The sequence below is a fragment of the Chiloscyllium plagiosum genome, unplaced genomic scaffold, assembly GCF_037043375.1.
Source record: "Chiloscyllium plagiosum isolate Xiang-an unplaced genomic scaffold, Cpla_swu_hap1 HiC_scaffold_25, whole genome shotgun sequence".
NCBI lineage: Eukaryota > Metazoa > Chordata > Chondrichthyes > Orectolobiformes > Hemiscylliidae > Chiloscyllium > Chiloscyllium plagiosum.
Window position 1 is genome coordinate 5,134,123 of NW_028270163.1, and position 136,979 is coordinate 5,271,101.

Consider the following 136,979-nt stretch of genomic DNA (forward strand, 5'->3'; position numbering starts at 1 on the left):
TGTCCCTCTGACAGTGCAGCACTCCCTCAGCACTGTCCCTCTGACAGTGCAGCACTCCCTCAGCACTGGCCATCTGACAGTGCACCACTGTCTCAGCACTGACCCTCTGACACTGCAGCACTCCCTCAGCACTGACCCTCTGACAGTGCAGCAGTCCCTCAACACTGACCCTCTGACAGTGCAGCAGTCCCTCAGCACTGACCCTCTGACAGTGCAGCACTCCCTCAGCACTGATCTTCTGACAGTGCAGCACGCTCTCAATACTGACCCTCTGACAGTGCAGCACTCCCTCAGCCCTGACCCTCTGACAGTGCAGCACGCCCTCAGCACTCCCTCAGCACTGACCCTCTGACAGTGCAGCACTCCCTCAGTACTCCCTCAGCACTCACCCTCTGACAGTGCAGCACTCCCTCAGTACTCCCTCAGCACTCCCTCAGAACTCCCTCAGCACTCCCTCAGCACTCCCTCAATGCTGACCCTCTGACAGTGCAGCACTCCCTCAGCTCTGACCCTCTGACAGTGCAGCACTCCCTCAACACTGACCCTCTGACAGTGCAGCAGTCCCTCAGCACTGACCCTCTGACAGTGCAGCTCTCCCTCAGCACTGATCCTCGAACAGTGCTGCACTCTCTCAATACTGACCCTCTGACAGTGCAGCACTCCCTCAGCACTGACCCTCTGACAGTGCAGCACTCCCTCAGCACTGACCCTCTGACAGTGCAGCACTCCCTCAGTACTCCCTTAGCACTCATCCTCTGACAGTGCAGCACTCCCTCAGCACTCCCTCAGTGCTGACCCTCTGACAGTGCAGCACTCCCTCAGTGCTGACCCTCTGACAGTGCAGCACTCGCTCAGTACTCCCTCAGTACTCCCTCAGCACTCCCTCAGCACTCCCTCAGCACTCCCTCATTGCTGACCCTCTGACAGTGCAGCACTCCCTCAGTACTCCCTCGGTGCTGACCCTCAGACAGAGCAGCACTACCCCAGGACTCCCTCAGTGCTGACCCTCTGACAGTGTAGCACTCCCTCAGTACTCCCTCAGTACTCCCTCAGTACTCCCTCAGCACTCCCTCAGCACTCCCTCAGTGCTGACCCTCTGACAGTGCAGCACTCCCTCAGTACTCCCTCAGCACTGACCATCTGACAGTGCGGCACTCCTTCGGCACTGACCCTCTGACAGTGCACCACTCCTTTAGCACTGACCCACTGACAGTGCAGCACTCATTCAGCACTGACCCTCTAAAAAGTGCAGCACTCCCTCAGCACTGACCCTCTGACAGTGCAGCACTCCCTCAGTACTCCCTCAGCACTCCCTCAGCACTCCCACAGTACTGACACTCTGACAGTGCAGCACTCCCACAGCACTCCCTCAGTGCTGACCCTCTGACAGTGCAGCACTCCCTCAGTACTCCCTCAGTACTCCCTCAGCACTCCCTCAGTGCTGACCATCTGACAGTGCAGCACTCCCTCAGTACTCCCTCGGTGCTGACCCTCAGACAGAGCAGCACTACCCCAGTACTCCCTCAGTGCTGACCCTCTGACAGTGTAGCACTCCCTCAGTACTCCCTCAGCACTGACCCTCTGACAGTGCAGCACTCTCTCAGTACAGTCCCTCTGACAGTGCAGCACTCCTTTAGCACTGACCCACTGACAGTGCAGCATTCCGTCAGTACTGACCCTCTGACAGTGCTGCACTCCCTCAATACTGACCCTCTGACAGTGCAGCACTCCCTCAGTACTGACCCTCTGACAGTGCAGCACTCCCTCAGCACTGACCCTCTGACTGTGCTGCACTCCCTCAGCACTGACCCTCTGACAGTGCAGCACTCCCTCAGTACTGACCCTCTGACAGTGCAGCACTCCCTCAGTACTGACCCTCTGACAGTGCAGCACTCCCTCAGCACTGACCCTCTGACAGTGCAGCACTCCCTCAGTACTGACCCTCTGACAGTGCAGCACTCCCTCAGTACTGACCCTCTGACAGTACAGCAGTCTCTCTCTCTCTTACTGTGAGTTTTAACCTAAATAACATGATTGGGTCTCTGTTCCTGGAACAACACAGCAGTGTGACTCAAAGGCCTGACTGCCTGTTTTCTGCATTGTCAGGCAGTCAGATATAAAAGGCCCAAGTTAGTGGGTAAATCGAATACAGAAAACAACAGTACAAGTAGGAGATAAACTTTTTTGGAGTTCTGTTTTAATCTACGCCAGGAAATTTGGATTGGTGCATATCAGAATTTTCCAGGTTTCACTATTTCTTCCATCTAACCAGTGGTGGTATCGGTTGGGGTGCTATGCATAAGCTGTTTTCTCCCTGGGAAACGTACAAGTGTAAACCCAGGATATGGTCAGGCTCCTTTCTCACTACAACTGAAGTAAATAGTCTTTGAACTCCTGATGTGTCCCTGTGCTACAATCAGCAATCGTCACTGGTTAGTACTCAGGAGCAGGAACGTGGATTGGTTTCTCCCCCCCCCAGGCCACTGTCGTGGGGGGAGGGTGGGGGTGAGTCAGTTAGTGGGGTTGGGGGGAGGTTGGGGAGGGAGAGGATGGAGTGTTGATCTGAGGTTGCTCTTAGCATCCCAACCAGCTCTCCCCTGCGGAGTGCTAACTCAACAGTGTGATGTTAAGGCGAAAAGCCATGTCCCCCTTGGCAGTAGAACGTGGGTCAAATTCATGCATCTCTGCTGCTCTTCTGTACCCTAGAGAAAGCCCAAATGCAGTGAGAGGGGAGAGTGATAAAACCTTAAGCAATCAGAAGTTAGATGTCAATGGGGATGTCCAATTCTAGGCTTTGAGCACTGCACCCAAGTCTTGGCTTTGAGCACTGCACCCAATTCTTGGACAGTTAACCTTGACGATGGAAACATCGAAGTTTCGCTGAAGAATCAGCTACCTGCTGAGCCGGTGTGTGTGTGTGGGTGTCACCTGGATCAATGGCAAGGGCTCACTGCAGGAAGGGCATGTGATTGTAAAACCACCTGCCAATTCCATTACCACTGGTGGGTGCTGTGAATGTGAGTGTGGGGACTCCATGTCACATGGTAAAAGTCAATGGGTGGAGAGAGATGGAACCAAAGATTTTTACAGGAAATCATTTGACACATTACACCCATGCTAGCTCTTTCCTAGAGCAATCCAGAACTAAGTTTGTTTCCATCTTGCCCAATGTATTTGTTTCAAATATTTATCCAATTTCCTTTAAAACATGCAATGGCCTCTACTTGACCATTCACTGTGACAAAACTCCATTCTCCGGTAACTCCAGCTTAAAGACATATTCCCTAATCTCTTTCCTGACTCTCTCAGTGACAGTTCGCCATTGATGAGCCCTTCTCCCTGACTCACCAGCTAAAGGAAATTCTTTCCCCATATATCCATCAGAAATTGACATTGTATCTTTGGAAAGATAGGTTAGATGGGCCACATGGTCTCCTGGTCCAAGCCTGTCTCTGACCTTCATGGCTAATGTTATAGACATTTGTGTCAAGAACATAAATTTGACCTGACACCTCACAGATCATTCAAATTAAACAAACCTTTGCAATTGTGTGTAACTTGGTGAAATTTAAAATTGATGAGAAAAAACTTAGGTTAAATGTTCAGCACTAACTTGTGAAGTGACCCTGATATTTTGTTGAGTCATTCCTGGCTGTGTCAGGAATCGTGGTTCTTTTGTTTCACAGTCAGAGAACTCAAGTCCTGTTTCATAGGACCTGAGCACAAAATCCAGGCCGACACTCCCATGCAGCAGTGAGAGGGTGCTGCACTGCCAGAAGTCTCTCTATTGGATCAGATGTTAACCTAAGGCCCCATCTTATCCTCCCAGGTGGACACAATTGACACTATTTTAAAGGCCAGCAGGGAGTTATTCCTAAGATTCTAACAGAAAGTTATCCCTCAGTTACAAAGACAAAAGCGGATTACCTGGTCCTTATTGCAATACTCTTGCCTTGTAAAATATTGGAATTCAAACAGTCATTACAACAATGAGTTTGTTTTTATCCATTCACTTGTTGCTCGCTAAGTCACTGATAACTGCCCATCCCTAATTGTCCAGAGGGCAGTTAAAAGAACTCATTGCTCTGGATCTGGAGTCACGTGTAGGCCAAACCAGGTAAGGATGACCACTTCCTTCTCTAACGGACATTAGTGACCCAGATGTGTTTTCCCCCTGACAGTCAACACCATTAGAATCTTGATTCCCTGGCAAGATGTGAACCCAGGTCCCCAGAACATTACCGAGGTCCCTGGATTAATAATCACATGTTAATGACATGCTATCACCTCCCCTCTGAGTGACTGTAGTCATTTGGTGGAAAAGAACTTGAGCATCGCTGAAAGACATGTGCTGTCAACATTTTGGCAACCAATCTCTTCTCATAAATTATAAATGTTATTTCCCCTTCGGTATTACTTCGGGCTGATACACACAGGATGAAAAAACTTTGACTAAACACATCAGCAACATTGAGTGACTACAATTCAAAACTTCCTTCACTGGCTGAAATGCTCTTTGAGTCATCTGGATCATGAAAGACGTTGTATAAATATTTCCTTTGCAAGTCTGTGGGATCTTGCTGTGCATCAAGTGACAACAGTGTTTCCTGCCCTACAGCAAGTGATGACATGTCAAAGTACTTAATTACCTTTACAGACTGTGTGTTTGACCTTGTTGCGTTCCATCAATCTAGATTTTGGGCCCACGTTTCTGTGGTAGGGCTTGAATATTTAATCTTTTTGGTAGAAACTGGCCTGTGTGCTCCCAATGGAGAGGGGATAACTTTTGAAGATCAGCCAGAGAAATCCGATTGTCAATCTTGTAGGATATAGGTAAAGCAGTGTTGCTTCTGCAATCATAATTACTTATGCAAGGTAAATGAACTCACAGCAGTGTACAATTGTTTCAGCCAAGAGCTGAGTTAACAAGAATGGAAACTATGTGAAGGAAATACATAATTGTTTTTGGTATTAGCTAAAATGTGCATGCAAGAATGAAATTTGCCTGCAAACAATGGTAGATGTTACAGACAAATAGATAAGGTGCTGTGAGGGGAGGGGGTTAAGCTGGATATGCCTGTACAAACAATAGTTATAAGCATCTATTTCCCGCTTCTGCAAAAACAAGAATAAACCACAATCAAGAGATCAGAAGGTCATAAAGCTCAGTATGGGCAAAGAATAAAAGGAAATGTTGCTTTGGCAGCACGGAAACAGATGGCAGTGAAGAAGGATATATAACAATAAGACCACAGAGGGAGGTGGTCAAACGGCCTTGTAAGGCCAGAGATAAACATTTTGCCGCGGACAAGGCTGGATGAGTTCAGAGATAAACAAGAGTAGTGGGCGTTAGGCTTAGAGTAGTGGGAAATGTAAACGGGGGAGGAGCAATGGGAGGAGGGAAGAGAAACGGATTACATAAATATTGTGTTACTCGTTAAATTCAGTGTGTGTGTGACTGCCTTTGTAAACAGTAGACACCACATCCCTCTTGCAAGAGCGTAATAAACGATACTGCTGCTTCAGATCTTGTCTCGGACTGAAATTATTGAAGTGAGTGGGCTTCGTTTCTCACAATCTCATGGAAGATTTATGGTCCATTTTGGAAGGATAATTTCCACAATTTTCAGATCCAGGATATCTCAGGCGTCTAACTGGATCTGAGATACCTGAACAGATCTCTGTACTCCCTGTGAGGAAAGTCCCACACTTGGGGCATGCATTCCTGGAAATTGCTTGGTGATGTATAAATAATTTAAACAAATCATCCAGCTGTGTCAGATCAGAAGCATGTGTTTAATTTAGTGAAAAAGTATTTTTCAAGCTTATCCCATAGCTACACATTTCTGAGTTTCTTCTGAAGTTATAGTCAGAGTTGAGAGGAATTCCTCAGGACAAACCAGGCAGGTTATTTTCAGTCAAAAAGAGATAGTGTGAATACTTTACTGATTTGAAGTCAGGATGCTGGAGACATCTTGATTCAAGCAGAACATTTAATAATTCCTTTATACAGAAAGCCACAGAGAGATATCAGCCATTTGTGGCCACTGCATTGTGCTCAATTTCAGTGTTGGAGACTTAAGTCAAGCTTTTCTTTTCGGAAAAATACAGATATGGTTAAAAGATCTGCAAATGGACAAAGGAATCAGATTACTTGCGAAAGATTAATTATTGGTTTGACAGTACTTTGTTCGCTTATAAATCCCACCATAGCCCTGCATCACCTCCACATGCTCTGTGATAGATCAAACCTATCACCAAGTAGTCTGGATTTGGGATTCTCTGTTTTATAGTTCCATGTCTCCTGGCCTCAGTCGAACTCATTCCAATGTATGGCCCAAATATTGGAGAGGTAGGTTACCAGGAAATGTAACAGTTGACAAAAAAAACGGAGAATTGACTCTGTGATGGAATCCTTCACAATCAAACATTAGAACCAAAGCAAACACAAGGGGAGGCTATCTCCCACCACTGACTGAATTGCATCCAGTTGTGCTGCGTTAGCCAGCAACTTGTTGATATTGCAACATGCAACATAGAGGTTGTTCCACTGCTGGGTCCATTTGATCCAATGGCGTTTGGTTTGTTTGCTCAGCATGCGGAACCTGGTGACTTTATTCTCTTTGTAAGTATCTGGCAATTCAAACTTTGTTACCTGCTTAAAAATAAAACATAATGCTGCCTGACCAGATTGTCAGGATTGTCAGGGATCACAACACATCCTTCTCTGGGGTAGTGGGATATAATGCGGGGTCTATCTCAAAGCCATGATGCACACTCAGGATGACTTACATACAGGAAAGAAACTGCATTTCGCACCTTTTACAACATCAGCATGTCCTAAAACACCTTCGGACCAATGAAAAACTCTCGAAATGTAGGAAAAATGCCAACAGTTTATGCACAGTAAGCTCCCATTAACAACAATGTGATTAAAAAAGGTAATCTGTTGTGTTTAATAAAAAAAGATGTTGGAAAGATTCAGCAGACCATGCTTGTGTTCCCTCCATGCAAGTGCAGTAATTTGAGTTTGGACATGGTAGAGGGATAAATGTTGACAAAGACAGTGAGGAGAATATTCCTGGTCTTCTTTGAAATGGCGCTTTGGGATCTTTGACACCAACATGAGAGTGCACGTAGGGTTCCTCACCTCAGTCAAAAACTGATGCCAGCAACAGTGGCTGCAGTCCCTCAGAACTGAACATGTCTTAGATTATAGGCTCAGGTCCCGAAAGGGAGAGGGGTTTAAGCCACAGCTTTCTGACTGGGTAACGGTAGTGCTGACCACTGAGCCATGCTGATCCTTCCTGTTATCACTGGAGCGTTTTAACAGTCAAACATGAGATCAACATTTAGGTGAGACAGGTTGCTCTTGGAATGTCTCAGTCGTTACTGTCTAGTGGGGTCTGGCTGGGATGCCTGGGACCAAATGGAGCCAGGGAACAGGGTGATGATTAATTGAGAGGAATTGGAGTAATCATTAGGGTTAACGTTTTAGGATTTTGTGCTTTGTGAGAGGAAGTGAAACCCAGGCTAGAATGAACTTTATCGAGCCAACAGTTTAACCTGTGCTATTTGGCTTCAAGTACCAGGACCCTGCACTCCTCATGAAATCAAACATCTTCATTCCTAACAAAACACAATGAGATGCCTCTGTTTCTACCCTGGGTAGACCGCGTTCTGCCAGCACTCACTCAGGCCTCGATTAACAGAAACAATTCTGTAACTGTCAAGAGAATTCTGCAAAGTCAGCAAGAATGCCTGCCGCTGGGTAGCAGTATGGCACTCTGAGGATGCATCCTCCCAGTTGGTGCGTCATTGGTGTAACCCCTTCCCCAGTCTGAGTACATCCTTCACCCTCAAGAACAGGCACCTGAACACTGGGGCTGGTGCTCAGATTCTAACCATCGTCCCATGTTGTCGCTCCACACCTCAATTCATGTTCAATGGCCACTCGCGGTTCAAACTGTTGGGGATACCCTACAGGAAGTGAGGGAGTCACACTACAGGAAGTGAGAGAGTCACACTACAGGAAGTGAGGGAGTCACACTACAGGAAGTGAGAGAGTCACACTACAGGAAGTGAGAGAGTCACACTACAGGAAGTGAGGGAGTCACACTACAGGAAGTGAGGGAGTCACACTACAGGAAGTGAGAGAGTCACACTACAGGAAGTGAGGGAGTCACACTACAGGAAGTGAGAGCAGGATCCCTCGAGCACTATGGTGCTCTAAACCAGGGCATCCGAAAGTCTTTTGTAATGTACTTTTCATGATCCAACCCCTCACAGTGGCCTGCACATGAGTTTACCTGCAGATTGGATATTTAAATTAGACAGAAGTAATTCCTATTGTCAGCATATCAGTCAGTGTTAGAGCTGAGAAACTTGCAATCCATTGAGTACTTATTCAGATAGGGAAAACATTTAACCAATACACAGCATTTCTTTCAAGCAGCAGCAGACTGATACAATTATTTTCTTCACAATTGAGAGTGATGTTAGACACAGAAAGGACTTGTTACAATCAGCACCACATGCACACTGACCAGCAATGCACTGGCTCAGGGCACAGCTGAGTGTGTTGAAGATCTAAGACCCCTCAAGAGGGGCCTCTTGGTTCAAGATCGGTCAAAAGAATCGACAAATGCGGTCTATTCAAAAAGCAAGGGTCATCAGTTTATTGAATTAAGGTACCTTGACGCAATTCTATCCAGCAACACACAGGTCCACCTCTGGATGGACAAAACAGCCACAGAATTACAAAGACACAGCTAACACGGCAGTGTCAAAACCTCACGCAACAACTGAACAAAGCAGGTTCATAGCTCCTTGAAAGTGGAGTCGCAGGTAGATAGGATAGTGAAGAAGGCGTTTGGTATGCTTTCCTTTATTGGTCAGAGTATTGAGTACAGGAGTTGGGAGGTCATGTTGTGGCTGTACAGGACATTGGTTAGGCCACTGTTGGAATATTGTGTGCAATTCTGGTCTCCTTCCTATCGGAAAGATGTTGTGAAACTTGAAAGGGTTCAGAAAAGATTTACAGGGATATTGCCAGGGTTGGAGAATTTGAGCTATAGGGAGAGGCTGAACAGGCTGGGGCTGTTTTTCCTGGAGCGTTGGAGGCTGAGGGGTGACCTTATAGAGGTTTACAAGATTATGAGGGGCATGGATAGGATAAACAGACAAAGTCTTTTCCCTGGGGTTGGGGAGTCCAGAACTAGAGGGCATAGGTTTAGGGAGAGAGGGGAAAGATATAAAAGAGACCTAAAGGACAACTTTTTCACACAGAGGGTGGTACGAGTATGGAATGAGCTGCCAGAGGAAGTGGTGGAGGCTGGTACAATTACAACAATTGAAAGGCATTTGGATGGGTATATGAATAGGAAGGGTTTGGAGGGATATGGGCCGGGAGCTGGCAGGTGGGACTAGATTGGGTTGGGATATTTGGTCGGCTTGGACAGGTTGGACTGAAGGGTCTATTTCCATGCTGTTCATCTCTATGGCTCTATGACTCTAACTCTCCGGGCACCTTCTGAATATTCACTCACAACAATCATCATCTCCAAGCATAATTCCCCTCCCTCCATTATGTCCCGGGGGGGATTGGTGGTTACAGGATGTTTCTCCCTAATTTCCTCGTCCAGTGAAGTTAGACAGGTACATGGGTTACAGGTATAGCAATGGGCTGAATGGCCTGATTCTATGGTTCTATAATTCAACAGGCACTGGTGAGTGGACTCTGATTATTGAACTGGGGAAGGAGGTGGTATTATTCACAGATGAATACTATTGTAGCCCCCCTGGCTCTTACCTGAAATATCTACAACACCATCCTTTCCCCAGCTGGGTGCTATCTGATAGAATATACCCTCAAGTCTCACCCACAAGATTAAGCCATTAATTTCACTAATCTCACCCTGTTACTACTCAGTGACCCAACTTAATGTTGATCAGATTCCCTTAGTGCTGGAAGAAGTGAGGACTGCAGATGCTGGAGATCAGAGTCGAGAGTGTGGTGCTGGAAAAGCACAGCAGGTCAGGCAGCATCCGAGGAGCAGGAAAATCAATGTTTCAGGCATAATCCCTTCATCAGGAATGAGTACAATAGTATTCATCTATGAATGATGAGTCAGGCAAGTTGTAGACTTAAGGCCCAGTTCAGAACCTCAGATAATCTCAATGCCATTTCAGTTCAGTTCAAAAGGACTAGGATATTGACATCCTCCTCTGGAGATAGTTGCCGTTCACATACTACTTTTCAAACAAAAACAATGTTTTAACGCCCGTTGTCCTGATTAGAATTCCTCCCATTCCCAATCCCACCCAGATGAGATGACTCCGTTGACGTCTCACTGTTGTTTGTATAGTTATGTAAAAACAGCTTCTCCATTTACTCAAGCACTGGACTGCAATGTCATTCGCTGTATGTGAAGCACTTTCCGATGTTTGAGAGACTTGGGAAGGTTATAGATAAATGCAAGCCATTTCTTAGTTCTTACTGGTGGAGAGTGGGACGAGTAACAAGTTCCTTTCAAGGGCGGTGCTCTCAGGAAATGTTTGCCAAGCTCAGTTAGGCTGATGCTCTTGGCCACACAGGGAAAGAAAAGGCCATTCTGCCCCTCAGGCCTGTTTGGCCAGTTAGCGAGATCATGTGTGATCAATATCTCAAATCTAATACTTGCTTTTTCTCCTTAATACCCAACAACAACATGGAGATTCACCTCTCAAAGATTTCAACTGTCTCACAGAAACTACAACCCTAAGGGAGGGTAGGTTTCAGATTCCCACTATTCTTTCCTGGCTCTAAATATTAAATGACATCCACACATCCCTGTTACTCTCATTAGAGAAAATAGTGCCTCTCTCTCTCTATTTGTCCGATAAGAACTTATTAACATTATAAATATCCTAGTCAGCTCCCCTCAATCTTTTCAAGCCAGGAGAAATCAAGACAATTTGTTGCAACTTTCCTCATAACAACACTCTCAGCTTTAAAACATTGTGGACATTTCGGCATATTTGGCAGGGTGGAAATATGTACAACAAAATGCATCAGTCAATAATTTCACAACGACCGCTGTGCAGTAAACCATGGTTCCATTGTTCCTGTGCGTGTTCTTTTTGAAGATTCACACACACTTAACATTCAGAACAATCCTTCCTCACAATGTCTCGCTCAAGACCATGTATTGGCAGGACTCGTATCTGAACACACGTTTGCCTGTTAGAATATTTTCACTGTTGGTGTCACAAGCCACATCTCAGTTGTTTTAACATGTCTCTGTCTAATAGTCCTCAGACCAGTGCCACTTCTTGTGCAATACAAATCCCTTTTTTTGTTTTGTCTGTGTGGAAAATTTTAGAATGCAAATCAGTCCACCCACCCAGCTCACTATCTGCCTCTGCCCTCAGCTCATGTTCAGAGGTTTAGGTCACACTGAAGGCCAAGAAAGTTCCTGGTGGTGCCACCTCATGGCCTGGAGAAGCTGGCTGACTCCACTGGTGACTGCTTGTTGGGTTGTGGTGTTCAGTGATGTGCAAGGCCTCGGTGGAGCCAACCTCCATATGGGCCACTTGCACCACGTGCACTTTGCTGACCACTGTTTTCCTCAGGAGGCAGTTGAAGACTTTCTTGAAGCCTTTGCGGAAGTGTTTGGAGACCAGGGCGTAGACAATGGGGTTGAGGCAGGAGTTGGCATAGGACATGCAGTGTGACAAAAGCCTGAAGACATAGGTGGCCTGATTGAGAGGGAAGTGGCCGAACCAGAAACACAAGATAACCAGGTGATGGGGCAGCCAGCAGAGACAGAACAGGACAGCCACGATAATGATCATCTTCGTTACCTTGCGCTTGGCTTTCTTGGATTCAGACATGTCTTCGATGGGATCCACAGCAGTCCAAAGATACCTGATGGTCCTGGTATAGGCCAGGCTCAGAATCAACACTGGGATGATATACCCAAAGATGAAGGTGGAAATGTCCATGATCTTGCGCCTGTAGTCGTCCCAGACTGGGAAGCAGAGGGTCAGCTCTCTGTAGTGGATCACCTGATAGTAGCTGAGGTAAGGGCCAGCAAAGATGAGAGAGAGTGCCCAGATGATGCAGATGGTGGTCAGGGCGTTTCGGGGAGTCCGCAGCTCCCGGGATCGCAGTGGGTAGCGAATCGCCAGGTACCTGCAAGACAGGGCAAGTCATAAACCACAGGATTAATGATTGTACACGAGAGATTCAGGGAGGCAGACTGAGGAGATGACATTATCCACAACAGGATCAAAGTGAATCAGCAAGATGTCTCACAAGATATAGTTCACCCTCTTATAGCCAAGACAGTCTACCGAGTATCCAAGGAATTGTGTTAGTTACCTTCCTGATAATGGGCTTTGCATATCATCATAAACCAGCAGGGTATCTGGGCAAGGGCAAACATGAGCCAGGCCCTTGAGGAGTCCCGTATCTATAGACTTTAGTTAATCCAGACCACTGCATTCTCCCAGCTGTCACCCTTTCCAATCACCATTGTGCCCTTATGAACTGAATGTCCTCATAGAGTCATAGAGATGTACAGCATGGAAACAAACCCTTCGGTCCAACCCGTCCATGCCGACCAGATATCCCAACCCAATCTAGTCCCACCTGCCAGCACCCAGCCCATATCCCTCCAAACCCTTCCTATTCATATACCCATTGAAATGCCTTCTAAATGTTGTAGTTGTACCAGCCTCCACCACTTCCTCTGGCAGCTCATTCCATACAAGTACCACCCTCTGTGTGAGAAGTTGCCCTTTAGGTCTCTTTTATATCTTTCCCCTCTCTCCCTAAACCTATGCCCTCTAGTTCTGGACTCCCCACCCCACGGAAAAGATTTTGTCTCTTTATCCTATCCATGCCCCTCATAATTTTGTAAACCTCTATAAGGTCACCCCTCAGCCTCCGATGCTCCAGGGAAAACAGCCCCAGCCTGTTCAGCATCTCCCTGTAGCTCAAATCTCCAACCCTGGCAACATCCTTGTAAATTTTTTCTAAACCCTTTCAGGTTTCACAACATCCTTCCGATAGGAAGGAGACCAGAATTGCACACACTATTTCAACAGTGGCCTAACCAATGTCCTGTACAGCCGCAACATGACCTCCCAACTCCTGTACTCAATACTCTGACCAATAAAGGAAAGCATATCAAATGCCTTCTTCACTATCCTATCTACCTGTGACTCCACTTTTAAGGAGCTATGAACCTGCACTCCAAGGTCTCTTTGTTCAGCAACACTCCCTAGGACCTTACCATTAAGTGTATAAGTCCTGCTAAGATTTGCTTTCACAAAATGTAGCACCTCGCATTTATCTAAATTAAACTCCATCTGCCACTTCTCAGCCCATTGGCCCATTTGATCCAGATCCCGTTGTAATCTGATGTAACCCTTTTCGCTGTCCACTACACCTCCAATTTTGGTGTCATCTGCAAACTTACTAACTATACCTCTTATGCTCACATCCAAATCATTTATATAAATGATGAAAAGTAGTGGACCCAGCACCGATCCTTGTGGCACTCCACTGGTCACAGGCCTCCAGTCTGAAAAACAACCCTCCACCACCACCCTCTGTCTTCTACCTTTGAGCCAGTTCTGTTGCCAAATGGCTAGTTCTCCATGTATTCCATGAGATCTAACCTTGCTCACCAGTCTCCCATGGGGAACTTTGTCGAACGCCTTACTGAAGTCCATATAGATCACATCTACTGCTCTGCCCTCATCAATCCTCTATGTTATTTCTTCAAAAACTCAATCAAGTTTGTGAGACATGATTTCCCATTCACAAAGCCGTGTTGACTATCCCTAATCAGTCCTTGCCTTTCCAAATACATGTACACCCTGTCCGTCAGGATTCCCTCCAACAACTTGCCCACCACCGACATCAAGTTCACCAGTCTATAGTTCCTTGACTTGTCCTTACCACCCTTCAGAAACAGTGGCACCACGTTAGCCAACCTCCAGTCTTCCGGCACCTCACCTGTGACTATCGATGATACAAATATCTCAGCAAAAGGCCCAGCAATTACTTCTCTAGCTTCCCATAGAATTCTAGGGTACACCTGATCAGGTCCTGGGGATTTATCCACCTTTATGCGTTTCAAGACATCCAGCACTTCCTCCTCTGTAATCTGGACATTTTTCAAGATGTCACCATCCATTGAAATGGGGATGGGATGGTCTTTATCACATTGGGGCTGTTAATGGACAAAGTACAATTGTGGTTTGTCATTACCTTGAGTAGGAGGGCTGACAAGCGATCTCTCCCACTCTTACCATCTGCCATCGTGTGTATTGGAAGGATTTACATAATGTTTGGCCACATTATGAATGCATCTTCCATAGTCAATAAGTGTTGATGTGGGAGTTTCTGGTGCAGAGATTAGGAGCACTACTACTGCCTATTACTTCCTCAATACAGTCGTACTATGTAGGACACATTGGCAACATTGACCTGGATTTGGCAGGTAATATTGAAGGGAAAATGCTCCCCATTCATAAACCTAAAGGACAGAAGGAAGCTATTTTCCATTTTATGTTCTTGTCAGCTGTAAGAGACCTCTCTGATCTCATCCCAAATTCTAACTCTTGGTCCATAGCCCTGCACTTTATAGTAATTGTGTAAATTCGGGTGAAATTTCCTCTTAGTTCTTCGGGCTAAAGGGATCAGAGATTGTGGAGGAGAAAGTGGGAACACAGTTGGGGTGATCGGCCATGGTCAGACTGAATAGTGCAGCTGACACAAAGGGCTGAATGGCCTACTCCTGATCTTATTTTCTATATTTCTATGTTTTTACAGGTCACAGCTAGAGTATTGTGTGCAGTTCTGGAATCCATATTATTGGAAGGATGTGATAGTACTGGAGAGGAGTTGCCTGGACTGGAGAGTTTCAGATACAAAGAGAGATTGCACAGACTGATGGAACAAATGGGACATTCCCACAGAAGGCTACTGCAACATTTCTAGGTTATCGAGAAACTAGGCACAAAGGAAGAGTTACAGACAAAAGGAATGAGGTTGTAAGCACTTTTTTTCATGGATATGGAAAGCATTATATTTAGGTTTGGGATATCAACCACTGGCAGCTTGCACTTGGAATAGTTATCTGCCTCCAACTGAGTTTTAATGGGAAGAGGCTGTAGTTTATTACAAATCAGCAATCACATTGGCAAGATAGGAGATGTTACTCAGAATATGAAGAGACCTCTGGGTTTAGGTCTTCTATTTGCCACCCCATTTTCCACCATTAATTATAAATCTCTTCTGCATGAGAGGAAAACTTTAAATTTTACTCTCAGGAGGCTGTTTCCTTCCTCATTGAGCCTCTGATTCAGGGCAGGGCCTGCTCCTACAGATTCCCATTTCCTGACAGATCTGTAACTGCCAGGTATGATCTGCATCTAGCTCACACGTGTCTGTGCTTCTCTTACCAGGTCTGAAGTTAAAGACTTTTATCAGGAAGTGCTACTTCTCCCATGTCGAGCTTCAAGGAGTCACACTGTTCAGCTGCTGCAGCTACTGACTGGGTGCATGAGTAATTCTGAACACTGTAAATTCTTTAAAGCTGTAAATAGATGTGCATTCTGGTGATTGTATGGTTGAATTCTAATTCCACCAGTGCCACCATGTTATTTTTGGTTTTGGGATGCTACTTACAGTTTGGGTAGTTTTGCTGCCACTATCTGAGACTTAATTGAGAAGGGACTCTTAACTTAAACAAGTTGGAGATTATTGCCTGGTAATGAACTAGTACAAATTGTGTTATTAAGTTAGACAGCGTTACTAAAGCTATGAGGAGACCTGTGGACATAATGTTCACTCCAGAAGAGCCGAATGTGTTCTGGCTTATAGAACATAGAACATAGAAAAGTACAGCACAGAACAGGCCCTTTGGCCCACGATGTTGTGCCGAGGGTTAATCCTAATGTAAAATAAAATAACTTAACCTACGCACCCCTCAACTCCCTGCTCTCCATGTGCATGTCCAGCAGTCGCTTAAATGTCCCCAATGACTCTATTTCCACCACCACCGCTGGCAATGCATTCCATGCATTCACAACTCTCTGCGTAAAGAACCTACCTCTGACGTCTCCTCTATACCTTTCCCCTAATATCTTAAAACTATGATGCCTCATGCCAGTCAATCCAGCCCTGGGGAAAAGTCTCTGGTTATTGACTCTATCTATTCCTCTCATTATCTTGTACACCTCGATCAGATCTCCTCTCTTCCTCCTTCTCTCCAGAGAGAAAAGTCCAAGCTTATTCAACCTTTCTTCATAAGGCAAGCCCTCCAGTCCAGGTAGCATCCTGGTAAACCTTCTTTGCACCCTCTCCAAAGCCTCTGTATTTTCCTATAGTAGGGCAACCAGAACTGGACACAATATTCCAAGTGTGGTCTCACCAGGGACTTGTAGAGCTGCAGCAAAACCTCGCAGCTTTTAAACTCGATCCCCCTATTAATGAAAGCCAAAACACCATATGCTTTCTTAACAACCCTATCCACTTGGGTGGCAACTTTGAGGGATCTATGTATTTGCACACCCAGATCCCTCTGTTTCTCCACACTGCCAAGAATCCTGTCTTTAATCCTATATTCAGCATTCGAGTTCGACCTTCCAAAATGCATCACTTCGCATTTATCCAGTTTGAACTCCATCTGCCATCTCTCAGCCCAGCTCTGCAACCTGTCTATGTTGCATTGTAGCCTGCAATAACCCTTGATACTATCAACAGCACCTCCAACCTTTGTGTTGTCTGCAAATTTACTAAATCACCCCTCAACCTCCTCATTGAAGACATTTATAAAAACTACAAAGAGCAGAGGCCCAAGAACAGAGCCCTGCGGGACCCCACTCAACACTGTCCTCCAGGCAGAATACTTTCCATCTACAACCACACTCTGCCTTCTGTCAGCCAACCAGTTCTGAACCCATTTAGCCTCCCTGTATCCCATACTTCCTGACTTTATGAATGAGCCTACCATGGGGAACCTTATCAAATGCCTTGCTGAAGTCCATATACACCATATCCACTGCTCGACCTTCATCGACCTGTCTCGTCACCTCCTCAAAGAACTCAATAAGATTTGTGAGACATGACCTGCCCCTCACAAAGCTACACTGACTGCCTTTAATCACACTATGCTTTTCGAAATAGTCATAAATCCTATCACTCAGAATTCTTTCCAAAACTTTGCTGACCACAGATGTAAGACTGACTGGTCTGTAATTGCCAGGGATTTCCCTATTACCCTTCTTGAAAAGAGGAACAACATTCGCCTCCTTCCAATCCTCCGGTACGTCTCCCGTGGAGAGCGAGGAGGCAAATATTCTTCGCCAGCGGCTTAGCAACCTCCTTTCTCGCTTTCCTCACCTAAGCCTGTAAGACATCGCTTGGTTGAGTGGAACTCAACGTAGTGTTCAACATTAACCCTTTCTGAACCAGATAGCCCAATAGACAACAAGATTGGAACAGCATTACTCAGAGAATGAACCCAGGGGAAGCCTGGGCAACAGTTAACAGAAGCTTCAGTTGCAATACAAACTATAGTGAGTCCTTGCTTCAAGTTGTCGTTTCATTCCAGAAAGGCATGACTTAAACTGAAACAACTTTAATGGAATCAGATTTTCCCATTGAAACCAATGTAAAAGCTGTCGTTGGGTTCTGTTGGACCTTCATCATCAGAGAATAAAATTCAATCTTTTTACCCTGTATGCTGAAATATGATAAATGCCAAAGTCCTATATTGGTAAATGAAATAACCTTTTAAAATAGCTCTAAAATGTAAAAGAAATATGCCCTCTCATTCGATATGCCTCCTGCCTACCGCCAATCCTGCTGTCCATTTCTACTGCTTGCTCACACTGACTTCCACATATCTTCTGATCAGATGGACGGATGGGCCAAGGAGTGGCAGATGGAGTTTAATCTAGATAAATGTGAGGTGCTACAACTTTGTATGCAACACACGTGTACTCCAGTAACCAGGAGTCATCACAAATGTGAAAGGATTTAGTCAAAGTGCTCAGTTTACCTGACTGACAGAAGGTTAAAAGGAAATACTCACCAGGTTTCTATAGTTGTCGTGGTGGGCCACTCTGCAGGGAATCTCATTAGTCAGAGGGAAATAATTCTGGGTGGGTTACTCTTCAGACGGTCAGTGTGGACTTGTCGGGCTGAAGGGCCTGTTTCTACATCGTAGGGAATCTCATCTCATCTCAACCTTTATTTTTAAAACTGCGACCGATTGATTGCAGTTTCCTTGATTGAAAGCAGTGTAGTTCCTTTTTAGTCCAGTAAAATAAGTTTAAAAAGTGGTCACTGTATGACTAAAGCATGACTTTGAACTCCTTTGATCATTCAACAGGCATTTCACCGCTTTGGTCTTCAGCACGTCACACCAAGATCTGAAGAAACAGCGCTCTACAGAGCAATGCAGTGATTAGACAACGGTCTTTACACAAAGGAACCCAGCCTATCAGCATTTTCCACCTGCTTATGTAAGTGTCCCAGAATTAAGCAAGTTTAGTCAGACTCCATCCACATTTCAGTGGGGAGAAGAAAATGCCCTCAATATTGCACTAAATACAATCCCTACTCTGTGGAAGCAGGCTTTTTGACCCAACAAGAACAAACCAACCCTCTGAAGAGCACCTTCCCAGACCTATCCATCTCTGTACCTCCACATTTACCGTGTCTAACCCATCTAGCCTGTAAATCCCCAGCCACAATGGGAAAATTTAGCATGGCCAATCCACTTAGCCTGCACACCTTTGGACTCTGGGAGAAAACCCACACAGACAGTCACGCGAGGCTGGAATTGAATCCAGGTCCCTGGAGCTGTGAGACAGCAGTGCTAACCACTGTCTGCTTTGCCAATCCCGGCTGCATACATTTCATGGATGTTCTTTGCCCTCCAGGTGGATATTCCTTCAGCCGTTCCATTATTCCCATTCTAAGCTATTTATCTCTCCACTTCCTTCTTCAAGACACTCCTTACAACCCACTCCTTTTGCATATGGTCACCTGTCCAAATATCTCCTTTTGCCACAAGACATGCTGAATCCATCACACTTAAATCTAAGTCATTTATATAAAGTACAAGCAGCAAGACCCCCAGCACTGACCCCTGTGGGACATCACTGGGCATAGACTTGCAGTCCGAAAACACCCCCAACCATCATCCTTTACTTCCCGCCACTCAACCAATTGCAGAACCAGTTTTTGAAATTTCCACGGATCCCATGGGCTCTTACCTTTACTGTCAGTCTCCCATGAGGGACCTTATCAAAACACCTTGCTGATGTCCAGGTAGACTGCATAAAAAGCATTGTCTGGAGTCACACGTAGGCCAGACCAGGTAAGACCTTCGCTAAAGGACATGAGTAAGTCAGATAGGTTTTCCCAGCAATTGACAGTGGTTAAATCGTCATCAGTAGACTAACATATTTCACTTCAGACGTATCATTTTTAATCAAATTCAAATTTAAATCTGCCAACTGGAGCAATGCCCTCCAGAACATTGGCCTGGGATTTTGGATTCCTAATCCAGTGACGTTGCCACTGCTCACCCAAGAGTAAAGACATGCAGTATCATTGCTGCTTATAATCTGGTTAAAATACAACAATAACAGAATTTTTGACTTTAACAGTAACATTTCCTCAGGTGCTTCAGAGGAATATTATCGAACAAACTGATTTTGTAGCTTCCTACAGTGTGGAAGCCCCATTTCACCCATCAAGTCCACACCAACCCTCCAAAAAGCATCCCACACAAACACACCCCGTCTCTGCATTTCCCACAGCCAATCCACCTAATCTGCACATCTCTGGATGGTGGGAGGAAACCCATACAGACCCAGGGAGAATGTGCAAACTTCACACAGACAGTTGCCTGAGGCTGGAATCAACCTCAGGTTGCTGGAGCTGTGAGGCAGCAGTGCTAACCACTGAGCCACCATCAGAGAATCCCGACAGTGGGGAAGCAGGCCATTCAGCCCATCAAGTCTACACCACCCAGACTCACACCCACACTGTATTCCTGTAACCCTGCGCCTCCAATGGAGACTGAAGTGAGACATGATTGAGATGTATAAAATTATGAGGGGTATAGACAGGGTAAGAAATGTTTCCCTTTGATGGAGGGATCAGTGACCAGAAGACACGGACTCGGGGAAGGCATAGGAGGTTTAGAATACAAGTGAGGAAAAGGTGGGAGGCTGGAACTCACTGCCTGGGAGAGTAGGTGAGGCAGGAACACCAGTACCATTGCAGAAGTATTGCAATGTGTACTTAGAATGTCAAGGCATACAAGGCTATGGGCCAAATGCTGGAAAATTGAATTAGAATAGTTAGGTGGTTGGTTTTGACTTGGTCAGACGTGTTGGGCTGAAGGACCTTTCTCTATTCTGTAGGCCTCAATGACTGTACAGCTGTGACCTGCAGTAACGTGGCTGACTCTTGATGGTCCTCTTGGTAGTAAATGCTGGCCCACGAACAAATTAAATACAGCAGGGACAGTACACCAAGGCTGCATGCTTTATTATCGCATTATATTTCCTGCTGGATATTGGTTTGGACATTATGGAGGCAATGTTGGGGAAGACATCATCTTATCATTGCAGGATCACTAGGCCTGGATTCATGGACAACATGGTTTAGCTGGCTGATAGATCGTAGGCCATTTCCCCCCAGACGTGATCGACGATGCTCTCCACCGCATCTCCTCCACTTCCTGCTCCTCCGCCCTTGAGCCCCGCCCCTCCAACCACCACCAGGACAGAACCCCACTGGTCCTCATCTACCACCCCACCAACCTCCATATACAGCGTATCATCCGCCGTCATTTCCGCCACCTCCAAACGGAACCCACCACCAGGGATATATTTCCCTCCATCCCCTATCAGCGTTCAGAAAAGACCACTCCCTCCGCGACTCCCTCGTCAGGTCCACAGCACCCACCAACCCAACCTCCACTCCCGGCACCTTCCACTGCAACCACAAGAAATGCAAAACTTGCCCACACCTCCCCCCTTACTCCCCTCCAAGGCCCCAAGGGATACTTCCATATCCGCCACAAATTCAGCTGCACCTCCACACACATCATTTATTGCATCTGCTGCACCCAATGTGGCCTCCTCTATATTGGGGAGACAGGCCGCCTACTTGCGGAATGTTTCAGAGAACACCTCTGGGACACCTGGACCAACCAACCCAACCACCCTGTGGCTGAACACTTCAACTCCCCCTCCCACTCCACCAAGGACATGCAGGTCCTTGGACTCCTCCATCGCCAGACCATAGCACCACAACGGCTGGAGGAAGAGCGCCTCATCTTCCGCCTAGGAACCCTCCAGCCACAGGGGATGAACTTGGATTTCTCCAGTTTCCTCATTTCCCCTCCCCGCATCTTGTCTCAGTCAAGTCCCTCGAACTCAGCACCACCTTCCTAACCTGCAATCTTCTTCCTGACCTCTCCGCCCCCACTCCACTCCGGCCTATCACCCACACCCTCACCTCCTTCCACCTATCGCATTTCCAACGCACCTCCCCCAAGTCCCTCCTCCCTACCTTTTATCTTAGCCTGCTTGGCACACTTTTCTCATTCCTGAAGAAGGGCTCATGCCCGAAACGTCGATTCTCCTGTTCCTTGGATGCTGCCTGACCTGCTGCGCTTTTCCAGCAACACATTTTCAGCTCTAATCTCCAGCATCTGCAGTCCTCACTTTCTCCTTCTGCAACCAATACTCAACACCCAATCTCCCCACAGACTACACTCAACACCCAATCTCCCCACAGACTACACTCAACTCCCAAACTCCCCACAGACTACACTCAACACTCAAACTCCCCACAGACTACACTCAACACCCAAACTCCCCACAGACTACACTCAACACCCAAACTCCCCACAGACTACACTCAACACACAAACTCCCCACAGACTACACTCAACACCCAATCTCCCCACAGACTACACTCAACACCCAAACTCCCCACAGACTACACTCAGCACCCAAACTCCCCACAGACTATACTCAACACCCAATCTCCCCACAGACTACACTCAACACCCAATCTCACCACAGACTACACTCAACACCCAAACTCCCCACAGACTACACTCAACACCCAATCTCCCCACAGACTACACTCAGCACACAAACTCCCCACAGACTACACTCAACACCCAATCTCCCCACAGACTACACTCAACACACAAACTCCCCACAGACTACACTCAACTCCCAATCTCACCACAGACTACACTCAACACCCAAACTCCCCACAGACTACACTCAACACCCAATCTCCCCACAGACTACACTCAGCACACAAACTCCCCACAGACTACACTCAACACCCAATCTCCCCACAGACTACACTCAACACACAAACTCCCCACAGACTACACTCAACACCCAATCTCCCCACAGACTACACTCAACACCCAATCTCCCCACAGACTACACTCAACACACAAACTCCCCACAGGCTACACTCAACACCCAAACTCCCCACAGACTACACTCAACACCCAAACTCCCCACAGACTACACTCAGCACACAAACTCCCCACAGACTACACTCAACTCCCAATCTCACCACAGACTACACTCAACACCCAAACTCCCCACAGACTACACTCAGCACACAAACTCCCCACAGACTACACTCAACTCCCAATCTCACCACAGACTACACTCAACACCCAAACTCCCCACAGACTACACTCAGCACACAAACTCCCCACAGACTACACTCAACACCCAATCTCCCCACAGACTACACTCAACACACAAACTCCCCACAGACTACACTCAACACCCAATCTCCCCACAGACTACACTCAACACCCAATCTCCCCACAGACTACACTCAACACACAAACTCCCCACAGGCTACACTCAACACCCAATCTCCCCACAGACTACACTCAACACCCAAACTCCCCACAGACTACACTCAACACCCAATCTCCCCACAGACTACACTCAACACCCAATCTCCCCACAGACTACACTCAACACACAAACTCCCCACAGGCTACACTCAACACCCAATCTCCCCACAGACTACACTCAACACACAAACTCCCCACAGACTACACTCAACACCCAATCTCCCCACAGACTACACTCAACACCCAATCTCCCCACAGACTACACTCAACACACAAACTCCCCACAGGCTACACTCAACACCCAAACTCCCCACAGACTACACTCAACACCCAAACTCCCCACAGACTACACTCAGCACCCAAACTCCCCACAGACTACACTCAACACCCAAACTCCCCACAGACTACACTCAGCACACAAACTCCCCACAGACTACACTCAGCACACAAACTCCCCACAAACTATACTCAACACACAAACACCCCACAGACTACACTCAGCACACAAACTCCCCACAAACTATTCTCAACACACAAACTCCCCACAGACTACACTCAGCACACAAACTCCCCACAAACTATACTCAACACCCAATCTCCCCACAGACTACACTCAACACCCAATCTCCCCACAGACTACACTCAACTCCCAAACTCCCCACAGACTACACTCAACACACAAACTCCCCACAGACTACACTCAACACACAAACTCCCCACAGACTACACTCAACACCCAATCTCCCCACAGACTACACTCAGCACACAAACTCCCCACAGACTACAATCAGCACACAAACTCCCCACAGACTACACTCAGCACACAAACTCCCCACAGACTACACTCAACACCCAATCTCCCCACAGACTACACTCAACACACAAACTCCCCACAGACTACACTCAACACCCAATCTCCCCACAGACTACACTCAACACCCAATCTCCCCACAGACTACAATCAGCACACAAACTCCCCACAGACTACACTCAGCACACAATCTCCCCACAGACTACACTCAACACCCAAACTCCACACAGACTACACTCAGCACCCAATCTCCCCACAGACTACACTCAACACCCAAACTCCCCACAGACTACACTCAACACCCAATCTCCCCACAGACTACACTCAACTCCCAAACTCCCCACAGACTACACTCAACACCCAAACTCCCCACAGACTACACTCAACACCCAATCTCCCCACAGACTACACTCAACACCCAATCTCCCCACAGACTACACTCAACACCCAAACTCCCCACAGACTACACTCAGCACACAATCTCCCCACAGACTACACTCAGCACACAAACTCCCCACAGACTACACTCAGCACACAAACTCCCCACAGACTACACTCAGCACACAAACTCCCCACAGACTACACTCAGCACACAATCTCCCCACAGACTACACTCAGCACACAAACTCCCCACAGACTACACTCAGCACACAAACTCCCCACAGACTACACTCAGCACACAATCTCCCCACAGACTACACTCAACACCCAAACTCCCCACAGACTACACTCAACACCCAATCTCCCCACAGATTACACTCAACTCCCAAACTCCCCACAGACTACACTCAACACCCAAACTCCCCACAGACTACACTCAACACCCAATCTCCCCACAGACTACACTCAACACCCAAACTCCCCACAGACTACACTCAACACCCAATCTCCCCACAGACGACACTCAACACCCAATCTCCCCACAGACTACATGGAACACCCAACATCAACCTCACCCAACAGACCACATTCAACACCCAAACTCTCCCAAAACTACAGTCAATTCCCTGGAATCTAGTCAACACCTCAACATTCTCACAAACTACACCCTTTCCTTGTACTACCTGTTTATATTCTGCTCATGCAATCTCTACCCAACATCCATCCAGTACGCTTAAATAACCTAGTACTGTATTTGGTGAAATCTCTAATCAATGCCACTTTTGAAACTGTATTTACTATAGATCCAGTTCAAACTTTGTTCAATATCGGCCAAGGAGTTAGCAACCAAGCAGGTTAGCCTGTTCACACTGTCCAGCCTACTCTGCCTCATCTGACGGAGGAGTGATTGTCCTCGTTAGAACTCTCTGCACTCAGTACATTCTGTGATGTGATACTTTCAGACTGGCTGCTCCAGAGGATGGTATGTGTGTATGTGTGTGCATCTGTGTGTGCGCGCGTATCTGTGTGTTTGCGTGTCTGTCTGTATGTGTACATGCATGTGTGTGTTTGTGTCTCTGTGTGTGTCTGTGCCTGTGTGTGTGTGTTTCTGTGTTTGTGTCTGTGTGTGTATGTATGGTGTGTGTATGTCCGTGTGTGTGTCTCTGTGTGTCTGTTTGTGTGTTGCGTGTGTCAGTCTGTGTGTGTGTGTGTGTGTATATGTGTGTCTGTGTGTGCGTGTGTCTGTCTGTGTGTGTGTGTCTGTGTGTGTGTGTGCGTGTGTCTGCCTGTGTGTGTCTGTGTGTGCGTGTGTCTGTCTGTGTGTGTCTGTCTGTGTGTGCATGTGTGTGTGCGTGTGTCTGTGTGTGCGTGTCTGTGTGTGCGTGTGTCTGTTTGTGTGTGTCTGTCTGTGCATGTGTCTGTCTGTGCATGTGTGTGTGTGTGTCTGTGTGTGCGTGTGTCTGTGTGTGTGTCTGTGTGTGCATGTGTCTGTGTGTGTGCGTGTGTCTGTGTGTGCGTGTGTCTGTGTGTGTGTGTGTCTGTCTGTGCATGTGTCTGTCTGTGCATGCATGTGTGTGTCTGTGTTTGCGTGTGTGTGTGTGTGCGTGTCTGTCTGTGTGCATGTGTATGTGTGTCTCTCTCTCTGTATGTGTGTGTGTGTGTCTGTCTCTCTCTCTCTCTCTGTGGGTGGGGGAGGTGCAGCATTTCTGCCTGTCAGGCAGATTCTCCTGCATTCTGTCCCATCCCAGGACTTGTTGATCACTGCAGGGGTGTTCAGGATATCATTCCAGAGTTTGAGAATCTGTCTGCTCCTCCTTCCACCCATTCCCATTCCCATAGGGGAAAAGCACTCGGCTGAAGATACCAAGCAAACGGGAGTGATTTAGGAAGCAGGGTATGACCTTTTCAAGCAGCTTCCTGTATTTTGGAAGGTGCTGTCACACTCTCATATTCAATTGCCTCCTGGATCTGCTTCTTTCAGCTTTCCTCTGAATCGCTGACATTGCAGAATAACCTCCTGAAAATCGTTCATCTCCAAAACCACCCTCTGTACTGTCCTGCTTGTAACTGATTCTGAGGTTAAACAAACCTCTGGATGGACAAAGCTGAGAGATTCCAACTCCAACTGGTTTCTTCAGCGTGTTCACAGGAGGCCTTTCTCCCCACACACTGTTGCTGATAGCCCTAACCCTGTCATTTCTGCGATTGGCAGGAGATATTGTGAAAGCATAGGCTGACGTTAGAGATGGATCACTGCTCAGCAGCAAGACAGAAACACAAGAGAGACACACTGGGCCAACTCACACAGCCCCTGTTCCTACAAAGTTAAAAATCACACAACACCAGGTTATAGTCCAACAGGTTTAATTGAAAGCACTAGCTTTCGGAGCACAACCACCTGATGAAGGAGCAGTGCTCCGAAAGCTAGTGCTTCCAAATAAACCTGTCAGACTATAACCTGGTGTTGTGTGATTTTCAACTTTGTACACTCCAGTCCAACACCGGCAACTCCACATTATGACTACCCCTGTTCCTACAGATTGCAACATGATACTCACTCTTGATCAGATCCAGGAACACAATAACCAAACCGAGGGGGAAATTAGTGACTTTCAATCCTGTCAATGGCTCCTTCCTGAATTCCACTCAGGGTCACAGAGTGTCACAGTCCTAGTCCCAATCCCAGATTTAATCCCAGATTCAGGGTCAATCCCATTTCTAATCCTGTCCCCTCCTAATTAGATACCTTATACTACCCGGTTTGAAAAGCCCCCTCACCCTCCGAGTGCCCATCCCTACCCTGATTGAAGAGGGCCCTGCTCCAGCCCCTGCCCAGGTGGTGTTGGACCCACCTGTCGACGGAGACTGCGGCCAAGGTGAAGCTGCTGGCGTAGACGGTCAGGTAGATGAAGAAATGGACGAGCTTGCACATGAAGGAGCCGAAGACCCAGGAATCCAGGGTGTAGATGGTGCCCTGGAAGGGCACACAGCACAGGATGAAACAGAGGTCGGCAATGCCCAGGTTCAGGATGAACAGGTTGGTGGTGTTGCTGGTCATCTGGCCATTCCGAAGGAGCACAGCTAGGACCAGGCTGTTGCCCACTGTACCCAGCAGGAAGATTAGACAGAAGACCAGAGGCACGATGACCCTCTCGGGTCTCCCCTCCCAGCCTTGGCAGGAGCTGCAGCTCTGGCTTATATTCATCTCGGTCGCTGGCAGCTGCCCAGACCCAGCTCCTCTCTCCCCCACTCTTCTCTCTCTCTCTCTCCCCCCCCCACCTGCGCTCTCCCCCTCTCTCTCTCTACCCCCTCCCCTCTCTCTACCTCTCTCTCTACCCCCTCCTCTCTCTTTCTCCCTCTCCCTCCTCTCTCTCTCCCTCCCTCTCTCTCTGCTGCCCTTTTACATCTGTCTCCCCTCTCCCCTCTCTCTCTCTCCCTCTTCTCTGCTGCCCTTTTAAAGCTGTCATCTACTCTTCCCCTTTCCCTCTCCCTCCTCTCCTATCCCTCCCTTTCTCTCTCTCTCCCTTTCTCTGTCTACCCCCCCACTGCTGCCTTTTTAAAACTTCCTCTCTCTCCCTCTCCCTCTCTCTCCCCCTCTCTCACTTCCTCTCTGCTGCCTTTCTCTCTCTCTCTCCCTCTCCCTCTCTCCCACTTTCTGCTGCCTTTTTAAAGCTGCCTATCTCTCTCTGGCTTGTTACCAAGACGACACGAGTGAGACTCGCTTCCTCAGTTGCTGCTGTCCACCTCCCCCGTCCCCAGTGCCAGTGGAGATGCTGAGGGAATGAATGGCAGGGACGGGCTGCAACAATAAATTAAAGGAACCCAGTTCCTGAGGGAGAGGCCACCACTGAACATAGTTTGGAGGCTAATGCCTGCAGAAAGTGAGATGATCACTGTTGAGCGTGGCTATGTGTCTTCCTATGTGTGTGAGTATGTTTCTGTGTTCCTTTGTCTGTCTGTTCCATATAACTTTGTGTGTATATACCCCAGTATTTGTGTGTTACCCTGTATGTATGTATGTGTCTCTGTCTGTGTGTGTTCCTGTGTGTGTGTGTTTTGTGTACAATCCCCTGTATTTGTGTGTTCCTCTGTCTGTGTTCCCTGTATTTGTGTGTTCCTCTGTCTGTGTTTGTGTGTGTGCATGTGTGCGAGAATGTTCTGAGTCTGTGTGGATAGTCCAGGGACCTGCGCTAATGTTCACATTTGTTGTAGTCACATGCACAACATTCATGCCTCTGACTTAGAAAGTTGGATCTAGGGCTTCTTGTGGTGCAGTGGTAGCCTCCCTACCCCTGACCCAGGAGGCCTGGGTTCTGGTTTCGCCTGTTCTAAAGATGTTTAATAACATCTCAGAACATATTGATAAGGAAATCATCTGGTGCTGCAGGTCCCACCCTGAACAACTGAGCCCAACGTATTGCGTAGCAGTCACTGTGCTGCCTGGGACCCTGAGAGCTCTGGCCCTATCAGGTGGCTGGAAAAGATCCCACCGCACAGCAGGACTTTGAACAAGGTAAGGAGCTTCCAAAGAAGAGTCATTTTGGACTCAAAACATTAATTCTGTTTTCTCTCTCCACAGATGTTGCCAGTTTCTCCAGCACTTTCTGTTCTTATTTCAGGTTTGCAGCAACTGCAATATTTTTACTGTTCCATCAGTTGTAGGGGAGCCATCCATGGTGGCTTGACTAATAGCTATCATCTAAAACAAAAATAAAAGCTCAGCAGTCAGACAGCATCTGTAGAGAGAGAGAGAAAAAAAAAAAGAGTTAATGTTTCAAGTCGAGTATGAGTCTTCTTTACAGCACATATGATCTCATCATGGTCTGACTGCTATTTGTGGGAGCTTGCTGTGCGCCAATTTGCCTCTGAATTTCCTACTTTGCAACACCGACTACACATCATTGGCTGTACAACATCTGGGATGTCCTGAGGTTACGCTGTGAAATGGAAACAGGGTTTGCTGGTGTTAGTTTAGCGGAGTCTGTCCAACTGTCCTGACAATCCTTCCTGGCCAATTCAAAATCATTTAACATGACAACACAGGAGGCTACTTGTGCAAGCTCCCAGTGCTGGTTCTTTGAAGAGTCACATCGCGGTCTTTCTTTCCCCAATGTCTTTACCCTCTCCCAGTGTTTATCCAGTATTCTGTTGACAGCTACCATTGAATCCACCCTTGCAGACAGTACAATCTACACCAGAGCAACTCGCCATATTCAAGCAAAACTACCTTCCTTTCAAGTTATTTCTGTCAATCGTCTAAATCTGTGTTCGCTGGTTACAGTTGTTTGACCAGAAGCAACCATTTCGTTTCATTTATCCTGGCTAACAGTGCTCTGGATTCACCTTTTCCATGCAATTATATCGTACTTCTTTCTAAAAACTCGATTATAGGCAACAGTAGAATAAATTACTCTTGAAACACAGAAAGTTTTCATTTAGGTTCAAAGCAATGAACCAAAGTTGTGGAATTTAACCCAACAGTGAACTGAGATTGAAGTCTGGGATGAACATTACAAGAAGTGCTATAGGAAGGATATTATTAAACTGGAGAGTGCATCTGTGTGTATGTCTGTGTGAGTCTGTGTGTGGGTGAGTGGTGGCGTATAGCAGTCGTGGTCTGAAGGACAAGACTGAGGGGATTGTGGGGTAAGGACAGACAGATTCTGAAGGGCACCACCTAACCTGGAAAAGGATCAAAAAGCAACCTTTAACTGGCCAATAATATTCTCACCCATCCCGTAAAATTGTGACCAGCTCCATGTTGGGCCATTAGACAGTGAGGTGGCAACTTGAGGAATACCCCCTCCCTCATAGTGGGAAACCTGCTGGGTGGGGATCTGAAAATTCTGCCTTGTGTTCGTGCCTTTGGCTATAAATCAGATGTGTCTGATTTATATCTGGGTCATTTTCCGATGTTACTGTATCCCTTTATATTTGGACATGTAGGTTTTCTATCCTTCATTCCAATGACCTTTAGCTTGATTCATGTGGAATAGACAACATAGCTTCATGTCAGTGAAACAAGAAATTTATAACAAAACTGGCCTTTCAATAGAAATGGTGTAGAAGAGGGGAAAAGGCAGGGGTTAGCACTAGGGAATGGGCCCAATGGCCTCATCCTGCACTGTGACTTTTCTGTGCTGAATATTGATTTATTGGGAGGTTACAACTTTGCAAGTGTTGAAGGTGAAGACACCACTTAATTATCATTCACGGTCTGTCTGTGAATGAATGGGTTCACTGTGCACCTCAGCCCCATGTTGTCAGTGCCTGATAATTGCAAAAATGCCAAATGAGGGACTGTTCCGGAGTGAAATCAGGAGGTACATCTTCACACTAATGGCAGTGGACAGCTAGAACTGTCAGCCGTAAAAACCTGTTGAAATTCCTGAGACCCAGATTGATGCAGTTTTGTTTGGGAAGAATATCAAAGGATCTGGAGCAACAGTTGTGTAATTGGGCCTAAGATATAGGTCCGCCATTTGTTAATTGATTAGTGAAACAGGCTGAAGGACCTCCTTCTGTATCTTTTGCCACATTACCAGCCTAAGTGTGAATGTACAAGACAAGGATCAATGCAATGTGATTTACCTTGTGATGCCAATGACAATCTAGAACTAAATAAATTACACCAAGGTAAAGGGATAATATGATGGAAAGTGCAGCAGGGAATGGAAGTGAATCCTGCTCTCCAGATCCCACTGTCTCCCCTGCCCCTAGTGCTCAAACATCTGAGACTCAAGATTCAATGTGTTGACAGGCCAGGAGGAGGATCATCCTCAATTAAAGGAACAGCAAATGACAATGATTGGAGCCAACATTAACACCACTCATTCAAAGAAGAGAAGCTGCAAGCTGCTCTTTGTTCACTGTGGAAGTTATTCAGTATGATCACTGTTGCAATCTCACTTCCAACGCAAGGCCTGGAACAGAGTTTACAGCTTCATTCATCCATTAATTCATGAATGGAACCAACCTTCCCATACTCCCAATGTCTGATCATAAACTTCCAATGGTGAGATCATTGTATTTCTTCCATTGATCAGGTTGGCCAGGCACAGGCACTCATTGGTTAGAAGCACCAGCCCCAGGGCAGATGTGATCATGAGAAATAGATACACCTAGGACAGAGACAGCACAGTGTTAGATACAGAGTTAGCTTCCGTCTAGATTTTTAGCCTGAAGGTAAAGCCCCTCTACACTGTCCCACATCAAACACTCCCAGGACAGGGACAGCACAGGGTTAGATACAGCATAAAGCTGCCTCTACACTGTCCTCCCGTCAAACACTCCCAGGACAGGGACAGCACACGGTTCAATACAGAGTAAAGCTGCCTCTACACTGTCCTCCCGTCAAACACTCCCAGGACAGGGACAGCATGGGGTTAGATACAGAGTAAAGCTGCCTTTACACTGTCCCCATCAAGCACTCCCAGGATAGGGACAACACAGGGTTAGACACAGAGTAAAGCTCTGTCTACACCGTCTTCATTCAACACTCCCAGGACCTATACAGCCATGATATTAGACACAGAGTAAGGCTTCATCCACACCGTTCCCACCAAATATTCCTGGGATAGGGACAGCATGGGGTTTAGCTGCAGAATAGGACTACACTGTCTCATCACTCACAGGACAGATTCAGCTCAGGGTTGGATATAAAGTAAAACGCTGTCTACACTGTCCCCACCAAACATTCCCAAGGCAAGTACAATATGAGTTCTTGAATTATAAGTTCCCTTTTAACTAGGAGAAAGTGAGGACTGCTAATGCTGGAGATCGGAGCTGAAAAATGTGTTGCTGGAAAAGCGCAGCAGGTCAGGCAGCATCCAAGGAGCAGGAGAATCGACGTTTCGGGCATAAGCCCTTCTTCAGGCCTGAAGAAGGTCTCATGCCCGAAACGTCGATTCTCCTGCTCCTTGGATGCTGCCTGACCTGCTGCGCTTTTCCAGCAACACATTTTTCAGCTCCCTTTTTAATAGTCCAGCATCACTCCAGGATAGGTACGTCATGATATCAAACCATTGTTTTATTCCAACAAACAATTTTACGTTATTTTGTTGAATGTTTGGTGAACTATATTGTTAATCCTGTTTGTGATACACACTGACTAAAGGCAGGTGATGGGTGAAATGTGCAATGTGATTTGGGCATTCATTCATTGGGCATCAAGTGTTTGGTTGGTCTGAGGCATAAGGCAAAGCTCAGTAGAAATGCAGTAGTGTGTGAGAACAGACAGCTTTCAGTGTGTGTACGTGATAATAAACATCCCTCTCTCAGAGACCCTGATTCAATCAGAGTGAAACACCAGGGGGCTGGCATTAGAATGTTAATAAGCTAATAGGTATCGACCCATGAGAATTTCACCTGACTTGGACAGGAGATGGTTAAATAACATCTTTTGAAGCTATACCATTGAAATGGGTTAAACCAGTCTTCGCTGGCTTTGATATGTACAAAAAGTGTAAAAGGAGCTTCCTTACGTACAGAAACTGTCAAGGTTTTAATTATTGCTCAGAAAAAACAATTTTGGTGAAATGTTTCGCAGAAATATGAATAGAGGGGAGAACCAATATTTATACTCTGTTAGGGAGGAATGCTGATTGCTTATAGGTTAGATACAGAGTAAAACTCCTGTGCACTATTCTATTTCACTTACACTACAGGTACATATTGAATCCAATGTTTCCTCTCATTATTTCTTCCCACTGTGTGGACCTTTGAGGACTGTGCATACCAGCAGCTTCTGGAAGCAGAAGCCAATGCCAAATAGAACTTCTTAGTGACTTGCAACTGTGCAACCTCACAGCTTGGAGGGAACACTGATCAAGGCATGTTCAGACTGACAATTGCCATAAATACCAGTCTAATGTCACATTTAGCCACATCATGTGAAATGTGAAAACAAACACAATGGAAATTATACTGTCAATGAAAGAAATGTAAAGGGTATTATATAATATTTTGTGTGGGTGTGAGAAATACTTTTGGTATACTTTTGGGCTTTTATCTGTACATGTGAGTTGATGCACAAAGTATTACTAAGGTCTGATATAATTATTTTGCTCTTGAAACTCACAGTCATTTCTCCCCTCATCAAATTTCTTTTTCTGTTTCGACTTGTGTCATACAATGGCCAGTCCACTGGAAGAGACATTAGGAACAGCAAAGCAACACTAAAGCAGTAGTAACAGACATAACAGGAATATACAGTGAAGCTTGTGAGATTTATTAAGGACAATGGCCATGGTTTTTATAAGAAAGAGGGTGGGTTAAACATAATGTGAATGTAGGCACCTTACTGATAGATGCAGGTAACATTGTAATTTGAGATCAGGAAATGGCAGAAGATGAGAATAAAATACCAGAAATACAGCTAAAATTAAACAGAAACCAAGGGAGAGGATGTAACTCGATTCAATATAAGTTTTAAAAAGCTGAGGGATAGATTGATCTTGTTAAATGTTGACAGATCTCCAGGATTTGATGATTCTGGCCCATGATGTTAATGGAGGAAATTGGCCATGTTCTTCCTAAATTTTAAATAAAGGAATTACCCCTTGGGTTAGAAAATTATCAATGTCACTCAATTTTGGGAATGGTAGAAGAAATAAACTAGAAAACTAAAAACCTGTTAGCAGTGGGGAGATAGTCGAATCGATTATTAGAGTCAGAGTGACTCGGTATACAGACAGGTACAGCAAATGAGAATTGGTACAGGATAAATCAGGTCTAACAAACCTAGTTGATTTAGTTTCAGAGGGTAACCAACATAGTAGACAAGAGAGGCATTCAGGAATATTCCACACAACAGCCTGTTAACTAAAACAATTTTACATTTATTTGGCTAAGTCTGAGTTGCATCAGAGGGTTTTTTCCATGAGTCAAAGCAGGTTTTCTCACAATATCTTAGCAAATTCACCACATTAATTACTAACACCACCCCTATGGTACCCTCACATCCAAATCTACCCTGTCTTCACGTGCCATTCCCAGAACAACTCACGGCTCACTGTCTACCTGCTGAAAGACCATCATTCCTTGCAGCTATGCCATCTTTGAAAGCTGGCTGTTCATCCAGACCAGCACTGACATTCTGAAGCTGCCCTGCTTGCTGACAGACAGATTCTCAACATAAACACTTGACCCTTCGAACCTGTTCCAATAAAATTGTGGCTAATCTGATTTTAACCTCACTTCTACATCCTTGCACACTCCTGATGATCTTTCATTGATAAACAAGAATCTATCACCACCTTAAAATATTTAAAGATTCTCATTTGAGAAAGGGAAATTCCAAAGACTCACAACCCTCTGAGCCTAAAAAGTTCCTCATCTCTGTTTTAAATAGTAGATCACTTCTTTTTAAACTATTGACACCTAGTTCTAGATTCTCCAACAAAGGGAAGCATTCTTTCAACATCCACCTGGTCAAGTCCACTCAGGATTTTATGTTTCAATTAAGTCACCTCTGACTCCTCTAAACTCCAGAGGATACAGACCCAGCCTGTCTAACCTTTCCTCATAAGGAATATTCCAGGCATTAGTCTAGCAAACCTTCTCTCAAGCATTAACATCCTTCTGTAAATACACTGACCAATGCTGTACACAGTACTCCAGACACGGTCTCACCAATGCCCTGTATAACTGAAGCATACCCTCCCTACCCCTCACAATAACCAGAATATCCGATTAGTCTTTCTGAGTACTTGCTGTACCTGCACACTAACTTTCTGTGATTCATGCACCAGGAGATTTCTTTCCATCTCAAAGCTCTGCAACCTCTCATCATTTCGATAATATGCTTCTTTATTATTCTTTCTGCCAAAATGGACTGTTACCCACTTATCTTCCATATGCCAGATCTTTGCCCAATCACTAACCTATCAATATATTTTTGCAAACTCCTTTTATCTTCCTCACAACTCACTTTCCTACCTATCTTTGTGACATCAGCAAATTTAACTCCATACTTCCAATCACCGAATAATTTCTAAAAATTGCAAAGAGTTACTTTCAAAACTAACTACTTAGTTGCTCTCCATGCTGGGAGCTTTCCCACACAGGTTTTTCCAAAGTCAGCTGCGAATTTGGCTGTTTGTTCATTTTTCTTAAGATGCATTCCAACGTCCAGAGATACTTAAAACCAAACAGCAGAGGCAGACAGCTGTGCAAGTTTACTGCTGGGTCAGACAGCTGTGCGGGTTCACCGCTGGGTCAGACAGCTGTGCGGGTTCACTGCTGGGTCAGACAGCTGTGCGGGTTCACTGCTGGGTCAGACAGCTGTGCGGGTTCACCGCTGGGTCAGACAGCTGTGCGGGTTCACCGCTGGGTCAGACAGCTGTGCGGGTTCACTGCTGGGTCAGACAGCTGTGCGGGTTCACCGCTGGGTCAGACAGCTGTGCAGGTTTATTTCTCCATTTGTTTTACTTCCCTCACTGTCTTTGTCTCTCTTCCCCTTTTTAAAGAGCTGCTGTTTTGACCTTTTCTTTTCCCATATCTCCTTATAAACAGAAATTACTGCTTCTAAAATTTAAGGAAATTAGCTCCAACACTGAAAATACTGCAAAAAAAAGGGACATTTCCTACAGTCACAATATTTCTTATTCTCCATTTTGGATTACGCAGAATCATCTGGGCCAATGTGCCGAGGAGTGGCAGATGGAGTTCAATTTAGATAAATGTGAGGTGCTGCATTTTGGAAAGGCAAATCAGGGCAGGACTTAGTACTTAATAGTAAGGTTTTTGAGAGTTTTGCCAAACAAAGAGACCTTGGAGCGCAGGTTCATAGATTCTTAAAATTGGATTTGTAGGTAGTGAAAAAGGCATTTGGTACGCTCACCTTTACTGGTCAGTGCATTGAATATAGGAGTTGGGCGGTCATGTTGCAATTACACAGGACATTGATTATGCCACTTTTGGAATACTGTGTGCAATTATGGTCTCCCTGATATAGGAAGGATGTTGTGAAATTTGAAAGTGTTCAGAAAAGATTACAAGGATATTGCCAGGGTTAGAGGATTTGAGCTATCAGGAGAGGCTGAATAAGATTAGATTAGATTAGATTACATAAACTGGGATTATTTTACCTGGAGCATCAGAGGCTGAGGGGTGACCTTATAGAAGTTTATAAAATCATGAGGGGCATCGATAGGAGAATAGCCAAGTCTTTTCCCCAGGGTGTGGGAGTCCAAAAACTAGAGGGCATGTGTTTAAGTTGAGAAAGATTTAAAAGGGATGTAAAGGGCAACTTTTTCATGCAGAGGGTGGTGTGTGTATGGACTGAGCTGCCAGAGGAAGTGGTGGAGGCTGGTACAATTACAACATTGAAAAGGCATCTGGATGGATATATGAATAAGAAGGGCTTAGAGGGATATGGGACAAATGCTGGCAAATGGGACTAGATGAATTTAGGATATCTGGTCGTCATGGACAAATTGGACTGAAGGCTCTGTTTCCATTCTGTACATTTCTATGACTGTATGAGTTAAGGCTCCAGCACTAACATGTGCTCCACCACTCATCACATTCCACCAAGCTGAAAAATCCCTTTTATTCCTGTTCTGTGCTTCCTGTTAGCCAGCCAATCTTCTGTCCATACGAACATGTTACCCCCTACACCATGAACTTTTACTTTCCCCAATGTTCTTTGATGTAGCACTTTATCAAATACCTTATAGAAGCTAAATGCAATACATCCACTGCTTCTCTGTTATCTGCAGCACACATTTTTATTCAAAGAACTCTAATAAATTAGTTACCTTTGACAGGATCAAGTTGGTTCCATCAGATTACCTTGAACTTATCCATGTGCTCTATTATAATACCTTTAACAATAGCTTCTGACATTTTCCCTGACATGGAAGGGGGAAAGGAAGATGGCCCCACAATTCTCTGACAGGGACCTGGAGATTCTGGTGTATGGAGTGGTGCAGATAGTGGAGGACCAGTGGAGAAGGCTGCACCACTGGCCTTGGGCAGTCTGGTCTGAGGTAACCACCCAAGTCAGTGCCATCTCCAGCCTCCCGAGGAACAGCCAATATGGCCAAGAGAAGATCAATTACCTTCCCTTGCTGCACCAGAGTAAGTGCCACATTCGTCTCTCGATCACCACACACTACTCTTTCTTTGCTACTGCATGGTTGTACAGCTGTTTGTGAGGCCTCTCCTGGAGTACTGTGTCCAGCTCTGGTCACCCTGTTGTAGAAGGATATTATTAAATTGGAGAGAGTTCAGAAGAGATTTACCAGGATGCTGCTGGGAATGGAGAGTTTGAGTTAGAAGAGGCTGTACAGGCTGCCATGTTTTTTCATCAGAGTAGGAGATTGAGAGGTGATCTTACAGAGGTTTATAAAATAATGAAAGCTATAGATAGAGTGAAGGGCACGTGTCTTTTTCCTAAGGTGGGGGATTTCAAGATTAGGGATATATTTTTAAGGAGAGAGATTTAATAAAGCCATGAGGGGCAATTTTGTTTACACAGGCAGAGGTTTGTGTGTGGAATGAACTTCCAGAGGAAGTGATGGATGTGGGTACAGTCACAACATTTATGTGAATAGGAAATGTTTGGAGGGATAAGGGCCAGTAGCAGGCAGATGGGCCTAGTTTAGTTTGGGATTATGGTCGACATGGACTGGTTGGACCGAAGGGTCTGTTTCCATGCTGTATGATTCTATGCCATGATTCCATGAACTCTTCTAGTTCAAGCTCCACCACTCTCAGCATTGTCTGCAATGTCTTCCCTCATTTATTGTGACACACCCCAATGCACACTTTCTGTGCTGCCTACTCACTCCCTCAGAACACCTCGACACCTTTCCCTACCCTCGCAATAACAGCTATGCCAGGCACTTTCATCTCACTCAATCTCTTCTCTCACTCCAGGTGAAGACAGTCTCTAACACGGCAGACTGAGGCTGTATGGATGTGATACTCAACGTTCAGCTCCTCACCACCTACCGGGGTACAGAGAAATCCATGTCATGACCACTGAGTCAGTACCAGACTTCATACTACTGCAACACTCACAGTGATAGCTGGGTGTGGAGATGTAACTGACTTGATTATAGGTGGTGGAGGGGGAAGGGAGGGTGGTTTGTTGATGCTGGTGAACAAGAGACTAACTGGGAAGGATGGCTAAGTAAATGATTAACTTATTGCTCTGTAATTGATTTCCTCACCCTGAAATACGCGTTGACTGTTATGTCAAATTTTATCCCCCTGAAAAATACATACCAGCGCAGTGATTGAGATAAATTTACAAAAAAATGATTTTAAAAGTGAAACGGTTGGACAGGGTTGTACAAGATGATACACACTACTCCCATTGTGAAGTGGATGGGAGTGAATCTGAAGGCTATGAATGTGGAGCCAATCAAACAGAGTACTTTGTCCTGGATGTTGTCAAGCTCCTTGAATGTTGTTGCGGCTGCACTTATCCACGAAGTGATGAGAAATAATAGCTTCTGTATGAGTCAGATTTTAGCAGGGCTTTCATCTTTAGGTAGATAAGGTGACGTAAATTATAAGGCTGTACAAGTACAAAGACATATTTTAATTAGCTTCGAACTTGAAATCTATAAATACGATATTTTGTTCATCTATTGTAAATAAATCTCCCATACTGTTTCCAAAATGAAACTTCTATTTTCCAAAATGTCTTTTATAGCAAATTAGTGTCATATCTGCAGTTCCTTTTAAAAATGAATTGCAAACAACTAGCACCCTCCAGTGTTCTTTGGCTTTATTCTGGTAATTTCAGGTTTCAGTAATTTTTCCAGGTTAATGCCCCTCCTCACACTTTGTTGAGATCTGCAGTGGATAGACTAGATGAACATTAATTGTGTTCTTTAGATCCCTGTTAAAATGACTCATGTCTTCGGGATTTTTATTCAAACAAGTGTCTGCGACTGTTGTCAGAGAGTTCTAATGAACAGCCACGTGCTGAACATTTGAGGAGAGTGAGTGAGATATTTGGATCATGAAAGAACCTGAACGGACACAGGCTGTGACAGAATGATTTAACTTTTGTTGATGATGAGTTAGAACAGGGCCTTCCAAGTTATAATCCGACAAACAAATGAATGACTTTTAAGCATTTTCTCAGGTAAAATAAATATTATTCCTTTGACTCACAGCTCCACACATTGTAATCAGCCCCTCACCCTCCCATTATGTGTATGTGCAGCCTTCATTACAGGACTGTAATGGTGCAGAGGGAGGACTGCCCATTATGTCTTTTCCAGCTCTCTGAGCACTTTAACTTCGTGTCAAATTGCTTTGTTTTCCCTGTAACCCTGAACATTGTTTCTACTTAAATAACCATCTTCAATGCCTATCTTCAATGCCTCAGTTGAACCTGTCTCCAGCACATTTCCAGGTAGTACATTCCAGACCCTAACTACTTGCTGAGTTAAAACCTTTTTTTTCTCAGCTTGCATTTACTTCTTCTGTCAAACGCTGTATATCTGTTCTGTCTTGTTTTTGATCCTCTTATGAGCAGGAATAGTTTCTCCATAGCCACTCTGTCCACAGCCCTCGTGAGATGTTGAAAACTTAGTCAGAGAGTCATACAGCACAGAAGAGGACCTTCGGCCCATCGGGTTTACACCGACCTATCTACACTAGTCATGCTTTCCACCACTTGGCTCATAGTCTTGAATTTTATGACATTCCAAGTACTCATCCATGTACATACATTTTTAAGTAAAGGTATTGAGGGTTACAAGCTAAAGGTAGCTATATGGAGGAAGGCCACAGATCAGTCATAGAGATGTACAGCAGGGAAACAGACCCTTCGGTCCACCTTGTCCATGTCAACCACATAATCCAGTCCTATTTACCAGCATTTGGCCCATATTCCTCTAAATCCTTCCTACTCATATACCTTTTCAACGTTGTAATTGTACCAGCCTCCACCACTTCCTCTGGCAGCTCATTCCGTACATACACTACCCTCTGCCCCTAGATCCCGGTTAAATCTTTCCCTTCTCACTTTAAACTTATACCCTCTAGTTTTGGACTCTCATTACCTGAGGAAAAAGACCTCGGTTATTCATCCTACCCATTCCCCTCAAGGTTTTGTAAACTTCTATTAGGTCACCCCTCAGCCTTTGACGGTCCAGGGAAAAAGCCCCAGCCTAGTCGGCCTTTCCCTATAGCTCAAACCCTCCAACTGTGGCTACATCCTTGTAAATCTTTTCTGAACCCTTTCAAATTTAACATCTTTCATATAGCAGGGAGACCAGAATTACACGAATATTCCAAAAGTGACCTAACAAATGTGCTGTACATGTCCTCCCAACTCCTATTCTTACTGATCAATGAAGGCAAGCATGCCAAATGCCTTCTTCACCACCCTGACTACCTGTGACTCCACTTTCAAGGAACTATGCACCTACATCCCTAGATCTATTTGGTAACACTCGCTAGGGCCCTACCACTGATGGTATAAGTCCTGCCCTGATTTACCTCACACTTACTTAAATTAAACTCCATCTGATTTCATTGAATGACAGGACAGGCTCTAGAGTCGGAATGGCCTACTCCTGTTCCTATGCCACTTGTTTTAGGAGATGTTCTGATTATTCATATAGCAACTAGTAATATCTCCCACAGTTTTGTCACAATTTCACTCCTTTTAGAAATGTATTTCCTATTTCCATTAGCCCTGAAACTGAGATTTTGACCTGTTTGTTGTTGATTGTTGTCCTCTCCTCTTCTGCCTCACTTACTGTCTCACTCAACTCACTCCTACTATCCCCTTAAATCGATCTTCCTAGCCCTCCTCCCAGTCCTGAGCTCCCACTACCTACCTCATAGCCAATCACTGTTGCTTTCCCCGGTAAGGGCAGGGAGGGAGCATCCAGCTGAGTGGTGAGGGGGGTAAACAAGGGAGAATATGATTGGGGGAAGGGTGAATGGGTGATGAGGGTGTGATGAGGGATGTAGGGAGTGAGCAGTGAGGGGGCATTTAAGTGCAGCGGCAAGGAACTTAATGAGTGGAATCATAAGCAGATTGGCAAATGGGGCAGAGAGGGGATTGGTGAGTGACTCAGAGAGGAATGTGAGTGATATAAATGGAATGTGAGTGACAGACGGAGGAGATTGGTGAGTGATAGGGGAGATGGTGAGTGATAAAAAGAGGGGAATAGTGAGTGACAAAGTGGGAGATAGTAAGTGGCAGAGGGGTTAGTGAATGATAGAGAGGGTGATAGGGAGTGACAGAGAGAGTAATAGTGAGTGACAGAGAGGGGAATAGTAAGTGATATAGAGGGAAATGTGAGTAATAGAGAGGGGAATGAGAGTGTCACGGGGGGATATTGTGTTTCAGAGAGGAGATAGTGAATGATAGAGAGGGGGATAGTGAGTGACAGAGCAGTGTATTTAATATAATTTCATTAGATTGGTTTATTGTGGGTGTTTAATGACAATAATAGAGCACATTGAACAAGATGCTAACTCTCTAAGTAAATATGATGGGCAGTTAAATGGTCTTCAAGACTATTGCCTGGCACGGTGGAAGAAATACATTTTTCCATCGTTATTTTAGGTCCATTTAAAACAGATAACTTAATAAAAAGTTGAAGATCATGCTTGATGAGTTGAAAACAATAAAATTGCAGAACACCGATGCTGTTGTAGGAGATAGGTTAACAGTGGTGATTACTAAGAGTCAGATGCCAAGGCAGAAAAGGATATTGGAGCTGTTGGGAGCCTGGACTTGGCTGAGGCCACCATCCCAGAAGGGAGGTTAATCTCATGGGTCAATGAGGAGAAAAGATGAAATGACTTTTTGTGAAAGAAGAACATTTAGGGGCAGAACAATTAGAAGAGTGGACAAGGGCAAATGGTGTTCCAGGATGGAATTATGGATTTACTCATGTTTGATTGGTTGGAGAGAAATCAACTAGTTGTCTTAACACTGATTTACAACTCCTATCCATTTGACACTACTTGACCAGCGACATATCATTCTTCCCTTCACCTTGTTCCCAGTACACCTGTTAACCTGGTCAAACTGAGGGCTGAATTTTCCCAACACTGGAGATGGTCATGAAGCTGGGGAGGGCCAGGAAAATAGAGGAAGCTATTCCAGGCAGACTTGTTATTCATTCATTACAATTCTCTGACTTTATCAAGAACTGATCATCCAGTTGAATTGGAAGTCTGCTGCTTAAGGATGACCTGATGCATTTCATATGGTATGATCTGCCTGTATAAGCACACAAAACAACACTTTTCACAGTATCTTGGTACATGTGACTCCAATAAATCTATAAACTAATTAATCAATTCATATGCAATTTGTCACTATATTTTCAAACCTTAGTAAATCCTTGGTTTCCTAGATCCTCGAGGTGATCTACGCAGGGGATATGTTCTGGCATTGATGTTTCTCTTAAATGATTGACTCTTTTGGAGCATCTTTAGTTTCCTTAAATGATGTCAGAGAAGATAGTTATGTAACTGAAAGAGGTAAGCTTCTCCTCTGTTCTTTATAATGAGGTAGAAGTGCATGTGTCCTTCCAACTTCTTACATTTTCATTTGGATAACATTGACCTTGTATCAAATTCAGTCATAGATTGTAAAGCTGATTGTCGTGGTACTACTTGCTCTGAACTGACTATACCAGGAGTATAGCACCAACTGCTGGTAGTTGTGGTATCAAGCATATCCATAATCAGACTTTAAAGATTTCTCCATAGAAGGGGGGAGCGATTGAATAATTCCTCCTCCTGGTGAAATTAGTAATATCTTCTGAATTCTCAATCATGTTGTGTTGTTGTACAACTGTGTAAGTCATTTCGATTGTACAGATTTCCCAGGTTCAATGAATGTACTTCTGAGACCTGGGAAGTCTTCTTGCTGAGTAGAGTTATTGTTGATCACTGGTATTTGACTTAACAGACAGAAATGGACCCTTTGGTCCAACTCGTCCATGCCAACCAAGTTTATCAAACTAAACCAGTCCCATATTCTTCTAACCCTTTCCTATTCATGTACCTGTCCAAATATACTTTAACTGTTGTAACTGTACCTGCATTAACCACTTCCTCTGACAATTCATTCCAGACACGAACCATTCTCTGTGTGAAAACAATGCCCCTCAGGTCCCTTTTAAATTTTTCTCTTCGCACCTTAAAATCATGCCCTTTTGTGTTGAACTCACCTATCTGAGGGAAAAGACCTTTGCTATTCACCTTACTTATGTCCCTCACCATTTCACAAACCTCGATAAGGTCACCACTCAACCTCGTACACTCCAGTGGAGCAAGTCACAGCCTGTCCAGCCTCTCCTTCAAACTCAAACCCTCCAGTCCCAGGACAACCTGATAAATCTTTTCTGCACCCTCCCTAATTTAATACTATCCTTCCTCAGCACGGTGACCAGAACTGGGCACAGTATTCCAAAGTTGGCCTCACCAATGTCCTGTACAACCGCAATATGACATGCCAAATCTTGAACTCCACGGTCTGAGGAATGAAGGTAAGCATGCTAAGTGCCTTTTTTACAACTCTGTCTGCCTGTGACACAGCTTTCAATGGACTATGTAGTTGAACGCCTCTGTTCTACAACTAGTTTTGCATACATCCACATAATACAGCAAGTTCTGTAGAGGAAAACCAGAATATCAAGACTTCCCTTCATTAGAACACATATCATCAGATGTTTGTCAGAGAAATTTGCCCAATAAAGCAGAGACCACGCAAAACTGGCTTCTTCCTCAGGTTGGGGAAGAGAAATTCTGATCTACCTGCACAGACTGTCAGTTCTGTGTCAGCCTAGTCAATTTCTCTTCCAGCGATATCGCTTGTAATAAACAGCTTGTCAATTTCACCCGATCTGGTTTGCGTGGTCTCTGCTTTATTGGGCAAATTTCTCTGACAAACATCTGATGATATGTGTTCTAATGAAGGGAAGTCTTGATATTCTGGTTTTCCTCTACAGGACTTGCTGTAAGATGTGGATGTATGCATTACTAGTTCTGTGGTTCAGTTGCTGTTTTTCACTCCTATATATTCTCAGGAAATGTCACATTTCCCCACCTAAGTTGCAATAATGGGATGAAGCAGGATATTGTTTGTCATGTGTGTGTCTTAATAACCTCATATCTGGAATGGTAACTTCTAGTTTCAAAGGATTTAAAGATATTTTGTGTTAGCCCATCCTGTCATGTTTTGGTGTTTTTGTACCTTAGGAAGTTGTCTAAAGTCTAATCCTCTTCCTGAGCTAAGATAAACTGCTGTTCCCATCATCCTCTCATACTGTTTTTGAATCTTAGCTTCTACCACATCAAGATAGCTCCTTCCAGTGTAAGACACAATTTTAATTGTGACATTTCTGAAAGAGATGAATCATAAATTCTGACACAACTCTGTCTAGAATAATTATGGTTGTAAATCACCAGAATCACAAAATTCTGACAATGTATTAATGTTTTTTGTTCATTCATGGGATGAGGGTGTCACTGGTTAGGCCTGCATTCCTTGCCCATCTCTAATTGCCCAGAGTTAAGAGTCAACCATATTGCTGCGGGTCTGGAGTTACATGTAGGCCAGACTAGGTAAAGATGGCATTTTTGTTCCCTCAAGGACATTAATGAACCAGATTGGTTTTTCCAACAATTGACAATGGAATATATGGTCATCATTAGATTCTTAATTGCAGATTTTTACTGAATTCAAATTCCACCATCTGTCATGGCAGGATTCAAACCCCCTGGATTCCCAGAACATACGAGACCCTCTGGATTAACAGTCCAGCAATAATATCACTTGGTCATAGACTCTCTCATAAAATCGGTTCATAAGTTTACCCAATAGTATTGTCAACAAGTTTTCCAGGAAGCTGTAATTCTTCTGTTCATCTTGATCTCTCTATTATACAATTGGTACTTGATGTAAAGTAATTGTCAAAAATTCTTATAACATTATCTAAGTGGTCTGTCTCTTCTTTTATATTTTGTCATGTTAAAAGTTGATTTGTAACCAGAACTATACAACTTGTTCTTCTCTGGGTTTCTATAATAATCCTGTAAATATATGAATTGTCTTTTCCATGTAATCTAGTTCCGTTCCTGCCTGAAGAATTTGTGATTTTAGATCAATTTGTTTCTCCAATTTAAATAATTTACTTGAAAGCGGTTCCAGGACTCTCTTTGTAGATCGAATAGATTTCACTGTTAAGTAATTTAAATCACCTCAGCAGTGTTAAATGTTGAATTTTCTTCAGCAAGATTTTCATTATTGTCTTTCATTCTTGGAAAACAAAGATGATTATTAATAAAGGCTTATCCTTATCCTTTATTGCATTTATGAAGATTTTTAAAAACATTTTTCATTTATTGTTCTTGCCGGACATTTTCTTTATCTCTGTCAAAGTTAAGAACTTCTAAATCATTCCATAATTATCCTCCTGTTTGCTATGAACATTGTTTCAAGTGTTGAAAGATCATTTAAGTACTTTAAAATGAAGGAACACCATAATTTACATATTCTCCCAAAGTGGAAGGAAGACTATTACTTTGCATTGTTTTCTCCTTCTTTTTCTTAGTGATTTCCATGTCCCTTTTAAAACTGTGGGCATTTCATGATCTTTTTGCTTTTTTGCTCAGCATTTCAGTTAAAAAAGATATGCACTTCTTAAATAAATATTTTCAGCTGAGCAATAAAAATATATTTTTCCCTTCAGAACATCTTTTTTGATAAACTCAAATTTCCCAACTCATGATTTTTTAATGATAACTTATTATTTTCCCTGGAGTATCAAAGGCTGAAGGGTGACCTGATAGAAGTTTATAAAATCATGAGGGGCATGGATCGGGTGAACAGCCAAGATTTTTTTCCAAGGAAGGCAGAGTCCAAAACTAGAGGGTGTAGGTTTAAGGTGAGACGGGAAAGGTTTAAAAGGGACCTAAGGGGCAACTTTTATCACACAGAAGCTGGTATGTGTATGGAATGAGCTGCCAGAGAAAGGGGTGGTGGCTGATACAATTGCAACATTTAAAAGGCATTTGGATGGGTATATGAATAGGAAGGGTTTGGAGGGATATCGGCCAGGTGCTGGCAGGTGAGATTAGGTTGGGTTGGGATATCTGGTCGGATATCGGACGAGTTGGACCAAAGGATCTGTTTCCATGCTGTACATCTCTATGACTCTGTGACTCTAATTTCTCCTTAACTGTGAATATTTTCACCCTTCCACTGAGGGTGACTCACATCAGGTGTTTAATATAAGCGACTATACCACAGAATCGTAGAATCATACAGTATGGAAGATACTCTTTGACCCATCAAGTCTGTACTGTCAAACAAAACATTACCACTGCACTAATCTCACTTTCCCGCACTAGGCATGCAGCCTTGAATGTTACGACACTTCAAGTATTCATTCCAGTACTTTTTAAAAGTTTTGTTTCAGATTTATCCCCTTGTGGGTAATTTACCATAAGTTACCTTTAATTCAGCTACTTCCTAAGAAAACGCATAAGTTCTGAAACAACGATTCAAACTTTACTGCATGTAGCAACCAAAATAAGACCTCTCAAGTAAGCAAGTATAAGTCTTGCAACCGAATTTAGCTTTTACTCAATTACTGGTGAAATCTGGCCAGGATTTCAACCAACGATGCCTGTCTCTGGAAATGTTCAAAGTTTGATCCTCGTGCAGTGTTGTTCTCTAAAATCCTGCTGTTCCGGTGTTGGATTTTTATACAGTTTTCTCTCTTTCAAGTTTATCGTGTGGCATTATTAATATTCTTTAGATTCTTTAATCCCTAACATTGATTATGGAGACCTCAGGTCTGCAGCTTGCCCTCTTATCAGAAGTAGATCCACTGTTCCTTGTTGCATTAGGGGATGGCTGTCTGTTTAAAACACAGCTCTTCCTGCATTCAACCCTTTCACTACAAAACATTACTTATGCAGGCAGATCTTAATTGCCCATGTGTCATGAGATAGCAGGTTATCAAATACAATCGTAGAATTTCTACAGTATGGAGGCAGGCCACTCGGCCTATTGAGTCACACCGAAGACCATCCCACCCAGACCCATCCCCCCATACTCTATTCCTGTAATTATTTCCCATGCCTAACCTACTTAGTCTGCACATCCCTGGACACCAATGGGCACTTTAACATGGCCAATCCACCTAGCCTGCACATCCTTGGACTGTAAGAGGAAAACATTTGTATCTGGAGGAAACCTGTACAGACACGGGGAGAATGTACAAACCCCACACAGACAGTTACCTGAAGGTGGAATCAAACTCTAGTCCCTGGCACTGTGAGGCAGCAGTGCTAACCACTAAGCCACCATACCACCCTAACCTAATAAGTGTTATCTCCTTTCTTCCAACAAACAGCTTGTTCATATTGTTTCTTCACAGAAACAGTTAATTCACATGCTGTTTCTAATTCCTTTCTATCAGCTTCTTGTTGTCCCTTTCATTTCAAGAAACTCTGAATTCCAGAGTTATTGTTGCTTCTTTCCATGTGTAACAGTTTATCTTTGTTGATGTATTTAATCTATGAAGTTATTAAAGTTGTGAAGTTTACCCTATCATAGTTATCTTCTCAAGTCTTTCTTAATGTCTAGTTTTTTAAAAATGTTTTATAGGCAGGCATCAGTTCTGCTGTACTTTTACCCGCTGGCTGTCACATTCATAGAAGCTGACAGGTTTTCCGCACTTATGAGCTGCTGAATATTTAAAAGTCACTCACAATTTTCTGACAGAATATTTTCTTCTTCCTTCTCGTCAGATCGCTGTGACTTCTGTCGAACTAAAGATCTGTTTGTCAGGGTGTTGCCGCTGCTAGTATATCTTATAAGGTAATAATGCCAGCCACTGCTACTTTCTTGTAAAGGTTGATTTCTGCTGGAATAATCTGTAAAGCCTTGGGGAGATTTGCTGCAATGTTTCTTGCAGGTTGTACCTGTCAGGCAGGTAGGAAAGGGTCGTGCGAGGGAGCCGTGGTTTAATAAGGAATTGGAATCCCTTGTTAAATGGAAGAGGGCGGCCTATCTCAAGATGAGACGTGAAGGTTCAATTGGGGCGATTGAGAGTTATAGGGTAGCCAGGAAGGACCTGAAGAGAGAGCTAAAAGCAGCAAGGAGGGGACACGAAAGGTCCTTAGTAGATAGGATTAGGGAAAACCCTAAGGCTTTCTATAGGTATGTTAGGAATAAAAGAATGACTAGGGTAGGAATAGGTCCAGTCAAGGATAGTAGGGGGAAGTTGCGTGTGGAGGCGGAAGAGATTGGGGAGACACTGAATGAATACTTTTCTTCAGTATTCACTCAGGAACAGGGCATTGTTGTCGATGAGAATACTGAGGCACAAATAAGTAGAATGGATGGCTTTGAGGTATGTAGAGAAGAGGTGTTGGAAATCCTGGAAAAGGTGAAAATAGATAAGTCCCCTGGGCCTGATGGCATTTATCCTAGGATTCTCTGGGAAGCAAGGGAGGAGATTGCAGAGCCATTGGCCTTGATTTTTATGTCCTCTTTGTCTACAGGAGTAGTCCCAGAAGACTGGAGGATAGCAAATGTGGTTCCCTTGTTCAAAAAGGGGAGTAGGGATAGCCCTAGTAACTATAGGCCGGTGAGTCTCACTTCTGTTGTGGGCAAAGTCTTAGAGAGAATTGTAAGGGATAGGATTTATGCACATCTAGATAGGAATAATGTGATCAAGGATAGTCAGCATGGTTTTGTGAAGGGCAAGTCGTGCCTCACAAACCTTATTGAATTCTTTGAAAAGGTGACGAAGGAGGTTGATGAGGGGAAAGCGGTAGATGTGGTATATATGGATTTTAGTAAGGCGTTCGATAAGGTTCCCCATGGTAGGCTACTGCAGAAAATACGGAGATATGGCATTGAGGGTGAGTTGGAGGTTTGGATTAGGAATTGGCTGGATGGAAGAAGACAGAGGGTAGTAGTTGATGGCAAAGTTTCTACATGGAGTGCCGTCACTAGCGGTGTTCCGCAAGGATCTGTTTTGGGACCATTGCTGTTTGTCATTTTTATAAATGACCTGGAAGAGGGGTTAGAAGGTTGGGTGAGCAAGTTTGCGGATGACACGAAAGTCGGAGGAGTTGTTGACAGTGAGGAAGCATGTGGCAGGTTACAGCAGGATATAGAGAAGCTGCAGAGCTGGGCAGAAAGGTGGCAGATGGAATTCAATGTAGCTAAGTGCGAGGTGATTCACTTTGGGAAGAATAACAAAAAGATGGGGTACTGGGCTAATGGTCGGATACTTGGTAGTGTGGATGAGCAGAGGGATCTTGGTGTCCATGTACACAGATCTCTGAAAGTTGCCACCCAGGTAAATAGTGCGGTGAGGAAGGCATATGGCGTACTGGCTTTTATTGGTAGAGGAATTGAGTTCCGGAGTCCTGAGGTCATGATGCAGTTGTATAAGACTCTGGTACGGCCGCATCTGGAATATTGTGTGCAGTTTTGGTCGCCATACTATAGGAAGGATGTGGAGGCATTGGAACGGGTGCAGAGGAGGTTTACCAGGATGTTGCCTGGTATGAAAGGAAAATCGTATGAGGAAAGACTGAGGCACTTGGGGCTGTTTTCACTAGAGAAAAGAAGGTTTAGGGGTGACTTGATTGAGGTGTACAAGATGATTAGGGGGTTAGATAGGGTCGACAGTATGAACCTTTTCCCGCGTATTGAGTCGGGTATTACAAGGGGGCATAGCTTTAAATTAAGGGGGGGTAGATATAGGACTGATGTTAGGGGTAGGTTCTTCACTCAGCGAGTCGTTAGTTCATGGAATGCCCTGCCAGTAACAGTGGTGGACTCTCCCTCTTTATGGGCATTTAAGAGGGCATTGGATAGGTATATGGAGGATAGTGGGTTAGTGTAGTTTAGGTGGGCTTGGATCGGCGCAACATCGAGGGCCCAAGGGCCTGTACTGCGCTGTATTCTTCTATGTTCTATGTTCTATGTTCTATGTAAAGTATGTAGGGAAGGATGGCCCTGTAAACTCTGCAGCGGATGTTAAACTCAAACTTGATGAACAGTAAACAGTCAAGGTAGTAAATACTGCAGATTGGAGGTGGTTGTCTAGCAGTAATCCAGAATCCCAGGTTAAAATTCTGGGGACATATGTTCAAATGCCACCATTCAATGAACATTTCAATAAGAATCTGGAATAAAAGGCTAGTTTAATGTAATGACTGTTAATGTCTAAAAACTCAACTGGTTCACTAATATCCTTCAGGGAAGGAATTCTACTGTCCTTACTTGAGTGTACAAGTGACTCCAGACACACAGCAATTTGATTGATTCTCAAAAGCCCCCTCTGGGCAATTAGACATGGTCAACAAATGTTGGCCTATCCAGGCTACATCATATTAGAGAACAGTAATTACATTATATCTGAGGTGCACGATGGCTTCCTGTAGGAGATCAGATTCAACTTGATAGTATGTCCACTATTAACCTCATTCCAGCCTTGGTTCAAACATGGAAGAGGTGAGGTGAGAGTGACAGTCCTTGAATCAAGGCCACTTTTGGCTGAGTTTGGCATCAAGTCGCCCGAGCAAAACTGGAATCAATAGGAATTGGGGGAAAATTCTTCATTGTTTGGATGGCTTGGTTGATGGAGGTCAGTTATATCAGTTCGAGGACATTCTTGCAGGAGTTCCTCAGGGTAACGTTCCTCAACCATCTTCAGTCATCAATGACCTTCCCTCCAAGATAAGGTTTGAAATTGGGTTTTTGCCAATGATTGCACAATATTCAGTACTGTTCATGACGCTACAGGTACCAAAAACAGTTCATGTCTAAATGCACTAACAGCTGGACAATATTCAGGCTTCCCCAGCACATGTGGCAAATAACATTTGCATCACACAAATGACAATAGTGACCATCTCCAATACGAAAGAATTACTCTCACCCCTTAAGTACTATGGAAAGAAGTGCCGCAGTCTTAAAATAAAAGGAACTAGACTGATTGAGAGCTGTGTTTATACTGCAGCTTCATTCAATTGCTGGGGAAGGAGAGATAAGACGGCATTGCACTGAGGTGTATGTGCAGACCAAGATTCGGCCAGCAACAGGTTGTTGACTGGTTTGTGTAAATGTGACCAGTTGTGGATCAGTCTGATGATAGCTCTTGATTGGCTCTTGGCAGCTGAACAGCTTGGGTGTCTACAACAGGATGAAGAAACGTCTGGATCGCTGGAAGAACAAGATCTGTGTCTCTGTCTCTATACAGTAAAAGTGCCTGAAGCCTAAAGAAAGCCAGTTATTGTCTCCCACCACTTTTTGGATATCAAAAAATAATAGGAACATGAAAAAGGAATAGAGCAATAATATTATGAGTGACTTTAATCTTCAGTTGGGTCAATCAAGTTGGAAAGGGCAACTATGACAAGTTGATAGAGTACATTAGGGGTAGTTTCCTAAAGCAATATGTCATGGAGTTAATCAGAGAATAGACTATCTTTGATCTGGTAATGGATAATGATTTAATAAATGATCTCAGAGGAAAAGTACCCGAGGAAATAGTGATCATAACATGATCAAATTTAATACTCAGTTTGAGTATGAGAAACTTGGGTCAGAAACAATTGTGTTTAATCTAAATAAAGAAAATTACAATGAAATGAGGATAGAGTTAGCTAATGTGGACCGGGCGGATAGATTAGCAGGAATGATACTAAGCAATCAGGAATGAAACTAAGGCAGATATTTAAGGAAGTAAATCGTGACTCTCAGCAAAAATACAAACCTGCAAGGAGGAAAGATTTTTGGAGAGGGATAAACCAATCATAGCTAACTAAGAACTTTAAGAAGGCAAAATTCAGTGATAGCCAAGAAGACTGAAATAAATTCAGAATCTGGCAAAGGAGAACTAAACAGATAATGAAGAGACAGAAAATAAGCTACAATGGCAAACTGGCAAGGAATATAAAAACTGACAGTAGGAGCTTCTTTAAATATATAAAAGGGAAGACAGAGGTCAACATGAACCTTAGATAATGAATCTGGCAAGATAGTAATGAGGAACAAGGAAAAGGCAGAGAAGTTAAACAGATATTTTACATCAGTGTTTATGGTGGAAGATACATTGACCATCCCATTAATAGTAAAGAATATGGGGAGGAATTAAATGAGAGAAGTAAACTTAGACAAACTAATAGAGCTAAAGGCAGATAAAACCCCTGGCCCTGGTGACTTGCATCCTAGGATCCTAAAATAAGAAGCTACAGAAATAATGGATGCATTGGTTGTAGTTTTCCAAAGATCTTCAGATTGTGGAGAAGTACTGGACAACTGGAAAGTGCCAATGTGATACACGTATTTAAAAAGGGAGTGAGGAGAAAAGTGAGTTACTATATGCTGCCTCACCTAACACCTATTGTTATAAAAACAATGAAATCGATTATTAAGGAAGTGATAGCAGCACATTTAGAAAATCATGATCTAACCAAGCAGACTCAGCGTGACTTCACGAAAGGAAAATCCTTTAGAGATTTTTGAGGAACTCTCAACCACAGTAGATGGAGGGGAACCAGTAGATGTGTTGTTTTGAATTTCAGGATAATGTTCAGCATGGTGGTGGCTTGTTTTTCAGACTGGAGGCCTGTGACCAGTGGAGTGCCACAAGGATCAGTGCTGGGTCCTCTACTTTTCTTCATTTATATAAATGATTTAAATGTGAGCATAACAGGTATAATTAGTAAGTATGCAGGTAACAACAAAATTAGAGGTGTAGTGGACAGCGAAGAAGGTTACCTCAGTTTACAATGGGAGTTTGAACAGATGGGCTAATGGGCTGAGAAGTGGCAGATGGAGTTTAATTTGGATAAATGCGAGGTGTTGCATTTTGGGAAAGCAAATCTTAGCAGGACTTATACACATAATATTAAAGTCCGAGGGAGTGGTGCTGAACAAAGAGACCTTGGACTGCAGGTTCATAGCTCCTTGAAAGTAGAGTTGCAGGTAGATAGGATTGTGAAGAAGGCATTTGGTATGCTTTCCTTTATTGGTCAGAGTATTGAGTACAGGAGTTGGGAGGTCATGTTGCGGCTGTACAGGACATTGGTTAGGCCACTGTTGGAATATTGCATGCAATTCTGGTCTCCTTCCTTTCAGAAAGATGTTGTGAAACATGAAAGGGATCAGAAAAGATTTACAAGGATGTTGCCAGGGTTGGAGGAATTGAGCTACAGGGAGAAGCTGAAAAGGCTGGGGCTGTTTTCCCTGGAGCATCGGAGGCTGAGGGGTGACCTTATAGAGGCTTAGAAAATTGTGAGGGGCATGGATAGGATAAATAGACAAAGTCTTTTCCCTGGGGTCAGGGAGTCCAGAACTAGAGGGCATAGGTTTAGGGTGAGAGGGGTAAGATATAAAAGAGACCTAAGGGGCAACTTTTTCACACAGAGGCTGGTATGTGTATGGAATGAGCTGCCAGAGGAAGTGGTGGAGGCTGATACAATTGCAACATCTAAAAGGCATTTGGATGGGTATATGAATAGGAAGGGTTTGGAGGGATATGGGCCGGGTACTGGCAAGTGGGACTAAAACCTGCGCCCACACCTCTCCATCCAAGGCCCCAAAGGAGCCTTCCATATCCAAAGTTTCACCTGCATATCCCCCAATGTCATTTAATGTATCTGTTGCTCCTGATGTGGTCTCCTCTACATTGGGGAGACTAGACACCTTCTTGCAGAGCACTTCAGGGAACATCCCTAGGACACCCGCATCAACCACACCGCCCTGTGACCGAACACTTCAACTCCCCCTTCCACTCTGCCGAGCACATACAGGTCCTGGGCCATCTCCACTGCTGCTCCCTCACCACCCGACTCCTGGAGGATGAAAGCCTCATCTTCCACTTCAGAACGCTTCAACCCCAGGGCATTAATGTGGACTTCACCAGTTTCCTCATTTCCCCTCCCCCCACCTTACCTCAGTTCCAAACTTCCAGCTCAGCTCCATCCTCATGACCTGTACCACCTGTCCATCTTCCTTCCCACCTATCCGCTCCACCCTCCTCTCTGACCTATCACCTTTACCCCTTCCTCCCTCCACCTATTGCACTTTCAACTACCTTCTCCCCAGCCCCACCCCCTCCCATTTATATCTCCACTCCTGAGGCTCCCAGCCTTATTCTTGATGAAGGGCTCCTGCCCGAAACATCAATTTTCCTGCTCCTTGGATACTGCCTGACCTGCTGTGCTTCTCCAGCACATCTCTAATCTTGACTCTACTCATTGGAGTTTAGATGAGATGATCTTATTGAAACGTACTGGATTCTGAAGGAGCTTAACAGTAAATGTTGAGATGTTTCCCCTTATCGGACTGTCTAGGACCGCGTTATCTCAGAATAAAAGGGTGCCAATTTAAGACTGAGATGGGGAGTAATTTCTTCTCTCAAAGGGTTGAGAGTCTTTGGAACTCCTTACCAAATAGAGCAGCGGGGACAGAGACCGTGTGTATATTTAAGGCTGAGATAGCTACATTCTTGATTATTAGGGGAAATCAAACGTTGTGGGGTAAAGGGAGGAAAGTGGACTTGAGGAATGTTTTAGATTAGATTAGATTACTTACAGTGTGGAAACAGGCCCTTCGGCCCAACAAGTCCACACCGCCCCACCGAAGCGCAACCCACCCATACCCCTACATTTACCCCTTACCTAACACTACGGGCAATTTAACATGGCCAATTCACCTGACCTGCACATCTTTGGACTGTGGGAGGAAACCGGAGCACCCGGAGGAAACCCACGCAGACACGGGGAGAACGTGCAAACTCCACACAGACAGTCGCCTGAGGCGGGAATTGAACCCGGGTCTCTGGCGCTGTGAGGCAGCAGTGCTAACCACTGTGCCACCGTGCCACCCACGGTTGGATCAGCCATGATCCTAGCGAATGGTGGAGCAAGCTTGAGGGGCCAAATAGCCTCCTCGTGTTCCCATTCCTTAATTAGCAGACTGTTAGTTTTTATTTTATGTCGTAATATTTTATGTGGCACACATTCAAATATTGGTGAAGATCCATGTACACCCACGTGTCCTGGTTCCCTTTTATTAAACACTTTTTGTTACATTCTCAAAGAACTTTAAAAAAATTACTGAAGGACAATTTCCCTTTCACAAAACAATTTTTGCCTAATCACATTATGATTTTCTAAGTATCCTCCTTAACAATGGATTAATGCAAATTTCCTAGGACAAATGTCAGGCACACTAGCTTGTCTCCCTCTTTCCTTGTGTAAAGTTGTTTCAGCTGCTGTGTTTCCAATCCTTCTTGCCGAAACCACTGCCTCTTTAACAACATGTGGCATCATTTTATATTTTTCTCCCCAACATAAACAACATCCCATATAAACAGACGTTTTTGGAGAAACACAGCAAGTCTGGCAGCATCTGTAGAGAGAAAGCAGAGTTAATATTTCAGGTTCAGTGACCCTTCTTCAGAACTGATGGTAGCTAGGAAAAGTGTGTGGGGGCAAGGGGAAAGAGTAAATGATGGGTGGAGATGGTAGAGCCCAGAGAAACAGAAAACAATTATTGGACGGACAAAGGAGTGGGTGAAGATCAGCCTGGGAAAATCAACAGCTGCTAATGGGGGGGCCATCAATAGCTGATAATGGGTAGCAACCCATGTGATGACAAGGCCTGGTGTGTGGGATTGGGGTAAAGACATGGAGGAACGTGATCAGGCCCTAAAAATATTGAGTCCTGAAGGCTGCAGAGTCTCCAAGCAGAAAATGAGTTGCTGTATCCCACAGTAGCCAATATTTTTGTTTAATACCATTGAGTAAGTTTTCAAATTGTCTTTAATCTGTTCCTGTGTTTATGCAGTTTATGACATCAGTTTACACAGGTTATACTCATAGCATACTCATTACTGTAATTGTTGTATATGGTAGATATGACATATAAAAAGCTACTCTAATCTACTCCAGGTGAACAGATGTTTTATTATGTCATGTGCCAGCAAGGTTTCAGACACAGAATATAACAGCCATTCATTTTTGAAAAACAAAGGTTCTTTCTGTCTGCTTCAGTCTATTAATTTACCAGGTTTTAAAATATTACATTAAAAACCTGTAGCTACTCTAATGCCAATCCTTCCCTTATCGCATCACTAAAATTTTAAGAGTGTTGTGAATTCTGCTGCTTGTACTGGCATAACTCCCTTGCTGCAAAAGAAAATGGTCATAACTTAATGGTGTGAAAATTAAGAGGAGGAAAAAAGGATGAAAAGGCAGAAAAATCCTACAATGTGAAAACATTACCTGTAATCTCTCATCTCGGAAATAATTTTGAAAGACTATCATTCTCCATTCACTCAAAGAAAGTCTCCCCTTGTTCCAGTGGTAATATCCCGGACCCAAAGTGCACCCCACAATCAACGTCACTCCCAATCTGATCATTGTCACATTGTGGACTTATGGGATCTTGCTGTGCGTTAATTGGGTGGTGCTTTAAGACAGGATGAAAGTGAGGCCTGCAGATGCTGGAGATCAGAGTCTAGATTAGAGTGGTGCTGGAAAAGCACAGCAGGTCAGGCAGCATCCGAGGAGCAGGAAAATCGATGTTTCGGGCAAAAGCCCTTCATTAGGGAGCTTCCGGGGTGGAGAGATAAATGGGAGGGGGTGGGGCTGGGGAGAAGGTAGCCAAGAGTGAAATAGATGGATGGAGGTGGGGATGAAGATGATAGGTCGGAGAGGAGGGTGAAGCGGATAGGTTGAAGGAAGGTTGACAGATGGGACAGGTCACGAGAATGGTGCTGAGCTGGAAGGTTGGAACTGGGATTAGGTGGGGCGAGGAGAAATGAGGAAACTGGTGAAATCCACATTGATGCCCTGGGGTTGAAGGGTCCCGAGGCAGAAGATGAGGCGTTCTTCCTCCAGGCGTCGGGTGTGATATATGGCTACATAGAACAGTCCATCTTCCATAGTTACCCCAGCAACCCTCCCCACCTCTTCCTCTGCTACATTGATGACTGCATTGGCGCCATCTTGTGCCCTCACGAGGTGATTGAGCAACACATTCCACCCCGACCTTAAAATCACTTGGACCATCTCTGACACCTCCCTCCCCTTCCTGGACCTCTCCACCTCCATCAATGACAACTGACTTAACACTGACATTTATTACAAACCCAGCGACTCCCATAGCTACCTGGGTTACAACTCCTCCCACCCTACCTCCTGCAAAAATGCTATCCTGTATTCCCAATTCCTCCACCTCCGCCGTATCTGCTCCCAGGAGGTCCAGTTCCACCACAGAACATACCAGGTGGCTTCCCTCTTTACTTTTCCATGTGGTTAAAGATGCCCTCCAACGCATCTCATCCACGTCCCGCACCTCTGCCCTCAAACCCCCACACCCCTCCAACTGCAACAAGGACAGAACCCCCCCCGGTCCTCACCTACCAACCTCCGCATAAATCGCATCATCCGCCGACATTTCCGCCACCTCCAAATGGACCCCACCACCAGGGATATATTTCCCTTCCCACCCCTTTCCGCAAAGACCGTTCCCTCCGTGACTACCTGGTCAGGTCCACATCCCCCTACAACCCACCCTCTTCTCCCGGCACCTTCCCCCTCCACCGCAGGAACTGCAAAACCTTTGCCCATACCTCCTCCCTCATCTCCATCCAAGGCCCTAAAGGAGCCTTCCACATCCATCAAAGTTTTACCTGCACATCCACTAATATCATTTATTATATCCGTTGCTCCCGACGCAGTGTCCTCTACATTGGGGAGACTGGGCGCCTCCTAGCAGAGCGCTTCAGGGAACATCTCCGAGACACCCGCACCAATCAACCAAACCGCCCCGTGTCCCAACATTTCAACTCCCCCTCCCACTCTACCGAGGACATGGAGGTCCTGGGCCTCCTTCACCGCCGCTCCCTCACCACCAGACGCCTGGAGGAAGAACGCCTCATCTTCCGCCTCGGAACACTTCAACCCCAGGGCATCAATGTGGACTTCAACAGTTTCCTCATTTACCCCTCCCCCACCTCACCCCAGTTCCGACCTTCCAGCTCAGCACTGTCCCCATGACCTGTCCTACCTGCCTATCTTCCTTTCCACCTATCCACTCCCCCTCTGACCTATCACCTCCATCCACCTATTGCGCTCTTTGCCACCTTCTCCCCAGCCCCACCCCCCCTCCCATTAATCTCTCAATCCCAGAGGCTCCTGCCTCTATTCCTGATGACGGGTTTTTGCCTGAAGCATTGATTCTCCTGCCCCTGGGATGCTGCCTGCCCTGCTGTGCTTTCCCAGCACCACTCTGATCTAGATTGCTGCTTTAAGATATCCTATTTACATGCATCATTTTCTTCCGCACAAAAAGATCGAAATAAACCCCTGAGTGAAGGTTTCTTCACTCCGGTTGTCACAGTAACAGTTAGAAACTTCATTATTTGCATCTTGAAAGTCCAAAAGCAGACGATGAGTCCTCCATTATCCCGACATGCCATGCGGTCTGCCAGTCCTCCATCATCCCGACATGCCATGCGGGTCTGCCAGTCCTCCATTATCCCGACATGCCATGCGGGTCTGCCAGTCCTCCATCAGCCCGGTATCTCATGACGTCGTTTCCACCCCCCTCCCCCAAGACCTCCAATATCCCGGCGTGCGGCGCGGCTGGCCGGTCCTCCGATTTCCCGTCATGCCGGTGAATATGGCGACAACGAGGGAGGATGCAGCCGATGAGAGGGATAACCAAGTGGTGGAGCTGGGGGCCACTCTGAGCCTGGAAAGTATCCTTGGCTGAGCGCGCTGCTCTCCGGGGCCGCGCCCAGTGAGCTGCCGGTTGCGGGCTCGGGGAAGCCGCCGGTGGAGAGCGGTCCCGGGAACAAGGGTTACGTGTCAGTGCCCAGAGTGGGCTGGAGGCCCCAGGGGCAGGGAGGCAGGGGAGTGAGGAGGGGGGGGGGAGAAGCGGTGGGCCGGTGAGGGGGAGCAAGGCTGACCCCCCAGTGGGGGATGGGAAGGGAAGGGAAGGGAAGGGGGGTACAAATGGAGAATTAGGGTATCCTGGCAACACGGGAAGCAGGTGGTATGGTAGAAGGTAGATAAACCATTAGGGGGAATGGAGAGAGGTTGACCATGGCAGGGACTTGGGTGGTTGGCAAACGGCGTAATCACCTCAGCTGTAGAAAACCGATAGACTCTTTTTGAGGTATTTTAGGCGCTGGAGGTGACTTCCTCGAATTCCAGGAGCAACAATTACTGTTTTATATGCAACACCAGGTTATTGTCCAACAGGTTTAATTGGAAGCACTAGCTTTCGGAGCACAACCACCTGATGAAGGAGCGTCGCTCGGAAAGCTAGTGCTTCCAATTAAACCTGTTGGACTATAACCTGGTGTTGAGAGATTTTTAACTTTGTACACCCCAGTCCAACACCGGCATCTCCGAATCATGTTTTATATGCTGTTGCATGTTTTAGAACTTTGGAAAAAAAAGTCAAAACAACAGCAGTTTTAAAAGGGAAAAGAACAGACAAAGGAAGCACATGGTGAGGTCAGTGCAGGAGAAGGAGAGAGAATCAATCTGACACCAGAGTGAACCTGCATAGTACTGCCTTTACTGTATGAATTCATGTATTCATAGACATTGGAGTACTGGGAGGTCATGTTGCAGATGTACAGGACATTGGTTAGGCCACTGTTGGAATATTGCATGCAGTTCTAGTCTTCCTATCGGAAAGATGTTGTGAAACTTGAAAGAGTTCAGAAAAGATTTACAAGGATGTTGCCAGGGTTGGAGGAGTCCAGCTATAGGGAGAGGCTGAACTGGCTGGGGCTGTTTTCCCAAGGGTGTCGGAGGCTGAAGGGTGACCTTATAGAGGGGCATGGATTGGATAAATTTTCCCTGGGGTGGGGGAGTCCAGAACTAGAGGGCATAGGTTTAGGGTGAGAGGGGAAAGATATAAAAGAGACCTAAGGGGCAACTTTTTCACGCAGAGGGTGGTACGTGTATGGAATAAGCTGCCAGAGGATGTGGTGGAGGCTGGTACAATTGCAGCATTTAAGAGGCATTTGGATGGGTATATGAATAGGAAGGTTTTGGCGGGCTATGGGCCAGGTGCTGGCAGGTGGGACTGGATTGAGTTGGGATATCTGATTGGCATGGACGGGTTGGACCGAAGGGTCTGTTTCCATGCTGTACACCTCTATGAATCTATAACTGTGGATGCTGTAAATCAGAAACCAAAACAGAAATTGCTGGGGAAGCTCAGCGTGTCTATTGGCATCTGTGGAGAGAAATCAGTGTTAATGTTTTGAGGAAGCGTCAAACATCAATTCTGATTTCTCTTCAAAGATGCTGCCAGACCATGTGAGCTTTTCCAGTAATTTCTGTTTTTGTCTCCCTCAACTGTAGATCTTAGCCAGCTGCCACGGCAAGACCAGGTCAAATATGATTTCAAGAAGAAGCCTTCCTGGCATGCATTATTTGGCACCATTGATTACTTTTTGCATTTCACTGCCTTTGAGTGAAGCAGCCAAGTCCTTGTTATTTACAAATTATTTTCCTCAATATCTGAATTCTAGTCCTGCAGATCATTAAGGACTCTCAGCAACAACATGGCCTACGACATGAAGACTACCAAAGATACAGGTGGATGGGTTATGATACTCTGTTGATGTTCATATGCAGGATATGGAAGTTGGGATTACATTTTCTTGGTGTGGCCAGTTATATCCATATGACAGATTGGGGAACCATCATCAGACAATAGCCATAATTTCCTACGTGCAAAACACCATAATTTTTAACCACTCTTGCCCCACAAGCTAATTCCATTTGGCCCAGCTGTGTGTTTTTTGCAGTGAGGAGTTTACAGGGTAACCTGATTCATATACTTTTACTAGTATACAGTAATATTGTGACAAAGAGCTGTGGATTACATTCTCCACCCATGCGTTTAAATACACAGTTACTCAGTGTGAGATGTGTATATCTTTCTCCAGTGAAGATTCCCACTCTGTTTCCTTTTCCCAAATTGTAGATCTGGGAAATCTATGGTTACAGGCCATAGATTACAGGCCAGTCTTGCCACTTAAACCAACCTCCTTCCAAAACCAAATAGATTACAGAAATTCAGGAACTTGTTAATGCACTTTGTTTGATAAGCAGCCAAAAGATGCACTCAAACTGACAAGGTGTTGTGGGAATTGCCAACACATAGCACCAGTGATCTCTATTTTCATAGAATCCCTACAATGCAATAAGAGGCTATTCAGCCAAAATATTTTCATACTTTGTGCTACTCTTTCACAATCCTTTTGTGTTTTAGGATGATCGTTGATTTCTCCTTGTAAACAGAAATCTCATGGTCAATACCTGCTTAAGCTTTGAAGAGATGTGACCAAAAGCAGCTAAATGCAGTTGAGCCACAGATCAGCCATGAGGCTGAGTGAATGCTGGGATTGATTTGAGAGGCTGAGTGGACCTTTCCCCTCTGTGACCTGGTCAAATAAATGTTTTGAGAACCCTTTGAATCAAACTTAATTGCTGTTTTTAAACTAGAATTGAGCAAGGCTTTTCTTTATGATGGAGACAAAAGGTTTTTTCTACCTTCTCTACTTCTTTTCAAAAACATCTGCTTTCTCCTTTAATCCTTTTGTGCTTTTGGCTTACACCATTCTTTTCCTTCATCACTTGCAAACCCTTGCCATCTATCCCCTTTTAAGTACATCTGCATACAATTCTCTGTATTTCGCAGTGTACAGTCCAGGCTAAGTTAATACGTTTTAACCTTGAGGCTGTTAAGTTTGGAGTACAGTGATCATGTGTCTTCTGTTAATTGGGATATACTATTGTATATCAACGATGCTAGGCATGAATTTTTTTTTTGCCTACAGCTAAGTTCTGAAATGTGGGGAAAATGGCTAGAGTCAAAAACTGTGTAAGTGTGTACGGGAGTGGGGACTTAATAGCTGTCAAAAAACTGACACTGACCGGATGGGCTGTATGACTTTGTTCTACACAGTGATTTTATGAGCATTCAGTTATTGTCCCCTCTGCACCCCTGGAGGTGTTGTGGTTATTGCTTTATGTGCACATCTGCATTCATGTTGTGGTGGCTATTTGGCTGCAGTTCCTGTACTGTTCACGGATCTATGGTGGAGGGATGACTGTGTCATCACTAACTGTTTCTCTCTACCTGGCTGTAGGGGTTACTGTTCACGCAGACTCCGCCGCCTCAGAAAGGCACTTGGCTTTAAAATGGGGAACAAACACAAGTTCACAGGCAAGAAGGTCACCACAGAAATTCTGTCAGATAACAGGTAGGAGACTGGAAATCTCTACTTTCATCCTTAATGTATGGGTATCCATAAGAAGCTAGTCTATTCAGTGATGGAGGGAAACTTCGGCCACAAAATTTTTATTGTTAGTGGCTCTTCGTGAATGACGTGAGGTGCTTCCAATCTCCTCCTGAGTCTCCACGTGGGACACTATGGTCATGTAGGTCCAACTCTGCTGAGATAGAATGGAACTAATTTAATACTTTGTATGTCCAATGCACTAGCACTTTTGCACAAATACATTTGTAGCGAATTAAAACACAATCTGCCGAGATATTGTGCTGTTCCAGAGAAGGGAAGTGTTTACTGTTTTATAAGGAGCTGCATAAAATAAACTATCATGTTGCTATGCTGTCGTGGAATGGTGGGTGCTGTTATTTATTGCAAGCAGGCAGAACACATTCCCCTAGTTCCACCTGTTCGTTTCTAGTGAGGTACTAGGAATCCTAGTACTTAACACTGCGGTCTGTGAATTTCCACCATGTCTATTGCAAAGCTACCAGCAATACAGCTGATAGAAATAATGCTGATCTGAAATTATTGCCCAAACAAAATTTCTAATTGTTTTAAACATGGTAGGTATAGTAACCTAATGGAGACTGATGTTTTGATGTAAGGTTTATAAATTAATAGCACAGGAGTGCTGAGAAAAGTAACAATCCTTCCCAAATTTCGAAGCCTGGGTACTGAAGCATTTGGAATAAAACAACATTGGGGTAGTAGGTGTTTAACCTTCGACCCTCAGACAACCTATCCCTGGGGTCCGACCCTCCAAATCCAAGAAGTGCAATCGTATTTTTAATATTTCTATTTTGTTTGTTCCTCATTCAAATTAGTGGAGCTTGGGTGACTTTGAAGGAACTAACAGCTTCAGTGCTGTTAGTTCATTTTTAATCAAACCCCAATCACAGTCTGTTGTTAATATGCCTCAAATTATCTGCTAATGAATACATGTATTAATTAATAAATGTACAGGTTCGTGGTACTTGTGGCTTCATGCTGTGTGCATTGATGATGGAAACTCTGTGTACACACATGATGAATTGGTAATAATATATTCCATCAATACATAAAGGCTGGCGGTGGATTTTCTTCTGTTGGAAGCATTGTAATCCAGTCTCAGCTAATGAACATGCAGACCTTACAGTGAGCCATTTTATTACCAGTTGTGTGTTCTGACACAATAACTGACTTGTTACCCATAAAACAGGAAAACCTCCAAAACACTTCACTGAAGTGCTGTTGGTCAAAACTGTACACTGATCCAAAGCAGATTAGTGTGGGTAACTAAGAAAAGAGGTTTTAAGGAGGATCTTGGAGGAGAGATGGAGCTGGAGAGGTTTCATAAATTTGTTGCAATATAGAAGGAGACCTATCCAGACCTATCCAGCTGGAGTGGATGAGAGCATGGCCACTGAAGATAGGGCGGTCAGAGTTTCCGTGGATCATCCAGATTACTGCTTAAACTATGTACCTATCTGAACTGTGGAAGGTGCTTTGAGAGCTGAGTGAGTGACTATGGTCAATAGTGTTTCATATTGTGGATGTTGAATTTACTGGTGGATACATGGGCGGCACGGTGGCATAGTGGTTAGCACTGCTGCCTCACAGCGCCAGAGACCCGGGTTCAATTCCCGACTCAGACGACTGACTGTGTGGAGTTTGCACGTTCTCCCCGTGTCTGCGTGGGTTTCCTCCGGGTGCTCCGGTTTCCTCCCACAGTCCAAAGATGTGCGGGTCAGGTGAATTGGCCATGCTAAATTCCCCGTAGTGTTAGGTTAAAGGGGTAAATGTAGGGGTATGGGTGGGTTGCGCTTCGGCGGGTCGGTGTGGACTTGTTGGGCCGAAGGGCCTGTTTCCACACTGTAAGTAATCTAATCTAATATGCAGTGCCCAGTCTAATCAGCCTCCCTCCATGTGTAGGTATTTACTGCTGGTTCTAATGGATGCTGAGCGAGCCTGGAGTTACGCCATGCAGTTAAAACAGGAGGCAAATACTGAACCGCGTAAACGATTCCATCTGTTCTCTCGGCTCCGGAAAGCCGTCAAACATGCAGAGGAGCTGGAACGTCTGTGTGAGAGTGACCGTGTTGATGCAAAAACAAAATTGGAAGCACAGGTAAACAAATTGGGGGGAGAGTCCTTTTAGAGGAATCAAAGCTTTGGCAGTTTATCTTATTTTGGTGGTGGGGACGCAGTGGCAGTTTAGTCCTTCGATCTCAGTGCTTTTATATTTTGGGAGGATTTTGACCTTGTTCAGCAGCTGTGATCTCTACATCACCCTTTGTTTCCAGAAGCCAGTTGCTTTATCTCTGCTCAAGCTCTCATTAATACAGAGAGACTCTTCTGCCCTGCTCTACTTAGAAATGTAGGAGCCGGAGAAGGTCATTTAACTCCTTGAGCCAGTTCTATCATGATTATGAAATTGGCTGATCACAGAGTTCAATACCCTAATCCTATCTTTTCCCCACACTTGTTGAACCTTTTAGCCACAAGAGCTATCTCCTCGAAAACATAAAATGTTTTATTCTCAACCACTTTCTGTGGTAGCAAGTTCCATAGACTCACCATTCTTTGGGTGAAACATCCTTCCTGCACCTAACCTGTTTGGTATTGTCAGAATTTAAAGATTTCAATGGACTCTCCAATCCCCCAAATTTCAGTGAATATAATCCCAACCAACACAGTCTGTCCTCACACACCATTCCTGCCATCCCAGGAATCAATTAGGTAAACCTTTGCTGCCCTCCCTCTACAGCAGGGACATCCTTCCTCCGATAAGGAGACCTACATTGCTCACAGTATTCCAGCTGTGGCCTCATCAATTTCCTGTACAGTTGCAGTAAGATATCCTTGTTTCTGTACTCTCGCTGGGAAGGCCAACATACAATTTGCTGTCTTCACTGCCTGCTGGACCTGCACCCTTACTTTCAGCGACTGGCACGCAAGGACACCCAGATCTTATTGAACATTTACAGCAATTTAAATAATCTGCCTTCCTATTTTTGCTACCAGGGTGTATATCATTTATCCACATTACATAGGTCATTCTGCTATAACAGGAGGAGAAAGTGAGGACTGCAGATGCTGGAGATCAGAGCTGAACATGTGTTGCTGGAAAAGCGCAGCAGGTCAGGCAGCATCCAAGGAGCAGGAGAATCGACGTTTCGGGCATGAGCCCTTCTTCAGATCACCTTGCACCCAGTTTTGTGTCATCTGCAAATTTTGAGATATTATGTTTAGTTCATTAACATAATTAAATAGATATTGTGAATAGCTGTGGTTCCTAGTACTGATCCCTGTGGTACTCCACTGGTCACTGCCTACCATTCATTTCCACTCTTTGTTTCCTGCCTGTTAGCCAATTTTCCAACTATCTCAATACACTGCCCCTAATCTCATGCACTTGAATTTTGCACGTTAATCTCATGGGGATTTTGTCAAAAGCCTTCTGAAAGTCCAAATAAACCGCATTCATGGCTCCTTCCCATCAACTTACTAGTTACATCCTCAAACAAATTAAATCTCTTCACAAGATTTTCCCTTTGTAAATCCAGGCTGACTGTGTCTGGTTCTATCACTGTTTTCTAAGTGCATCGCTATAAAATCCTTGAAAATGGACTCTAGCATCTTCCCCAGTACCGATTTCAGACTCGCTGATCTATAATTTCCTGGTTTCTCTCTACCTCCTTTTTTAAATAGTAAGGTTACATTAGCTGCCCTTCAATCTGCAGGGATTGTTCCAGAGTCTGAAGAACCTCAGAAGTTGACCACTGATGTACTCTGGGATTTGGGTTATCAGGCACTGTGGATTATCAGCCCTCAATCCCATCCAACACCATTTCTCTACCAAAGCAGATTTGGTTGTTCCTCCTTCTCACTAAACCCTACTTTCCCATCATTTCTGCTATGTTATTTGAGATCTCCATCATGAAGGCAGGGAGTAAACCACGAATTTACTTTGGTGGCCATTTCTTTGTTCTTCATTGTAAAGTTCCCTGTTTCTGACTGTAAGGGATCTACATTAGTTTTCACCAATCTTTTTTCTTTGTGTACCTTGTTGAAACTTTTACAGTTGTCTCTAACATTCCTTGCAAGCTTCCTTTCATATTCTATTTTCCCTCCTTAGTCAATCCCACGGTCCTCCTTTGCCGACTTCTAAACTGTTCCCAAGCTTCAGCTCTATTGTTTTCCTTTTAGCTACCTTCATAAGTCGTGGTTTGGCCAATGTTCTCTTTGCACTTTTGCACCAGACAGGAATAAACAATATTTTAATTGATCCATTCTCTCTTTGAATATTTGCCATTGCCTACCTGTTGTCATTCCTTTCAATAATCTCCCAAACCATAGTCCACTCACACCTCATACCATCATCGTTACCCTTATTAAGGTTCAAGGCCCAGGTCTCAGAATCAACTACCTCCCTCTCCATCCTGATAAAGATTTCTACATTATGAATCACTCGGGCACAGAACCGAAAGTACTAAAAAACAGAGGCACATATATACCAGGCAGGACAGAGCACCAACACTTTATTGAAGACACAGTGACGATGTCACCTAGCAAGGTGAGAAAATGTCTGCAGAAAAACACATCACCTCAGCAAATGAATCTACGACCTCAATTCTGTATTATGGTCGCTCATCCCCAAAAGCTCTCTGTCAGCAACATTTTATTCCTTTCTCTCTGCATCGCATCCAGTCTAAGATGACCTGTTCTCTAGTTGGTTCCTCAACATATTGGTGCAGAAAACCATCCCATATACACTCTAGGAGTTCCTCCTCTATGGTATTGTGACCGAGTTGATTTGCACAGTCTATATGCAGATTAAAGTCACCCATAATTACAGATGTTCTGTTACCCCATACGTCTCTGATTTCCTGATTAATGCCATTCCCAACATCCTCATGTTTAGGTATCTATATACCACCCTCACTAATGTTTTTTGTCCCTTGGTATTTCTCACTTCTCACAATGTCTCACATTGGACATTGTCTGTGCTGATATATAAACACAATATTGTGTTTATATTTTCTTTAACCAGTAATGCAGCTCCACCGCCTTTTCCTTTTAGTCTATCCTTCCCAAATACTGAATACCCCGAGATGTTCAGTTCCCATCTCTGGTCATCCTGCAGCCATGTCTCGGTAATTCCCAACTATTCCATACCTGTTTATATCTATTTCTGTGATTAATTCATCCACTTTATTTTGAATGCTCCAAGCATTCAGGCATAAAGTCTTAAAGGTTGTCATTTTAATGTTCCTTCTCCTGTTCCTGCTTTTTTTTTAGTATGGCCTTGTTTGGTTCTGGCCTTCGATTCCTCTGTGTGTCACTTCACTTATTCGTCTTCGTGTCTTCCATTCTTGTCCCCTTCCTCTGATTCCTTGTATAGGTTCCCATCCCCTGCCAATTTAGTTTAAATCCTCCCCAACTAGGCTGGCAAATACTCCCCTTAGGATATCCGTCTCAGTCCTGTCCAGGTATAACCTGTCCAGTTTGTAATGCTACTACCTTTAAATTATAACCCTTTTGGAAGATGTTTAATATAAAATAATGTCAGTTTCTCCAGGGCCTTTTTTTCCTGTTCCTTGTTATTACAGAATGCAGCCCGTCGAAATTATAAACCACTAGATGTTGTGAAGACTTACTTGACCTTAGCAACTACTTACCAATCCGCTCTGTTGGATCTTCTACCCTGGTCTTTCTGTGAGTCGTCCATTATTCCTATGCATCAAGCAGGACATTCTTCCCTCCCATTGCTTCACCATGACAGTGACTATAAGGATACCCATTCCACATTCAGGACACTTCTCATCTTCTCAAACAGGAGACTAACTCTACAGAACTGTCAGATGTCCATAGTTGCGACTCGTGAGGGTAGCACTGCTATTTATAGATTCGTTGCAAAAGTTATAGATTCTACAATAAGTGCAGCTGAAGTTACCTGATTTTCAGACCTACATTGATCGAAACTGTAGATCAGGTTTCTGTACCAAACAAGAGTGACTATTTATTATTATTTTCTACAAGTTAGGCAAACTCCTTTGAAAAAAACTGGTTTTGAAACAATTCTTTTTCATTTCACTACACGAATTTTAACGAACGCTAAAATGAAAAGACAAGGTTGTTACACATTGAATTCTTGCTGGCACAGTTTATACTACCGTGAGAGCAGCTGGTCAAGGAATAAGTTATCTCCGGCTGTCCCATGGGGTGACAGAGGGGTGACTTGTTGCAGACATGAGTGAGAGGCACTGGAGAGAGATCAGTGCATGATCAGAAGAGATAGAAGCCTGTATGGAATCAGCACACATTCAGTTGTGGCAAATGGTCTGTCTCTGTTGATTCTGTGTATTGTGCATCTTTGTTCATCACCTAGCAGTATGAAACTACAGTGGGAACCTGCTATTAACACTTTGCCTGTGATCCCTGTTTTGTTACTCAGTTTAATGGGCTAAAGTGTTGTATGGCTCTGTTGTTTGTTGTTATATCATAGCGGATGCTTCCTGTGCTGACTGCTTTGCATTTATTTCAGGCATACACTGCCTATCTTAAGGGCATGCTGAGTTTTGAGCTACAGGATTGGAAAAGTGCTATGCAGGCTCTGCACAAATGCAAGTGAGTGATTTTTCATTTTTACAGCAGCACTCCTTTGTGTTCATCTTCTCAATGTACACCATGTGTGGTTCTGTTCCATGCCTCCCACTGTCTTCCACTTCCCTGTCAATATCATGCCATGGTCTTACTTCCTGTTTGGTCCTGGGGGTATGAGGTTTTTTCCATTGGTTTTGGGAATGCGGTCAACGTTGGCATTCTGCATGTGTTGCCATCTTTTGAGGTGATGATGGAATACCACCTGGCAGCACTTCAGCCATTATGCCAATGACAACCCACAAGAGAGTTAAGTTCGGTATTCAATGAAAGCACGATAAATGTCCAAGCAGAATTATCTCTAATTTCAAAAAATGGATTTTCATTTCGTTGCTGTTCTTGCTCTCCGTTGTAGATCTTTCAGGATATAGAAGTACTGTCAAAGTCAGCTGAATGAGTCAATCATTCATACTACAACCAGCATGTTGCAGTAAAAGCACGGGTGGGTGCACATCCTTTGCAGATGTACCAATTGATTGGTGTTAAAGTTCTTGAGGTGTTATAATAGCACCATTCTGACTTGAGACTTGTATATTGTAGGGAACTTTGAGTGGCTCATTGACTGACCTCACATTGCAGAATATCAAACCCATGTCCTGTTCCTATTGCACTTTATTGATGTGGCTATTTTTGTTAAACCTTTGATTAATGGTGATGTGCGTTATCTTGATGGTTGGGGAGACTGAGCAGATGTGGAAATTTTGGAGAATAATCTGGAACTTCTCTTCAGATGTTTGTGACCTAGTGATCGTTAGCCCAAGACTAGTGGTAGCCAAGTCATTCCATGACTGTTGAAGATATTTTGTTGAATGATGTGGGCATTGTCAGTTCTAAGCACCTTGACCTAACCTCCTCAATGCCAAGACCAAGATATATTATCTTTGGCAGCAATCGTTTCGATATTCTTCATTACAGGGTTTGCGTAAGGCTGAAGCATGGAGGTGGGTGGGCAGGATTTCTCATGAATGATGTTAGAGTAGTAAAAAGGTGTAGCATGGAAGGAGGCCATTAAGCCTGTTGTGTTAATGCTCACTCTTTGAAAGAACAACTCTGCTTACCCACTCCCCTGCCCTTTCCCCATAGCTCTGCAATATTTTACTATATAGATAACGATCCAATTCCCTTTGAAAACCTCGGTTTACCCTGTCTTCACCCCACTCTCAGGCAGTGCATTCCAGTGAAGCAGTGAGGAAAGGGGTGGGGGTGGGTGTCTATTTGAATTACTCTTCAGAGGCTTCAGTCAAAGGAATCGTTTCCTATTTTCTTCAATTTGTCTACCAGCGCTGGACTTAACGCAGCAGGTACCGCTAACATCTGCAGGTTGATATGTCTGTAATTTACTGTGTTTAGTATAGACAGTTTATTGTGAAAGGGTTTTCCAGTTGCCAACTTGATCTGGAGGTCAGGGTAGCTAACAAATCTACTTGAGCTCCTGAAACTGAAAAGTTGGTCATCCAGCAGATCAGTGGCTAGTGCTGCCTGTTGTTTACTCATCAGGTATGGGATTCTGTACAGTGGGGAGGTGAAAAACAAACACGTTGTAACCAGGTTGTGCCACTTCACTATCTCCACAGTGTTTTGTTCTTCTGAGTTGTTTTTGACTGTTGCTTACTGTTTTTCTCAATTTGAACATGCAAATTTAACATCAAAAACCATTGCATTTTACTAGAATATAATTTTTTTTTAAGCAATGTGCATACATAAGCTATGTGTCCCATTTTCCTCACCCTACCATTGCTGGTCATGCCTTTAGCCATATAGGCCCTATCTCTGGTATTCCTTGTCCAATCTCTTTACCTCTATTTTCCTGTTGTTTAGCGTATGTTAAATTCTACCTTCCAAGTGAAACAAGCCACTTTATGACAGGCAGTTCTTGCTTTTCTCTTTAGTTTGGTCAACCAGTTTCAATTTTTGTCTGTCTCACTGGAACAGCCTGCAGTGTTTTTCCATGTTAGAGCACTGCATTGATGCATGTTGTTGTTGAAAAGCAATGAGCACTGTCAAAAGTTGGGTAGTAAATACACAGCCTCCCAAGTGACTGTCTGTTGCCTCCATTATTTAAGCTGGACCAGTTAAACACTTGCACATGCAGCACTTTTCCAGTGCCCAGCTACATGCAGTATGGAAGTTTTGACCCTAATTTGCCTTTGTGTTTGACAGGACAATCTATGAGAAGTTAGCTAGTGCATTTACAGATGAACAGGCGGTATTATACCATCAGCGTGTGGAGGAGATCTCACCTAATATACGTTACTGCGATTATAATATAGGTAAGATCATGAACAAAGTCCCAATGAGGCGTTCAACTTGACAAGCTGAACTATTCCTACACTTCCGGTAGGATTGTGTTAATGCATCAATCTCCACTCCTTTTCTGAAGTCCTTGTTTTCATATCAGAGCTCTGGATTTCCACAGTAGATCTCCAATAACTTGTGCACGTGGACATTCATCAGATGTGGTCCTGGGCAACTCATGACATTAAACTCATTTTTCCTCTTGCTGTTCCTACCATAAATTTGGAAATTTTTCAAGGTTGGTGAGGTGTGTTAAAATGAACTTCTCACAATTTTGTCTCTCTCACTCTCCTAGTGTTTTTCTTTCTCTCTCGCGCACACACCTGCAGGTCAGATGTTAACATTGTTCTGCATCAAGGTGTGCGGCATCATTATAACCAAAGTGCAGCAACCTATCTTTTGGCATTGCCATATATGTCCCACAGTCCAAGGTGAGAAATATTCTCCTCGAAGCCTAATCTCAACGTTAAATCTCAGCAACTGCCAGCAAAACCCTGGACATATTGACACATTTCAGAGGGTATATTGCAATCTTTAGGTACATTTGGGAAGCATGGCAGCTCAGTGGTTAGCACTGCTCCCTTACAGTGCCAGGGACCTGGGTTCAATTCCACCTTTGGGCGACTATTTGTGTGGAATTTGCAAGTTCTTCCCTTGTCTGCATGGATTTCCTCCGGGTGCTGCAGTTTCCTTCCACAATCCGATGATATGGAGATTAGGTGGATTGGTCATGCTAAATTGCCCATTGTGTCCAGGCTTTGTGCAGGCTCTGTGATTAGCCATGGGAAATGGGGTACAGGAGTGGGTCTGGGTAGGGTGCTCCTTCAGAGGTCAATGTGGACTCAATGGACTGAATAGCCTGCTTGCACACTGTAGGGATTGTTGTGATTTTTTGCTACTTCTGTCTTTGACCTCCCAATATATCAGCTTTCTTGTTGCTTCATTCCCTCTCTCTTTTGCCGCCTTCTCCCTCAGTGTGGGAGTCAGTGGTTCAAAGTATTTTAAAGGTTACTTGTTACGACCTAAGACCTGGATCTGTGTGGAGCAATCAGGAACTGAAGTATTGCTTCAGAATGCTCCAACTGTCTTACGATACAGCCCATCTGAGAAGAGCAGTGAGTGCTGAAATATGAAGTCTATATTTATGGAGAAAACTTTTCTCTGTTGACAGGTGACCAGTCTGCAATGAAAGAACTGATTCAGATGCGAATGAAATCAGGAGAGGCTGGAGGGTTGCTGGATGTAAGGAGTACTGTTTATAATCAGTTTGTAATTGAATAGGGTAAATTTCATTGGTTGTAATTCTAACCTTTTCTGATTGGTTGCTTCCAAAGTTTGTAGTTCAGTTTGCTTTGTTTGCTGATTGTTTGGGGTGAGAGAGAGAGCAGGGGATACGCAATTGCTCAAACCGGGACTCTTCCTGCACTGTCTGAAAATGAGGATTATGTTTTTGATGCAGTACCTTTTTAGGTGTATTGAATTGTTTGTATATTGGATTATCCTATGCTTCTGGGGTGGTCCAGCAGCAAGGCTAAACTTGCAGTGTTACAGTTTGGTTAACAATGACAATCTTAGGCTACCACTTCAAACTTGATTTAAGCAGCCCCCAATTCTAATCAGGACTGTTCCTGACAGTGAGAACCTCTCCTGCACTTGACATCATTGATTGAAAGCATTATTTTCAACAGTCTGGCACCATTTATTTTAAGCTTTATTTTTTGTTACTGTATAAATCCTTTCTCATCCACATGCACAGGTATTGAGTTGCCTCATTAGCTAGTATTTAGCATATTGGGTGACTAATCCAGCTACTTTCCCTGCTGGAGTGCTCCCTGAGATAATGCTGCTACATCTCTGGTTTCCGGTATCCTATAGTTATTGATGAGGCTTTGCACTGACGTGTAGTCATCACTTGTTAAAACCATAGGTGTTTACAGCACAAAGGGTAAAAACTGCAGATGCTGGAAACCAGATTCTGGATTAGTGGTGCTGGAAGAGCACAGCAGTTCAGGCAGCATCTGAGGACTTTTTGGAGGTGGCGGAAATGTCGGCGGATGATTTGGTTTATGCGAAGGTTGGTAGGGTGGGCACACGTATGGGCCCCAGCTATGCCTGTCTCAATCAATTTCACCAACACATTCCACCCTGACCTTAAATTTACCTGGACCATCTCTGACACCTCCCTCCCCTTCCTGGACCTCTCCATCTCCATTAATGACGACCGACTTGACACTGACATTTTTTACAAACCCACCGACTCCCACAGCTACCTGGATTACACCTCTTCCCACCCTACCTCTTGCAAAAATGCCAACCCGTATTCCCAATTCCTCCGCCTCCGCCGTATCTGCTCCCAGGAGGAGCGGTTCCACCATAGAACACACCAGATGGCCGCCTTCTTTAGAGACTGCAATTTCCCTTCCCACGTGGTTAAAGATGCCCTCCAACGCATCTCGTCCACATACTGCACCTCCGCCCTCAGACCCCACCCCCCCAACCGTAACAAGGACAGAATGCCCTTGGTACTCACCTTCCACCCTACCAACCTTCGCATAAACCAAATCATCTGCCGACATTTCCGCCACCTCCAAAAAGACCCCACCACCAGGGATATATTTCCCTCCCAACCCCTCTCCGCCTTCCGCAAAGACCGTTCCCTCTGTGACTACCTGGTCAGGTCCACGCCTCCCTACAACCCATCCTCCCATCCTGACACCTTCCCCTGCCACCGCAGAAACTGCAAAACCTGTGCCCACACCTCCTCCCTCCCCTCCATCCAAGGCCCTAAAGGAGCCTTCCACATCTATCAAAGTTTTACCTGCACTTCCACTAATATCATTTATTGCATCCGTTGCTCCCGATGCGGTCTCCTCTACACTGGGGAGACTGGGCGCCTCCTAGCAGATTGCTTTAGGGAACATCTCCGGGACACCCGCACCAATCAACCACACCGCCCTGTGGCCCAACATTTCAACTCCCCCTCCCACTATGCCGAGGACATGGAAGTCCTGGGCCTCCTTCACCGCCGCTCCCTCACCATCAGACGCCTGGAGGGAGAACGCTTCATCTTCTGCTTCGGAACACTTCAACCCCAGGGCATCAATGTGGACTTCAACAGTTTCCTCATTTCCCCTTTCCCCCACCTCACCCTAGTTCCAAACTTCCAGCTCAGCACTGTCCCCATGTCTTGTCCTACCTGCCTATCTCCTTTTCCACCTATCCACTCCACCCGCCCCCGACCTATCACCTACATCCCCTCCCCCACTCACCTATTGTACTCTATGCTACTTTCTCCCCACCCCCACCCTCCTCTAGCTTATCTCTCCACGCTTCAGGCTCTTCTTTTATTCCTGATGAAGGGCTTTTGCCCAAAACGTCAATTTTCCTGCTCCTCGGATGCTGCCTGAACTGCTGTGCTCTTCCAGCATCACTAATCCAGAGTTTACAGCACAAAGCCCACTTGGCTCACTATATCCAAGCTAACTCATCCCTGGAGCAGTTTTCACTATGACTCACTGTTTCATTTATGCTAAAGGATTTGTTGAGATCAAGTGGTATTAGAAATATTGTTCTTAGACTTTATTCATTCCGACGTTAATTTATGTGCATTTTTCAAAGTCACTGCTAACACAGACCAGAGCAAAGCATGCTGCCACTATGAGTGAAGTGAAGTGGAGGGGCCGAGTCATCCCAGTGAAAATCGACAAAGTGCGGATCTTCCTCCTTGGACTGGCAGACAACGAGGCTGCAATTGCACAGGTACAGCTTTATACTTGGAGCAAAGTGATTGTAAAAGATGTTCAAACAAAATTTATGGGATGGGTAGACAGAAAGGATTGGATTAGCAATTGATACCTGATGTCGTTCTCCTGTTAACCAAGGATCTGCTGTATTTTTTGTTTGCTTTTTTCCATCTGTGTGAACTCTCTTTATTTTATCAGACCGTCTGCCATCTTGGGTAAAAGGAGAATATCTCATGGCACCAATTTGAAGAACAGCAGTGGTGGGTTTCCCTCTTATGGAAAATAATATTTATCCCTCAATCTGGAAATGTTCTTTTGTGAATAAAAATAAGGAGGTCTCACTAAAATTATACAGTCAGACCACAGCTGGAATACTGTGAATAGTTTTGGTTCCTTATATCTATGGAATGACATACTGCATTGGAGATGTCCAGAGAAAGTTTACTTGGCTAATGCCAAGTATGGAAGGACTGTCTTATTGGAAGGATTGAGTAGGTCTGGCCTATACTCATTGAAGTTGAGAAGAATGAGAGAAGACCGTATTGAAATATTTAAAGTTCTTCGGTGGTTTGATAGTGTAGATGTGGAGAGGTTATTTTCCCTTGTGGGGAGTGCAAGACCGAAGAGCACAATCTCACAGTACGGAGTTATACATTTAAGGCAGGTCAAGAATTTCTCTTGAAGGTAATGAATCTGTTGAATTCTTTACCACAGAGATCTAGAGACTACGTCACTGAGAATATTCAAGACTGTGATAAACCTGAGAATTAAGGCTTGTGGAAAAAGAGCAGGAATTGTGAGGTTGAGGATTATCAGATCAGGTATTGAATGGCAGACTAGACCCAATGGTCTGAATGACCTGCGTCTAACCCTATGTCTTAACTTTCTGAAGGAAAGTCACTACACCTGAAATGTTAACTCTGTTTTCTCACAGATCTGTTGAGTTTTTCCATCAATTTCTATTTTTCTTAATTCCTGGCACCTGTGTCTTATGGTCATATTTTATGTTTTGTGGAATAGACAGAAGGACACTAAATCCTTATTTTCAGTAAAATATGCTTCCGCAGAGTTAATTTTATTGTTTTATTTTCCATTCACCATGCTTCCTTTGTCTTCTGTATCACAATTTGTTCGCACTGACAACACAGCCTGAAGAAGTTGTAAATGTAATTATGGTGGTTGTATTCTTAGATAACCTCCTCCACTGTCCACCATACCAACAATTTTGATGTCATTTGGTAGAGGGTTATTGTTCAGACTAGAGGCCTGTGACCAGTGATGTACTGCAAGGATCGGTGCTGTGTCCACTGTTGTTCATCAGTTATATAAGTGGTTTGGATGAAAATTTAGAAGGTATGTTTAGTAAATTTGCAAATGTTGGTATGGTGGACAGTGGAGGAGGCTATCTAAGAATACAACTGGATCATGATCAACTGGGCCAATGAGCTGAAGCATGGCAGATGGAGTTTAATTCACATTAAAAATGCGAGGTGTTGCATTTTGCAAAGACAAACTATGGTACAACGAACACAGTTAAAGGTAGGAACTGAGGGAAGTGGTGTTGAATAGAGGCCTCTGGTTGCAGATACATAATTCCTTGAAAGTGGCTCACAGGTAGATAAGATGGTGAAGAAGGTGGTTGATGTGCTCTTTTTCATTGGTCAGAGCATTGAGTATAGTTATTTGGACGTTATGTTACAGCTGTACAAGACATTGGTGAGGTCGCATTTGGAGTATTGCATACAATTCTGGTCATCCTGCTATAGGAAGAATGTCATAAAACTGGAATGTTTGCAAAGATTCACAAGCATGTTACCAAGACTGCTTTAATGAGGGGCTGGATTGGCAGGGACGTTTTTCACCAGAGAGTGAGAGCCTGAGGGCTAACCTTTATAGAGATTTATAAAATCGCGAGGGGCATACTTGAGGTGAATAATCAAGGTCTTTTCCGCAGGGTAGGGGAGTTGAAAACTTAGAGAGAATAGATTTAGGGTGAGAGGGGAAAGATTTAAAAGGGATCAGAGGGGGCAACTTTTTCACACACACAGTGGTTTGTATATGGAGCGAGCTGTCAGAGGAAGTGGGGAAGGTGGATACAATTACAACATTTAAAAGATATTTGGATAGATACTTGGATAGCAGAGGTTTAGAGGGATATGTGCCAAACGCAGGCAAATGGAACTAGTTTAGTTTAAGAAATCTGATCAACATGACATATTGGGCCAGAGGGCCTGTTTCCATTTTGTATGTCTCTATTACTCACTCGTTGTAAAAAATATTCTTTGTAGTAGTGATTTATTAAATTAAGTATTGGCTTTGCGCTGTCAAGGTTTTAGCTCTGCAGCGATAGACCTTTTAAGTCACCATTAATTATTTTGCAGTCACTGGAATCACAGTACAGTTTCCTGTCAGTAGACGGTGCTATTGCTTTTTTAATATACGCAGATCTATTCTAGAGCGTTTCAGTGTAGAGTTTAAGAAAGAAGAGCAATTGATGCTCAGTTTGGAATTTTAAAGGCTGTAAATTGGAGTGGAGGAGGGCAAGGTGTCAGGCCATGAAAAATGAAGTAACAGTAGTGAGGTAATGGCTGAAATAAGTTCAAAAAGAACATCCTGTTTTAATCCAGCAAGGTTTCAAAGAGGAGGGAAAGGAGTAGGAGTATTTAGCATAGAATACAATTTGGAAAAAACTTACATGCTGGCTTAGTTCTGCCTCACTATTCATGTCATTACCTGGCCCACAACAGCACTGTCAGCAGTAGAGGTTGCAGAAGAAGTTGCTGGCTTTGTTTTATTAATTTACGGGATGTGTGTTTCACTGGTTGGGCCAGCATTTATTGCCTATTCCTACTTGCACTTGAGAAGGTGATGGTGAGCTGTCTTTAGAACTGTTGAGGGTTGGTTAGCTGAGTTGGCTGGGTGGCTGGTTTGCATTGCAGAGTGATGTGAACAGTGTGTGGATATATTTCCTGTACTGACCGATGTCATCATGAAGATCCACCTTCGCAACCTCATCCCTTGCCTGAGTCAAGATGGTCCTCAGGTTAAACTGACCAACAGCAATGTCTTTCCCATGACAAAACATCCCTATGGTCCTCTGGGACGATGGTTACTTTTAAGCTGAACTGCTGCACCTTATGTGCTGGAGATAGACTTACAATGCCATTATGCTGTGATTTCCAGAATTATGACCCAGTCATACTGAAGGGCAGCAACATACTTCCAAGTCATAATGTGACCTTTTAAAGTTTCTCGAGCTGGGATGTGCAATGAAAGAATAATTAGCATGATTTATCAGCCTAGTTACGCGGCCACGGTAGTGAACATGTTTAATCAGCAGTTTGGATGTTTTATCAATTCAGGCTGAAAACTCCTGGTAATTGCATTGTTGAAATGAAACTGGTTTCTAGGTTATTTCAAGCAGGCGAGAGGGAAACTGCCCTCCAGCCCAGGAGGAGTTGGTATGACTACATTACTTGGCTATGCTGTTTATCTGCTTTACAAGACACTATAGTGTGGTGAGGACAAAGGAATGTTGGTTCCGATTTCAACGGCGATACTGTGTTTAGTGTGTGCTTGTTACCTTCAGTACGATTGAATTTCCTGTCGCAAGTGATAACTCTCACTTGCTGCTTCATAAAATTAGCTGTACTTGTCTAATGAGGGAAGTTGAGGGGTGTGTCTGCTAATACCTGTCCTGAACTATTTGGCAAAGTTGCGGGCAACCCCAGCAACTGAATAAAAGGAGTGAAGAAGAACCTATGATTGCCATTTAATGGTTTAATAAACCAACAATATTCAAACTTGACCCATTTGTTATTGTCTGCCACTTTAAATTCATTCCATGTCACTGATTGTTTAGTGGAGTTACGTGGTTTCATGTGAACAAGGCCTGACTCTGTTTCCTCTCAAACTAACATGACTATGTTTCAGAGGTAATTGTCTATGAAGCACCTTTGGATGTCCTAATGATGTGAAGGGTATTTCTAAATGCAACTCCCTTCCTTTCCAGGGACTTCTGGCTTGAACAGTGTCCACAACAAAAGCAAGTTGTTGTACCTGCTGATGCCACACTTTGCTTTAATATGACTTGAGCTGTGCCATCAGTACAAATCCAGCTATGAAGAGAATGTGCTGAGTGGTGTTTACCACCTGCCTCAAAGAGAGGCGAGCATTGAAGGGCAGTTTATCTAGTGGCTGCTTTTTCTGCATTTTGGAGACTTTGGGCAGTGCTACACCACAAACACATCCTCCCTCTTTTTTTTTTCCCATCCCACTCACCATCACTCCATCTCAACCATCTTTTACCACTGAGCAGCCAGGGTCCTGGCCCATATTCCTGAATGAGCACTGCAGAAACATATTGCCTGGTCACCATCATGCTCAAGTTTGTGGGAACTTGCTGTGTGGAAATTGCTGTAGCTTTCATTACACTATACCTGTGACTAAACTTCAAAATTACTCCTTCAACTTTACGCTTGAGACTTCCTGAGGTCATGAAAGGTTCCATATAAATGTAAACTTTTCTTTGTTTAACTTGTTGGATTCCAAAATTCACCACTCACGTACAGGCAAGTCTTTGGTAATGTAGAAATGCAACCTAGTTGTAGATAACTTCCATGGATCTTCATTACCAGGTACATTATGTAAATGACCGTTCTGATCGTAACAATAGGGATCTGTTAGAATAGCAAACACTGTTTACATTGAGAATCCCCACATTTGTTTCTAAATTTCTAGGTTCCTTTGCTTTCTCGGGAGGGTGCTAGTGGTTCATTGCAATCCTGCTGTCATTCACATGAGGGTGCGGTGCATTTGTGTGACACCTTTGCTCTACTAATTGTGACACGTACTTTGGAAACCCCAATCAGCATATGTGTACTAATCAAATTGAACAGTGTCAAAAGTTCGGTTTTCATATACGATGCAAGAATGCCACTGTGGTTGTGAGCAAGTTAATGGTGTTATCTGTCCTTATTATTGCTCAAAGGCTGACTGTTCTGTGGAAGCACAAACTCTGGAAGCAAAGATAAAACCTTAAACTTTGCCCTTCCTGTGATAGAATACTGGCTGTGAATATGCATATCGTGTTTACCAAACAAACCGAACTTGTGGTGTACTTCACCCCTTTGAGACATCTCAAACTGTTTCACGTGCTTTTGAAACAGTCACCTGTGAAATTGAAGAAATACAGTAGCAAATCTGAGCATGTCAACATCCCAAAAGAATGCCGATAAATGACCAGCTCATCTGTCTTTGGAATTGATGAATAAATGTGGGCCAAAATTCAGCACAAACTCCCCTGTCCTCCTCAAAACAGTGCTGTGGAGTACTTGGTATCCACCTGAGGGGGAAGACCCAACCTCAATTTAGTACTCCATCTGTAAGGTAGCATTCCCTGTGTATGTTGTCCGTTGTAATGTCAATCGGGGTTGAGCTCAAGCCTTTTGCAGTTGGTAAAGTGGTGGCTTGGGACTCGGTAGTAGATGGCTGTTCACACTGGGGCTTTGCAATCAGTTCTACTTTTAAGCCCCAGAAAAATATTTATTTTGAACCTCTTCTACACTCTTACATAGAATGTAATGTTTTGACTTTAAAGATGACTGGGTTAGCACACTTGTGGGATACATACGCCCTGATTATAATATAAATGTTGCCTGCTGAACATTTGTGCTTGGGTGTCCAGAATTTCTCTCAGCTCTCCTTTATATTGTTTCCTTCTGAAATAATTTTTGAAAGTGGCCCAGTTGGTAGCACGGAAGGTTTTGCATTCACATCCCGTTCCACAAAACTTGCGGCTGGCATACTGAGGGAGTTTTGCGAAATCAGATGTTTTGCCTGAAAGAGAGAATCAGCTTCTTGAGCAGTGTCTCTTGGTGTTTTTACTATGTTAAGTGTTCTGTATTGAGACATGTTGGTGTGTTTTAGAGAAAATAAACTGGCAATGTGAAACTTCAAATTTTAGAAAACAGAAATTACAAGGGAGGCTTTGGAACATTATTCAGCCAAAGTTACTGGTGAGGTCTTTGAAAGTACTGAGCATTATTAGAAGCTGCTGTGGTGACATTCATGTCTTACCTAGTCTTTTTATTCATTTTTCTAGTCTATTTTAATAAGCATTTTTTAAAAAATAATTGTTCAATGGGATGTTAGTCTTGCTGGCTGGGCCATCATTTATTGTTCATCCTAGATTGCCCTTGAGAAGGTGGTGGTGAGCTGCCTCCTAATCAAACTGCAGTCCATGTTGCTATTAGGGAGAGCATTCTGGTATTTTGACCAAGTGTCAGCGATGGTATAGTTCCAAGTCACGGTACTGTGTGGCTCAGATGGTGGTCTTTCCATGCAGTCCTTTTTCTTCCAGGTGGTAGAGGTCGCAGGTTTGAAAGGTGTTGTCAAAAGAACTTTGGTCACTTACTGCCATGCATTTGTAGGTGGTATACATCAATGCCAGAGTGTATTGATGGCAAAGGAAGGGAATGTTTCAGTGAGTGGGCACGTGGCCAATCAATCCATCTTCTGGTTGGTTTTGGACTTCCTGAGTTGTTGGAGCTGTGCTCACCCAGGCAAGTGGGGAGTACTCCATCACACTCCTGACTTATGCCTGGTAGATAATTGGCAGGTTTTGGGGAGTCAGAAGGTGTGTTAATCGCTGCAGGACGCCTAGTCTCTGATCTGCTCTTGTAGCCATGGTACTTCTGTGGCTGACCATGTTCAGTTTGTGGTCAATCGTAATCCCCCAGGATGATGATAGTGAAAGATTTGGTGATTATGAAGGCATTGAAAGTCATGGGGAGATTCTCATTTCTGGCATCACAGCAGCTGAAGGTGCTTGGACCGAGCACACTGCCTTGAGGAGCCCCTGCAGCAGTTGGACTGACATGTTTAACCTCCACTAATAACTTTGTGCCAACTATGACTCCAACTAGTGGAGAGTGTTCCTCCAATTCCCATTCACAGTGCTGCTTGATGTCACACTTGGCCATATCTGTTGGGAAACGCGAGAGCCCTTTATTAAGGATAATGTACCAGGACATTGAGAAAAGCTTAATGCAATCAAACAGAATCAACACGGTTTCATGAAAGGGAAAGCGTTTAACAAATTTACTTGTTATTTGAGGATATAACAGGCAGTTGAAGGAGAACTAATGGATGCTGTTGGATTATTGCTCAAGATAGGAACTCAGATTATTGAGTGTAATGAAATTAGTACAGATTGAGGATTGGTCAAAACACTGACTGAAGATTAATGGGTCTTTGAGAGGTTCGAAGGATGTGACTATGGAGTGCCACAAGAATTATCCCGAGGCACTCAATTATTTACAATTTATATCAATGACTTGGAAAGGGGGGCAAAGTGTAATGTTCCAAAGTTGCTGGTGTTGCAAGAGTAGGATGTAAGTCATGAGGATGAGGACGAGGACATAGGGAATTGGCAAGGGATCAGCATAATGACTGGTCAAAAATTTGGCAGATGGAGTTTTATCTAGGAAAGTGTAAGGGCATGTACTTCAGTAGAAAAAAATCTTAAAATGGTCTCATTTAAATGGAGAGAGAATCCAAAACAATGCAGTGCCAAGGGTTCTGTGTGTTCTTGTATATGAAACAAAGGATTCAGAAAAGATTTACAAGAATATTACCAGAGTTGGGGGATTTGAGCTATCGGGAGAGGTTGAATAGGCTGGGGCTGTTTTCCCTGGAGTGTCGGAGACTGAGGGGTGACCTTATAAAGGTTTATAAAATCATGAGGGACATGGATAGGGTATATAGACAAAGTCTCTTCCCTGGGTTTGGGGAGTCCAGAACTAGAGGGCATAGGTTTAGGGTGAGAGGGGAAAGATATAAAAGAGACCTAAGGCGCAACTTTTTCACGCAGAGGGTGATACGTGTATGGAATGAGCTGCCAGAGGATTTGGTCGAGGCTGGTACAATTGCAACATTTAAGAGGCATTTGGATGGGTATATGAATAGGAAGGGTTTGGAGGGATATGGGCCGGGCGCTGGCAGGTGGGTCTGAATGGGTTAGGATATCTGGTTGGCATGGACGAAGACGTTGTACATCTCTATGATGCTGAGTACAGTAAAAACAATTTGCAAGTTGCTACATTTACATTCATCTTGGGTATGAAAGTACCTGGGTACAGATTCTTAAGAAATTCTTCAGAAAAAAATTAGAAAAATGAAGAAACAAAAGGTTCAGAATAACAGTCTTGACGACCCAGTCCTCATTACGCCCAGTCTCCAGTAACTGGAAGAGTGATCTCCACTGCCTCGCTGCTGCCTGTGTTGGAGCGATCATCAGAGGAGCCACCACACTGTAGCAGGAGAAAGTGAGGACTGCAGATGCTGGAGACCTGAATCAAAAAGTGTGGTGCTGGACAAACACAGCAGGTCAGGCAGCATCCGAGGAGCAGGAGAATTAACATTTCTGATGAAAACATTACGCCAGCAAATTTAATTTCCCTGCTCCTCAGACACTGCCTGACCTGCAGTGCTTTTCCAGTGCCACGCTTTTCGACCAACTTTAGTAGCCACCTGAACCCACACTTGCCCTGCAATGGTGTCCTCAGCTCAGTCGTTGCCTTGCTGATACGAGAAGTCCCCACTCCTGGCCAGCTGCGATTGCAGCCAAGCGCCCCTGGCTCTGCAGCTGACATTGAGGGCTATGAGGAACTGGTACACAAGCAGTTGAGGTCTGGGACAGATGAGCCATAATTTGTAGAATAGCAAAGCAGAATCGAAGGCTGAATGGCTTACTCCTGCTCCTATTTCTTTTATTCTTATTTGCTGCTTTGATGTAAAGAACAGTCACTCTCCTCTCCCCTCAGGAATTTAACTCTTCTGTCATGTTTGGACCAGGTCAGAATCTTAGTGGTCTTGGTAGAACCCAAATTGTTCGAGAGTAGACTGATCAGGCAGTAACTGGTCACATCGGAGATGTCCTGGTTTTTGTGAATGTAATTAGTTAAGAAATCACAACACCCAGGTTATAGTCCAACAGGTTTATTTGAAAGCACTTGCTTTTGGAGTGCCATTCCTTCAGGTGGTTTTGGATTATAAGATCGTAAGACACAGAATTTATAGCTAAAGTTTACTGTGTGATGTAACTGAAATGGTATACTGAAAAAGACCTTGATTGTTTAAGTCTCATCTTTTAGAATGAACACGTTGGTTTCAGTTCTTTCATATGTCAATCCCAGAACTTTTTAAAAGTGACATTCTCAAGTAAACTTTAACAATAGGTGCCATGTGGGCCTTGTTAATGCATTGAACATGTGAGGTGCCTTGCGTGAAGCTGTCTGTGCCCCAATGTTCAGATTGATTCTAATCTAAAATAGGGATTTACAGAATTGTAAGTGGATTCGTGCAGTTTTTGACCAAAATAAAATGTAATTCTGCAAGTACAAATTCACCCGCAAACCTGTGTGTGTACGTATGTGCATATAAGGCTGTGTGCGGGGTTACGAGTGCCTGTGAGAGTATGTGTGTATGAGTGTGAGTGTAAAAGGGTATAGGTCTGTGAGAGGATATGTGAGTATGAGAGAGGGTCTGGTGAGTGTATGGGTCTGTAGGGGGGTGTGTGTGTGGTGCAGTGCAGTGGGGTCACCTGTAGTGTGACATGAACCCTAGGTCCCAGTTGAGGGCATCCCCATGGGTACTGAACTTGGCTAGCAATTTCTGGTTGGCCACTTTTCGTTGTTGGTAAAAACAATGACTGCAGATGCTGGAAACCAGATTCTGGATTAGTGGTGCTGGAAAAGCACAGCGGTTCAGGCAGCATCCGAGGAGCAGGAAAATCAACGTTTCGGGCAAAAGCCCTTCAGGAATACAGGCAGAGTGCCTGAAGGGTGGAGAGATAAATGAGAGGAGGGTGGGGGTGGGAGAAAGTAGCATAGAGAACAATAGGTGAGTGGGGAAGGGGATGAAGATGATAGGTCAGGGAGGAGGGTGGAGTGGATAGGTGGAAAAGAAGATAGGCAGGTAGGACAAGTCATGGGGATGATGCTGAGCTGGAAGTTTGGAACTGGGGTGAGGTGGGGGAAGGGGAAATGAGGAAACTGTTGAAGTCCACATTGATGCCCTGAGGTTGAAGTGTTCCGAGGCGGAAGATGAGGCATTCTTCCTCCAGGCGTCGGGTGGTGAGGGAGCGGCGGTGAAGGAGGCCCAGGACCTCCATGTCCTCGGCAGAGTGGGGGGGGGAGTTGAAATGTTGGGCCACAGGGCGGTGTGGTTGATTGGTGCGGGTGTCCCGGAGATGTTCCCTAAAGCACTCTGCTAGGAGGCGTCCAGTCTCCCCAATGTAGAGGAGACCGCATCGGGAGCAACGGATATAATAAATGATATTGGTGGATGTGCAGATAAAACTTTGGATGTGGAAGGCTCCTTTAGGGCCTTGAATGGAGGTGAGGGAGGAGGTGTGGGCGCAGGTTTTACAATTCCTGAGGTGGCAGGGAAAGGTGCCAGGACGGGAGGGTGAGTTGTTGTGGGGCGTGGACCTGACCAGGTAATCACGGAGGCGGAAAGGGGTGGGGAGGGAAATATATCCCTGGTGGTGGGGTCCGTTTGGAGGTGGCAGAATGTCGGTGGGTGATTTGGTTTATGCAACACTTGTTACCTGTCCCGAAGTCTGCCTTGGAGAATGGTCACCCGAAGGTCCGAGGTCGAATGTCCTGGACCACTGAAGTGTTCCCCAACTGGGAGGGAACACTCCTGTCTGTTGATTGTTGTGCGGTGCCCATTCATCTGTTGCCGTAGCCTCTGCTCCATCTCACCAATGTACCACATCTCAGGGCATCCTTGCCTGCAGCGTATGAGATAGACCACATTGGCCGAGTCACATGAGTACCTGCCGCGTATATGGTGGGTGGTGTCCCCATGTGTAATGGTGTTATCTATGTCCACACTCTGACAAGTCTTGTAGCGTCTACCATGACAGGGTTGTATGGAGTTGTCCTGAGAGCTGGGCAGCTTGCTACGAATAACGATCTGTTTGAGGTTTGGTCGTTGTTTAAAGGTGAGAAATGTAGGCATGGAGAAGGTCTTGGCGAGGTGCTCGTCCTCATTGATAATGTATTGCAGGTCACGAAGAACATGGTGTTGTTTTCCAGCTCCTGTGAAGTACTGGATAATGAAGGGTACCCGTCAGTTGCAGCTGGTGTCTGTCTCCTGAGGAGGTCATTACGGTTCCTTGCTGTGGCACATTGAGCATGAGTTGAGCATCGTACCCAGTTCTTAAGAGGGAATCTTTGAGTACTTCCAAGTGTCTGTCACGTTCCTCCTCATCTGAACAGATCCTGTGTATGCATAGGGCTTGTCCATAGGGAATGGCTGTTTTAATATATTTCGGGTGGAAGCTGGAGAAGGTTATCCGTAGGTTTGCGGTAGCGTGAGGTGCTGAGGTGCCCATCCTTGATGGAGATGCATGTGTCCAAGAATGAGAGAGATACTAGAGAGTAGTCCATGGTGAGCTTGATGGTGAGATGGAACTCATTGATATCACTGTGTACTTGTTTCTGTAACTCCTCACCATGGGCCCAGAGAATGAAAACGTCATCAATTTACTTGGTGTATAATGTTGGTTGAAGGTCCTGCTTGGAGGAGAAGTCTTTTCGAACCTGTGCATGAAAATGTTGGCATATTGGGGTGCACATTTGGTCCCCGTGGCTGTTGCATGTGTCTGGATGAAGAACTGGTTGTCAAAGGTGAAGACGTTGTGATCGAGGATAAAGCGGATGAGTTGTAGGATGGTGTTTGGAGATTGGCAGTTGTTGGTGTTGCCGTGATGCCATCATTGTGGGGGATGCTGGTGTAGAGTGCTGACGCATCCATTGTGACGAGGGATGTTCCCAGAAATCTGTAGTGTCGCTACAGAAGCTGGGGGTCCCCTGTACAGTGGGTTTCAAGTTGCCTTTGACATAGCCAGAGAGGTTCTCTCACAGGGTCCCATTGCCTGATATGATGGGATGTCGTGGTGTATTGGCTTTGTGTACCTTTGGAAGGCAGCAGAAGTTGTCTATGCGAAGTACGTGGGATGAGTGTGCGTAGGGACCTCTAAAAAACCAGTACAAAGTCCTGATCAATGTATTTAGTTCACAGTTGTGTTCTTTGGTCAGATCAGCCAATGTGGATGTGGAGTGCATCAAGTTGGTTTAAAACAACTCACTGTGGTGTTTGGAAACTCAGGAGTTCCTAAAGTTTGCAAAGGAAATGGGCATCATTGATGCCATCAATCACCGGTTACCCTTGCAATAGCCCTCCAATAGCAGTTAAGTTCTTACGGAAGTCATCAACTTGAAACATTATCTCTATTTCTCTGACTACAAATGCTGTCTGATCTCAGGCTTCCTGTGTATTTCACATTCACAGGATTTGACAGTGTTGCGAAGCGATTTGTCATGTCTTCATTAAACTAGAAAATTGACTTTGTGCGGTGACGTTTAGAAGGTGGTGTCTTTCATACCTTGGTTGCACATTCACTGCTGGGTTTAAGTTGCAGTCATTTGTTTTTTGGGCAAACGGGCCAACTGATTTTTCTTTTGTAGAGCTGAATTTCCACAGACACCAGTGTGAGACGTGATCAGTTGTGTTTTTCTTTGAAAGTGTTGGTTGAGAAATAAATGTTGCCCCCCCCACCCCCCACATACTAGGATACTAGGAGATATCCCCAGCACATTGGGTAAGCAACTTTACTTATGCTGCAAGTTACTTGAAGCATTAATTCGGACAGGGGCAGCTGGCTCCTCCCTTCCTGTTGGTGCTGCATCAGCACAAAATATTTTCCTGACTTTCAACTAATTTCTGATTTCAGAAGTTCCTATTTCAGATTCCTCCTCAGCACCTTGTCAGACTATTTAATATAAGCAAAACGTGCCATGCACTGAGTTTCCATAGAATGGTTGTGGCACAGAAGGAGACATTTTAGATTACATTTACATTTTTTTTGTAATTACATTTTTTAGTGGGCGGCACGGTGGCCTCACAGCGCCAGAGACCCGGGTTCAATTTCCGCCTCAGGCGACTGACTGTGTGGAGTTTGCACGTTCTCCCCGTGTCTGCGTGGGTTTCCTCCGGGTGCTCCGGTTTCCTCCCACAGTCCAAAGATGTGCAGGTCAGGTGAATTGACCATGCTAAATTGCCCGTAGTGTTAGGTAAGGGTAAATGTAAGGGTATGGGTGGGTTACGGTTCGGCAGGTCGGTGTGGACTTGTTGGGCCGAAGGGCCTGTTTCCACACTGTAATGTAATGTAATGTAAGGAGATCTTTCTTCTTACATTGTGTCTGTCTGTTACCACTCTCCATGTGAGCAGTTCACCTAGTGCTGGACCCCTATCTGTGTAAGTCTGCAGTCTGACTTTGAATCGCCAACACAAAATACAGACTCAAATTGCTTACTGCCACCTTTTGTACTGTTGATCAATATTTACTGAAGTGAGGGGGGGGTTTGTGTTCTTGAGCACCTCTGGCTGACTGATCCCATTTGGAGGTGCAATAGCCCATACCTTTCAGGTATATTGCTAACCAGTACAACAGGCTATTCAACATTCAGGTACAAACACCTTTGGGTTGGGCACTTGGTTGCTTACAAACCTGCTGAACTGTATAGCCAACGTTACAAAGCCCTTGAATGACTCAATTTTTCTTGTACATAACCTATAGTGGCTGATTTTATTAAAATTATTAAGTGTAGTACAAGTATTCTCTTGAAAATAGTACTTTATTGTTTAGTGCTTGGAACCTTGTTAGTCAATGTTGGCAACCACCCATAATTGAAGAATCGGAGACCAGTTAGAATCATTGAAACATAGAAGTCTGTATCGCCAAAAATCATCTTCTGCACACACTAGTCCCACTTTCCCACACTAGGCCTACGGCTTGAATATTATGATATTTCAAGTGCTTTTTAAAGGCTCTGAGGATTTCCTCCCAAAGCCATGCACTCCAGGCACACACCACCCTCTTTCTGTCTTTCTTCAAATCCTCTCTAAAGCTCCTGCCTTTCACATTATGTTTGAGCGTGCCATTCATTGACTTATCTTGTTCCCTCTTCCCCGAGTTTAATGCCCTAGCCTTTCCCTAGTTATTCTCTTACTCTTACTGTACTTGTAGAATATCTTGGGATTTTCTCCAGTCTGGCCTGCCAGCATTTTCTCATGCCTTCTCTTCCTTATCTCACATTTATTAACATTAAATTCCATCTGCCCATCTGTTGATATCTTCTCTAACTCGGCACATCCCTTATTAACAACACAGCCAGTCTTTGTCAGCTCCAAAATTACTTATCATGCCTCCCCACATTCTCATCCACATCATATATGAATATCACAAACAATAAGGGATCGAGCTCTGATCCCTGTGGTACGCCATTTCACACCCGGAAGCAGTCACACAGACTTCAGTCGTCACCCTCTGTCTCCTATCACTCGACCAATTTTGGATCCGTCTTGCTCAGTTAGCCTGGATCCCATGGACGTTTGCTTACTTTATATAAGTTTCCAGTTTGGGACCTTGTCAAAGGACTTGCTGAAATCTACATCAACTGCTCTAACCCCATCTACACAGTTGGTCATCTCCACCAAAACTTACACCAGATTTGTTAACCGCGACCTTCCTCTGACTAAGCTATGCTGACTATTAAACCTTGCATCTTGCACTACTCTCTCCGATAATTTCCCTGCAATTTAATTTGATTTGATTTATTGTAGTTACATGTATCTAACTACTGTGAAATGCTTTGTTTTGCGAACAGTGCAGGCAGATCATAGCAAACAGGGACATACAGATCCTGGAGCAAGGTATACAGGTTACACTGCACAGGGGAGATGCTATGCAAGGTCAACATTATTTGAAGTTAGAGAGTCCATTCACGGCAGGGAAAAAACTCTTCTAGAACCTATTGGTTCGTGTGTTGAAGCATTTGTATCTTCTGCCTGACAAGAGAGGTTGTAGGTGAGTATTACCGGCTTGGGAGGTGTCTTTGCAGTCTTTCTGCGGCAACAAGAAATGTAAATGGAGTCCATGGTTGGGAGCTTGGCTTCTCTGATGGTTTGCACTGTGCAGGTAACCTTTTGTAGTTTCTTATGGTCCTGGGCAGAACAGTTGCTGTACTAAGCTGTTATGCACCTGGATAGAGTGCTTTCTAGATGCCTGTGTAAAAGTTGGTGAGGGTCCTTATGGACATGCTGAATATCCTCAGCCTCCTGAGGAAGAAGAGGCATTGCTGTGCTGTCTTGACTGTTGCATCTACGTGGGAAATCCAGGACAGTTTATCATTACTCCTAGGAACTTGACACACTCTACCCTCTCCCCGTCAGCTCCATTGATGTAAATGAGGGTGTGTCATTCTCTTTTCCTCCTGAAGTCAATTATCAGTTCTTTAATTTTGCCAACATTGGGAGAGAGGTTGTTCTCATTGCACCACAACACCAAACCCTCAATCTCCTTCCTATATTCTGACTCGTTCGATATCTGTCCTACCACGGAGGTGTCATCAACAAACTTGTAGATGGCATTTGTTGAGAATTTGGCAACACGTAGGGCTCTGAGAAGATATCCTTGGGGGCTCCAGTGTTGAGTGTTATTGTGGAGGAGGCGCAGTTGTCTATCTTCACTGATTGCGGACTGTGGGTCAGGAAGCTGAGGATCCAGTTGCAGAGGGCAGAGCCAAGACCTAGGTTTTGGAATTTTGAAATTAGTCTGGAAGGGGTTATGGTGTTGAAGGTGGAGTTGTAGTAAATGAGCAGGAATCTGACATAAGTATCCTTTGTTATCCAGCTGTTCCAGGAATGAGTGCGGGGCTAGAGAAATGGCCTCCGCTGTAGACCTGTTTTGTTGGTAGGCAAATTGTAGTGGATTGAAGCAGGTTGGGAGGCTGGAGTTGATGTGGGCCCTGACCAGCCTCTGGAAGCACTTCATGATTATGGAGGTCAGAGCCACTAGGCAATGATCATTCAGGCACATTGCTAGTGTTTTTTTAGGAATTGGGATAATGGTGGTCTTTTTGAAGTAGGTGGGGGACGTCAACTTGTAGGTGGGAGAGGTTGAAGATGCCAGTGAATTCCTCCGCTTGTTGGTTCGCACAGGGTCTAAGTGCATGACTAAGGACTCCATCTGGGCCCATTGATTTCCTTGGGTTAACTCTCATGAAGACCAATCTGATGTCTGCAGCGGTGACGGAGGGAACAGGTGTGTCCAGGGCAGGTGACACCGTGCCACTGGCATTCTGCTTGAACCAAGCATAGAGAACATTGATCGCATCAGGGAGGGATGTGTCTTTGTCCGCCATCTTGCTCTGCTTCATTTCATATCCTGTTATGTTGTGTACCATGTTAGAATTGAAGAGTGTGGCGCTGGAAAAGCACAGCCGGTCAGGCAGCATCTGAGGAGTAGGACAGTCTTCATTTTGAGCATAAACTCTTATTCAGGAATCTTCATCAAATTCCTGATGAAAAGCCTATGCTCGAAACGTTGACTCTTGTTCTTTGGATGCTGCCTGACCAGCTGTGCTTTTCCAGCATCCACTTTTTGATTCAACGTTGTCTTCTGCTTGGAATGGGCAATAAATCCGACTTAACCCATAAAAATCCACATCCCGAGAGTTCATTTGTACAAAAAAGAAGGAGTGTTGAAGACTGATGCAAATATTTCCTTGAATAAGATTGTGGTTGTAATCTGAAATAAGCTGTCAGAGGAGTTGGATGAAGCCAGGAGACCAGTATGTTGAAGACACTGCTAAATGCTGTCACAGGACATCAAGCATTTGTATTTTGGGAGGATGATGAATTTAACTGAAGTACTTTAGTTTGGGGCTGGTCTTGTCGGGATAAAAAACAAAAGAACTACGAATGATGTAAATCAGTAACAAAAACAGAAGTTGCTGGAAAAGTTGGGGCTGGTTAACACTGCAGCCTCACAGCACCAGGGTCCCAGGTTCGATTCCAGTCTCAGGCGACTGTCTGTGTGGAGTTTGCACATTCTCCCCGTGTCTGTGTGGGTTTCCTCCGGGTACTCCAGTTTCCTCCCACAATCCAAAGATATGCAGGTCAGGTGAATTGGCCATATTAAAGTGTCCATAGTGTTAGGTGCATTAGTCAGAGGGAAATGGGTCTGGGTAGAGTTACTCTTCGGAGGGTCGGTGTGGATTGGTTTGCCCGAAGGGCCTGTTTCCAAACTGTAGGGAATCTAATCTAATCTAAAAAACTCAGCAGGTCTGGCAGCATCTGTGACGAGAAATCACCGTTAATGTATCAGGTCCGTTGACTCTCCCACAGAACTGATGATAGCGAGGAAAGTTTTGTCTGTTTATTTGTAGAAGATAGGGTGGGGGGGGGGAGGGTAAGGAATTAACGATAGGTGGGGATAGAGCCCAAAGAGAGAGAACAGCTGGACAGACAAAGGAGTGGATAATGATCCAGCTAGGAGGGTGAATAGCTGTTAATGGGGACTGCTAGTGGCTGACAGTGGGTTAGCAGATTGTGTGATAACAAGACCTGGTGTTTGGGGTAAGGGTTAGGACGTGGGAGAGTTCAGGCCTTAAAATTATTGAACTTGATATTTAATCTGGAGGGCTGTAGGGCCCCCAAGTGGAAAATGAGGTGATGTTCTTATGGCTTGCACTGCGCTTTGCTGGAACACCGCAGCAAGCCTGAGAGAGAGATGTTGGCCAGGGAACAGGGTGATGTGTTAAAGTGGCAGACAATTGGAAGCTCAGGGTCTTTTTTTTGCAAGCAAAATGTAAATGTTCTATGAAGCAGTTGCCCACTCATTTCCCCAGTGTAGAGGAGACCATGTTGTGAGCAGTGAATACAGTAGACTAGATTGAGGGAAGTACAGGTAAAGTGCTCCTTCATTTGGAAGGTAAGTTTGGCCTCTTGGATACTGAGGAGGTAAATGAGCAGCTGTTGCACCATTGGCAGCTACAGGGAAAGGTGCTGTTTGGCTGGGGGCGGAGGAGATGGTGGTGGTGAAAGAAGAGTGGACCAAGGTGTCCCAGATAGAAGGTGGACACGGGAGGGGAGAGGAGGGGAATATGTGTTTGGTGGTGACATCTTGTTGGAAGTGGTGGAAATGGTGGCTGATGATCTTCTGGATTTGGATGCTGGTGGGATCGTAGGTAAAGACTGTTGCAGGAGGAAAGTGGGAGGGTGAAGGCTGAAGTGCGGGAGATGGGTTGCACACAGCTGAGAGACCTGTTGATGATGGTGCTGGGGAATCCTCAGTTGAGGAGGAAGGTGGATGTTTCAGAGGCTCCCTTGTCGAAGTTGGTCTCATTGGAGCACATGCAACTTGTCGTTGGGATGGTATTTTGTGATGCATTGGGGTTGGAATCTTGCGTCAAGAAAATGGTATAAATGATGATGAATTGTTTTCACCAATTACTGAGATGAAGGGGATGGTTAGAATATGCAAGTCTCCACTACAAACTGTTCCGAAGTGCAGATCTATTAGTTTTCCTAAAGATGGCATTAAACGGTTTCTTTAGAAAGTGGGATATTAAATGAAAAGGGAATGGCCATATGCTGGGGTTGGTCTTTTTGACTCATTTCCACCAATGCTGGTTGGTCTTGCTCTTTCCCCCCCAAGTACCAGTCCAACAATAGGTGGTGAGTACCAGCCGACTGTTCAACTGAGTGCCACTGTCATGTACCTGTTGTGTATATAGGTTACAAAACATGAGTGTCGTACTAGGTATGAAATAAGTTCTATCTGTGTGATTTGGTATAATATTCCCAGGAGGCAGCTCTAATTTGTGTTCTGACGACTCGTTGTTGTGTTTTTCAGACCACAACTGACGAGGCCAAGGAGCGACTCTATGAGAGTCTGTTGAGTGAGTGCCGTGATGCCATCCAGGCAGTTCGTGAGGAGCTCAGAGTCGATCCGGTAAGTGAATGTGAAAATGTGGGAGAAATGTCGACAGAACAGCTCTTCAGTCACTGATGGTAATACCTTGTATTTCCACAGTTTTCATCTGTGCCACAATATTAGGCCATTCAGCCCTTCAAGCTTGCTCTGGTATTCAGCTAGGTCATGGCTGATTGGCACTTCAGCTGTGCCTTGACTCTGTTTCCTTTCAAAAGCTTGCCTAACGATCTCTGCCTTGAAACCTCAAAAGCTCATCACGCTCTCACACCCCAGAGGAGTGTTCATATTTCTGTTACCCTTTATGTGAAATTGTGCTTCCTAATTCTGCTTCTGAAACTTTGCTCATAGCTTTAGTTTTAAGTTTGTCCCCCTCACTAAAGGGAATTGTTTCTTTGTGTCTGAAATCTTTTAATCATCTTAACCACCTCAATCAGATCATCTCTCAGTTACTGATATTCAAGGAAAGCCATCTTTAAGTAACTTACTCTAATAATTTAAACCCACTAAGCTGAACTATTGTTTTCATTAATCTGTGCTCCATCATTTCAAAACCAAGATATTTTTCCTGAAGTATGGTACCCTAAATTAAATACAGCTCACCCAATGGGGTCTGACCAAGCCTGTTTTCAGAATTAAGAAGATTAGACTATTGGCTCGTATAGAGTGTGCTCATCTGGCTTGAGGTTTGAACCTCAAAGTAGAATAGGAGATTCTGAGGTTTTTGCATCACATGGATATATAGCACACACAACTGTGCAAAGAGTGAATGACCTTTTTCCATCAACGTTGACATTTTTTAATTGTCAGACTATGAAGAGTGGCCTGCCATTAGCTCTTGTTGAACACGGCAAGAGTGACATCACAGAAAGTTTATAGGTTCACTGGCTAGTATTGAAAGGAAGCGTTTGGAGGCAGACCTCCAACATGCTTGTTTATAAAGAGAGTATCTGTTAACTGGTTGAAGCCTACTCGATTCTCAAGTTGTAACATTATACACATTGGTGGTAAAGTTAATATAATACATAAAAAGCAACATAAGTGAATAATAAAGTAATAATTTGAAAATCATTGAGAATGGTAGTGCATGTGATGTGTCAAATCTGTCGTATGTGGGAGTTATGCAGGATGTGCCTCAAGGCAAACATACCTACAGAAAATGTTTGAAGTTCCAGCAACTTCTGCTCAGAGGTTATGAGCTGGTGCTGAACTACAGACACTGTGACTCTTTAGGGAAAGGGAAAGTTACCCGAGATTATTTGTACCAGGAGGTAGCCACTCCTGTTAGGATAGGGTGTTCTGATATGGCCAGTGGTCAGGGATAGGATGTTGCAACTGCATATGAATAGGTAATGGAACTGAGAGTGCAGGAGTGTCAATGTCTGTAATTATCCAACAGGTTTGATGTTCTCTCAGCTTGTTTGGGTGAGAGCAGGAGCTCTGGGATGGGTGAATGAAGTGACCATGCGCTACAGGGAGCTAACAGGAATGTGGTGGTAGGAGGGAGTAGCACAGCTGGGGGAATTGACACTGTTCTCTGCAAAAAAAATAGCAAGAGACGGCTGTATTGTCTGCCCAGTGCCAGGATTCAAGATACCTGCTTTCAGCTGGAGAAGAGCTTGCAGTTTGGGGGCAGAGAGAATCCAGTTATCATGGTCCATGCAGGCACCAATTACATAGGTAGGACTCGGAAAACGGTTCTGCATAGCCAATGTGAAGAACTAAGCATCCAATAAAGAAGCAGAACTTCAAAGGTAATAATATGTAATACCGTAATGGGACTGGTGTTCTTGCGAACTGCATAACTAGGAAGTAGAGCGGGTTTTAAACAAAATAGTGTGGGCAAGAGCCCAAATTTGGGAAGTTAGAGTGATTCAAAAAGAGGGGATCATTTAATGGACGAATAATTAATCTGGGAAAAAAATAAATGGACAATGACAAGAAGGGATGGGGCATATAGGTCTCAGAGCAAATTGAGTTAGGTTTATCATAAATATTAAGAAACAATGTAATAGTGTACAGTTCTGTGCATCCCTACTTGATGTAAGTCACAAAATAAGTTAAACCAGAATGTGACAACTACTATGTGAAATATTGTTTTGAAAAATGTATCCAAAGATTGTTGGTCAAACCTCTTCCCTATACAGTCACCTCCTTCCGTCCATTACCCCCCTTCCTCTTTCTCACATTCTCCCCCTCCTTTGCTCCCCTTTTTCCTCCCCCCCCCACTCCTTTGCTCCCCTTCCCCCCCACTCCTTTTCGCGCACTCCCTTCTCTTCTGCCCCAACCCCATTTGTCCCCTACTCCAGGGTGTTGTAATTGTAAAGTCATACCTAATAAAAACTTAATTCTACCCTGGATGGGCTGATAGATCGGGTGTTAAATTAGATGTGGTAATGTTGAATTTTAGCTACAAGTGAAAAATGAAACTGACCAATCCATACAGGTACAGGCTGGTTTTGTTTGGGTATTCCGACCAGGGGTTTGTTATGGACTAGCAGTCTTGGAAGAGAAGGGTGTATTAGCTATGTCAGTAATATTAACAAAGATCATTGTAACATAGCAAGCTCTTTATTTATTGTTTATTCAGGCACAGAAGCAGCGAGAGCGTTCTCTGGAGCCTGATTCAGGAAAGGTGTCCAGTCTACAATATCTTCACAGGTACGGGTCATGCTCATAGTGCAAAGAGAAACTTGACCAAGCCCTTAGCTGCTTCATGCAGTGAGCAGCTGAACTACATACACTAAGAAGGACCTTCAAGCATTCGTACTGAGTTGGCTGATTGCACCCAAGTGGTGGCTAAACTCAGCAATGAATGTGTGTTTAAATGAAGGTTCAGTTTGGCCTATCTGTGATGCCTTGCTGTTCAAACTGTCAGTACCAGCTGTTAGGATTCGCAGAAAGAATGACTAAACAAGACCAATAGCTGTTTCTCAAAACCTGACTGGTCAGGTTCTGGAGTTACTTGCAGATCAGGATTTCAGTTCAACCCAACTTAACACATCTTGCTGACAAATGTATCTGTTGCTTTTCAAATTATTTTCGACTTTTCTATGTTGCTCACATGTTCATTCTCAGGATTAATTTCTCTGCATGAATGCTGCTCAAACGTTTGAAGTTAAAACCAACCCTTTCCATACCACTTGTATCTTTCTGTATAAGGTCACCACTTTACGGGATTACATTGGGTGAAATAATTCAGATTTCTCATTCAGCACCTTTATGGAGAGACAAGTGAGGGAAAGAATGTGGAGAGATTATAGAGTCAAAGCGTCATAGAGATGTACAGCATGGAAACAGACCCTTCGGTCCAACCTGTCCATGCCGACCAGATATCCCACCTGCCAGCACCTGGCCCATATCCCTCGAAACTCTTCCTATTTTTATACCCATCCAAATACCTCTTAAATGTTGCAATTGTATCAGCCTCCACCACATCCTCTGGCAGCTCATTCCATACATACATTTCTCTGCGTGAAAACGTTGCCCCTTAGGTCTCTTTTATATCTTTCCCCTCTTAGTCTAAACCTATGCCCTCTAGTTCTGGACTCCCCGACCCCAGGGAAAAGACTTTGTCTATTTATCCTATCCATGCCCCTCATAATTTTGTAATCCTCTATAAGGTCACCCCTCAGCCTCCGACACTCCAGGGGTAAAAGCCCCAACCTGTTCAGCCTCTCCCTGTAGCTCAGATCCTCCAACCCTGGCAACATCCTTGAAAATCTTTTCTGCATCCTTTCAAGTTTCACAACATCTTTCCAATAGGAAGGAGACCAGAATTGCACGCAATATTCCAAGTGGCCTAACCAATGTCCTGTACAGCTGCAACATGACCTCCCAACTCCTGTACTCAATACTCTGACCAATAAAGAAAAGCATACCAAATGCCTTCTTCACTATCCTATCTACCTGGGACTCCAATTTCAAGGAGCTATGAACCTGCACTCCAAGGTCTTTGTTCAGCAACACTCCCTAGGACCTTACCATTAAGTGTATAAGTCCTGCTAAGATTTGCTTTCCCAAAATGCAGCACCTTGCATTTATCTAAATTAAACTCCATCTGCCACTTCTCAACCCATTGGCCCATCTGGTCCAGACCCTGTTGTAATCTGAGGTAATCCTCTGCGTTGTCCACTACATCTCCAATTTTGGTGTTGTCTGTAAGCTTACTAACTGTACCTCTTATGCTCGCTTCCAAATCAGTTATGTAAATGACAAAAAGTAGAACACCCAGCACCGATCCTTGTGGCACTGCACTGGTCACAGGCCTCCAGTCTGAAAAACAACCCTCCACCACCAGCCTTCTACCTTTGAGCCAGTTCTGTATCCAAATGGCTAGTTCTCCCTGTTTTCCATGAGATCTAACTTTGCTAATCAGTCTCCCATGGGGAACCTTGTCGAACGCCTTACTAAAGACCATATCGATCACATCTATTACTCTGCCCTCATCAATCCTCTTTGTTACTTCCTCAAAAAACTCAAATCAAGTTTGTGAGACATGATTTCGCACACACAAAGCCATGTTGACTATCCCTAATCAGTCCTTGCCTTTCCAAATACATGCACATCCTGTCCCTCAGGATTCCCTCCAATAGCTTGCCCACCACTGAGGTCAGGCTCACCAGTCTATAGTTCCCTGGCTTGTCTTTACTGCCCTTCTTAAAGAGTGACACCACTTTGCCAACCTCCAGTTTTCCGGCACCTCACCTGTGACTATCGATGATGCAAATATCTCAACAAGAGGCCCAGCAATCACTTCTCTAGCTTCCCATGGAGTTCTCGGGTACACCTGATCAAGTCCTGGGAATTTATCCACCTTTAACCGTTTCAAGACATCCAGCACCTCCTCTGTCATCTGGAATTTTGCAAGATGTTATCATCTATTTCCCTACAGCCTATATCTTCCATATCCTTTTCCGCAGTAAATGCTGATGCAAGATATTCATTTTAGTATCTTCCCCATTTTCTGTGGCTCCACACAAAGGCTGCTTTGCTGATCTTTGAGGGGCCCTATTCTCTCCCTAGTTACCCTTTTGTCCTTAATGTATTTGTAAAACCCTTTGGATTCTCCTTAATTCTATTTACCAAAGCTATCTCATGTCCCCGTTTTGCCCTCCTGATTTCTCTCTTAAGTATACTTCCACTTCCTTTATACTCTTCTAAGGATTCACTCGATCGATCCTGTCTGTATCTGACATAGGCTTCCTTCATTTTCTTCACCAAACCCTCAGTTTCTTCACTCATCCAGCATTCCCTGTACCTACCAGCCTTCCCTTTCACCCTGACAGGAATATACTTTCTCTGATTCTTGTTATCTCATTTTTGAACACTTCCCATTTTCCAGCCGTACCTTTACCTGCGAACATCTGCCTCCAATCAGCTTGCGAAAGTTCTTGCCTAATACTGTCAAAATTGGCCTTTCTCCAATTTAGAACTGCAACTTTTAGATCTGGTCTATCCTTTTCCATCACTATTTTAAAATGAATAGAATTATGGTCGCTAACCCCAGAGCGCTCCCCCACTGACACCTCAGTCACCTGCCCTGCCTTATTTCCCAAGAGTAAGTCAAGTTTTGCACCTTCTCTAGTAGGTCCATCCACAAACTGAATCAGAAAATTGTCTTGTACTCACTTAAGAAATTCCTCTCCATCTAAACCTTTAATACTATGGCAGTCCCAGTCGATGTTTGGAAAGCTAAAATCCCCTACCATAACTACCCTGTTATTCTTACAGATAACTGAGATCTCCTTACAAGTTTGTTTCTCAATTTCCCTCTGACTATTAGGGGGTCTATAATACAATCCCTTTCTTATTTCTCAGTTCCACCCAAATAACTTCCCTGGATGTATTTCCGGGGATATCCTCCCTCAGCACAGCTGTAAAGCTATCCCGTAACAAAAATGCCACTCCTCCTCCTCTCTTGCCCCCCTTTCTATCCTTCCTGTAACATTTGTATCCTGGAACATTAAACTGCCAGTCCTGCCCATCCCTGAGCCATGTTTCCGTAATTGCTATGATATCCCAGTCCCATGTTCCTAACCATGCCCTGAGTTCACCTGCCTTCCCTGTCAGACCCCTTGCATTAAAATAAATGCAATTTAATTTATTAGTCCTACCTTGTCCCTGTCTGCCCTGACTGTTTGACTCACTTCTGTCCTCAACTGTACCAGTCTCAGATTGATCTCTTTCCTCACTATCTCCCAGGGTCCCACCCACCCACCTTACTAGTTTAAATCCTCCCAAGCAGTTCTAACACATTTCCCTGCCAGCATATTAGTCCCCTTTCAATTTAGGTGCAATCCTTCCTTCTTGTACAGGTCACTTTTACCCCAAAAGAGATTCCAGTGATCCAAAAATGTGAATCCCATACACCAGCTCCTCAGCCATGCATTCATCTGCTCTATCCTCCTATTCCTGCCCTCGCTAGCTCGTAGCCCTGGGAGTAATCCAGATATTACTACCCTTGAGGACCTCCTTTTTAAATTCCTGCCTAACTCTCTGTAATCGCCCTTCAGAATCTCAACCTTTTCCCTTCCTCTATCGTTGGTTCCAATGTGGACAATGACCTCCTGCTGGCTCCTCTCCACCTTGAGAACATTCTGCACCCTCTCTGAGACATCCTTGATCCTGGCACCAGGGAAACAACACACCATTCTGCTTTTTTTCTGCTGGCCACAGAAACGTCTGTCTGTACCTCTGACTACAGAATCCCCTAACACAATTGATCTCCTGGCAGCTGAAGTACCCTACATTGCGTTAGAGCCGGCCTCAATACCAGAAACTTGGCTGTTCGTACTACGTTCTCCTGAGAATCCATCACCCCCAACATTTTCCAAAACGGCATACCTGTTTGAAATGGGTATATCCACAAAAGATTCCTGCCCTAGGTGCTGACGTCTCTTACCCTTCCTGGAGTTAACCCATCTATGTGACTGTATCTGAGACTTTCCCCCCTTCCTATAACTGCCATCCATCACATACTGTTGCTGTTGCAAATTCCTCATCGCTTCTATCTGTCTCTCCAACCGATCCACTTGATCTGATAAGATTCATATCCAACAGCATTTACGGCAGATATAATCCGCAGTAACCCTTAAGCTCTCTTTAAACTCCCACATCTGACAAGAAGTGCATATCACTGCAACGGCCATTTTTGCTCCTTCACAATGTACAGACCCAGAGAATAACTTATATTCTACAAAACACTGCCCCAGGTTAAATTAATAGCTATGGCTTATATTTTAAGTTTAATCAAGACACTTATCTTGAATGTTAGTATTAATTTTGGTGCATCTCTGGCACTCCCGTGGAATGTTTACATTTATTAATTGGCCTGATCCTACAGCAGTGGGTTTTAATCCAAAAATGATAAATTACTGTCCAACACAACCTTAAGTGAAGTACACGCTGGGGGGTCCTTCAAGAGGGTTGAGATTTAATAAGTAATGTAATTGTTTAGGAATGAGACTAGGATACTCTTGAGCATAATCTGCTATTCGGTTGGATCATATCACAGATGGTATGATGAGTGGTACGGTGGCTCGGTAGTTACTGCTGCTGTACCTTGGGTGACTGGCTATATGAGGTTTGCACGTTTCCCCCCTTATCAGTACCACTTTCCTCCCTTGGTCCAAAGGTGTACAGGCTAGTTGGAATGGCCATGCTAAATTGTTCGTAGTGTCTTAGGATGTGCAGGTGAGTTGGACTAGCCATGATAAATGTGGAATTATGGAAATGGGCTAGGGGACTTGGTCTGGGTGGGCTCCTCTTCAGAGGGTCAGTGCAGACTCAATGAGCCGAATGATGTCTCTGTGCACTGTAGGGATTCTGTTATCTGATCTACATCTTTGTTGTAAAGTCCTACCTTTGTCTATCTTGAAGCATTTACTTCTAAAAATTCTTACCTAACTCTATCTTGAAAGTTCCAATTGTCTCACCAAAGGGAATATCTGCTCTGTATATACCACATTAGATGTTTTGAATGTCCGAAACAGATTCTTTATTAAAGTTTGAAAGAGGCTTTGTTCGGTTATAGATTATCATGCACTCTTTATTACTTCCCCTCATGCAGTTATCTTACATACATTAAGCTTTCCACTGCGATCAAACGCAATGTTGCCATGGCTGAGGCTTTGCAGAAGCAACTAAGTGAGCCAGTAAAAGATGAGGGAAAGCGAGTGCTGCGGCCGCAAGACCTGATCCGACTGTATGACATTATCCTGCAGGTAAGTGCAACAATTTGTATTTTTGAAAACCAAATTTTCCTCCACAGTGGGTTATTCCTTTAAATCCGGACTGCTGCAATTTGCATTGAAATAACTCGATCAGAAATGGTCTGCTGTGTAGGATATGCAGAGGGTGGGCCTGGGATGAGGACACCTGGACGAGCAGCTTGGCTGTGCTTTTGAATTCTAGTAATTTATACTAGTCTTATTGCAGCTCATTATTTCAATCTTCTGACTTTAATTCTTTGGTATGTGCATATTGAGAGTGCTGGGGCAATTATAACAGCATTTTGTTGGCTCATGTATCATAGTGATATTGTGGGTCACATGATCACATTGAACCAGTAGAAGTAATGAAAAAAAGATTGCTGGAAATGTTCTACAACTGTTTCTGAAGAAGAGTATTGGATTTGCAGCACGATGGCTCAATGGTTAGCACTGCTGCCTCACAGCGCCAGGGACCTGAATTTGATTCCAGCTGACTGACTGTGTGGAGTTTGCATGCACTCCCCATGGATTTCTTCCAGGTGCTCCAGTTTCCTTCCACAATCTAAAGATGTGCAGGTTAGGTGGATTGGCCATACTAAATTGTCTGTAGTATCCAGGGATGTGCAGGATAGGTGGATTAGCCATGGGAAATGCAGGGTTACTGGGGTAGAGCGGGGGAGTGTGTTTGGGTGGGTTACTGTTTGGGTGTCGGTGTGAACTTGATGGGCTCAGTAACCTGCTTTCACACTCTAGGGATTCTATGATTCAAAATGTTAATTCTGTTTTCTCTCTTTACACATGCTGCTGAACTTGCTGGATTCTGCAGCACTTTCAGTTAGTTTACCATCTCCAGCATCCATGGTATTTTACTTTTCATTTAGAAATGTAACTATTGCTATGTTTCACAATTAAATGGGGGAGTTAGTTTTTTATGATGAGTGGTATATCTTTAAACATTTCGGAGAAACTGAAGACTGCTGATGCTAGGGAGTCAGAGTCGTAAAGGGTGGCACTGGAAAAGCATAGCAGGTCAGGCAGCATCTAAAGAGCAGGAGAGTCAACGTTTTGGGAATAAACCCATCAGGAATGTGGGAAGGGAAGAGGGATGAGAGTTAAGCATTTGCTTGGTGTAAATGAGGTAGCTGAATGGTTTTGAATGGCTGGAACACCCCAATTTCCCAAAACACTAAGTATATTTGCCTTTGGAAATGATGTGCCCACAAGCTGTGGTTGAAGACTAGTGAACATACCCATTAGTGAAGAGTTTACTCTGACAGTCAAATGGCAAACCACCCCAGTTCAGTAGATCATGGAACTCTGGGTATTTTTTTCACAGTGGTTTCTGAATGTAGTGGATATGACTATGGCTGGAGGTGCACCCTTGTTGCCTCCCTTCCCTGACAGCTGAGATGTCAGCCTCCGATCCCTCTCTGGTTTGATCTTTCCTTTTTTATTCATTCATCGGATATGGGTATCACTGGTTTTAATTGCCCAGAAGGCCGTTAAGAGTTAATCACGTTGCCGTGAGTCTGGACTCAAACGTCGAGCAGACCAAGAAAAGATCACAAATTGCCATTCCTGAAGGACATTAGTGAACCAGATGAGTTTTTTTGACAATTGAAACTAACTTCACTGTCATTATTAGACTCTTACTTGCAGATTTTTATTTCAATCCAAATTCCATCATCTGCCATGATGGGATTGGAATCCAAGTCCCCGATTATTACTGGGGTCTTTGGATTAATAGTCCAGCAATAATACTACTAGGCCATTGCCTTTCCCTACTCCTCCCCATTCGTTATCCTTTGCCCAGCTTGTGTGAGATGTGCAACTACTTCCTGTGCTGAGAACAATTGTAGTTCTACAAACATTTCAACAATGACGGGAGCCTCATCCAGACAGGGATAGTTCCACATTATCCATCCCGGGCCCCATTGCTCTGCCTGTAATCTGAAGTGTTTCCATGTTGACTGAATTTTCCCAAAGAGAATGCAGGAGTTGAGAGGAGATGGGGAATTGGAAAACAAAGAAAAGTATACAAATTACCAGAGAATGAGAAACATACAGAAGAGGAAGAGGACAGGCTTGGACAGGGAGGGATTCTCGGAGAAAAAAATCAAACTGAGCAAGTGAAAAGCATTTGGTATGTAACAGAAATGAGATGGTCAGCAGTGCCTGGAAGCATAGTAACTAGCAGTGCCAAAACATGATTGCTGGCTGAGCACCATTAGCATTTAACAACTGTCTTTTCCTGCCAGCTCATGTTTTAAATGCAGTTTCGAAGGTCTAGTGCACAGTCGGATATAGGATTTTCGGTGAACACTTGTGAGGCAAGAGCCTACAACTAGCTACTGAGGGATACTATCAGGAATTGATAGGCTTGTCCTTTATCATTGAGCATCTTGGACAATGTTCTTTCCAAGCTGCACAGTTTTTGCCGCACTTTAAGTCCCCACTCAGACCACATGCAGTAGACCCACTTAAATTGCTAAAGGGGACAGATTGTCTGTAAAAATAAGATAGACTGTTGGTCTTTGAACCTGAACAAATAATATCAGCATCCCACATTTGCAGCTTGAACGGCTCGACACTCCTTGGCTGGATAGTTCCAAGTACTAATTGGTGGAAACATAGTGTGGTGTGTATACTGTATCAGAGTGCTTCTAACACTGGGCATTGTGTTCATGCACAGAATCTGTCAGAGCTGCCCCAGCTGTCAGGCTTGGAAGATGATAAAAGCTTCCAGGCAGAGGTGGAGCTGAAGACTTTGGTTTACAAGGCCTACAGGTAGGTAGGAGGAGAGCACATTCATTCTCACCACCTCCATTAAACAATTCTTGCTGTAATTCTTCAGTTTCTACTGCTTGCTTAGCTGAAGATAATGATTGCTTCTGGCAGGCATAAATCCATATAGTCTTGCTTCACTAGACAGCCACAATTGAGAGGCATAATGTCCAAATGTGTATATTTTCCTTAATTTGGTCACTAAACCTGAGGAAGGCTTTTTTTTTTACCCTAGAATGAATTAGTCAGTACCTTCGAGAAAGGACTGGGGGTAATTGGAGAAGAATAAGTATTTAAGTTAATCACTAATTAAGTTTTGTCCATGTCCTCCCTAAATGAAGGAACTGTGCTTCGAAGGCTAGTACCTCTAAATCAGCCTGTTGGACTATAGCCTTTGTGGGCGGCACGGTGGCCCAGTGGTTAGCACTGCTGCCTCACAGCGCCTGTAGACCCGGGTTCAATTCCCGACTCAGGCGACTGACTGTGTGGAGTTTGCACATTCTCCCTGTGTCTGCGTGGGTTTCCTCCGGGTGCTCCGGTTTCCTCCCACAGTCCAAAAGATGTGCGGGTCAGGTGAATTGGCCATGCTAAATTGCCCGTAGTGTTAGGTTAAAGGGGTAAAGGTAGGGGTATGGGTGGGTTGCGCTTCGGCGGGTCGGTGTGGACTTGTTAGGCCGAAGGGCCTGTTTCCACACTGTAAGTAATCTAATCTACAAAAAAAAAGCCTGGTGTTGTGTGATTTTTAACTTTTGTCCATCCCCGGCCAACACCGGCTCCTTCAAATCATGACTCCCTAAAAATGATATCTTTGTAATAACACTGGAAAGATGAATTAATCTTTTCTTCAATGACTGACACATCAGCTGAAAAATGTCATCTAGCTGTTAGTGATCATGCCTGAATATATTGGAATCTGGATGTATGTACAACCAGGGCCCTATGTTACACTGCAATGAAATTCACTTATACTGTTTGTTACAGAATTCTCCACATAATTTGAACCCCGTCCAAAAATTAATTCCAAAGCCATGCCTGTGTTTCCTGTGAGCTGACATTCAGCCTTACTTACAAAGTATCTTTTGACAGTACAACCAATATTCCCTTCTCATTACTGCATTGCTCTTGGGACTTTCTGTGCACACGCACCCATCATTTCAGGAATGATTAATATCATGCTATGTCAGATAGCAGACCAAAATTAAAGCAAGCTTATGCATAGATAGCAGGAGGCCTGGGTTCAAATCCCACCTGCTGTAGAGGTGTCTAATAACATCCCTGAATAGGTTGATTTAAAAATATTCTACATAGATCACTGCAAATTGTTCAGACCATTCCTTGTAATGCTGCACTGTGAAACAATCAGCCAATTGAATTTCTTTGTCTTTCCTTACAAATGTTCTTAGCTAAAGATAAACATTTTTCTGAGCAGGACTGGCTGTTTCCTTTTGACTATATTCATGGGATTAGGCAGGTATTCTTGCTGGTGAGACCGATTTCTCCTCCATTTGCTGCAGTCAGAATGGAACCCAGTCCAATAACGTGCACTGAATTATGGCGATAGTCTGCTGTAACCTTTGTCATGTACTGCCATTATTCTATTTGGCTGAGTTTAATGAGACCACTGTTCGAGACTGCAAGCTCACATCATTCTCTCCAGGAGATTGCACTGCTGTTATCCTTTGGGATTGACCCTTTTGCTGCAATTCTCTGGAAAAATGATTCATTTGTATTATACATGTATAGGGAACTTGCAGCTGGTACTGCTTCAAATGGATCTGCTGACCTTGTCCCTCTGCCATCTGTATTACCATCCAGAAGGATGAGGGCAAAAGTTACATGGCAAAACCACCACTTAGAAGCCTCTCGGTGTCCTGACTTGGAAATATATCGCCACATCACAATCCTGGAATGCCATCCTAACAACGTGTGTGTGTGTGTGTACCTCCACGCTATGAATAGTGGCAGTTCAAAAGGCAGTTCACCACCACCGTCTCAAGCGCAATGAAGAATGAGCAATAAATGTTGGTCTAGCTCGCGGGACTCTCAATACATTAACAGAAACACACTTTGAGAATAAATGACTGTGATGGAATGTATCGAAGTTTTTGAAATCCTGAGGCATCTGGACACAGTAAATAGGGAAAATGTTCCCAGACATGAAAAGATTGAGAATGAGAGGTCACAGATTTCAGTAATTAGTAAAAGAAACTGAAGTGCTATGAGGATTTTTTTTTGTATAATGACTGGTTAGAATACGCTGTCTGAAAAGTATGTTTGGAGCCAGGTTCAGTCAAAGCATTCTGAACAGAATTAGAGGGTTAAGTGGTTAGCACTGCAGTCTCACAGCGCCAGAGACCCGGGTTCAATTTCAGCCTCAGGCAACTGTCTGGAGTTTGTACATTCTCCCCATGTCTGGGTGGGCTTCCTCTGGGTGCTCCGGTTTCCTCCCACTGTCCAATGATGTGCAGGTTAGGTGAATTGGCCATGCTAAATTGCCTGTAGTGTTAGTTGAAGGGGTAAATGTAGGCGAATGGGGCTGGGTAGGTTGCTCTTCGGAGGGTCGGTGTGGACTTGTTGGGCCGAAGGGCCTGTTTCCACACTGTAAGTAATCTAATCTAATCAAAATAGAATAACGTGCAGGTAAGTCAAGAAAAGTTGTACCAAAGATCTAATGGATCAAGGCACAGTGGGCCAAATGGCCTATATGTAATAACTCACCTGCTGCTTAAGATCTCTATGGCCATGCCTTTCTCTATCTCTGTAAACCCCTTCAAATCCACTGTGCTCTGAGATGGGTGTCCATCTGACCCTAAAATGTCGGAGCAGTTGCCTCAGCTCCAAGCTCTGGAACTCCTTCTATTGACTTCTCCTTTCTTTACATCGCCCTCCTCCCTCTTTGACCTAGCTTTCCCGAATTACCGTAATGTGACTTGCATTGAATGTTTATAATGCCCTTGCTGAGTCCCTTGGAAAGTTTTATGGTGTTAATTACAAGTTCCTGCGATTGTAAATAGATTTTGTTTGCTTATTTGCTTTTAAGTCCTGCACCACACCCTCTCCCACCTCCAACCTGACTGACAGTACTTTGATTCTAATTAGTGATATCATTGCACAGTAACCCACTGATGGATGTTAATTGTTCCTAACATTTGATTATGCTTACTGATTTGTTTACTTAGGTACACTATCTGCTACTAAGAAACCACATTGGTTTGGCTGTGTTTTACTCAGAGGCAAAGAACTCGAAGCTAAATTCCAATCTTTTCATTTTAAACATGGAATTTCAACCGATCCTATGCTTTTAAATTACAATGCAGGAGTGACCGTTGAAATTGAATGTCCTCTTTCTGTTGCACGGATTTGTGGGGTGCAAAGTATATTGAACAGGAGCAGAAAGTAGGCCTTTTTAGCCCACCAAGTCTGCTGTGCTGTTCAAGGTCATGACTAATCTGATAATCCTAATCTTCACTTTCCCATAGTCCTCGATTCCCTGTCTCAGCCTTGGATAAACTTAACAACCCAGTCTCAGCAGCCTGCTGCTGTAAAGTATTCTACAGATTCACTACCTTCTGAGAGAAGAAGTTCCTTTTATCTGTCTTAGATGTGTGATCCCTTTATTCTGGATTTATCCCCTCTGGTCCTAGACTTTCCCACAAGGGGAAACCACCCCTCTGTGTCATCTCCTCAAGCCCCTTAAGAACCTATTTCAATAATATCTTGTCTCTTCTAAATTCCAGTACAAACCAACCTACTCAATGTCTCATAAGAAAATCCCTCTGTACCCATTCAGGCATTCATTAACAGCAAAGTATTCTTAAATTGCAAATATTTGACTTTTCACATGGTGAAATTTTGGTTGAAGTTCCTATTCTGAATATCCAGTATATTCTGTGCAAATTTTTGGTTTTATTTCCGGTATTTCAAAACCTGAAATGCAACCAGAATTAGCAGAGAATATACTGAATATTCTGAATGGAGTAGCTCTACAGGTTAGAATTATTAGGTTAGAGTACCCAGCAGTCCCACATTCACTGAAATGTAGCTCAGCCGTTTTCTCCACTAAAAAGTAAACCACCCTTCAGTCGTTGCTCCCTTATTCTTTTTCAGTCAAGTTCCCCAGCCACCATCTTCCCTCGTGGGGTATTTTCTATGGACAGCGGCTTCAACAATGCACCTTATTTATGGTGAGATAATTGAATCCATTATAGCCAGCTATAGACTATAACCAGGCCTGATTGTGTAGCCCTGATGGTCACAAGGGACTGTTGTGGAGCAATGCTGGCATCCCTACCTCTGAACTGGAACACCCAGGTCCAAGTTCCACCTGCTCCAGAGACAATAACATCTCTGTGAAAAGAGCAAAATAAGGAACATTTCGATTTCAGACGACTGTTTTCCCTGGTGCGTCGTAGGCTGAGGGGTGACCTTATAGAGATCTATAAAATCATGAGAGGCATGGATAGGGTAAATAAACAAGGTCTCCTCCCTGGGGTGGAGGCGTCCAGAACTAGAGGGCATAGGTTTAGGGTGAGCGGGAAAAGACACCTAAGGGGCAGAGGGTCGTACGTGTATGGAATGAGCTGCCAGAGGAAGTGGTGTAGGCTGGTACAATTGTAACATTTAAAAGGCATCTGGATGGGTATATGAATAGGAAGGGCTTAGAGGGATATGGGCCAGTGCTGGCAGTTGGGACTAGATTGGGTTGGGATATCTGGTCGGCATGGATGATATGGACCGAGTAGTCTGTTTCTGTGCTCTACGTCTCTATGACTCTTATGCAATAGTGGTGATGTTGCTTCAAAGCAAGATGGCCCGGGTTCCAGTCCCAACTGCCTTAGATATGTGTCATAAGATGTCTGAATAGGCTGGTTAAAAATAACAAGCCATTTTAGTTACTAGGTGTGATTGTGGAGCAGTGGCAGTGTCCCTAACTCTGAGTCAGGAGGCTTTGGTTCAAGCCCCACCTGCTCCAGAGATGTATAATAAAGTTTCTAAACAGGATGATAAAATATCTAGCTCTTTCAATCTTGCCTGTGTAATGGGGTGTAGTGAGCCAATATTGGAGTAAATCATTAAAGATAATTTAAAAATGTATCATGGAACAAAGGTGGATTTAAATTAAACAAGCAGTATTCTTGCTTGGCAGCCCCGCCTAGAGAATAAACGCTCCCAGGTGAATAGCAAATAAAAATGAATATGACCCTGACTTAAAATGAGGTGCTGCCCTGCCACCAATTACAACAGGGTGGGGCTTCAACCTGTTGGTCTGCTGTAACCTCACCCCAAATCTCAGGGTGGGGTCCTGCTCATGGAGTGGGGTGGGGGGGGGGGGGGGGACTGAGCACCTGCCCCACTGTCAGCATTCCCCAGATATCTGTCATCAACGGGCCAGGGAATTCCCAGGCGCACCTTGCTGCTGTAAAGTGGGGCGGTCGTTTGGCTGTCATGCCAAAGAACTTCAGATCTTCAAAACAAAATTAGAAGTGGGCTATTTGTAAATTTGATTTTACCCCACTTCCATCGGAATGCTTCTGCCCCCAGTTCCAACAGAATTTACAGGCAGCAAGAAAAGCAGAGAAGCAGGCAAGTCCAGTCGGCTTGCACTGCCATAATAGAAATGTCAGAGTCTGATATCTGCGAGGCTCCACTGATAGCACCAGGCTGAAGGTTGAGTGTTTAAGACCATTCCAGTCATTGAAATTAGCCCATGCCTGAGAGAGTGCTGCATCATTGGCAGGATCATCTTTTGAAAGATAAATTAAAATAATAACTGCATCAAGCCAATATTTGTGAAAGGTTGAACACTGAGTGTTTCCCGTATGCGTTGGAGGTATGGTGTGGGGGATTCTGAAAAGGGCAGATGAGCACAATGGCCTGGCCAATCAACCGAAGCAGCTTATAAACCATTCTTCAGAACTGACCTGTTCACAGTAATCTTCAGAACTTCAAAACATTCTGGATATTGTGGTTAAAAAAACCTGATTTTTGCCCGTGGGATCATCTTGTTTACACTGATAGATTAAACTACATAATTTAGTAAGTTTCATGTTAATGGTTTTAGTGGCATGCCATGGTGCTTCATAAATTCAAAATCATCTTTTCACTGAAGTGACTGCCCAGATGCTGATATATCAGATTCGGAAGCTGTTTGGGGTCATCAGGAACTTTTGAATCAGTTTGTTTGTTTCACAATGTACTTCAGAGTTGTAAGATATTTGTGTTCTGGAAAAGGGGCTTTCTCTGCATTGGTCTCAGTGTCCTCTCTTTTCCAGGTGCTTCTTCATTGCCCAATCCTATGTCCTTGTGAAGAAGTGGAGTGAAGCCTTGGTCCTGTATGAGCGGGTCCTTAAATACACATCTGAGGCACAGGCACAGACCACAAAATTTACAAATCATATACAGGTACTGCATTTTGTATGCCACATTTTGTCATTTGTGTTTCCAGATTGTAAACAATGGCAAAAGGACCATAAATAATGCTGTTATTTTGGACATTGCTTCCAGTGGCTGGTTCAAGATATCTAAATAGACTTTTTGGGAAATCAGACCGCTAAAACACATGGCAACTCATACTTTGTGTTTTAGTATTTTCCTTGGCCCCCATATTGTTGAGTAGAATGTTTGAGTTATCAAATACAGACCCAAATTCCACGCAAGGTGATGTCACTTTTGAGAAAAGACTACTCAATACATCACTGTTTCTTCTGTCCTACCATTTACTTCTCTGGGGTCTTATGCACAAGTCAGCTGCTACATCTTCCTTTTTAAACAATAACATTTGCCCTTCAAAAGTAACAGATTGTGAATCACTTCAATGAAATTTAAAGATAGGAGGAAACCTAAGGAAGTTCTCCTGTTGGCTTAACCACTTGTCACCATATTCCTTCTCAGCTTTGTCTATCTAGCAATACTCTAAGTTGGTCTAAGCATTTATTACTTTACATCTCCTTCACTTGAACAGTGTTGTTGAGAATGAATCTCTTTCTCTTTCTCTGTCTCTTATCTGTTGGTAAAACTTCCAATATGATCAAATGTTTGGTTAATGCTATTTAACTTTGAGAATAACACCATCTTTTCTTGGGTTGCATTATGTTTATCAAATCTATGTAGAGTAAAGAGCAGTGAAATAAGCTCGACACAGGTATTCTGGTAAAGGAGAGTTTTGAAATGTTAGGTACTACTTGCAGGATGGGATTTCTCAGTCAGGCCCTGCCTCCTGTTTACTACCTTCGACTGGCACACTGATTTTGGAGTGGTTTTTATTTTATCGGCAAGGGATGTGTAAATCGGCCAGCTTTTTGTTCCTGACAGCAAACCTGTGATCTCTTTTAGACTGTATGGATGTTAGATGCAGAGATAATCAGGCTCCATTGTGACACCTGCCATGATGGAATAGGTTACTGAGGTTCAATCTCAAAGCTCCTATATGAATATGGTCAGTTAGTGACAGGAAACTGAACATTGTGGTTTCAATAAATGGTGCCTTTTCTGGAAACCACTGTTTAAGTAAGGCAGCTTCGGGTTGGCCAGTAGCCCGAATTTACCATTTAAACTAGTTTTCTAAAATATTGTCTGAAGATGTTTTTATGAAAACATTGCAAAATTTTCTCCTACGTTAATTTTGATTGTATTTTGTTACATTTCCTTGCTTCGTGCCTCAATTATACAAAGTTTGAACTAATGTGTTCTCCAAATGTAATATGTCTCAGAATTAAATGAGTATTGAATTGAGTGTAGGTAAGCATAATTTCTGATCGTGCAACTGTGTGCAAGTACAGTGTTTGTATTGCAGTACAAAAGCAGTATTTATGAGAACTATGAAGCTGTTGAGAAAAATGTAATATAGATGCCACAAAGTTAACTCCTGACCACTTGTACAGAAGCATTTGATTAATGTGGTGCTACTTCTGTGCAGGATCTCCCTGATGTGAAGGACCTAGCAGCACGAGTCAATGCTGAGAAATACTCAGTACAGGCAGCTGCTATTCTAGGTGAGTACCTGGGCATTTAATCATGTAGCATAAGTATGTAAGTTAGCTTGCTGAGCTTGAAGGCTTGTTTTCAGACATTTTGTCACCATACTGGGTAACATCATCAATGAGAGTCTCCGGTGAAGTGCTGGTGATATGTCCCACCTCTCTATTTATAGCTCTTGGGTTTCTTAAGGTGGGTGATGTCATTTCTGGTTCTTTTTTTCAAGGGGAGGTAGATAAGACCTAAATCAATGTGTTTGTTGATCGGGTTCTGGTTAGAATGCCAAGCCTCTAAGAATTCTCGTGCGGGTCTTTGTTTCACTTGTCCTAGGATGTGTGTGTTGTCCCAGTCAAAGTGGTGTCCTTCTTTGTAAATATAGAAACTAGTGAGAGTGGCTAGTTGGTGTTCATGTACGATGGTAGCAAGTTTCCTGCTAGTTTGTCCGATGTTTTTTTTTCAGTTCTTCCAACGTCTCAAAAATTGCTAATATAGCATGATAGTTATCTCAAACTATGTGGAACTTCCAATAAAATGGAAACAGCCAAATTTGGGCAGGAAGGAATAATTTCCGTCTTGACCCCCTTCACTTCCCTAAATTGCCTGACTACTTGTATGTCATCCAGCACTGGATTAGCAGAAATTTCCTTTAGTTGAAGTATTGGGAAGGCTAAAGCTTTGGTCTTTGGTCCCTAGCTTAAAATCACTCCCTAGCCACTGATACCAGAACATCTCCCTGTCCTCTGTTTGTTACTGAAACTGTAAGCTCCTATTTAATTCTTATACTGGACATCCTACCACAGACCACTCTGGCACCCACATATTTATTTTCACCCTTTTGGTGTGATGAGCTCCACCCTTGCATCAGTTCAGCTGAAAGCCTCATTCATTCTGCTGCTACCTTCAGACCTCTCTGTTTCAGTGACCTTGTGGCTAATCTTGCACCTTGGCCTCTCCGTAAACTTGAGCTCAGATACAGTTCCTGCTACTCCTATCCTAATTCATCTAGTTCTGTTATCCATCAGCTGTGCTCGTTGATCTGCATCATACCACAAATCTAATAGTCCGTCAATGTAAAGGTTTTCATCCTTGTTTCGAAATTTCTCCTTATCAAAGTCCTTAAATTGCCTGAGCCTTCTACATTCCCAGTTCAGACCAATTGCACATCTTCCTTTTACCCTTAGTGGCTATGCCTTCAATGCCTATCCCAAAACTCTGGAATTCCCTCACTAAACCTCTTTTTTTTTGCCTCTTTCTTCCTTAAAGACACTGCTGAAAGCTTTCTTTTTGATCAAGTTTAATCAACTATCCTAAGAGCCTTTCATGCTGATCAGTGTCAACTTCTGGTCATTAATTGCTCCTCTATACGAAGTATCTTACTATTTTAGTGGTGCATATGTTGGGAGGTTGTTTTAAATGTGTATGTCATGAAGAGGTAGTGGGCTTATTTGCAGGGATGTATCTGAAAAAAGTACTGGAATTCTTTGCTTAGTATTGGGATTCCTTCTTTATTTAATGGAGAAGATAATTTAATCTCTGAAGGAAAAAATACTTCCCTTCTGTATACTGATGCATGCTAGCTCCCTAGCAACAGAAGGTTTTGCAATAGTTGTCACCATCTGTACCTGGTGTGCATAGTTGGCGAATTACTCATTGCATATATGTTTAGTAAAGTTACAACTTATGGAATAAAAGGTACAGTAGCAATATGATTAAAGGAAGCCTTATATCTGAGCTGCCTCACGATCTTTTCTGTTCTCTCTCTAATCCCTTCACATATTTCCTGTACAGTAATGCTCAGTACTGCTTGTATCACACTAGTCAGAGGAGAAAGTGAGGACTGCAGATGCTGGAGATCAGAGCTGAAAATGTTTTGCTGGCACAGCGCAGCAGGTCAGGCAGCATCCAGGGAACAGGAGAATCGACGTTTCGGGCATAAGCCCTTCTTCAGGAAGAAGGGCTTATGCCCGAAACGTCGATTCTCCTGTTCCCTGGATGCTGCCTGACCTGCGCTGTGCCAGCAAAACATTTTCAGCTCACACTAGTCAGAGCTAACCCAACGATTTTCACAGTTGTAACATTACCTTCTTTGCTTTTGTAATATTGGTCCGTGCTGAGGAATCCCATGAAGTCATATACTTTAGAGTCCACACACTCAACCTGTTCTACCACCCTTAATGATTTATGCACGTATGCATCAGGGTCCTCTGCTCCTATACCCCATCTACAATTTTACCGTTATCTTGTATTGCATTGGTGTGCTGCCTACCAAAATAAATCACTTCGTACCCCTTCATTTTTTTCTACTACTTATGCATACATTTCACCAACCTATGTCCTTTCAAAATTCTATACTAGCTTATGATTTGCAATGGTTCCAAGTTTCGCATGAGCTGTAGTTTTTAAACTGTGCCTTGCAGACAAGATTCAAGTCATTAAGATATATCTGGTGGAGCAAGGTTCCAGGGTTGAGCAAGGTTGGACATGTTGTTTTGTTGGAGAAGTTAGGATGGTTATTCTTTGAGAAAAGTGGAGATTTGGTACAGATATTCAAAATCATCAGCTGTCTAGACAAGATGAATGGGGAAATCCAGGAAAGATTGAGAATCTGATGCTCGTTGGAGGGATGGTGGTGGAATGGTAATACTGAAAGCTAGTTATCCAGAAACCCAGGCTAATCCTCTGGATACTGGGGTTCAAATCCCCCCATGGTGGATTTTAATTTGAAATAAATCTGCAGTATAAAGCTTGTCTTGGTGATGGTAATACTGACAACTATCATCGATTCTTGTAAAAATCCGTCTGGTTCATTAACGTGTTTTAGTGAAGTAAATTGGGCATTCTTATTTATCTGGACTATGTATGACTACAGACTCCCAGCAGTGTAATAAATCCTTAACTGCTCCATGAAATAACCGAACAACTCAGTCAGGTTAAAGGTGGTTAAGAGTGAGTAGAAATGCTGGCCCGAGCAGCAAAGCTATGTCCCATGAAAGAATAGAGGATATTTCGGCATAAGTATCTTTAGTACTGTCCTATGCATGTGGAGGTATTGTAAATTGCTTATGGTATGCAATTATGTTTTTCATAACCACTGTTCACAGACACAGAGGATGTCTCAGAGATGGTGTCACAGCTTCAAGTCAAAGACAGCAAGGTAAGGGTTTCCTAGACACTTGTGGCAGCTGTCACTCGAGGAAATTGGATTTGAAGATATGGCAAACAAATTGTCAGAAAGAATAGCGCAAACAAAATTGTAAATCACCACATTTGTTCAATCAAATTAACTATATCAAGTGTTTGGCAGAGTATATTCCCATCTTGAGACTGTTGAAGTTGCGATCACCACAGGGAAACATTGCTGCTCAGAGAATTTCCGTTGTGATTCCTTAGAGATCGTCAAAATTATGAAGGGTTACAGTTTTTTCCTAATCAAAACACACATTTCAAGGTAGTCGCAAGAATTCGTTGGTAGTACAGAATTCAAATATTGAAAAACATACATTTCTGTCAAAGCTTTTCGTATTTCACTCATTAAGAGAGTTCTCAAGAATTAGCAATGTAAAGGAAAATGTCATTTCTATTGTATGAGAGAAGAGTGTTGATTATTTGTCCAGTGGACTGATTAATAGAAGTGTGGCATGGAGAATGCACCCATTCATGATGACTGATAGTTAACTGCTAAGTTTTGTCAACCTGATGAGTTTAAAATTTTAACAGTCTACTGGTGTATCAATCAGCTCTTCCACCTCGTATGGTACAATGTTGTTTTCCTTTTACTTTGGTATTTCTTATGAATCCTGGTGAACAGCTTCCTCAAAATGTTTCTCTTTTTATCAGCATTACTTACAGGGAATAAAAAATGTTTTGGGGAAATAAATCTCTCTTGAGGAATGCCTGTTATGTGAAATTTTGTAGTGATTTAAACAGATCTGTTCAATCTACTTCAAAGTTGTTTGAAAAATAGGAATATTCAAGGTCATGGAGAGTAAACAGGAGAGCATCTTGTAGTGACACTTGAATGTTGGATGAGTGTGTTGTGTGCTGTCATAGCCAATTATTTAGAGGTTTTTTACAATGATCCAGCCTTCCATTATTACGCTCATTACAAACTGAAAGTAGGGCATTGAACCTTGTCCGCGTCTCAGGTAGAGGATAAACCTGATTATGCTTGTTCTCCCAGCTTTCATTGGATTATTGAGCGGACCTTGTTTTGTATATCTGTTTATATTTAGTAAAGTAACTTACTACATGTTGCGGTGAGGGCTTTGTCCTTTCACAGTCTGGGAGATCTGAATATCAACTGAAAAGGTTTAATAGTTGTAAATGGGATCTTCCAACACCAACCTGCCTAAGATGCTGAATGTAATCTGATCGTCCTTCTGACTGAGATCAAGCACATCTCCATAAATGTAGTTTGCCATCTTTCCTCCTTAGCCCCTCAGGAGATTTCAGTGGATTGTCCTTTCAGCCCAGGTAACTGAGTACTATAAGGAGGACATAAGGAAGGCAAGCAATGATGCTGACAGAATGGAAATTGTCTTAATTTTGTTCCTTGTTCTTGCACATATTTCACCGAGGAAGAGAATGTTCTAGATGTTAAGAACTGCTCTGTGGTCTTAAGGGGAATGCTATCAGTAGAGTGGAACCTTTAGGTTAAAAATGCAAAAGCCCAAGAAATGAAGCTATTAGTGCCTTGAAACTGTTGAGGACATGCTGTCTGCTTCTAACCTCCCCTTACCCCATATTCCTCCTGTCGTTAGAATTAAGCAGCACCAAGAGGGGCAATTTGTTCAGTGTGGCTACCAACTCTTTGGGAAAAGATATTTAATTAATCCCATCACAGCCCTTCCCATAACTCCTTCTCCTTTTTCCTGTATTTTGTTTCCTCAATTTAATGGGTTGAGAGCATTTCATTTTGCAAGTCTGTTTCAAAATTGCTTCCACCACTCTCTCAGGAAGTGCATTCCAGATGATCACTCTCAACGGCAAAAAACTCTCCTTTCATAAGATTTTGTCAGTGATCTCTCGCACTGTGCTGGAATGTGTTCAGTTATTCTGTTAGTGGGTAAAAATCTCTATGAACCATGCAGTCCATAGTCAGTCAACATTGAATCAGTTTCTCCCAACTTGGAATGATTTGTAGCATTGTGGTTGGCTTCACAGTCTCTGAGCAAGGTGAGGGAGAAACAGCACAAACCAAGTGGCTGGTTGTGTGTGGACACTTGTTGAGGACAGGACTGTCCCCTTGGTCAAATTAGTACACAAAGAGCAGTGACCTTTGTCTGCAGTTCCACTAATGTGTATTATAATGTACCTTAATGGGTCACCATCTTCAAAAGTGTGAAATTAAAGTTGGAGACATTTTAAGAAATGAAGTATGTGGTTTTAGGAAGTGTTGAGGTGACATTGGAGAAAGGTCTGGTATATAACCCAGTTCACCTACCAGGATTACTGAGCTCACCAGTTCACACGTTGTGATGGTAGTCCCTCTGGTGATCACTGTTTAAGCTGTGCCTTTGCATGTTAGGGCTCTAGATGTGACTAAACTCTGTTTCTCTCACAGCCTCTCAGAGAGTGTTTGGATGTTTTTCGCATCGATCCCTCATTGGTCACTAAAAATGCCAATCTGGTGCGGTTTCCACCGGAATTCCAGCCAATTCCATGCAAGCCTCTGTTTTTTGACCTGGCTCTCAACCATGCAACATTCCCGGCCTTGGAGGACAAAGTGGAACAGAAAGGGCGAGGAGGCCTCACTGGCTACATTAAAGGTTTCTTTGGCTTCCGCGGCTGAAGTTTGGAAAGGCTGGAAGGGATTAAAACAATTTTGTATCGTGTAATGGTTCGAGTCCTGCTCTGAATGTTCAGTATTTCTGAATGGAGTTTAATACTTCAAATGTAACCAGAAACCGAGGGATGCACAGCAAACTGAACTGAACTGAACAATAGCGCAGCCTCACAAGATCCTTATTTCTTCTTGGGTTTTGCAAACTGTTCAACCCTGTTCTTCCAACTGCAGCATGAGGTGTCCAGTCCTTCCCATAGATGTACTAGTGAAAGTCTGAATCTCTTCTCGGCAATTGAAGAAAGCAAATGACTAACATAGTGTCCTCAAATGATAAAACGAAGACTCCTCTTCTGATGTGCTTTTCCTTACAGGCAATCTGAAGTTAGATACTGTACCACTTCAACATTACCCCCTCTCAATAAAGGGAGTCCTAGGAAACAGCAGGGTCTCTGATACTTTCCTTCTTTTTCTCCTCGCAAACAGAATTTGGAGTATACTGTAAATTGGTGTAACCTCCCCTTTTTTTTTAAAAAAAAGTGTAGCTCTGAAGATGGTTAAGTTGCAAAGTACCCAGATGAAGTTCAGTTGGTGGGGGGGGGACTGTGTAATAATAGTATTGCATGTTCTGTCCTTAGAAGGAGGAGCTCCTTATCATGGTATGTATACATAGCACCACATGGACTTTTTACTGCGTGCTTCATTATGTTGCATTTTTAATCATTAGGTTTGAGAATCTCTTGTTATTGATGTTGAGGATCTGGATCTTTCACAAGTGCCATGCTGGTTCAGTTTTTCATTTCACACTCTAATTTATCTAGTCTGCCGCCATCTCCCTTGTTTTGAGCTGGGTAAAGTAGTGTCACTACTTTGTCCACCTGCTATGTTTGAAGACTGGAGTTAGATGGACACTGCCCTGCCTCCAACCCAAACTCTCTTCCAGTTTGTGCAAAAGCCAGCCCATCTGACATGTTCTCAAACAGGGCATGTGATAAAAGGAGGTTGCTGGGGATTCCCAAAACAATATTATGTACATCTGCTACATCCAGCTGACATGACACACAGCCACAAAGAACCTGCCAACCCCACAAGTGCCTGTCTCACTCCCTCTTACTGCTGCTGCATATAGACAGACATTTGCGGAAGTGAAGAGAATAGGACTGCTGCAATGCCAGCCCGCCAATGCTTTAAACAGTTTGAGATTGCTGCTGCCTGTTCGTGGACAGCACAGGAACCAGCCTGATGCTGCAATCAGTTCAGTCTGCTGTCAGCTCCTCATCAAATTAATTAATGTCACTGACTGGAAAGGTGAAGATCTTGGCGAATAACTCAAACTAATGAGTTTGTTCAGTCTCTGTGTTAAAATGAGTGCAACCTGGAATCATTCCACAGGTAAAGATTTTTTAAAAAGTTTAAAATGTTGAGAAGAATCCCATATTGTTTCTGAATGAACTGGAATTAAAATCTTCCAAGATTTGAAATTGATGAACATGGAGCCTTTTCTGTTGTACTGTGCCTGGTCTTTAATGAGCAGTTCTTATAAATGGATAAAAGTAGAAAATAGGAATTTTATTTTTTGTCTCAAAGATCCTGAAATAAAGATTAAACTACAGTGAACATTTGAATTGATTGAACTAACCCATCGCTATTGCTCGTTAACAGCTTTACCCAAAACAAATTAGATATATGCCAGGCAGTTGGTGAACTACATAAGGTTTCAGCTTTGACAACATTCATATTTCTGAGTGTGAATATTGTAGACTCAAGCCTGACTTAAGACCGCAACATTTAGGTTGACAGCTTAGTGTAGGAATGACAGAATGCTGGAGGTGTTAACATGATGGTCCAATCTACCTGTCCTGGTGATTGAAGTAAACATTAAAGATCCTATTCCTGCACAATTCCTCCTTCAACCAATATTGTCCAAAATTAGATTGAGTGGTCATTCATCTCTGTGGCACTTTTGCATGTGAAATAGCAAACAATACAACAGCGCTTGGTGTGAAGTAACTAACACCACAGGATGTTTCTGCAAAGAAGGCATGAGATGCCATAAGAATGCAAGTCGTTACCTGTGCATGCCCACACACAAGATTCATTGGCTTGTCTAACCAAGATAATAGTTCTGTCTGGATCAACCAGTGGATCTAGTTAAGTGCATTGCCACAATTTGGCACCTAGCAAGAATGTTACCTAGCTCCCTGAAATTCAAACCCAAATATTTCAACTAGTGAATGATTTAATTTCTTCCTTCCTTTTCAATTCCTCCAAATTTTATTAACAATTGTCTTTTATATAATACCTTTCACATGATCTTTCTTAAACATGTACGATTCTGCGTGTTCTTGACCACATGGGAACTGAGAGAATGATCCTTATGAGGGAGCCTAGAACAAGAGGCAGTTTAAAAATAATATTTAAGGTGGAAGTGGAAAGTAATTTCTGTAAAGGTAGGTAGACTGTAGAATTATTTTCTCTGGGGGCAGAGAATGCAGGGTTGCGCAGAAATTGAGGGCGCTATCAGGTCAGCTATTATCAAATGACAGAGCTGGCTCAAGGGGGCTGTATACTTATCATTTGAAATGTAGTCATTGTTTAATGTCTCTTACGGTGACTCCAGACACATTGCAATATGATTAACTCTAACTGAGCTTTGAAATGGCCTGGGAAGCCACACCAAAAAAAAAAGCAACAAATGTGGTAGCCACTTTCCTTGCACAGGCAGCAATGTGACCCTGGCGGTGCTCGGTGAGAAAAAGACTCGCATTTCTGAAGTGTCTCTAATGACCTGCAGTTGTCTGTGTTTTACTGTTGATTAAGCACTTCTGAAGGGCAGTCACGTTTATAATACAAGAAGCAGCAGCCAATTTACAAACAGCAATGAGATTATGAGCGTATAGTCTGCTTTTGTAATATTGTTTGAAGGATCATTATTGGCCAGGACACTGAAGAACCCACTGCTTGTCTTGGGTATGGTGCTGTAGAATCTCTGGTGTTTATTTGAGAAGTTAGGAATGGCCTCAGTTTAATTCTGCAGCCTTAAGCTTTCAATTAACCCAGTTATCTGGGCATTTGGGTTTTTGTATATTCTAGCAGACTGCAAAAATAAGGCTAATCAGGTGTGGTCATGCAGTAAATTACTTCTCTATTTCTGGTCATAAGTTTGTGGATGTTACTGGACTTTCAGGTGGAGCCATACCACCATTCCGTTGGATTTGCATAAGACCAAACATGGATAGTTAAGCGCACGTGTTTTACATCTCTCATCTCAAATAGTCCCTGACGTTTTGAATGGGCCTGAGCTGGAGAGCTTTAGTTACGAAGACCAATTGAGTAGACTGGGGTTGTTTTCCTTAGAACAGAGGAGACTGAGGGAGCTACATAGAGTCATTCAACACGGAACCAGACCTTGGTCCAACTCGCCCCTGCTGACCACACTGATATAGTCTCATTGCCAGCATTTGACCATATCGCTGTAAACCCCTCATGTTTATGTACCCACCAAGATGCCTTCTAAATGTTGTAATTGTACCTACCTCCACCACTTCCTCTGGCAGCTCCTTCCAAACATGCGCTGTCATCTACATGAAAATGTTACCCCTCAGGTCCCTTTTTAAATCTTACCCCTCTCACCTTAAACCTTGCCCTCTAGTTCTGGACTCACCCTCCCTCGGAAAAAGACTTCGGCTATTCACCCTATCCATGCCCCTCATGATTTAGGTCACTCCCCCCTCAGCCTCTGACCTCCAGGCAAATGATTGAAATGTATGATATTATGAGGGCCTAGACAGGAAGAAACATTTCCCCTTGTTGGAAGCACCAGTGAGTGGGGCATAGATTTAAGGTAAGAGGCAAAAGGTGTAGAGGAGATGTGAGGAAAGAAATTTTCGACAGAGGGTGGGGTAAATGTGGTACTTACTGCCTGTAAGGGTGGAACAGGCAGAAACCCTCAACATTTCAGAAGCATTGAGATGTGCACTTGATGCCAAGGCATACAGGACTAAGGGCCAAGTGCTGGAAAATGGGGTTAGAATAGTTAGATGGGTTATGAATTGATGGGCTGAAGGGTCTTTTTCTGTGCTGTAGATCTGAGTAATTTGTACCTCACCTTACCAGAAGCATGTCCATAACCAGGTGAAATATTCTGCGCCTCCAGTGAACACAAGTAGTATTTGACAAGCAGAGGAGTGATATTTCTCTCATCTCCTGATAATTTCTCAACCAGTTAAAAGGATAAAGTCACTATAGTCTTACTGGACCATAGAGCTGCTCTCTCATTACAGAGAGACAGACTGACAACTGCTGGTCAGTTTACCCTGAGGGTCACCACACCTTAGGCAAGGGGAAAAGGTTGAAAAGTAGAATCTTGTAGTTAATGCAGGAATTGTACTCGTGTTGGTTACACTCTGCAACACAAACAGCCATCTAGCCAACTGAACTAAACCGCTCCCCCCCCCCCCCGCTATTCTGTACAAAATGGTTGTACTGTTTCCCATTATACATGTTGTAATGCACTTTGAATGTTCAGTGGTATGAAAGACACCATGTAATGCAAGTTTTGTTTTATTTTGATATAGCTTGTTCCAGGTTTCTACTGTCCCTTATGGATACAAAATATTTTGATTAATATGACCCCTTTAGCAGAGACGACTTTGCGTTTCTGTCACACAAGTTGCAAATTATGGTGATAAATGAAATTGGAAGTTTTAAAAGCCTAAAAAGAAAATGGGGGTATAATTTGCAGGAGTTCCTTCAGCCTCTCTTTGCTGCTGTGCTTATTTGATGTTCCAGCAGCAGTTTCTATAAGTCAGTGAAGGCAATGCAGAATTTAAAATCCACAGCAATTCTGGTTCCATATTGTTTCGTTAGTTTCACCACTGTCACTCCATAATATGGTGCAAGTTCACCCCCGCTCAGCTGCTGAAACCCTCTACCATACTTTTGTTTCATCTAGACTGAACAATTCCAGTACAACCCTGACTCGTCTCACATTCCACTTGAGGCCATTCAAAACTTTACAACAGGTCCATGTTGTGAATAGGAGCAAGTCCCATTCACCTGTCACTGCTTCTGTTCTGTCCGCGCCACAAACCCTTGTGCTCACAGGTGTACATCGGCTTTCAGTCAAGCAACAAGTTGATGCTTATGTTCTCTGGCTGTATTTCAAATCTCTCCACGGTCTTTCCCTACCCTATCTCTGTAAGTTCCTCCAGCCCCACAACCCTCTGCGATAACTACACTCTTTTACTTCTGATGTCCTTGCCATTCCCAATTATATACCTGTTGTACAATTGGTGGTTGCACCTTCACTTGTTACAATTTCTGCTTTTAGACACAATATCTCCTCATGTCACTCAGTGTCATGCCTTGTTTTACAACAATGTTCCTGTGCAGTGTCTTGAGACATGTCAATACGTTCAGTAGTCGTTGATATGAGTTAGTAACGGGAATTAGGATAATAGTATGCTTTGTAATGCTCCTGCTGGAGGTGGTGTGTGAATTTAATTTCTCATCCTTGTGCAATAGATATCTTACCAGAAAATGTTGGTATGGTTCCTGCTGTCAGCTTGAAATGGCTATTTTCCTTCAGCTAAAAGCTCTCCAAAACTAGTGAACTAATTTGTTTCTGTACTCTGCTGCCAGTTTCATTTGTGTTCCTGTTTCCAACCTAGCCTGGTTCCATGTTGCTGGTTGGGACAAGATGGAGTCAGCAGTCAATTCCAATCCCTGTATTTGCTGTGTTCCTTAAGTTTGAAGGTGCTTTTCACCCTGTCTGAGTAACCTTGAACATGGATGTGCTCACAATAAACTTTTAATTCATCTGTGGGACGTAGGCGTCGCTGGCTGGGCCAGCATTTATTGCCTGTCCCTAGTCGTCCTTGAGAAGGTGGTGGTGAGCTGCCTTCTTGGACTGCGACAGTCCACCTGCTATGGGTTGACTCAAAATGCCATTACAGAGAGAGTTCTGAGATTTGACCCAGTGACAGTAGAGGAACAGCAATATAGTTTGAGTCAGGATGGTGAGTGGTTGGGGAACTTGAAGGTGCTGTCTGAGGATCTTTGGTGAATTTGAGCACCTCTTGTATATTGTATCCTTTGTATCTTTTGCATCCTTTGAGACCTTTCTGACTTGATTCTTGCATTTTATTTTCACTGCATTGTGAATGTGGGCACTGGCAAACCTACAACTATTAGCCACCTTTAGTCAGTCTGGAAAGGTGATAATGGGCTATTCTGTCCAATAACTGCAGCTCTCAGGCTTCCAAAATGAGGCTATGTAGTGGAGCCTAGAACACTGATCCTAGCAACAATGAAGGAGTGGTATTGGTATGGAGAAAGCAGGATGGTGTTACAATGAAACTTTTTATTTGTTTGTGGGATGTGGGTGACACATTTATCACCCCATCTCTACAAGCCTGTAAGCAGGAGCTTGGTAAGGCTGTTTCAGAGTTAAGTCAACCATATTGCTACGGGTCCAGAATCACATTGTCGGCCAGACCAGGTAAGGATGGCAGATTTCCTTTGTGACAGGGTGTGCAGTGGAGAGGGATGTACTGCCTTCTATTTTTTTTCAAGATTTTCTATAAAGGTTATATTTATTATTCCCTTTACAGCCTAGTGTCTGGGTTAATTGAGACACCACATTCAACAACATTGACTAAAACATAGAACAAAAGCAGTCAATTGCCAAGCAGCATATTGTTCGCTAGAACCCTGGAACCATATAAATAAGCCTTGTTTTCATCATTGCTAATTAAACAAATACAATGTTCCATATTGTGCATTTAAAAACACCAGTTTTGGATTTAAAATGTCATCAGTTTTGTTTTATATATGTTGCCTTCCCACTGTTAGCCAATCTTACAAGTGCTGCCTTCTACTCAAGGACATTACAACTGCATATATGACACATTTGACCATCTCCATCGAGGAGTTGTTGATCTGTCTGACTGTTATAAAGTCTTCTTTACCTTTGGAGTCCAGATCACAGTAGTGTTTTATTTATTTGTGCTTGGAGACTTTCAGAAAAAGCTGAAGGTTGTAAGTATGGTGTTCTGAGCTGGATGATGTTTCAGATTGAAACATTCTTGATTCCTCCCAAGTGGTGTCTTTGCAGGGCATAGTGAAGTAAGCTCCAAACCTGGCACACAGTCCGCCCACGTGGATTACTGCTATTCCAGGAAACATCCATCTGATTTTGTAGGACATGAGACATTTATTTTTGAGTGATTACTCAGCAAAAAATGTTTCTGTTTTGTCGCAAAATGGACTATGTAGGGGAGATGGTGGTGGCACAGTGATAGTGAACTTGGAGTGTTAATCTAGAGGCCAAGGCTAACACTTTGAGACACGCGGTCAAATTCCAAAATGGAATTTAACTTAACAAATTTGGAATATAAAGCTAGTGTGAATAATGGCCATCAAGACAGCCATCAATGATTGTTGATGAAAATTGGTCTGTCTCTTTAATATCCTTCAACAAGGGAATTTCTCTACCCAATTGACACAGTGGCTCAGTGGTTAGCACTGCTACCTCAGTAGCAGGGACCCAGGTTCGATTCCACCCTGGGGCGACTGTCTGTGTAGAGTTTGCACCTCCGTGCCGTGTCTGGGTTTCCTCTGGATACTCCAGTTTCCTACCATGGTCCAAAGATGTGCACGTTAGGTGAATTGGCCATGAGAAATGTGATAGGTTAGGGGCCTTGGTCGGTATGGACCCGATGGGCCAAATGGCCTCTTTCCACACTGTAAAGATTCTGTGATACTGTCTGAGGTGTGTGACTGCAGACCAACAACAATGTAGTTGATTCTTAACTGGCCAAACAAGCCACTTGAGCAATTAGGGCTAGGCCAACAAATCTGGCCTTGCCAGTGACTCCTATATGTAAACAACTATGACTAAAGTGAGCTAGAGAATTCAGAGCAGGCAATGGTGCAGTGAATTTATTCTATCTGCACTGGTGAGTGAGAATTTATCTCATTCCTTTTAAAATGGCTCTTTTTCTTCTTAGACACATCTTTTGGGTCTCAGTGAGAGAATATTGAACACCTCCATACTTGCCTCTTCAACTGTACGTTTAAATAAAATATCACAAAACATTCCACAAACCAGCGATTATCCAAATCTGCTGTCCATATCCACATCAATCCAATTGGTACGTTTCCAATCTGCCCACTGACCCACCTTGACAGCCATCCTAGAAATGCTTCCCATTAAAGAGCCATCGTCATCAGCAAAATAGTGGAAAGTATCATCCACAGTGCTATCAAGCAGCACCTGCTCAGCAATAACCTGCTCAGTTTGGGTTCCACCAGGGTCACTTAGCTCCTGACCTCATTACAGCCTTGCTTCAAGCATGGACAAAAGAGCTGAATTCCAGAGGTGAAGTGAGAGAGAAAGCCCTTGACACCAAGACCGGCATCAAGACAATTTTGCAAGACTGAAATGCATGGGAAATGGAAAACAACTCTCTACTAGTGAGTCATACCTGACATATAGGAAGATGGCCGAGATTGTTGGTGGTCAGGTATCTCAGCTGCAGGGCACCTCTGTAGGAGTCCCTCAGGGCAATGTCCTAGGCCCAACTACCTTCAGCTGCTTCATCAATGACCTTCCCTCTATAAGGCCAGGATTGAGGATGTTTGCTGAGGATTACATAATGTTAGAGTCATAGAGATGTACAGTATGGAAACAACCCTTCAGTCCAATCTAATCTCGTCTCACCTGCCAGCACCCGGCCCCATATCCCTCCAAACCCTTCCTATTCATATACCCATCCAGATGCCTCTTAAATGTTGCAATTGGACCAGCATCCACCACATCCTCTGGCAGCTCATTCCATACACGTACCACCCACTGCGTGAAAGAGTTGCCACTTAGGTCTCTTTTATATCTTTCCCCTCACCCTAAATCTATGCCCTCTAGTTCTGGACTCCCCCACCCCCGGGTAAAGACTTTGTCTACTTATCCTACCCATTCCCCTCATGATTTTATAAACCTCTATATGGTCACCCTTCAGCCTGTAAGGCTCCAGGGAAAACAGCCCCAGCCTGTTCAGCCTCTCCCTGTAGCTCAAACCCTCCAACCCTGGCAACTTCCTTGTTTTCAGGTTTCACAACATCTTTCCGATAGGAAGGAGACCAGAATTGCACGCAATATTCCAATGTCCTGTACAGCTGCAACATGTCCTCCCAAGTCCTGTGCTCAATACAGGAAAGCATACCAAATGCCTTCGTCACTATCCTACCTACCTGCGACTCCACGTTCAAGATCAGCACCATTCATGAGTCCTCAGTTACTGAAGCAGTCCATGTTCAAATGCAACAAGATTTGGACAATATCCTGGCTTGAGCTGACATGTGGCAAATAGCATTTGCGCCATATAAATGCCAGGCAATGACCATCTTCAGTAAAAGGTAATCTAACCATCACTGACATTTAATAGGGTTAGCATAATGAATTCCCCCCACCCACCACCCCAACTATCAACATCCTGGGGGTTATCATTTACCAGAAACTGAACTGGACTCACCACATAAACACAATGGATACAACAGCAGGCCAGAAGCTAGGAAGACTGTGGCAAGTAACTCACTTCCTGACTCCCCAAAGCCTGTCCACCATCTCCAAGGCACAAGTTAGGAGTGTGATGGAATACTCCCCACTTGCTAGGATGGGTGCAGCTCCAACAACACTCTAGATGCTTGACGCCATCCAGGACAAAGCAGCCCGCTTGATTGGCACAAGCATCCAATCCCTCCACATTCGACACTCGTAGACAGTACACACTGCTGCTACTAAGATGCACTGCAGAACTTCACCAAAGATCTTCAGACAGCTTATTTCAACCTCACAACCACTTCCGTCTAAAAGGACAAGGGCAGCAGGTACGTGGGAACAGTACCACCTTAAAGTTCCCCACCAAACCACTTACCATCCAGACTTGGAAATATATCACCATTCCTTCACTGTCGCTGGGTCAAAACCCTGGAGTTCCCTCCCTAAGGGCATTCTGAGTTTACCGATACCACCTGGACTGCAGCGGTTCAAAAAGGCAGCTCACCACCACCATCTCCAAGAGAATTAGGGATGGGGCAATGAATGCTGGTCCAGCCAGTGATGTCCAGATCCCATGAATGAATTTAAAACTGATTCTACAATGATCTTGGTCCATTCTGTATTTATTGGTGTTCAGTGTTCTCTCTGATTTTCTTGCTGTTTGCACAGACTTCCGAGGTCCATTGGCTTCCGGAACCTTCCAGACACCAATCACAATGGGCGGAACAGCAGAGTGACCACAAAATGATGAATTGCAGTTGGGTCGGGGGGAGGGGTGGGGAGCGAGACTACCAAAGAAATGGATGAATGCTTGGGGTAAGTCAGTGGGGTGTGCAGGGTGTTGAGTGGGTTGGAGGTACAAGTGTGGTCTGTTGAGGGGGTTTGGGGTCTGATCTGGCTGATAAATGAAATGGAACTGATGGGTCCTCAGGATGGGTTGGTAGGTGATAGGGTCCAGAAGGTAGGCGGTTTTGGGTTGATTCAGGGATGTTCCAGGTTGACAGCTTTGTGTCTGGGGTGTGAATAGGGTAGGGGTTGGTGTTCATGTCCGTGGCAGTGTCAGGGTTCAGGGAGTTCAGTGGTGAGTTAAGTGGTTACTATAAAGCTTATCAGAGTTAGAACCATTGAAGGGGCTTTTTAAGAGGGTTCCAGACACAGGAGCACACCCCATGATGGCCCCTTGATGTACACCCCTATCCTGGGCTGCAGAAACCACTCTGTGTGGTCATTGTAAACCCTGGGCCAGTTTGTACGTGAGACCAGAATTTGTGGTGTGAACTAGGACAATGACTGGAGGGATTGCGGGAGGAACACTTTCACCGGAGATTAGTAAGATTAGAAGCCACAGCAATGTATTTAAAGCAAACTAAGAAATAGACAGGAGAGAAATGAATAGAGGACATGCTAATGGAGTTCAATAAAAGGTGGCTCATGTAGTGCATGAACCACTTGACCAAAGATGTCCTTTGACCTCTGTTATACCATTAAACTCTGGATTTATTAAAATCATTTCTGCTTCTGTTGAGTAAAATACTGGATGAAAGGTAAAGTGAATCCAGTAATCTGCTGCAGTAACTTGTTCCCATTGGTATTCGGGGCCAGTTTACACCAATCTTTAATAAGATTCGGTAAAGCTTGAAGAATGAAAGTTTTACACTACTTTACGAAGACCGCTGAGTGAAAATCCTGACCATGGTCCTCAGTGAGTTGACCTTCTAACAGCAAGGTAAGAATCATTTGTTCTGTTGAATAAGACTCTCTGTCGGTTAGATGTAAAAATTTCGCACCAGAAATCAAAGAATAGCACCAGGGTGTGTGTGTGTGTGTGTGTGTGTGTGTGTGTGTGTGTGGTGGGGCACGGGGGTGGTGTTGGAAGGGATTACATCTCTAAACTAACTTCACTCAACTGGTCTCTGGTCAATATTTCATAAGAGGGATCTTGCTGAGCCCAGAATAGATCTGCTATATTTCCTACATCACATTTTTAACAAATTTTACTTTGGGTGCCAAGCATCTTAGGCTGTCTTGAGATTGTGAAACTTGTTAAATAAATAGAATTTCTTTATCGCCTATCCCTAGGAATAGTCTGGTCCTTGTGTTTGTTTTACAACTTACTCCTGTTGTAGCTGGTTCATTTTGAGGATATAATGGTTAATGTACAGTGTCTGTGAATATTTATTGGTTAAAAATCACACAACACCAGGTTATAGTCCAACAGGTTTAATTGGAAGCACTAGCTTTCGGAGTGACGCTCCTTCATCAGGTGGTTGTGATCACAATCATCACTATCATCTGATGAAGGAGCGTCGCTCCGAAAGCTAGTGCTTCCAATTAAACCTGTTGGACTATAACCTGGTGTTGTGTGATTTTTAACTTTGTACACCGCAGTCCAACACCGGCATCTCCGAATCATGAATATTTATTGGAGTTCTTTGTGAAGTTGCATAACTTTAGGGATGGGCGCTGTGGCTTTCTTCCCATTATGGCTCGCGATATCAAATGTTATCTGAGCTGTTCTTGAACCACACCTACTTTGGTTTTTTAAACTGAGGAATGCAGAGAGGAATGTTGCAAACTTCTTGTTACTGAAACCTGAAGGGTTCAATATGTGTATTGTTAACCTCTGCCTCTATAAACCTCCATGTGTGAGAGCTCTCAATGTGCGGCTCTGTCTTATCTGAACTGGAAGATTGGGGTTCAAGACAAGTTTCAGAGAATCCAGCACAAAATCCAGGCTGATGCTTCTGAGGGAGAATTGCAGTGCTCAAGGGGCACAGGAGGCCTTTTAGATGGACATAAAAGATCCCAGTGCATTGTTTGCAACACTCGAGGGTTCTCCCTGAGCTATCACTTAAAAGGTGTCCTGGTCACTGTTTCTTTGGGAGTTTGCTGTGTGCAGTTTGATGGTCATATTTCCTACACTGCAGCAATGAAACCGTAATATGTTCTGGAACATCTGAGGTTGTGACAAGTGCTTTATGAATGCAAGTCTGGGAGTCTATCTTTCAATGTGTACAACTGTAACAGATTACTCACCTTCAAGTGCACTTTGTGTCCACGCAGTGAAGTTTCTAACCTGTCACTGGGTGACAGATTAATAGAAGCTACATGCAGTATAAATATCAAATGAACAACTTTACAACTCGGTGAGTTTTCACAGCCACTGCAGAGAGATTCCCAGATGTATCTTCTTTCCTGCTTCCCTGTAGCTACTGTCCTGATTGATGCTAGAAACCTAGACTGAGATCGCTGGGAAAAAAACAAACATATGCCTGGAAAGAGATTGTGTTCATGTGGGAGATGCAAAGCTGAAACATTGGCCCTTTGTTCTCTTTCAGGACGTGCCCAGCATTTCCCAGCTCTTGCTGTGCCTTCTCAACTGCAAATTTCTTTTCTGGTGAACACTCATTTCCAAGGTGCGTATGTGAACATTTGTAATAGGAGCAGAAGAGGAGAAATCGGTCCCTCGAGCTGCTCTGTTCTTCAATAAGATTGTGGCTGGTCTGTTTGTGTGTTAAATTCCCACCTTCCCACCCTCCCCGATAACCTTTGAGCCCCTGTCTAACAAGAATCTATCCATCTTCACCTTCAAATACTCAATGATCTATCTCCACCATCTTTTAAGGCAGTGAATTCTAAAGTTGTACAATTTCTCCTCAGCTCTGCATCTAATTTCAAAACAGACCCCCAAGTTTTGGGCAGACCCACAAGAGGAAATATCCTTTCTATCTTGTCAAGATCATTCAATACATTCTTCACTCTAATCATTCCTCAGTCTTGTAAACTCCAGTGGAAATGAATTCAGTCTGTCCACCTTTCCTCACGAGACAACCAGCTCATTTCAGTATCAATATCACAAATCCCCTCAGAACTGCCTCCAGTACATTCACTTTTAGAAATACTGAGAACAAAACTGCGAGATGTGATCTTGCCAATGCCCTCTTTAAAGAAAGTACATTGACCTCACCATTAAGTTCAATTCCTCTCATAATAAAGATATTCCATTGGCCTTCCTGACTACTTGCTGCAGCTGCATACTAACCTTAATGACTCATACACTGGGACACTTAGATCTCTTTGCACTTTGGAATTCTGTAGATGATCTCATCTGTTTTCTTTCTAAATTTTCATTCTTAATGCCAAAGAGAGCAACTTCACATTTTCCCACATTATGCACAACATGGCAGATTGATTGTCCATTGGCCTCACCTATCTGTCACAACCTCCTTATGCCCTCTTCTTAGTACTTTACTACTTACCTCTAGCCATTCATGCCTCTACTGCCTTCATCTAAGATTATTGATATAAACTGTACAATGTTAAGGCACTAGACAGACTTCACACATCACATCCTGACAATCACACACAGAGACATTTACACACCCTGTGTTTTCATCCAGGCAGCCTGTCATCCATCCATGCTGATATGTTATCTCCTCCACCATAAATGAAGGGTTCAGAGGAGATTTACTCGGATGTTGCCTGGCAAGGAGGGAAGGTCTAACGAAGAATGGTTGAGGGACTTGAGACTGTTTTCGTTAGAGAGAAGGTTCAGAGGTGATTTAATTGAGACACATGAGATAATCAGAGGGTTAGATCGGGTGGACAGTGAGAGCCTTTTTCCATGGATGGTGATGGCTAGCATGAGGGGACATAGCTTTAAATTGAGGGGTGATAGATATAGGACAGATGTCAAAGGTACTTTCTTTACTCAGAGTAGTAGGGTCATGGAATGCACTGCCTGCAACAGTAGTAGACTCGCTAACTTTACAGGCATTTAAATGGTCATTGGATGAGAATGCAATAGTGTAGGTTAGATGGGCTTCAGATTGCTTTCACAGAGTGGCACAACATCGAGGGCTGAAGGGCCTGTACTGTGCTGTAATGTTCTATGTTCTATATTAGGAATATAAAGATAAGGTGTGAGTCAGATCAACCATGATCCCCTTGAATAAGGAGCAGGCTTGAAAAGCCAAGTGGCCTATTCTTTTCCCTGTTTGTGTGTTTGTACAAAATAAAATCACTTCTTAATCTTCTAAACTCCAATGAATACAGACCCAAACCATTCTTCCTCATTAGGTAAATTCCAATATGAGTTGAGTGAACCTTCTCTGAACTACTTTCAACACATTTATATTCTTTCTTGAGTAAGGTGACCCAAGCCACAAACAGGACTCTGGATGTGGTTCACTAACCCCCTGTATAACTAGAGTAAACATCCCTTCTTCTATACTCCATTTCCCCTTGCAATAGACAACATTCCATTTGCCTTCCTAATGACTTGCTGTATACCGACTATCTGTGATTCATATACCACACCACCCATATTCCTCTGTATCTCTGAGTTTTGCAATCTCTCTCCATTTTAATAATATGTTGCTTTTCTGTCCTTCCTGCCAAAGTGAACAACTTCACACTTTTGTACATTACACTATACTGTATCTATCAAATTCTTGTCAACTTCCTTAATTTATCTCTATTCTTTTCCAGACTTCTTACATCATCTTAGTTTTGTGACATCAGGAAATTTCATCAGAGTCATTTATAAAAAGTTGTGAATATTTGAGGACCCAGCCCTGATCTGAGCATTCTGCTGGTTGTTATATCTTTGAACGTAAAAGTGACCCATCTGTTTCTGCTCTCTATTTGACTAACCAATCCACTTTCCATGCCAACGTGTGATCCCAGTACCATGACCTCTTATTTTGTACTATAACCTGTGTTATAGCACCTTGCCAAATACTTCATGGACATCTAAGTGCAGCGTATTCACAAGTTCCCCTATATTCACATTGCTTGTTACTTTCTCAAAGAGCTCCAATAATTAGACAAACTGCATCTGTCACCAAAATGGTCAAGTTAATATGCCCAGCAGCCTATCCAACCTTATCATTGTTAAACCCTTCAAGTGTTTGAATTAATTTCTCTTTCACCATGATAGCACAACACTATCTTCCTTCATAAAGATCTATGGAAAATATACATTTAAACGCCCAACTAAGCTCCCTGCGTAAATTCCCATTTTATACCCAAATTAGCTCCATCCCTCTAACCTTTTAATATTATATATCAATAGATGACTTTTATCTTAGCTTCCAGTCTTTTGAAGTTATATAGCAGGGAAACAGACCCTTTGGTCCAACCAGTTCATGGCGATCATAATCCCAAACTAAACTGGTCCCACTTGCCTGCACTTGGCCATATCCCTCCAAATGTTTCTTATTCATGTACTTATCCAAATGTCTTTTAAACATTTTAACTGTACCTATATCCTTTTGAAGTTTATTCCACAATGGAGCTGGAGTTTAATCCAGATAAATGTGAAGTGATGCATTTTGGAAGGTTACGTACAGGTGGAAATTATACACTGAATGGCAGAACCCTCAGGAGTATTGATATGCAGAGGGATCTGGGTGTGCAGATCCACTGAAGGTGGTAGCGCAGGTAGGTAAGGTAGTGAAAAAGGCCTATGACATGCTTGCCTTCATTGGAAGGATAGACAAGTTATGCTGCAGCTTTATAAAACTTTAGTTAGGCTCCACAATTGAAATATTGAGTACAGTTCTGGTCACCACACTACCAGAAGGATGTGGATGTTTTGGAGAGGGTACAGAAAAGGTTTACCAGGATGTTGCCTGGTATGGGGGATTTTAGCTCTGAAGAAAGGTTGGATAGACTGGGTTTGTTTTCACTGGAATGCAGCAGGTTGAGGGGTGACCTGATAGAAGTTTATACGACTGTGAATGGCGTGGATAGAGTGGAAGGGTTTTTCCCAGGATGGAGGGGTCAATTACTATGGGCACAGGTTCAATGTGGGTGGTGGGGGGGGGAGTTTAAAAGAAATGTGCGAGACGCATTTTTCACACAAAGGGTGTGAGTGCCTTCAACGTGCTGCCAGAGGAGGGGGTGGAAGCAGACTCAATAGCAGCATTCAAGAAACACCTGGACACATACACGAATATGATGGGAATAAAGGGATATGGATCCTGTAAGTGAAGACAGTTTTAATATGGAAGGGCTAACCATTTCGGAGTAGGCTTGGAGGGCCGAAGAGGCTATTCCTGTACTGTATGAATTGTTCATTGTTCTTTGCTCTTTGAATCACTTTGAGTAAAAAATAATGTTGCCCCTTGTACCCTTTGTAAATCTTTCTCCTCTACCTCAAATATGTGCTCCTGGACTTGAAATCACCCATCTAGGGAAAACATGATGTGGCAGTGTTGGACTGGGTGGACAAAGTCAGAAGTCACACAACACCAGGTTATAGTCCCAACAGATTTATTTGGAATAACAAGCTTTCAGAGCACTGCTCCTTCATCACCCAGGGAAAAAAACACCTGTCATTCACCTTATCTATATCTCTCATGACTTTATAAACCTCTCAACCTCCTCCACTCCAGTCTAAGAAGTCCCAGCCTAACCAGCCTCTTCTTACAACCCAAACCCTCAATTTACCAAATCCTGCTGAACCCTCTCTAACTTATTAATATCCTTTCTATACCAGGGCGAGCAGAATTGGACACAGTACACCAGAAGAGGCCCCATCAACATGCTCCATGGGCGGCACGGTGGCACAGCGGTTAGCACTGCTGCCTCACAGCGCCAGAGACCCGGGTTCATTTCCCACCTCAGGCGACTGACTGTGTGGAGTTTGCACATTCTCCCCGTGTCTGCGTGGGTTTCCTCCGGGTGCTCCGGTTTCCTCCCACAATCACAAAGATGTGCAGGTCAGGTGAATTGGCCATGCTAAATTGCCCCTAGTGTTAGGTAAGGGGTAAATGTAGGGGTATGGGTGGGTTGCGCTTTGGCGGGTCGGTGTGGACTTGTTGGGCCGAAGGGCCTGTTTCCACACTGTAAGTAATCTAAATCTAAATCTAAACGTAGAACATTACAGCGCAGTACAGGCCCTTTGACCCTTGACGTTGCGCAGAACATCTTGAACAAATTCAATATAACGTCCCAACTCTCAAACTCTCTCATTTTTTCCCTCGTTTGCTTCCTCAGTTGCCCGCTGAACCTTCCTCTTCTAGAATTATTGAGAATCCTGAATCAGGTTTCATCTAAAAAACACATTACATCTTAAACCAAAATGACTTCCAGCCAAAAGAATCAAAAATATTGAAATGTGATGGCAAATTGTCTTGGTATTGTTTCAGGAAAGTGTCAGGAAGAAAATGAGCATTTCTGAAGTAAGAGATTAAAAGATGTTTTGGAATGGGGATGTCCATGATTGAATAATCATACAGAGCTTGGACAGGGAAAATTTAGTCAGCTAAATAAATGTTGCTTGGTTGCTGTCATCCAGGGAACTGTAGATTCATTTTTATCTATGGTTATCTCATTTATAGAGTTGGAGAGAGTTGATGGGGGAGACATTATATTGACAGGTAAGCTGAAAATCATAGAATACAGATTTAGTTTGAAAGATTGGCAAAAGAATCAGAGGGCAAATTGAAATATTTTTACACAGTGAATCTGGAATGTGTTGCCTGAAAGACTGGTTGAAGCAGCATCAATATAACTATGAGAACGAACTGGTTATTTTCATCGAATCCTTACAGTGTGGAAGCTGGCCATTTGGCCCATTGAATTCATACTGACCCTCCAAAGAGCATCCCACCCAGACCCACTCCCCTACCCTCTCCCTGTAACCCTGCATTCCCCATGGCCAATCCACCAAGGCTATACATCCCTG

At 43.8% G+C, this 136,979-nt stretch overlaps 2 protein-coding genes and 1 long non-coding RNA gene across 3 annotated transcripts; 1 reads left to right on the forward strand and 2 right to left on the reverse strand.

Moving 5' to 3' along the window:
• Positions 1-8,654: 8,654 nt before the first annotated feature.
• LOC122561910 (galanin receptor 2a-like) lies at positions 8,655-27,328 on the reverse strand. Its single transcript, XM_043714237.2, has 2 exons — positions 26,976-27,328; positions 8,655-12,175 (listed from the first exon to the last, which is right to left on the reverse strand). The coding sequence occupies exons 1-2, from the start codon at positions 27,326-27,328 to the stop codon at positions 11,428-11,430; spliced, it is 1,101 nt and encodes a 366-aa protein (XP_043570172.1). The 3' UTR covers positions 8,655-11,427.
• Positions 27,329-55,164: 27,836 nt separating this feature from the next.
• LOC122561976 (uncharacterized) lies at positions 55,165-57,501 on the reverse strand. Its single transcript, XR_006315180.2, has 2 exons — positions 56,395-57,501; positions 55,165-55,519 (listed from the first exon to the last, which is right to left on the reverse strand). It is a non-coding gene; the product is annotated as an uncharacterized LOC122561976 (long non-coding RNA).
• Positions 57,502-58,727: 1,226 nt separating this feature from the next.
• Positions 58,728-120,210, forward strand: srp68 (signal recognition particle 68). The gene is made up of 16 exons (XM_088000417.1): positions 58,728-58,877; positions 60,672-60,738; positions 62,298-62,411; positions 64,353-64,548; positions 68,968-69,050; positions 71,244-71,353; positions 72,550-72,620; positions 74,997-75,137; positions 93,895-93,993; positions 96,563-96,633; positions 102,044-102,197; positions 104,878-104,972; positions 111,242-111,371; positions 112,885-112,960; positions 116,045-116,097; positions 118,507-120,210. Exons 1-16 carry the CDS (start codon positions 58,787-58,789, stop codon positions 118,732-118,734), a joined length of 1,779 nt encoding a protein of 592 aa, XP_087856543.1. The 5' UTR covers positions 58,728-58,786; the 3' UTR covers positions 118,735-120,210.
• Positions 120,211-136,979: the final 16,769 nt, after the last annotated feature.

Coding starts and splice junctions, on each gene's coding strand:
- LOC122561910 (XM_043714237.2), bottom strand. CDS start 27,328: ATGAATATAAGCCAGAGCTGCAGCTCCTGCCAAGGCTGGGAGGGGAGA. Junction 12,176..26,975: donor GCCGCAGTCTCCGTCGACAG/GTGGGTCCAACA, acceptor CCTGTCTTGCAG/GTACCTGGCGATTCGCTACC.
- srp68 (XM_088000417.1), top strand. CDS start 58,787: ATGCCGGTGAATATGGCGACAACGAGGGAGGATGCAGCCGATGAGAGG. Junction 71,354..72,549: donor TTACTGCGATTATAATATAG/GTAAGATCATGA, acceptor CTCTGTTGACAG/GTGACCAGTCTGCAATGAAA. Junction 112,961..116,044: donor ACAGGCAGCTGCTATTCTAG/GTGAGTACCTGG, acceptor CACTGTTCACAG/ACACAGAGGATGTCTCAGAG.